This window comes from Gorilla gorilla, chromosome 9 (assembly GCF_029281585.2).
Source record: "Gorilla gorilla gorilla isolate KB3781 chromosome 9, NHGRI_mGorGor1-v2.1_pri, whole genome shotgun sequence".
Classification (NCBI taxonomy): Eukaryota; Metazoa; Chordata; class Mammalia; order Primates; family Hominidae; genus Gorilla; species Gorilla gorilla.
The window spans coordinates 109,766,782-109,888,677 of NC_073233.2; the positions used below are offsets into that span (position 1 = coordinate 109,766,782).

Genomic DNA, 121,896 nt, shown 5'->3' on the forward strand with positions numbered 1-121,896 from the left:
TCAGTCTTCTGACTAGCTAGGATTGAAGGCATGCACCACCACACCCAGCTAAATTTTTTTGTATTTTTAGTAGAGATGGGGTTTCATCATATTGGCCAGGCTGGTTTCAAATGCTTAACCTCAAGTGATCTGCCTGCCTTGGCCTCCCAAAGTGCTAGGATTACAGGCATAAGCTGCCATGCCCAGCCTAATTTTTTTTTCATCTTTTACTTTTTAAGCTTTTTTGTCACAAACTAATACCCCAACACACACATTAGCCTTGCCCCACACAGGGTTAGGATTATTAATAGCATTGTATTTTTTTCCTTCACGTCTTGCCCCACTGGAAGATCTTCAGTGGCAATAATATACATGAAGCTGTCATCTCCTATTATAACAATGCCTTCTTCTAGAATATCTCCTGAGTGACCCCCCCATGCCTGTCTTACAGTTAACCTTTTTATATATAAGTAGAGGAAGTACAATCATCTAAAATAGCAATAAAAAGTATAATATAGTAAATACCTAAACCAATAACAGTCATTTATTATCATTATCAAGTATTGTGTACATTTTATAATTATATGTGCTAGACTTACATGACTGGCAGTACAGTAGGTTTGTTTGCATCAACGTCACCACAAACACATGAGTAATGTACTCTGCCACCACTTTTTGATGGCTGTGACGTTACTAGATGATAGGAACTTTTCAGCACCTTCATAATCTTATAAGACTACCATCATGTATTCAGTCTGTCTTTGACCAAAAGGTCATTATGCAGTGTATGACTATAGTTCAAAATCACAATGACACAGTGAAGCTTTTGCCAACTAAGACACATTTCGCAAACTAGCTCTATAGTTGTTGGGCCCTGGTACCGGTGAAAGGAAAATATCTTGGGCCCCCAGAATCACTCAGGAAAACTCAAGCTGGGAACTGTATAGGGCAAACCTGCCTCCCATTCTATTCAAAGTCACTCCTCTGCTCACTGATATAGATGCATATCTGATTTGCTTCCTTTGGAAAGGCTAATTGGAAACTCAAAAGATGTAGCCATTTGTGTATCACCTATCTGTGAACTGGAAGCTCCCTCCCCCCTTCAAGTCTTCCTGTTTTTGCTTCAAGTTGTCCCCTCTTTCCAGACTGAACAAATGTGCTTCTTAATTGATGTCTCATGTATCCCTAAATGTATAAAACCAAGCTGTGCCCTGACCACCTCGGGCACATGTCATCAGGACTTCCTGAGGCTGTGTCACAGGCGTATCATCAACCTTGGCAAAATAAACTTTCTAAATTAACTGAGACCTGTCACAAATTTTCAGGATTCATAGACCCCGAGAGGAAAATGTATCCTTAAGGACAGAGAGAGGACAGAGCTTGGAAACTATTAATTCTTTTGGTCTCCCTCCAAAAGAGCCTGGATATTTTTCAAGTTATATGTAATCCATGCTCGCCCCTAAGGCAGACCCACCCTCCTGAGGGACTTAAAGACAGGACCATTATGTGGTTCATGTTTCTTCAAAAAGGAAGTTTATCTGGTACCAAGTTTTTCTGAACTGCCAGAGGTAGTTGCAGTTGAGACCCCACACACACCCTTAAAAAGGCTCTGAAGTTACTGACACAAAAAAGGACATCTGGCTACAAGAAAGGGCTTCTCCTGGATCTCCATCATCCATGTCAGTAGATACCTAATGAAGCTCTCCACTGAATCCCAGTCCCATGTCCTGCACCATGAATCACATCATTTTCTTCTCAGATAGCCCATCCACCTCCCACCTTGGCCCAGAACAAGAACCTGAGCTTATAAACTGAGACTACCTGTGCCTGCTCCCTTAATGTGCAAATCAAAAAAATCAGAGATAGTTGTGAATCTTTAAACACCAGTTATAACTGAATAATTCTTCAGACCAAAACTCAAATACAAAAAGACTAATAGCTAACATGCTGGTAATAAGCTAGTAGGACACTTTTAAATAAGTCTAGCCACTTACAGAGGTTTGGGTGTAAGAGTATATCTGGTTATGGATTACTAAAGGACATTTGGTTATTGATTGTAGAAGCATAATCATTAACCCTGTTAGGTGTCATTTTATGTATAGGAAAAGGCAAGGACTAGGATCATTTCTCTTTTAAGGAATGTGGTGACTTAGGTAAGAGACTTGGAGCCTGTTTTTGTTTCCAAAGCATCTTTTTGGAGAACTGCAGGTCATCACAGAGTCAGGGGCTTTGTGAAATTATGCTGGCAAACAGAAATGAGCAAATATGGCTTCTTACATTTGCTTCTTTGTCTCACAAGCTCCCCCTTTTGGTCACAAATCAATCACCTGGTTGTATTTATAAGACCAATGCTAATTGTTCCACATAGTTAGGAAAGCTCTTTTCCAGGAAGGTTGATAGTCTTCAGTTGCGGTTATACGGAATGAACATTGAGCCCAGTGTGCATACTTGCCTATTTATTGAAAAACATGCTTCAGATCGCATCTTATCTAATTAGCATAACCCAGGTTTCCTGACGTTGCCTTCTCTTGCACCTAACACAACACCTCAATAGGATTATTATAAGGATACTACAGATAATATATAGCAGTACATACTTAAGTGAGTTAAAGCATTAAAGTAAGTTAAAGATTGGGAGAAAAACATGATAATAATTTTTTAAAAACTGTAACATACACTTGTTTCTTTCTTTATTTGGAGACAGGGTCTCACTTTGTCACCCAGCCTAGAGTGCAGTGGCATGAACACGGCTCCCTGTAGCCTCAACCTCCCAGGCTCAAGGGATCCCCCCACCTCAGACTTATTATTTTTATTATAGATTCAGGGGGTAACTGTGGAGGTTTGTTACATGGATATATTGCTTAATGATGAGGTTTGTCCTTCAAGTATACTCATCACCCAAATAACGAATATTGTATCAAAGGTGGAATTTTTCAACCCTCATCTCCTTTGGTAAACTCCTCCCATCTAGGGAGTTACTTGGCAGTACAGTTTCCATGTGTGTTATACATGCAGCCATTTCTTCCTAGTAACTTTCAACTAGGAAAATTTCCCTTCTGGAGAAACAAAATATCTCAAGGGAGAACTTACCTCTTTGTCAAGGAGTCAAAACAACTAGATGAATAAAACTCAGGACCAGAAACAAAGTAGGAGATCTGAGATTCAAGGGAGAGTCACCCAGTTGTCTCCAACCACGAAGAAGTTGGAGGGACTCAAAGGGCCGATGCTGGCCCCAAGGTGCTGGATCCCCGCAATGTTCCAGACAACCCTGGGCAGTCCACTGTGAGTTCCTTCGTGGTTGTCATGATTGTTCACTAAACAAAAAAGAAATCAAGCTTTTAAAGCATTAAAGTTAGTTTTATTCAGAAGTCTTACTGAGGGCTGTAGACCAAAGGCTACAGTCCAGGTGCAGTTCTATCAGACTACTTTGATGCAGTATTTTAGTTCAAAGCTTATATACAGGTGGCAAAGATTCAGTACATGCAAAATTACATCAAAGTTTGGGAGTAAGAGTACATCTGGTTATAGTTTACTAAAGTACATTTGGTTATAGATTGCACACACATAATCACTAATCCTGTCAGATGTTATGTGTAAGGAAAGGCAAGGATTAGAATCATGTATCTTTTAAGGGATGTAGTGATTCAGTCCAGAGATATGGGCGGCTGTGTGCTCGATCCTGTTTTGCCTTCCAAGCATGTTTCCAGAGAGCTGCATGTCATCACAGAGTCCTGGCTTTGTAAAATTATTCAAGCAGAAATGAGCACACATGGCTTCTTACATTTGCTACTTTGTCTCCCAGGAGTCAGAGAGAACAGATCAAATGACTACCTCATAGATCTAGATGTTTAAGTGCTTCAAGCCTGATTCAGTAGTTCCATCATTGTGTTGAGAATGATTTTAATAATAACCCATCAGTGTAACAATCCATATAAGTTCAGTGGGCTGAGAACAGTGGACCCATTCCTATAAACCTCTCTGTTCACCATACCAAATATTAGTAGCAAAGAAAAAAAGCTACCTGAGAATCAACCAATACTAGAGCAGAAGGACTTTCACATATAGTCTTTATCCATCCATGCAGCATGAGATTGTCTTGCTGCTGCCACAATAGGTCTCAAATCCTGAAAAAAGATAGAAGGACACAAAGATAAGGACTGAAAAGAGCAACTAAAATGTACATGTGTAGTACTCAGGACAAGTGATGAACACCACCATCCAAGATTCATTTGGTTCCACTCTTCTTTCCAGTTTTGCTGCCCATGAGCCCAAACATCATGCCACATTCCTCAAGTCTCCAAGGCTCATTGCTATCTTTTCAGGGAAGGAAAGGAACAAGTATGAGTGGGTTACCTCAATCAGCAAAGCCAGTTTTTCCAATAAGAATAGTAAGGGGCAGCCATTGCCAGATTTTTTCCATCTAGATCACTTCCGGTTGATGACAAAAGGCAGATCTCATTCTTTGTGAAAGAGGAAAACCTGATGTGAATATCTATGTAAGGGTCAAAAAAGACCACCAGTCATGAGCCATTTATAGGTAAAACCTAGGTGCGTGATCTCTGAAACTTGCAGCTGAAGCCAAGAGGTTTCCAGGAGCCTTCTCATGTAAAGTTCATCAAGAATCAGTATAAAGAAGAAGAACCCCTATAGAGCTAACTTTGTTCTCTGGAATATAAGATTTGCCTGAAGACATTAACAAGTTAGGGAAGGGACTGGTCCCAAAAGAAGTCAACACCAAGGAACTGCTAACCCAAGCAAAGTTCTGTTACCCTCAGAACCAGTTCAGAGACATAGCAGCACAGCACTAGGGTGACCTACCTCCTCTCAACAGCCTGAGCACCTCAAGTTCAAAGCAGAACATGGCCAAGGGTTAGTACTCAATGAAATTCAGAGAAGCTCATCCTTATTTGTATGTGCAGACTTACAATATACTACCTACTTGAGGGAAGAATATTTGAAAATAGATGAATATGTTGAATTTTTGCAGAGACCCAAGAACTTGAGGCCAAATCTATTGGGGCTTGAGAAGAATCAGACATTTACAACATCCTAATGAAATCATTTGCCATACTCTAGGAGCATCTTCTAGGGAACCAACGGCAATTCCCTGGAATGATCCATTGTATCTTAGTTGGGGGAAAAACCCTTCCCAAAGACACAGAAAGTTTTATCAACTAGTGTAACTGCTTCCTGATCCCTGAAAACAGTCCTGAATATTTGTTGTCTGCCAGAGAAAGCTAAAGATATTCCTATGGACTATTCCTCAGGGAACAGAAGCCCACCACCTGACCCCCACTTATTCCTATTGATAAAGAGAAGGATTGGGTTAGAGAAATTTTAGTATTTAGAGTAAGAATTTAGTATTTAGAGTAAGACACAGGTTCTAGTCTGAGATTGGGAAGTCCCTTTAGTATAACCTAGTGTTCTCCATCAGGCACATATCTCTCCCTGTAAACTGAGCATTTTTCTCCTCCAGAATAATGGGGCCTGAAAGCCCTAGTGTATAGAAAGGGGCAGAATACCTATAAATAGGGGGATTTAATGGGACTGCAAACAGTCCTTATGAGGGTATGTTGGGTGGGAAAGCTGTAGAAAGGTAGTGATTCCCTAACTGGGAAGGTGGGCCTTTCACCCCAGATGCCCTGTTAGTAAGTTCAGAAGCCTCCTAAAGAATTCCTTTCAGTATTCCTCAAGGAATGTTGACCTATTCTGTGATAAAGAGCCATAAACGGTGGGTCTTTTTAGAATCCAGAGTCTTTGAGGATTTGTTTGGATGCCGCTTTACCAAGTCTGATACCTTTCTCAAGGAGACTGGAAACTTATGACCAGAAATTGAGCCTCGCCAGCACCAGTCCTGTAATCCATATCCCCTTACATGAACCACGTAGGCTGCAGCACCTAGTACCTCTCTGGCTTCTTTTCTGCCCAGTGAGCTTGATCTCTCACAGATCCTCTTCCAATTTCCCATCTCAAATCTAATCCACAATTCAGCAAACTTTTTATGTAAGGGACAAAATAGTAAGTATGTTCACCTTTGTAGACCATACGGTCTCCGTGGGAACTTCTCAACTCTACCCTTATAGCATGAAAGAAGGCATAGACAATATTCAAATGAATGAGTATATCTGTGTCCCAATTATACTTTATTGGACAAAAAAAAATCAAAAATATGGGCCATATTTGGCCTGTGGGCCACAATTTACAAACTGCTGATTTTAACCATTCTGACATCTGGACTCAAACCTGTCTGGGGAAATAAATACTAAGTCTAGCGTGGGCAGACCTGAATGGGCCCACATGGGAGAATCTAGAAGACTTCTGGGCCCAAGTTCTCAGGAAATAAAAAGAATGAAGGCAGATTATCAGAGAGTTGTCAACTTCTCTAGCAGCTGTCACAAGACTTATCTTCCAGCCAAGATGCTTGGGAATCTTAGAACAAGATTTTTTCCCCCAATCTCAGACATCCTGCTGCCTTGTATATGAGCTCATTTCCGAGACTATGCAGTGAAAACAACTATCTAACTCAGACCAATGGGTGGCCTAGTCAACCTGATAAGGTAACAATTCTTGAACTCTGACATATGGATGTCAGACAACTTAGTGAAAATGTCATATTTGTTATCTCTCTTAGTTTGGATTTATCTAAAAGTAAACCCAAAAACAAGAATTTGAGTACAGGTAACTTACTTAGGTGCAAAAAGATTGATAATCCTTAGAAATGAGCTCTTAAATCATGCCGTTAACTTATAAGATTATCTCCTGCATAGAGAGACAATAGTCTAGCAAATAGCAAGACAATTTCTTGTACATCAAGAAAGAACCAACCCTTGCAATTAACTTAAAATGAACTCCCAGGCCCACCTATACTAGTTGTCTAACTGCCTGGCCACCCAACTTTATTCATTCGAGGATTGACCACATAGCTCAGTTTTCCTCTCTATGTTAAGACCTTCCATCCCTCTAGGAGGTTTTGACACACAGACTCTGGTGCCTCAATTATCTGGCCTCCTCACTTCCCAAGACTAAATACTGTCCCGTATTTTTCACTCACTCTCATGGCCACATTCTAGAGCTCACCACCTAGAGTCACATAGCTCTCTGAGCCCTGCATTCAGACAGTACCCCAACCCCAGCAGCCAGTCCTTCCCACTTCCTCAGGTGAAATGAGAGGCCACCATGGACCACAAGAGCCTTAGGCAGGGATTCCTTCTGGAGAATACTCAGAGACAACAAAAACCCCTTCTGATCCATGGATTCATGTTTCTTCTTTGGATATTTCTTTTATCTTTGGATATTTCTTTGAAACTGACAATACAGGGAAAGAAATTTGTACAACTTGGGAAAAACCAAAGTTTTCATTATTCCATTTGTTTCACTTTCAGAAGACTAGCATTGCTGAAATATAAAATGTCTTGGGCATTAGTGGAAAATGAAACATCTTGTTTTATTCCCAGCTGCTTAATGCATTAAGTTCTTAAGCACCACGTAACAAGTATCTGACTTCTTACACTCTACTCTTATAGAAAACAAAAAGCATGAATACATTGGATTTATAATACTCTGAACAATGAAATGAAAATAGCCTTTTATATGCTTTGATATTACCAACTTTTCTCATTTCTATTTTTCAAAGCTTTTCTAGTCTTGTTTATTTGAATTGAAAGCACATGTCCTGTGAGCCTCTTATATAATTTCTTGGATAGTGAGCAATAACTATGAGTCTGATGGCAAGCCTAGTTTAGGCTAATTTCAACAGACGATGAAGTTTTGGTTTTGTTTTCACAAAACCTAACTATCTATCTCCTACTATTTATTACACGTACCTAAACACCTAACTACCTATCTCCTGTTGTTACATCACCATACGGCCTTGCGAACTCTTTCTTTATAACATCACTGAAAACCTATTTCAGAACTAACATAAGGATTCAGTTGTCCTTAACTTATAAGAACATTCACTGCATAATAGCACAATAGGGACCAGTGGTTAGAAGCAGCCGGAGCAGGGCCAGCTATATGGGGGCTGCCACACTGCCCACCTGACTGTGTCAGCACGGTAGATGGAGTTGAAAAGGTTGATGGGGTTCAAACTCCAGTTCGCCCTCACATAAGTGAGATTGCCATAGTTATAAATTGGATTCAGTTGTCTTCATCAGAAAAGTGAGAATAATACCTAACTCATAGGATTTTCTAAGGACTAAATAAGATCCACGCATAATATTTAGCACAGTGTCAGGTACAGAATAAACACTAAATGCTAACTATGATAGAATATTCATAATCATGTGTATGTGGCTATGTTATATAAAACTGGGATAAGCTGTTTTCTCCTGACTATTCCTCAGACCTAGACAAGTATCAAATGTACCCTTCAACAAGGTTGTATCAATTTACATGACAATAAAAGTATGAGTAAGCCCACTTCTTGGCTTCTGTACAAACACTGAGTGTTACCTCATGTAAAAGCTGACATTAGGTCTGAATTTTTATGATAACTCATGAGATAATTTTGTGTATATTGACCGTTTATATTATGGAGATTGCTTTTCATGTCATTTGCCTATCTTATAAGGATGTTCTTTTCTTATATTTTAGAGTGAATCATATATAAGAAATAGAATCTGTCATTTGTTCAAATACGTTTTCTAGTTTCTCCCTTGTCTCTAATTTTCCTTACAGTGTTTGGGGTATATGGAGCCTTCAAATATTCAAGTAATCAAATGAAATCTTTCTGCCTTGGAAATAAAAAGATTAACTTGTATGTTTGCCTAACATTAATTTTGTTTTTTAGTGTATTTAATTGATCTGTAATTAATTTCTATGCAATACAGCATTCCTTTTTATTTTCAAGTTTTTAACCATTTTCCCAATTACCATTTATCCATTTTTCTCTTCTCCCACTAATATAAAACTCTACTTTTTCTATATTCTGCATAACATATTTCTATCAAGTTATAGACATAGTGAAGTATTTTACTGACCTCTCTGTTTTCCTTATTACACACATTTTAATTTTGTAGTTTTATTGTGGTAGGCAGAATTCTAAGATGGCCTCCAATATTTCTTGCAGCTTACATGCACACACTTTCTCCCAGTTATTCAATTAAACACCAATCCATATACTGCCTTGGAGGGATATCCAAATGCAATTAAGTTTCCAAACCAGTTAACCTTAAGATAGGATTATGCAGGTGGCTTGACCTAACCACATGAGCCCTTTAAAAGCAGCTAGTTTTCTCTGGCTGGTCTGGCTGGCAGCAGAGGTAGTAGATAGAGAGATGTGTTCTGGTTGACCTGGAAGAAAGCAAATATTCATCCTGTAAATTGGAGATCCCATGTTAAGAAACAGCAGGCCACCTCTAGAAGCTGAGAGCAGTCCCACCCACAGCTAGAGAGACAACAAGGTCCTGAATCTTATAACCACAAGGAAATGAGTTCTGCCAATAAATGAGCAGGGAAGGGGACCCCAAACCAAGATGAGAACTCAACCTGGATGACACCTTGGTTTAGCCCCATCATTCTCTGAGCAGAGAACCCACACAACCTTTGCCAGACTTCCGAGCTTCAAAACTGTAAGCGGATAGTTGAGAGTCCTTTTAAGCCACTAAATTTGCGGTAATCTGTCACGCACCAATAAAAAACTAATATGTTTATAGTATACTTTCACAACCAATATATCAGAACACCATCAATTCCTATTCCATCATATTATTTGTTCTCGTTAATCACACTTACAGGACTTTAAATTTTCTCAAAATTAAAAAAAAATTCTATTGCTCTTTCATGTTAAGTGTATGGATTACATTGGAGACAGATCTGAATAGTCTGGGAGGTTCATTGTCCCTCTTCTGTGGTGGTTAGACAGAAAGAGCAGCCTGGTGCCAGCCACTGCACTTCAGTGAGCTCCTCTTTCAAACCAGGCCACCCCCTCAACCACAAAGCCCATACTGTTACAAAACTGCCCTCCCAGAGTACACTGCTCGTTAAGATTAGTGGGCTCCATCAGTGATAGACTGGATAAAGAAAACGTGGTACATATACCTCATGGAATACTATGCAGCCATAAAAATGAACAAGATCGTGTCCTTTGCAGGGACAAACATGGAGCTGGAGGCCATTATCCTTAGCAAACTAATGCAAGAACAGAAAACCAAATACTGCATGTTCTCACTAACAAGTGGGAGCTAAATGATGAGAACACATTGACACATAGAGGGGAACAACACACCCTGGGGCCTATCAGAGGGTGAAAGGTGGGAGGAGGGAGAGAAGCAGGAAAAATAACTAATGGATATCAGGCTTAATACCTGGGTGATTAAATAATCTGTGCAACCAACCCTCACGACACAAGCCAGTCATTTACACACACACACACACAAAAACTATTTCCTGTCTACCTAGGACATTGCTGGGGTGCATTAGCAAGATCCTAAGTAATACCCAAATCGTCCTTACGCATTATTCCTGCATCTCCAAACCACCCTTGGTTCTCACACCCACTACTCAACTTCACACATCCAGGGCCCTTTGCATCAAGTCTTCTATTTGAAGACTATGATGTGTGTTGCTACTTCTAGTTGTTTACGTTTTTTCTGTCATGTTTTAGAAATATTTTTAAATAGGTCATTACTTGCCTTTAGCCTACCTCTGAGTACTATAGCTCTCAAAGCTATTATCAGTAAGTTAAGTTTTTTTGTTTATACTTAATCTATGCTGGCGTAAAGAGAAGCTATTGGATCTATATATTGCTGGGGGGTTTTCTTCCAACTGGACACAGAGTGTTTACTGACCATTAAAGTGTAAGTGGATGAAAGAATAAAGCATTTATATTTTTAAACAGGACCAGTTAGCCAGAGAAGTCTTCAGAATCTGAAAGAATGACTCTAAAAAGATGTCATTCAGACTATCAGCATGTGACTGCTACCTATTATGCCTACTTCCAAGGCACATGTACATGCTACTGGGGAAGTAGATAAGAAAGAAAGAAGAGAAAGAAAGAGAGAGGGAAAAAAGAAGAAAAAGAAAGAAAAGAAAGAAAGAAAGAGAAAGAAAGAGGAAGGAAGGAAGGGAGGGAGGGAAAGGAAAGAAAGGAAGGAAAGGAAAGAAAGAAAGAAAAAGAAAGAAGAAAGAAAGGAAAAGAAAGAAGAAAGAAAGAAAGAAAGAAAAAAGAAAGGAAGAGAAAGAAAGAAAGAAAGAAAGAAAGAAAGAAAGAAAGAAAGAAAGAAAGAAAGAAAGAAAGAAAGGAAAGAAGGGAATGAAAGACAATTGCCCTTATCCATTAACATCTCCTAAGAGTCAGGTCTGAGTATCTGAGGCTCAGGATTATGACCTGAAATATACCTTCTCATTTGCAATAGGGTTTGAGACCTCTTAATACTTTTAAAGCATCTCACAAGGCATCCTGGAAATAATGTTGTCCATGGTTAGTCAATTATAAGTCAAATATATCTTTCCACTCCAAAGCCCCCAAAAATTAAAATTTCTCACTGCTCTCTGGGTCCATCTTTCCCTTTAGTACTCCATTGATTCCCATTCTGCTTTCATCCTCAATTTTTCCATCATTTCCATAGGCTTTAGATGGGATAAAAATGTGAAGCCCCTATCTCTTGCAGTACCATAAGGGAGATTGCCTCCGTCCCAGCTCAGCAAAGATTTCAAGGCCCAGATTCAAAACAACAGATTGGCTTGCTAAGCAACAAAATTATTGCCTTGATTTGTAGGGGAATTTGCCTCGTGGTGCTCATATCATTACCGATATAAAAGGCAGTTCTGTGCTTCTCCAACCTGGCAGGCATCTGACTCCACTGCCAAGATACAACCTCAGCTGTGCCTCTGTGATATGCATTGGAGACCATGGGAATCCATGTGCACCCTCCTGCAATCTTGTCTCATGTAATCCTGTTCACGATGTATTCACTGCTTTCAGAGGATATCAAAGTGAAAGCACCTTAAATGACGACCTTATTATCATTTTTGTCCATCCCTGAACCCAAATCAGATTCTGGTTCTATTCTGGGCTTAGCTATGTCACCCTGACATCTATATCCTCAAACTTACTTTTATTCAATCCTCTTCCCACTTAATTTTTCAGCCACTTTTCCCCTCCCTTGAGTATTATATAACCCTAACTCTGGACAAAGTACCTTCTATCAAAACTAATTCTTGATCATTTCCCTTGTCTCTCTTATCAGTAACTGACACTTGGCCCTGCATGTTTCTTCTGTCCTCTCCTAAGGAATCCTTACCATCCAATTCCCTCCACCTTAGTAGAAAAAGCAGAGGGGACCAGCTTATTCCTAGAGTATATCTAGAATTGATTCATCACTCTTTTATCGACCATCCTTCATGTAAACTTCAAACCATTCCTACTGGTTCAAAAAGAGTTCAGATAAAGACGTATTTTAGAATGCAGCTGATCAGGATATAAAAGTACAGTATATTTATTACAAACAATAACAAAATAGTTAACCATGATTAGATATGAAAACAAGAAAAACTATTTGGGCAGCAAACTCTTACTACTTTTAAAATGGTATGGCATCACCTAGAAATAGTAAGGTTTTTAAATCATGTGTAGCTTATATATTAATCTGCATAAAAGTTATTTATTGTAACTGTCTTCAGTAGAAATTATCTGTAGATTATATAATCATATAAAGTATAAAAATAAGTAAAATATTCTCTTCAATTTTCCTAACAACATATTATGGTTTAAAAATGCTTCAAAGAAAAGGCAAAATCCTTTAAAATCACTATAAATTTTAGGAAGACAAGTTGTAGTTCACTTGAAACAAATTTCATTGTATATTGTTAATATAGTCAGAAGTAAAAACATACAATAAGCCATGTTTTCTTTCACAGAATACTACAAAATTGAAGTTTTCTAATTAAACTCATAGCATCTAAACGCCATCTACAGTTAAATTTTGCCTAATGTGTTTGAAACACTAAGTGAAAAGATAAACTTTTAAAAATCTTTAATATATTATCATTGTAGAACTTGCATTACAATGTTAAATGAGATTATTTAAAATATGGATTGTACATTCTTCTAATTTTCATTGAAACAGATTTAATCTTGACAGGTGAGTTGTTTTTGGTCCACGTGCCCCATTGAATTCCAGTTGCAAGCAATTTTCCAGAGAAGTGATGAATGCCATTTAGATTTGCTAGACCACACTCGTTAAACCACCAGCCAGTCTTGTTATGGAGGTGACTGCAGCTCTTCACAGACTGACCATTGACCAGGCATGCAGGGCGACACCCATCATTATCAACATCTGATGTGCTAAAAGGCATTGCATTTTGATTATCTTCTTTTTTGAGACCCCGGAATGCATCCCCTGGGAAAAAAAATTTTAATGATCGAATTTAAAGGAAATTTCTATTATTTTAATTAATCATTACCAGCATATTAGGCAAGAGCATCACATCTGGAAATAAGGTTTAAATTATTTTCCTACTGTTTATCATGCTAAAATTCTCCTACTCAAAGATTCAACATGCCACAATCTGGTGATGAGTTCCTCAACACGACAGGCATCTTTAAATGAATATTTGATATAAAAGTCACAGTCCAAAATGGAGTTTTGCTGTGTAGACAAAACCAGATAATTTAGGCCAAAAATTATAGCATGCAGAGCTGTCATAATTTGGACAGACCAATATGATAATTGATAATTTAGGAAAAAAATTAGTTTACACAGGGTAGGTTTTCATACCACTACCATTTATGTCACTTTAGCTAGAGAAACTTTTACCTTTAAGAAATTTAGATTTACAATTACAGAAGTTGGAGTTTTTTTCTAGGGGCCATCAACTTTATACAGAATACCAAATGCCCTCAAGAAAAATTCAGATACACTGTTGAGGTATACCTTTTCTTCATGGCTCTTCACATGATTTATGGACCAACTGGATAGTAGTTAAGACAATACTGTTTTTAAGGGGCTTCTACTGAACATTGTTTTATTTTGTTTTGTTTTGTTTTTAAGACAGAGTTTTGCTCTTGTCCCCCAGTCTGGAGTGCAATTGCATGATCTCGGCTCACTGCAACCTTCACCTCCCAGGTTCAAGCGATTCTCCTGCCTCAGCCTCCCAAGTAGCTGGCATTACAGGCACACACCATCACACCCAGCTAATTTTTGTATTTTTAGTAGAGATGGGGTTTAACCATGTTGGCCAGGTTGGTCTTGAACTCCTGACCTCAAGTGATCCACCCACCTCGTCCTCCCAAAGTGCTAGGATTACAGGCGTGATCCACTGCTTCTGGCCTGAACATTGTATGTATGGTATCCCTCGTATTTACAATAACCCTGCAATGATTAAGTATCTTGTCCAAGATGACCCAGTTAACTCAGTGGCAGGAGCAGGAGTCATATTTTGTTTCATAAAATTCCATAAAGTTAAAGATTCTAAGTAAACCCATAATGCCTCCATTTCACCTATATGTAAGCTTTGGCTAATGTTTGAAACACTAATTTAAAAAGAAGCCATATGCAATCTGTGGAGAAACCAAGCTCTATGTTTGTTTCATTATTTCTGAAAGTTTGGCATCTCTTGAGATAAATCTTTTGAAAGAGCCTGAAGAACTTCATTAGCAGTGGTGGCCTATCCTATACCCCAATTCTGCTGATTATTAAAGTCTCTGACTCTGCACTTCATGGGAAACAAAACACACACATTGTAGGTATTTTCAGAGAATATATAATCTCCAACACCCACACAGTGTGATACTTTTCCAAAGTTCCAGTGAGAGACAATACCCATGGAGCATTGCCTAAACAATGTAATCATTCCATGGATACTCTCCCTAGATAAAGTCCGACCACCAGAAGGATCATACAGCACATAAGCTCCTCGAGAGATTTTATTTAATTCATTTAAAAAATATATGCATAGGTTTATTTCCTTAAAAATAGCCTATTATAATATAGCCATCATGTTTTCTGTGAGAGTGTGGTTGGAGAACATAACACTTTTGTTTTCCCTAAGAATCCAGAGACATTTATCTCAAGTCTTATACTCAGGAATAGTTGGGATTCTCATGGAACAAGTGTGTTGCTCAAATATTCAAATTCATATCTCTGTTTTTGCTCCAAGCTCAAAGCCGAATTTGTGACCTGCCTTTACCAAACACCTGATCACATTTAACCCATTGGTTTTATCTGTATTTCTATCATTACATTCTGCTGACACCTTTTTCTTTTATTCTTTTGATTACATTATGTGATCAACAGTTGAAAGTTACTTCATAACCTTGTTGGGAAAATGTAGAGTACAGTATGGCAAAATTTGAGACTTTTGTAACGAAAAAACTTTTGCCATTATCAATATTATCCTTTAATTAGATCCTAGTCATCTTTCAGAGAATCCCCACATAAACTTTTCCTAATATAGTATATTCCATCTTTAGATAGTTCTTTGCACTTTTAGAGAGCAAGCATTGAAAATCATATATTGTAACTTTTTAAACTTTTCCCTATAGATCATGATTGGAATTTCAGACTTTCACCTAATATCCCAAGTGTAAACCCCTCAGGTATCACAGATTCCAACCATGTCAGACAACTCTCTGTGACCTATAATTTTCCTCCCTCTATGCCTTAACTTAAGCTGCTCTGTTTGTCAGCCTTCATTTGCTAAAAGCCTATCCATTCTTCCAAGACTAGATCAGTGGTTCTCAACTACAAGTATGCCAACATATCCATCTGGCTTAAAATAACTGAATCAGATTCTACAGGAATATATACTTCTAAAAAGCTTCCCATGTTGAATCTAACATTAACAGCTTGTTAAAAATTGCTTTTCCATGAATATTTTTTGGGTGCAATCAACTGAAATCATTCTCACCCTCTTTCTGACCCCAAAAGTTCTATCAGTATTCTATATTTCCAGTGTTACTTATCTTCCCCTTTATATTTGGAGCAGTTAAAGACCTGGGAATATATATCATTTATTTTTTGATTTCTAACACTAAATATACATAATGAACAAGTACCACAAACAGCAACAAGGGAGTTGAATTTAGTGCTTTTTAACTCAAATGCCTTTAAATTTTCAGCATTAAAATGCAAGTTTAACATCAAGTATTTTGAAGTTCTGACAAATTAAATTTATTTGGAAATGAGCAGATGCATCAAAGTATAATGAAAAAACACTAAACTTGCTGTTCTGTCAGCCTGGATTCTTGCCTTGGCTCAGGTGACGTGATCTGGGAACGTTGGGCAAGTCACTTTATCACTCAGGTTTTTTCACCTGTAAAGTGAGATGACTAGAGATCATCTCTAACAGTCTGTCACTTCTAAATGTCAGCCTCTCTGAACATGAAAATGAAAATGCCTTCACAGCCTACTCCACAGGCTCTCTATCCAAAGAATCAACTGAGATTACATAAGGCAAATTGTTTTAGAGACTATAAAGCACTTCAGAAGCATGAGGTAGTACAATGATCATAACAAAGTTTCAAAACTCAAGACTTGGCCAGCTTTCTTATTCCTAATCTATTCTGTTATCAGTTATGTGTTATATATAAAGACAAATGCATTATTTTTATCTTCACTTAATAATGAGTCAGTTATAATTTAGATCTGGATAATTTTAGGAATAAAAAAAAACTTACCAGCATTTCCTGAATACCGTCCTAAGTGCATTTTAAAAAATCTCGTTTCATCCTCCAGCCAAAAATTATCATATGATGCATAAGCAAGAGTGTCATCTTCAGATTCCAAACCCACATACAGCATAAAACTGGTATTTTTCTGATTTACTACATAAAAAATCTTTTTCAGTCCTAGCCAAAATTCTCCTGTAAAAAAAATGCTTTGTTTTAATATATTTTAATACAAATTAGAATAATGGTTTATTATTGAATGTTTGGTCTTGTTTAGCATTTCAAAAACTCTGAGATGGCTCACATAAGTAATTAAAGGCACTGGATGACCTAGCTCAAATTATCAGTGCTTACCTACTTCATAAAACAAACAAAATTCCTACTTCTACTTCACCAGACTTGAGAAAATCAGACCCTTTTTCATTTTTATCTCCCCAAATTAAGTAAAATTTGGGGAGAGAAGATAACAATGATCTCCCCAAATTTTATCTCCCAAAATTAAATTAGTCTTCATTTAAAGACTAAAATAGAAAGTCAAATTTTACCTTAAGGCATTTCAACATAAAACCAATTGAAATATTATGGCAGGTAACAAAACGTTATTTACCAGTAAATGAGAAGGTTTAACCTCCAAATCAGCGGTTCCTAAAGAAACATTTCCTAAAAACACTCGGTTGAAATTATTTTTTTCTGTCTTGGAATACTTTCTTAACAGACACTTCTTTGTTACAATGCAGCTGGTTAATTTCCTATGCCCTGAACATAATGTAATAACATTGGAATATCCCCGGGTTTAGGATCAATATTTCCAAGACAATTATAGATTCAGGATGAAATATAAAACTCCCCAACTCGGACTGCATACTTCTTGCATACATATTCTAGCCAATGGCTTTCTACCTCTCCCTACCCACGTGGCATAGCCCAAATGTGTATACCTCTGCTCTGAGATATATGCCTCTACTTGAATCATAAAATTATTAAAGAAAATAAGCGTCCAGTCAAAACGAACTTCAGAGTTGGAGAATAACATGACAGCATTCAAACTCTTCAAATTATAGCTAAGATATTAAGTCTTTCTTCAGAGCTCACAGGGGCAGACATTTTAGCAACACACTCACTTACAATTGAAAAGTAAGGAGAGAAAGTGGGCCCAGTAAAATGGCTCCATAGGGGTCCACTGAGTCTCACACAGTATACAACACTTCAATTTAAGTGCCCCTGCCATCTTTTCCCAGTACCCCACCCTCAAATTTAAGACTTAAAAATACATTTTCTGTAATCCTATATTTATTTATTTATTTATTTATTTATTTATTTATTGAGAGTCTGACTCTGTCACCCAGGCTACGGTGCAGTAGTGCTATCTCGGCTCACTGCAACTTCCGCCTCTCCCCAGTTCAAGCGATTCTCATTCATGCCTCAGCCTCCCAAGTAGCTGGGATTACAGAGGCATGCACCACCACCCCCAGCTAATTTTTGCGTTTATTTTTTATTATACTTAAGTTCTGGGATACATGTGCAGAATGTGCAGATTTGTTACACAGATATACATGTGGCATGGTGATTCGCCGCACCCATGAACTCGTTATCTACGTTAGGTATTTCTTCTAATGCTATCCCTCCTCTAGCCCCCACCCCCTGACAGGCTCCTGTGTGTGATGTTCCCCTCCTTGTGTCCATGTGTTCTCATTGTTCAACTACTACTTATGAGTGAGAATATGCAGTGTTTGGTTTTCTGTTCCTGTGTTAGTTTGCTGAGAATGACGGTTTGTAGCTTCATCCATGTCCCTGAGAAGGACATGAACTCATTCTTTTTATGGCTGCATAGTATTCCATGGTGTATATGTGCCACATTTTCCTTATCCAGTCTATCATTGATGGGCTTTTGGGTTGGTGCCAAGTCTTTGCTGTTGTGAATAGTGCTGCAATACACGTACATGTACATGTGTCTTTATAGTAGAATGATTTATAATCCTTTAGGTATATACCCAGTAATGGGATGGCTGGGTCAAACGGCATTTCTAGTTCTAGATCCTTGAGGAATCACCACACTGTCTTCAACAATGGTTGAACTAATTTACACTCCCACCAACAGTGTAAAAGCGTTCCTATTTCTCCACATCCTCTCCAGCATCTGTTGTTTCCTAACTTTTTACTTATCACCATTCTAACTGGTGTGAGATGGTATCTCCTTGTGGTTTTGATTTGCATTTCTCTAATGACCAGTGATGACAAGCTTTTTTTCATATGTGGTTGGCCGCTTAAATGTCGTCTTTTGAAAAGTGTCTGTTCATATCCTTTGCCCACTTTTTGATGGGGTTGTTTGTTTTTTTCTTGTAAATTTGTTTAAGTTATTTGCAGATTCTGGATATTAGCCCTTTGCCAGAAGGATAGATTGCAAAAATTTTCTAACACTCTGCAGGTTGCCTATTCACTCTGATGATAGTTTCTTTTGCTGTGCAGGAGCTCTTTAGTTTAATTAGATCCCATTTGTCAATTTTGGCTTTTGTTGAAATTGCTTTTGTTGTTTCAGTCATGAAGCCTTTGCCCATGCCTATGTCCTGAATGGAATTGCCTAGGTTTTCTTCTAGGGTTTTTATGGTTTTAGGTCTTACGTTTAAATCTTTAATCCATCTTGAATTAATTTTTGTATAAGGTAAAAGAAAGGGATCCAGTTTCAATTTTCCACATATGGCTAGCCAGTTTTCCCAGCACCATTTATTAAAAAGGGAATCCTTTCCCCATTGCTTTTTTTGTCAGGTTTGTCAAAGATCAGATGGCTGTAGATTTGTGGTGTTATTTCTGAGGCCTCTGTTCTATTCCATTGGTCCATATATCTGTTTTGGTACCAGTATCAAGCTGTTTTGGTTACTGTAGCCTTGTAGTATAGTTTGAAGTCAGGTAGCATGATGCCTCCAGCTTTGTTCTTTTTGCTTAGGATTGTCTTGACTATACAGGCTCTTTTTTGGTTCCACATGGAATTTAAAGTAGTTTTTTCTAATTATGTGAAGAAAGTCAATGGTAGCTTGATGGGAATAGCATTGAATCTATAAATTACTTTGGGCAGGCCAGGCACAGTGGCTCATGTCTGTAATCCCAGCACTTTGGGAGGCTGAGGCAGGTGGATCACCTGAGGTCAGAAGTTCAAGATCAGCCTGATCAACATGGTGAAACCCCATCTCTATTAAATTACAAAAATTAGCTGGGCATGGTGGCAGGCACCTGTAATCCCAACTACTCGGGAGTCTGAGGCAGGAGAATTGCTTGAACCCGGCAGGCAGAGGTTGCAGCGAGCCAAGATCACGCCATTGCTCTCCAGCCTGGGCAACACGAGTGAAACTTCGTCTCAAAAAAAAAAAAATTACTTTGGGCAGTATGGCCATTTTCATGATATTGATTCTTCCTATCTATGAGCATGGCATGTTTTTCCATTTGTTTGTGTCCTCTCTTATTTCCTTGAGCCGTGGTTTGTAGTTCTTGAAGAGGTCCTTCACATCCCTTGTAAGTTGGATTCCTAGGTATTGTATTCTGTTTGTAGCAATTGTGAATGGGAGTTGACTCATGATTTGGCTCTCTGTTATTGGTGTATAGGAATGCTTATGATTTTTGCACATTGATGTTGTGTCCTGAGACTTTGCTGAAGTTGCTTATCAGTTTAAGGAGCTTTGAGACTGAGGCAATGGGGTTTTCAAAATATACAATCATGTCATCTGCAAACAGAGACAATTTGACTTCCTCTTTTCCTAATTGAATACCCTTTATTTATTTCTCTTGCCTGGTTGCCCTGGCCAGAACTTCCAATACTATGTTGAATAGGAGTGGTGAGAGAGGGCATCCTTGTCTTGTGCTGTTTTTCAAAGGGAATGCTTCCAGCTTTTGCCCATTCGATATGATATTGGCTGTGGGTTTGTCATAAATAGCTCTTACTATTTTAAGATACGTTCTATCAATACCTAGTTTATTGAGAGTTTTTAACATGAAGGAGTGTTGAATTTATCAAAGGGCTTTTCTGCATTTATTGAGATAATTATGTGCTTTTTGTCATTGGTTCTGTTTATATGATGGATTATGTTTATTGATTTGCATATGTTGAACCAGCCTTGCATCCCAGGGATGAAGCCAACTTGATCATGGTGGATAAGCTTTTTAATGTGCTGCTGGATTCAGTTTTCCAGTATTTTATTGAGGATTTTCACATCGATGTTCATCAGGGATATTGGCCTGAAATTTTCTTTTTTTGTTGTGTCTCTGCCAGGTTTTGGTATCAGGATGATTCTGGCCTCATAAAAAGAGTTACGGAGGAGTCCCTCTTTTTCCTACTGCTTGGAATAGTTTCAGAAAGAATGGCACCAGCTCTTCTTTGTACCTCTGGTAAAATTTGGCTGTGAATCCGTCTTTTGTGTTTTTATGGAGACATGGTTTCAACATGTTGGCCAGCCTGGTTTCAAACTCCTGGCCTCAAGCAATCCACCTGCCTTGGCCTCTCAAAGTGCTGGGGTTATAGGCGTGAGCCACTACACCCAGCCCCAAATTTGTTTTCAAAATACACCAGTACAAAGCAGTCTCAGTTTGTACGCAGTATACCTGCCTGAAGACCTGGTTAGTCAAAACTCATATTCTTTCCCCATAGGAATAAATTTGAAGTAAGGAAGATGGCAAAGCCTGCATATAGATCTATAACTACCTAATTCAAGAAGAAGCACTCAGTGGAAAAATCAGAAATAATGCTGAGAAAATGCAAATAAATTCACTATACTCCAGAGCATGGCAGTTACCTGGGTATAAGCCAAATTGCTTCTAAAATCACTGGCATTCAGTAGCATTTTTAGCACTAGGACTGACACCACCACTTACCAAATCCTTGGATGACATTATTATGAGAGATTAAATATTTACAATTATAAAAACAGTAACTGTTAAAATAGCATAAAAATTAGTAAACTCACTGGCAGAAGTTCCAATTAATGTAAAATTCTGCAAAGTTCAGAAATATTGGTGTTTCTGTTTACCAGCAAAAGTGATGGTGCCATGTGGCAATAATGTAAACAGATTTTACATTGACCTGGGGTTATAATTTTCAAATTTTGAGCATAATGATGTTTACTGACATTTTAATAATATGCTCAGTTTAAATAATTTGGGTTTGCACAGACACATACCTCAATTCGCCATTTCATTGGCTTGTATAGATACAACACACCTCTCAAGAATTTTAAGATCTAGGACAACGCTGCCATTCAGTTTTTCATTCTGCAAACAGTTGGTGAGCACCTGCCAGAATTCTGCTGGGTGCATAGTAGATACTTAATACATATCCAATCTAGAATTTTCACTCAAATCACATTTCACCAGATATCTACAAATAAAGATTTCCAGATCTCCACTGAAGACCTACTTATTTTAAATAATCTGGCATATGAAAAGAGGGTGATTTAAGTCATATTTTGATATTTGCAAGCATTTGCTATTTTTACTAAAGATCTGACCAATAGAGACTCTATAGATATAATACCAAAAAGAGTAAACAATGTAGAGTAGAAATACAAAAAATTAACCTAAAAGATCTCCAAATCCATCCAGATAATCACACCACAACCTTTGGAAATCAATTATCCCATCAATTCTTTTCTGTATCACAGTCCATCCACCTCCTCTGTAATCCATGTCACACATTACCTAAAATAAGCACAGAGAAGACCAAAATAATACACTATTATTTTCATTATTTGATGATATAACACTCATGCTTCATCCTTAGGCTTAGAAAAAGAGACGATACTGCCACTGAGTTTTCAATGCAATCATATGTCATTAATTTATTCAGATGTTTTTTATATTTCTAGAAATAATACTGTTTATTATAAAGCAAACCTGTAATTAACCTAAATAATACTGTTTATTATCAAACAAATTTGTAATTAACTTAATCACAGTCCTTATAACAATCCTTTTTAAAAATATGTATTTGCAGCTTTATTTTCCCCCCTTTTTTTTTGAGACAGAGTCTCCCTCTGTCGCCCAGGCTGGAGTGCAGTGGCGCGATCCCGGCTCATTGCAAGCTCCGCCTCCCGGGTTCACGCCATTCTCCCGCCTCAGCCTCCCGAGTAGCTGGGACTACAGGCGCCCGCTAGCACCCCCGGCTTTTTTTTTTTTTTTTTTTTTTTTTTTGTATTTTTTAGTAGAGACGGGGTTTCGCTGTGTTAGCCAGGATGGTCTCGATCTCCTGACCTCGTGATCCTCCCGCCTCCGCCTCCCAGAGTGCTGAGATTACAGGCGTGAGCCACCGCGCCCGGCCTTATTTGCAGCATTTTGAAGTTATCCTCTTATTACTCAACTTTATAAATATTCTTCAGTTTGTATAACAGTATTGCTCTGATGTGGCAGAGCAATGTATTTCTCTATAAACTAAATTTTGAATTAAAACACTGGTGTGTGTGTGTGTGTGTGTGTGTGCACGGCTAAATATTTCACGTCCTTGTCTTTGCTCTTTTCTCCCACAGGCCTGGAAGGCCTGTTTTCAGACTGGCATTTTCAGAGAAAGGCATGATCTGTGCCCACTCAGCAGGTGCTCATAGACACATCTGTTGATGCTGTGTAAAATGCCCCTAAAAGGACCTCTGTAGGGCACCCATAGAAGCGATATGGGGAAGAAATCAGAGGAAAATTCTCCCTCAGAAACTTCCCGCATAGAGACAGAGAAAAGGCAGTGTGGAGGAAGTTAAGGAACCAGCACTTTCCCACAAAAGAGGTGATTATGCATCCCACTCTTCACAAAATTAGAAGCCTTCCTTTTCCACATCTGTTCAGATCCAGTTTTGAATCTGTAGGTGAAGTAACTTAGGTAATTTTAAAATTATTTCCCACCTAATTTCCAATTTTTTGACATCTTGTCAATAGATTCCAAATAAAATAATGGTAGTAACTCTAAGAAGAGAAACCGGTAGTATTTACTTAGAAAAAAAGTGACTTTATTATCCAATAAAGACTATCAATAAGGTATAAGTATCATAAACTTTCTTCTGCACAAAGAAGTGCCCAGGAAAATATATATATAATATATATAACTGTATCTGTGTGTGTGTGTGTGTATATACACACACACATATATATTCCATCAATATGCATAGTCTCTAGTAGAAATTTCTACTAGATATCCTTGCAGAGAACTACTAAGAATAGACATAAGAGTAATTTATTTTATCAATTTCAGAATGAATCAGCTTTTCAGTCTGCCTTGTACCCCCACTGAAAGGTTTTTTAATTATTAATTTCTCATACAATCACATAAAATCATCTATCATCAGAAGAAATTATAACCATATACAGGAAGGGAAGTCAAAAGTATTTTTAGTAAGCTCCAAGGCAAAGCACACCATTATTTTCCAATATCCACAGGCTAATTAAAGCAAGCAAGTATTTATATTGCATAGTTCTGCCTGCTATAGTTCTGCCTATTACGAGGATAATATAAGATTTTGCAACAGATGGATTTACTCTAAAGAGTATAACCATGGAAATTCAAATAGAAAAGTGAAAGACAGACTCTAGCTCTTTTATTAATTCATGTTTTGGGCATTAGAATTCTAAAAAACCAAAATTTTGAAAGTAGAACTTTACCTAATTTATTTAAAATTTTTCGAGGAAAAATTAAATATTAAAACAATTTAAATTTTAACATAAATTAAATTGGTAGGATGTTTATCTTAGCCCACATAATATGGGAAAACTTTACCTCAAATGGGTAGCTAGATCCTTCTGGGTGAATTATGTATAAACCACTCGGTGTTTTGGTGACAGAGCCAATGGTATCCTTAATATCAGTGCAATCTAAACCTAGAAAAGCAAAATTATTTAATTGGGATATTTTCAAATGTACATTTAAGGCAATCATTTTACTATAGAGAATTGATAGTGCTATTATCATAATTTTCATTATTATATTATTTTAACTTCTTCAAAATGAAAAATGATCACAATTTTAGAAATAAAAAGAAAATATAAGCGATTAAAGAATTTATGCTGCAATAAGCCTTCACTTATAATATCACTGTTAGTGATTAGTTTCCTATACTATTTAAAAGTTTCATTTGGGATCAACACTTATTAAACATATTTTATAATTACACATTCTCTTTACCAATAAATAATGCCATTTCAGAAATTTAGGTTTATCTTAGAGAATGTAATGTGTAAAAGAAATCTACATGAATAGGGAGGAGAAAACCAAAAGGAATAAGTAAATTAACCACTACAGACACATATTTCACTATTCTATTCCCAACTTCAGAGACTGATGTGTTTGGGACCACTAATACCAGTAGCCAAAGGAAGAAAGGGGAAAATCACTTTCTTCCCCAAGAAATTATGCCTGATGTTACAGCCTACTCTGTTGACAACAGTTAGAATTATAGCACCCCATAATCACCTTCTCCAAAGCACCCATCTCCCCAGGATTGTAAACACGTGTATGTGGATATGGATATTACATTTTCTGAAAGATACTCTACTCTGTAGCATCTTTTATAAGTGAAATAAATTCAACCCTTAGAGTGTCCATTATCCAAATGCCCATCTTAACATCCTAGTTCTACTCCTAACACTTTACTTCATAGTGTTATCCTAACTATTTACGTAGTAAGGTATTACATAAAGCCTTTACCATAGTGCCCAGCACACCCAAATAATGAAGAAAATGCCATCTACAAAAAGTTAGCTATAAAAAGTCATTTGTTTTCCCCTTCGTCTCTGGGAGACATAGATTTGTTGTTGCCTGTGTCCTTAATTGTTAAGAGATATTCTTATAATGACTTTATGCTCAGAGACATGAAAGAAGTTCACACTGAAGGACTTATCTGGGTTGGAGTGTCTGCTTTATCATTACCTTTCAAATTAATGTGAACAGATTATTTCGATTTTTCTGGGCTGGATATTTCTTATCTGATGATGATGATTATAGCAAGCAAGCCCTTATATTGCTCTCCCTGTGATTCAGGCATTTTTTTTTATTTCCCTTGTGATAAACATTTGATTCAGGCAATATTTTAAGACACTTTCCTGTATTTATTCACTTAATCCTCACATCAATTGTAAGAGGTAGGTACTATCAGTTTACTGATGAGAAAATATATCAAGAGAGCAACGAGTCAGAAATTTGAAACCAAGGAGTCTGACATCAGAGTCCATGCTCCTGACTACCACATTATGCCTGCTTTGGGGCAGTTATGAGATATAATAAAATAATTTTAATAACAAAATAATGTGAGAAAGTGCCTGTCTTCCTACCTATCACATAGAAGATTTTTAGGCACTGTTTATTGTCTTCTTTTTCGAAGAAGAACATAAAGATCATGTTCTAGGCCCTCAATAATATTTATTTGCTTTAAACATTTGGGGATAAATTCATATTTATAAGATTTATAGGGTATTTTTCTTAGAAGTCTAAACCTCTAGGAATTAATATGCTGTATTTTAGTATAAAAAGTGCTAACTTTCAGTTTATTCTTGTCTTACATTTCTTTTTCTTTTCAAATTTTATGCCCCAATTTGAAACATTTCAAACATGTCAAAAACATTTTTTACAGGTGGGAGGAACTTTGAAACTTTCTTTTCTTCTATCTGAAGATGAATTATTAATAAGATATAAACTGGGAGTCCAGAACAAAGCTATAGAAAGCTATGTTATTTTCAACAGCTCCAGGATATCTTTATACAGCCATGGCTTTCACATGGTTGAAAAAGTTTCCCATTTTAAGAAAGTACACGTTGTCTATGGTGAAATTTGCTTAATGGCAGGTATTAGCCCTCCAGTCTGTTAGAGAACGGTGAGCTGTAGTTTTTAAATAAAACTTTTAAATGGATCGACCTGTCCAGGAAAATTTTAAGCAATAAAAGACAAACATGAAAAGGCTGAAATACCAAAGTTCTCACCATGTGACTGAACAGGTCTGTGAGGAAAAGGATCCAGCTGTTTTCTAAAAACTTCTGTAGTCAAAAGGAGAACTCTATTCATGAGCTCGTTAACCTAAACACATGCATACACATTTAAGTAAATTTATATTTGAAGAAATTGCCATGTCTAAGCCTCTCATAAACCCAGCTCTGAAATACATAATGGTGCCCATTTCTCTAGATTGATTTCTTACTGCTTTAACAAAGAATAAAGGCAAAGCTAAATAGCAATCATTAAATTTCGTAGTATCTACCTCCTTAACGTTGATTTTATCTGCCCCGATTTCTGCATTTGGCTGCTCTTGCACATCTGCCCTTCACACCTTGTCCAAACCATTGCTGTAGTTTCTTACCTCCTCCCTTGGCTCTTCCTCAAGTCATTGGCCACACAAGTTAATCAGATTGTGGCATTTCCTTGCTTAAACACTACAGTGGCTCCTTGGTGTGGTATGACTTCGTTCTTGCCTATTCCTATAGTCAGTTTTCCTTAAATACTCAACCTCACCAGCCACTCCACCCTGTACCAACTCCAAGAAGATTCCCCAGAATGGAATGTCCTCTTCGCCTTACCCAACCTTTATGATTTTTAAAACATTTATTCATCCTTCATGACTGTTCACAGACTTTCTTCTCTGGGAAGCTTTTTGTATCTGAGAGTTCTCTTTTGTGCCATTCTAGCAACCACATTTTTGTCAACACATTTTAATGCTCCACTAGACTATACCCCTTGAATTAAGTTCGATTTTTTTACTGCTTTATGTTTGCCTAAAGTTTACTATGGTGCCTCTAACATGGTAGGTGCTAAATAGATGTCTGAACATGAATGCATTTTAAAAAAAGATTATACCTCCAGCTAACTATACATCAACGTGCACATGCAATAACAACACAATACTAAAACATCTATACCTGATTAGATAAATAATCCAAGGAAGCTTGTTGCTCATCCATCATATTCCTTAGTAGTTTTTTGGTACTTCTTGTGTAGGAAACAATAGAATTTTGCAAATTTCCTTAACAATAATAAAAAGTGGCTGTTAAACATTATATTGTTACAGAAAACAATTACAGTGAAAAATAGTGAATTTTACCTGATTTTGGATATGTATGTTAACTCAATACTATCTCAATTTATCTTAATACTCAGAATTACATATTTTAGTTAGTATATCTTTTGTTTAACTCAGGATTAACCCCAGAAATGATTGTCTCAATACTTCTTAATGAAACTATGCTTCCTACTAATATAGATTACCCAGAATAATTAATCTGTTATCATTAAGAGACAGTGTTCTGATTATAAATTCTCACTTTATAAGATGAGATATATAGAGGCAGGAGTTATAGGATTCATCAATTCTTACTGTAAAGGAAAGTTAGTGGTAACAGTTTTATACCAGGCAAGTTAATTTTAAAAAGTACATCTTTGTTTTAATTTTTCTATTAATACTATATTTACACAATTAAATTGCTAGCACATACATATATATACACATAATAAATGTTAGTCAAAGGTTTTGGTTATTTGGTTTCCGACTAAACATTTACTATACATTTTCCTTTTAAAAATGTTTTTATTTTAAGAGAAAATTTCTTATAGTGAAGTTGCGATAACACTACAAATAACTTTTTCCTAATGCCTTTGAGACCATGTTGCCATGATGTACCAACACGCTATTTCAGTGTATATTTCTTACACCAAAGACATTTCTAATAACACACCACCAAAATTAGGAAATAAACATTGACTACCTATATTTCTCAGACCCTATGTGAGTTTTACCCAAGATAGTAATAATGTTGCCCCCTGTAACAAAAGGGCCCACACACTATTACGTATGTTATTCTTTAAAATTTTATTTTCTAAGTTTCTTTCCACCTGCAGTAGAATCACATTAAAAAATCTTGATATTTTTAATTCTACCTCACTCCACTTCCTCTCTCTTTCTTATTTTCAGTCTGTCACTTTCTATTAGCTTTTTCCTGAATTTAGTCATCTGTCTTAATAGGTCTAAAGCTGCACTCATTGGTTTGAGAAGCCTGAGACCCTTTTGTTGCACACAGAATTAGCCACATAGAGAAAGGATCCATTCATTTACCAAATATTTATTAAGCACCTATTATGGGCCAAACAATAAAGCTTCTGGCCTAGGATGATCAGGATGTATAGAAAATGACCCAGACAAAAGCTAAAGTATACTTTTCAGTGTCTACCCTAAAAATAATGAATCATATACCCTTATTATTGTGTTTATTTTTAATACTTACTACACATGAAATGTTTTTCTTCTCGTGTAATTTTAGTTTTAACATCACTTGATTCCTCACAGTCTTCCTTACAAACAGTATCATTACTTTTACTTTCATCTTTTGCATTAGATCCATCTTCTACAATGTTAACTACTGAAGCGTCCTTTATATTAAAAAATAGAAATAAGAAAAAATACATTAAACATGTTATATGACCTAATACATAATAAAAAAGACTATAGAGAAAAGCTTAGATTTCAGGAAAGACAAGGCTGATCATTAGAGAGAAATATAAGCTATTTAATTCAAACTTCCACAAATAAACCTGATGAGTAAATAAAATCAAACGGACCAATTTCTTAATTTCCTGGGTAGCCACTCACAGGACAATATTTGAAATATGAAAGTTTGTGGAACAGCTTTTTTTTTAAGCAAAGTGATTTTTTACTACCTATCAAATATTTCATTGAAAAGTTGTGGGCTAGTTTTTAATCTAGGCCTGAAATGTCTTCAAAATATTTTCATATCTGTTGAATCAATCCTCAGTTTATAGTTTCCTCAGTTTAAATATAGTAATATTAAAGCAATTTTCGACATTTCTAAATAAATGTTTTAATTGTTCCATAAATTATATTTGGTAGTTATGATTAATCTTTTCAAAATTCTAATATATATCTTGAAAGCTAATCATGCTTTCCTAGCTAATATAATATTGCTAAAATTCTTACCATAGAGTGATGTACACAGTTACCTTGTACAGCTTCTCCACAAATAAAAATACATACATTTAAGAATAAGAGTGAGGCTTGGGATGGAGACATCATATTTTTCTTGGATAGATGAAAACACTTCTTCAAATATCAGTCAGCTCTTCGTGGAAAGAACTACAGAGCACAGAGTCTTCAGTTAAAAACCTCTGGAAAGCGTACAACAAAAACATAAGCCAAAACTTACTAGTTTCCATGCCCTGGTTTGAAACAACACCCTTCACATGAAAAACAAAGTAGCCTCTGGAGATCCTGACATTTTAAATTGTACAATTCCTTTTTTATCACTTCATGTCTGTATTATAAATCCAAGCTTTTGCAATATAGGCAACAAATAGATAAATAAGTAAATAAATAAATAAATGACAGATGTAGACAGATAAATAAAGCATGAATTTATAAATTCATCTAATTTTTGTGAGTCAGCCTTTACTTGCCTTGGGAAAAAAAATGGCTTTGATAAGCTATACATCAGTAATTGCAAACTGCTTGCAAAAAAATAGGAAGTAGAAATGACTGATGGAGTGGGAAAAATATTACCTTGGAACTATTTCTATAAAATGCTAAGTAGAAATTTGATTAAGGTGGACATCCAGAGCAGATAATTCAGACTTAAAATATACTTTTAAAATGCCAAATCTCAACGCTGGGCGCAGTGGCTCACGCCTGTAATCCCAACACTTTGGGAGGCCGAGGTAGGTGGATCACCTGAGGTCAGGAGTTCAAGACCAGCCTGGTCAACATGGCGAAACCTCGTCTCTACTAAAAAATACAAAAATTAGCCGGGCGTTGTGGCAGGTGCCTGTAATCCCAGCTGCTAGGGAGGCTGAGGCAGGGGGAATCGCTTGAACCTGGGAGGCAGAGGTTGCAGTGAGCCGAGATCACGCCACTGCACTCCAGCCTGGGCGAAAGAGTGAGACTCCATCTCAAAAAAAAAAAAAAGCCAAATTTCTAAGACTCTAATTAATCTGTAATTAGTTGTAATCTAATTACAACTATTTTGTTAAAACTGTAAAAATTCTGAACATCAGAGAAATAATATTATTGAAAATGACCACTCTTTGAAGGTTGATAGATCAGAGTCTTCAAATTTTCCCTTTCAATGTCTCCTTCCCTTCATTCTACACACATGCCTAAGTCTTCATTATCCTAAAATTAAGAGGCAAAGCAAAACTGTCCTGCATCTTCCTTCTGGTTCGGGACATTATTTTCTCCTTCTCCTTTCCTAACCTGAGAACTGCCATAGTTTTTATGGTACTAGTACAATGACTGATACACAAGAGGCACTCAAATATTTTCTTAATGAAGAAACAGCTTAAAATAATTATCTGTTCTCTGACTTTCCTTCCTCACCACCTACTATTTAAACCGAAACAATCATATCTCTTATTTGTGGCAATCACTTTCTCAGAGTTTCTCCAGTGAGACAGTATGAGATGGTTGGGAGTGCCGGCTCCAAGACCAGATTGCCTGATTTAAAGATTAGTTTCAACACTCCCTTACCCTGGAATCTTGGACAAAGTTACTAATATTGCTATAGCTCAATTACCTCCTTTGTATTATGGAAATTGTCGTATGGATTAAAAGATTAATATATGTAACATTGCGGACAATATTGATGACTTTTATAATTCATATTAATAGACAAATACACATATTGTAATCTTAAATTTCTAGTTGAAGTCTTACAAAATTGAAGTGAAAATGGCAGAACTTCAGCAGAAGTTGGCAGAACTTTAAATCAGCCAGATGTTAAAATTCTTTGTTCTTTCACATCTTGCCCAGAGACCAATTCAGGAAATTCTTATTTGAGCAAGAAAATACTTCAGCAGAAGATGGAAAAAAAAAAATAGCCTCAGCCAAGACAAAAGTGAAAGCACAAAAAATTGTCCATCACAGCTGCCACATGGTTATAATACATGTTAAATTAAATAAGCAGGAGGCCATTGCCTGAGGCTGTCTCTGTACTTTGAGTTCCTCTGTAGCAAACTGCAGCCTGACTTAGGAGTATATTTTTTGTAACAAATAGTGGAGTTTCAGCCAATCATAGGCAGCCAACTAATCAGAGTATACCCAAATAAGATAAACACCTAGCTGTAGGCAATCACATGATTCCTCTACTTTGTTTCTGTGTCCAACAAAATCTTGCTGCTCATGCTGCTGGGTGGAGCTCTCTGAACTTCTTGTTCTGGGTGCTGCCCAATTCGTAAATCATTCTTTGCTCAAATAAATTCTGTTTATTTTCTGTTCTAAAGATACTAAAAATAATATTCAGGCTGGGCGCAGTGGCTCATGCCTGTAATCCCAGCACTTTGGGAGGCCGAGGCAGGCGGATTACCTGAGGTTGGGAGTTTGAGACCAGCCTGACCAACAAGGAGAAACCCTGTCTCTACTAAAAATACAAAATTAGCTGGGTGTGGTGGCGCATGCCTGTAATCCCAGCTACTCAGGAGCCTGAGGCAGAAGGATCGCTTGAACCAGGGAGGTGGAGGTTGTGGTGAGCCGAGATCATGCCATTGCACTCCAGCCTGGACAACAAGAGCAAAACTCCATCTCAAAAAAAAAAAAAAATATATATATATATATATATATATATATATATATATATTCAAATTAGATAAGTTATGTGAATATGCTTTATAACCATAAAGTAGTTATTATTAGTTTCCTTTGTAAATAAAACATCAACGATTTATGAGACCACATTAATGAAATTGCATGTCTAATAGACATCTCACATTTAACATGTTTGAAGCCTAACTCGTATTCCTTATTCCACCCCTACCTATTCTTTCCCATCTTAGTAATGGCAACACACTTTATCCAATTGTTTGAGCCAAAAATCTGAGTCACATTTGACTTTTTTTCTCTCGCTTACTGCAACCATCCACCAACACATCTTATTGGCTCGAGGTTCAAACTGTAAACATTTCTTGCCACCTCCACTGCTACCATCCTAGTCCAAGTCTGCCATCTCTGGTAACCTTGTAACTGTCCTCATTGTTTCCGGTCTTATCTCCTATAACCTAGTTTTCCCCACAACAACTAGAGGGTCTGTTTAAAGGTTCAATAAAATTGTGTTACTCTTCTAATCAAAACTCTCCAATGGATTTCCCTCCACTGAAAGTTGGATTTTACATTAAGTCCTTGCATACAATACAAGTCGCCACTAAATCTGGGCCATGTACCTCTACAATCTCATATGTTAGCACACTTCCCTTATTATATGGTTTGGACCTGCATCCCTATCCAAATCTTTTTTTTTTTTTTTTTTTTTTTGAGATGGAGCCTTGCTCTGTCACCCAGGCTGGAATGCAATTGCACAATCTCGGCTCACTGCAACCTCTGCCTCCCAATTTCAATCAATTCTGCTTCCTCCGCCTCCCAAGTAGCAGGAATTACAGGCGCTTGCCACCACGCCCAGTTAATTTTTGTGTTTTTAGTAGAGATGGGGTTTCACCATGTTGGCCAGGCTGGTCTCAAACTCCTGACTTCAGGTGATCCACCTGTCTTGGCCTCTCAAAGTGCTGGGATTACAGGCATGAGCCACCATGCCAGGCCTCCCCGCCCAAATCTTGCGTCAAACTGTAATCCCCAATGTTGGAGGTAGGGCCTGATGGAAGGTGATTGGATCATGGGGGCAGATTTCCCCACTGATGCTGTTCTCACAATAGTGAGTGAGTTCTCATGAGATCCGGTCATTTTAAAAGTGTGTGGCACCTCCCCTCTCTCTTTCAGTCCTGCTCCTGCCATGTAAGATGCCTGCTCCCACTTTTCCTTCTACCATGAGTAAAAAGCTCCCTAAAGCCACCCCAGAAGCAGATGCTGCCGTGCTTTCTGGACAGCCTGCAGAACCATGAGCCAATAAAACCTCTTTTCTTTATAAATTACCGACTCTCAGGTATTTCTTTATAGCAGTGCAAGAACTGCCTAATACACCCTACCTCACTCTAGTCCAGCAACAGTGGTCTTGTGCTGTTCTTTGAGCACAACAGTATGATTCTGTCCTCACAGTCTTCTGTACTCACAGACCCCTGTGCCCTTATTCTTCATCCAGATATTTGAATGGCAATCTCTTTCCTTCATTCAGACCACTGTCCTAATTTCCCTTCCTTTGGGGCCTTTCCTGAGCACCCTCTCACAGATAGAACTGACATTGGTCTCTATCCCCCTTCACTATCCCACTTTCCATGCAGCACTTTTCACTACCCTAATATGTTCTAGTAGGGAAGAAAAATAAATATAAGCTTCTTGAACATAAGGACTTTGAAGTTTTATTCACTGTATCCCTAGCACCTAGAAAGTGCTTGGCACATAGTAGGTGCTCAATATATATTTCCTTAACAAAAGAAGGAATTGTTTTATGGTTTTAAAGTGTGAAAGAATATAACATTGTATTTAATTCAGATGCCCCTTCTGATAAAAAATAGGGATTTTAGGGTAACATTCTTCTTTACTGCTTGAATCACAACTGCCTTTCCTGTCAAGAGATGAAGTTTATAAAATCCTCAAATTTTTTATTATCCAAATATCTAATCCTAAAGCCTTTTTCCATAAATAACACTGACAAAAAAGTCATGACAAAATCAAGCATCATGATGTTCAGAGCCCCTTGGGCCCTGCCTTTCTACAAGAATCTAGGATTCTACAACTTAAATAGAATGTGGAAAACCCACTTAATATTTTGAAGAAATAAAGAAAAAATTTAAAGGTCAAAAAAACCTATGATTAAAAAAAACTGGCAACATTGTTTGAAATTTCTTTTCTTCTTGGTTGTTACCGTAAAACAATATTTGAATGAAGAATAATTATATAAGTCTAAACTGAAATAAAATCCTAAGCCCCCACTGACTGAATAGACCCCCTCTTGGCCAAGGGGACCCTGGGAAAACCTTAAAACTGAGTTCCCAGCCATAATGGGATGGAAGGTCAGCTATGCCTCATTATATCCTCTTCCTGTTGTAGTTTGGACACAATTGACCAGGATTAACGTTAAAGTAGAGATCATTAGACTGACAGAACAGACACTTGGTGGCAGTAAGATATCAAATTACAAATAGGACCTAAGGCCATGCCAGGCAAGGGTTAAGTCATGCACTCCTACACTTAAAGAATAAACTATGTTTAACTTCCACAAGTTTTCTGTTTTTCTCTAGCAGCTAAACAAACACTGGCCTTGAGATAAGCAATAGTAAAACAATCGTAGCTCACCACCAGACACTGACTAACTGACCCTCTGTTCCATAAGCCGTAACTACAGCTTTGATTGGACAACAGACTGATTTCAATAACTTTCTCCTGATGAGAACACCACCAACCATGAGGTGGTTCTGGCCAGTTTGAGGACTGCTCACTTGAGTGCCTTTGTGTCCTAAAAAAAATTTAGACATAATAGGGCCTAATTGTAATGCAATTAAAAGTTAAGTCTCCAGCCCAAAATGAACACGGGTCATATGTTACTGTTTGTTCAATATACATGCATCAGAACTACCTTCATAAATATTCATAGCTCCTCCTACATCCTATAAATTATGTATGTTTAGCCAACTTTTCAGCATAAATCTCCTACCTCAACATCCCTCCTTCAAAGTACCTGCCTCTTTAGGCTTCAGTTGGAGGCACACTCCCAGCTTGTGGGATGGCCCTCCTTTCAGGCTGTAACCCTTTCCTCTCCTTTCTAGATTCATAAATTACGTGTTTTTTTAAGTTAACGTAAGAAAGGATTTATAGCCAATTGAGAAACCAAATTATGCTTCTTAGTGCTAATATACCAAGCCACAAAGCAGTGAGATGCCTAGGACTTACGAGATCGCAAACTAATAATATAGCAAAAGCTGGACTTTTGGAAAGCTAACCATGCCTAAATATTCCAAATAGCAACCCTAATATTCTCATATTCATCTGTACTTTGCACTGCCCTACTTTGCTCAGATCACCCATGGGGAGACAAACTTGTGATGACAGCAGTGGGAATAGAATCAAGGCCATTGCCTGTGGCTAGGCCAATTAAAAACTTGCCAAGATAGCCAAGTGTCCAGTTGTATACATTTAGCTTTTCGTGTCAGAATTGTATATTTTATCCTGTTGGTATGCTCCTGAAGGAGAGTTCATGTGTTTTGTGTCTTAAATCGAAACTCGATTTGTTGTGGCACTTTAAAATCTGTCGCCAGTGTACATTCCAATTTGAGTCATTGCAACCAAGTTTGCAAAGATTGTTTTAAACAGTTTCAACTGGAAAAGTTTATTATTTGAAATCTTAAAATGAACAAATTAATTCACAAAGGCAGAGACATTTGAATGGTGGGTGAATAATCTTTATTTGGTCGTACTTTCTGCTTCCAATCTGGGAATTTTTCCAAGAAAACACTGACTGAAATACAGTCAGAATTTATATATGCATTTACATTAGGCTCCAACAATAAGATTCAGCCTTTTTCAAAACTGTCACTTGCATAGCCAATAAACTAGTGGCTCAAAAATCCATTTAATTTTCCATACTTCCCAAAACCATTTCAATGCGATGATCTCTTTTAGCATATCTTCCCAAGAGATTGCTAGTTTTGCTGTGATGGTCCATTTCCAGAATCTGGCAGCAATGCAAGAACCATTAGGAGGCTTTGAAATGTAGACCTTATAAGTAGGGCAAAGGCAAAGAAGACGACTGCAGAGGGAATGCCAGAAGCATTACCGAGTGGATGAGAGAATGCAGGGAAGGAAAATTTCCACTTCACAAAGACATTTTAAAGAGACGGTGTTTGGGGATGGTGATGCCACAGAAAGACTCACAACTCAAAATCTCACAACAGGATTCAGTAGTTTAACAAATTCAACTCCAAATTGTCCCCCAGACAATCACTGCAGACTCCTCCCGGTGGCAATTGCCTGTATCTGAGGATTTTACATCTGTCTTTCGTCACTGTCGGTACTGCCACAAAAACACTCTCATAAAAAGGGAGGCAGAACTGCATCAGGCTCTAAAACACCACTCAGCTCACCCCTCGCGCAACAACCCGGGTCCCTAGGGATGCCTGGGTTGCCACCCGCCGCTCGAAGCTGGAGCGGCCGCCGGAGCCTGCGATTGCCTGCTTCGGGCACATCGTCCCGCCCCGACCTGTAGCTCCTCCCAGGTTTCCGTTGTCAAGGACGCGGCGTTGGTTGTTGTCAAGATGGCGGCTGCAGGGTTGCTGCCGCCCCATCTGCTATTGCCCGGCGAGGTCGCCGCTGCCTCAGCTGCCATCGCCACTACAGGCACCAGTGCCGCTGCGCGGGAGCTAGGGCTGTCGAGGCCAACCCTTCCGCGCCCGTGACGCGGGGCCTGAGAGACGGAGTGTAGGGAGGGGCCGAGCAGGAGGAGGAGGAAGCCAGAGCTGCCATGAGGGAGGTGCTGGGGGCGAGCAGAGAGGCGGCGCTGAAGTGAAGGATGCTGGCGGGGAGGCCCGGAACCCGGAGCGCGGTCGGGGAACTGGGCACTGAATCATCGGACAACCTCGACAGAGCCCCCCTCGGCCCTCGGGAGAGCGGCGGGCATCACCGACCTGGCTCTTACCTGTATCCTTCCCAGCCTGTGGCTGCCAGGGTAGCGATGTTGAAAACGGGGCCCATCTTTTTCCAATTAGATTCCCATTACCTTTGACGCAGGGTGATCAAAACTAGCAAGTCATCTTAGTGCAGATATTTCCTTTAGCAACTGTCGTGTCTCACCTTAGACCTGAAATTATACCATTTTATCTAATTCTGTGGCTGCTTCCCCCCATCACCCTGTTATCCTACTCCCATTCTTCAACTTTGTAAAATTTTTGTGAATTTTAAAACACATCAACTGCGTATTCTGTGGGGATATTTTTATGCCATTATGTTCTTTACTTACATATTAACTACTTCCTGATTGATCGTACTACTTGGAGAGAGAAATTACACAAATAAGTAAAATGTTTTGCTATCTATCCTAAAGAGTCCGTTTTAACCGTTATCCTAACACAGCCCTAAATGCATTTACCAGAGCTGCTAAAGGCTACACAGTTTGGTAAGTTGTTTTGTTTTCCATCTCTGCCCAGTCTGTTGTCAGAGCGACAGAAGAGAGGAAATGAGAAACAGGGGACCTGGACGCTTTACAATCTGGATTATCTCTGACTTTTCTCGAAGAGTTGGTTAAGCCTACCTTTGATGTTGCTGTTGGTTGCATTGTAGAAAATGGAAAGAGGAGAAGTATTTTGTTATCAAAATCTGTAAATCAGGTTTATTCCTTTAGAGACTGTTGTGATGATTAGGATTTAACCTTTGTATTCCCAAAGGACTTGGTTGGCAATGATGGTGTTGTGTAATCATCTTCAGTCTTGTCAGAGATGAGTGTCTTCTCTTTCCAAGTTAACTCTGTTTTCTTATCCCCTTTGTCTCCAATTTCTAGGATGTTCTTTGTACTCTGTTACAATTTTAGCAGCAAGTCAACAATTTGTATTGAGTGCCTGCTCTTTGGCTGACTCTGTTCTAGGTTCTAGGGATACAAATCTAGTGAGGAAGACAAATGTGTATAGAGCTTCACTAAAAGTAAAATATCTCTTCTCCGATCATGCTTTCTCCAATCTTCCATCCCTTCAGTCTTTTCTTTATTTGGGCAAGTTCTCAAAATGGTAGCTTGCAATAGCTGCTTCTAGTTCCTCTCATCTATTCATTATTAACCCCATTCAGTTTGGCTTTTGCCCTTGCTGCTCCCCAAAATTGCCCTCTTAAAGGTTACTCTGAAATGAACACAATCATTTTCTGTATGGATTTAATTCTGGCCTCTTGACATTATATTTTCTTGGACACAACTGCTATTACACGACCCTGATTTATCTCTAAATCAGAAAATAGGGAAGTATTGTAAATGGCTCATTGAGAGTGTATTTTCTGTTATTTTCATTAATAAAATGGTTGTAGGCCTCATTTTTTAAATTTTATGTGGTATAAATTTTTGATACAAATGCCAAAGAAAATATTCATAAATAGAATCCAGCAATACTTTGAATGAACACAACCAAATAGACTGTATTCCAGAATTAGAATGACATTTCCTATAAAGAAATACAACACTAAAAAAGATCCTTAAAGGCTAAATATATAGTTAAAATTAGGCAAGTTATAAATGAACATTATAATAGATGACCAATAGACTTTGATAAAATCCAACAACGTGTGTGTGTGTGTGTGTGTGTGTGTGTGTGTGTGTGCTGGTTTATATATATTTTTGCTAGTTTGTATATGTGTGTGTATATATATGTTTAGATAATATATATTTAAATTGGAACAGAGGAATTATTTTTGAACATAATAAAGATTATAACACTAAATCAAGAACATTATGTTTGCTAGTTGGAAAAACGCTAAAGTACCTTTTATATAAGTTTAATTGGAATGTTCTTTGTGTCTATAATGTTTCCCATTGGATACCTAGCACAGAGTAGGTGCTCAAATTTACATGACTAAATGAAAAAAAGGAAAGAAAGCAAATGAAAGGACCATAGTCTTAAAATAAGCAAGTATGTGGTAACATTTACATTTCAATTTCAAATATGAACATGATACTCAGAGGCCATCTGGCTTTCTGTTGAAGACATTTTCTCACTGGAGTCAGAATTTTCTGACTCTAAAGGTTATAAAACAACAAAACCTTATAAAGTTTATTTAATTAAAATTAGCTAAAGTTCTGTCATTTCAATCTCTTTTTCTCTTTTGAGAGTTCAAATAGAAATAGAATTTTTTTTAAAAAAAAAAAAAAAGGAAGGTCTGTCATGTCCCCTTATACCTGCCTTTTTTTCCTCATAAATATCTCTAGCCTTCAACCCTCCCATTTTATCCTAGCACCCACCTTGCCTCTCCTTTCCTCTCCAGTTTATACCCTATTCTTAACTATTTGAACTTTCTCTCACCAACATCTTTGGCTATTTGTACCCCAATCATTCTGCCTCAGCCACTCAATAACTATTATAGTCCTGCTCCTTTACTCCTTCATGCAAATAATAAAAATGCTGTCAAAGAAAAATCACAAAACAATACAGATTGTACCCTAAAGATTGATGGTTTCCAGCTTCACCTAAACAGGAACAGGGTTCTTTCTTTTTCCTATGAATGCCTCTGCCAGGTCTCTGTCACCTTCCATCACACTCGATAGACTGTCTTACCACTTGATAAGACGTGGATGCCCTGACAGGTCCGTTCCAACAAACAGCACAAACTCACACACTCCCACCCACCTGTCTTTTTTTCCCCCAGGCTCACTGATGGGATCTTACTTTTACTATAGAAAGTGAAGTGAACCCATTCAGCTGGGCCCAGTGGCTCACATCTGTAATCCTAGCACTTTGGGAGGCCAAGGTAGGCAGATTGCTTGAGTCCAGGAGTTCGAAACCAGCCTGGGCAACATGGTGAAACCATATCTCTACAAAAAATACAAAAATTAGCCGTGTGTTGTGGTGCATGCTTGTAGTACCATCTACTTAAGAGGCTGAGGCAGGAAGATTGCTTGAGACTGGGAGGTGGAGGTTGCAGTGAGCCGAGATTATGCCACTGCACTCCAGCCTAGGCAACAGAGTGAGACCCTGTCTATAAATAAATAAATAAATTGTATTTTGCTAATACATACATAATAAAACATAGTTTTGTACCTTGTGTTTCTAAAAGGTACTGCCCCATGCTCATGAGATTTTGAAACTTAGGTACATAATACATTTCTAATGGCATATACTTTTGTATAACCCCCTTAGGAGCCAAGTTTTCTATAATGCACTAAAAGATATAAAAATGCATATACCTTTAGTCCTCATATCTACCCCAGAGAATTTTCTCCAAGGGAATAATTCAGGAGGTTTTTATTAAATCATTACTATATTCTAAGAACCACGCCAGGCGTGAGAGTTACAGAAATGTAGAGAAGACACTTATCATGTACTCATGAAGGTATCATCAAGTCATCTAGTGGAGGTTAGAAAAGGCTTCAAGGGAACGAACTGCTTGAGATGGCCCTGAAAGGATGAGTAGAGTAAGCCAAGCATGTGCCAAGAGATAATGGTATGATACATCACGGGTTGTTCTGTTTATAATTATCTTAGTGTGTCTGGGCATAGGATTCATACAGGGAAATGTTAAGAAATAAAGTTGAAAAAACAAACTATATTATAGAATGGTTTATATATAGGTCCAAGAACTTTGGAATTTTTCATGAAGGTGATAGGGAGCTTTTGGAGAACAACAAAGAGAAACACAATCAGATTTGCATTTAGCTGACTTTGTGTAGGTTCAAATAGAGGTTTAGAGTAAGATGAATTAGAGGAGCACTGTAGTAGTCCAAGCAAGGGATTTAGAGTACCTGAGTTAAGGGAGAGGAAGAAGGTACAGTAGAGGAAAAATCGAATCAACATAGCTTTAATAGATTTGGGGAAAAAATGGGTTATATAATACATAGTTATTTGTGACGGCAACATTTTAAACAACCTAACTGGATAAAAGACTAAGTTGGGAGAGGAGAAGTGAGGATAGAGTGGGGTAGAATAAGCTATGCTTTAAAATCACATGTTACAATCCATATTATTCTTGGTTTTGTTTTTTTAATGTTAAGTATATAAAAATTCCCTTCTTTTGGACAGGTATTTAGCAGTGTTTTTTTATGGAACTCCTACCTTTACCATACAGCTTGTATAAAAAATCAAAATTTAACCAGCCATCTAATTTTTTTAAACTTGAATACCATATTTGAAATGATACAAAACCAGCAGGATTATTTATATTAATAATTAATAATTCAGCAGGAAACATACTATACTATTATACTTATATATAAAGAAAGTAGAAAATCATTTGGTTAAATTGAAGACTATATAGTTGTCAGAACATTACAAACATTACATTTGTGATTTTCTTTATGCTGTCATGATGAGACTTCAAACATGTCAAACAGAGAACAGAACTGTCTCCTCCTTGCTTCTCACTTAAGCCAAAGCATCTTCCTCCCCTCAACCTCATGTTGGCCCTGTGCACCCTGAAAGGAAGTTGCACTTTTCTTTACTGCCGAGTTGTCACTTTTAATACCTAGCCATCTCGTTGAAGTCTGGCTCTTATTAAAATATTCTATCAGAGAAAAACAGTTTTTCTGTGCTAGCAAAGAACCAAATTTTCTTCCCTTTTGGTTTGATTTTTATAAATCCTTTAAAAGAAATCTTTAAGTAAAAATATGTTTGTGAGTGTGTTTGGGTCTTTGTCTTGAAGTAGTGTAAAATTTTATTTAAAATGAAGGTAAAATGAATTATGGCCTATGGTATAAAGATGGTTAAATAGCAACACAAAAGAAAACAAATAAGCCCCCATCAGCAAAGGTCTAAACAACAAAATGTTCAAATAAACCTGTTATTCTGAAATATGTAATAATAGAGTTTCTTTATAATATTGATACTGAAGCACTATAGGATCCTGAAATTAACATGTTGAATTAACAAATTATGTACCGCATAGTTTATTATTGAGTGTATTTCTTGTATTCTGTTTTACCATTAATAATCAATTTATGAGATTTTTACAATCTTGATTAAATGCAGCTTTTAAAGAGAATTTTGAACCTCCATCTTGGCGTAAAAAGTTTTTAAACAAGCTGTTTGTTCTAAAAAAGACAAGTAGATATGCCCTACAATCTATAACTTCAGTATAATCTCATATATTTCTACATCTAATGATGAGGTACTAAATGTGATTACACGGTAATTCAATGAACTTTTTTTTTTTTTTTTGAGACAGAGTCTCGCTGTGTTGCCCAGGCTGGAGTATAGTAGCGTGTTCTTAGCTCACTGCAGACTCAACCCCCTCCAAGCTCAAGCGATCTTCCCACATCAGCCTCCCAAGTAGCTGGGGCTACAGGCATACACCACCACACCTGGCTGATTTTTGCATTTTTTATAGGGCCGGGGTTTCACCATATTGCCCAGGCTCATCTCAAACTCCTGGGCTCAAGCAGTCTGCCCACCTTGGCCTCCCAAATTGTTGGGATTACAGGTGTGAGCCACTGTGCCCAGCCAAATGAACTTCTTTTAATTCAAAATCATTAAAAATAGAAGACTCATGAAAAACAGAAAATTACTCTGACAAATTTGATAAAGATACTTAATAATGTCAATTAAAACACAACTAAATAAATTGGAGAAATTACTCATATTGCTACAACTTATTTAAGGAGAGTTTAATTTTATAAAATAAATTTCAAGTGAATAGATGATTAGGATAACCAAAATATTCCTCTTTTTCTGTGACAAGCTTCTGGATACACAGATGACTATACATAGTTTTCCTAGTGGTTTTTTACAACCACTAAGTAAGTCACTAAGTAAAAAACTAAACTGTATTCCTAACCATTCTAGTTATATTGCTATTTGATTGTTTAATATTTGAAAATGTACTTTCCTACTATAGATTAAGGGATCTTAATCCATCTACTTTCGATTTAGTAGATAGATTTACTCCATCTACTTTCTATTAGTGAAATACAATCTTCTTATTTCATTTTCTTATATTCATGACTATGAAGGCAACTTGTTAGTAAGTACTCAAATATCTGTGTAATGAGGCCAAGCGCGGTGGCTCACGCCTGTAATCACACCACTATGGGAGGCCGAGGCAGGTGGATCACCTGAGATTAGGAGTTCGAGACCAGGCTGACCAACATGGTGAAACCCCGTCTCTACTGACAATACAAAAATTGACTAGGTGTGGTGGCACGTGCCTGTAGTCCCAGCTACTTGGGAGGCTGAGGCAGAAGAATCACTTGAACCCAGGAGGCAGAGGTTGCAGTGAGCTAAGATCATGCCACTGCACTCCAGCCTGGGCAACAGAGTGAGACTCTTGTCTCAAAAAAAAAAAAAAAAAAAACTGTGTAATGAATGAAGATATACAGTCTTCTTATCTGAGTTCATGATTTCTTTTTTTTTTTTTTTTTTTTGAGATGGAGTTTCGCTCTTGTTGCCCAGGCTGGAATGCAGTGGCGCAATCTCGGCTCACTGCAACCTCTGCTTCCCAGGTTCAAGAGATTCTCCGGCCTCAGCCTCCTGAGTAGTTGAGATTACAGGTACCCGCCACCACGCCCGCCTAATTTTTGTATTTTCAGTAGAGACGGGGTTTCTCCGTGTTGGCCAGGCTGGTCTCAAACTCCTGACCTCAGGTGATCCACCCGCCTCAGCCTCCCAAAGTGTTGGGATTACAGGTGTGAGCCACCGCGCCCAGCCTGAGCTCATGATTTCTAAAAGTAGATTTTTTTCTCCAGGAAAAGTGAGCTATAGCTTACGTTCTAATACCAAGTCAGAATTTTTTTTTTTTTTGAGATGGAGTCTTGCTCTTGTCACCCAGACTGGAGTGCAATGGCACAATCTTGGCTCACTGCAACCTCCACCTCCCGGGTTCAAGCGATTCTCCTGCCTCAGCCTCCCAAGTAGCTGGGAATACAGGCATGCACCACCACGTCCAGCTAATTTTTGTATTTTTAGTAGAGACGGGGTTTTGCCACGTTGGCCAGCCGGGTCTTGACCTACTGACCTCGTGATCTTTCTGCCTCAGCCTCCTAAAGTGATGGATTACAGGTGTGAGCCACCGCACCCAGCCCCAAATTTTTTTTTACATAAAATGTTTGCCAGTCATATACTAATGTGGGCACATACTAATTATTCCACAAAAACTATCATTACATCATTTGCATGAGGCTGTAGTTATATTTATCATATAGCACTGACAGTCATCCACTAAAGATGTAGACCATTGTTCTTAACTTAATGCTATCATTAGAGATATGAAAATCCATCTGGAGAAAAATTTAGAAGAAGAGCGCCAGATATTACTGCAGCAACAAAAAATATGTCGAAATCGAGCACGTAAATATTTTGTGGAGTCAAATCGGAGAAAAAAGTAAGTAATTGCACTTTATTCAGAAGTATAGAAATTCCAAGTCAATATAAAGTAATAGTTTCTCTACTTTGTAGCACTTTATGAAACTAAGTCATGGCAGTGTTATCTGTGAAACATTGATCAAGATTTATGTGGCTTTGTAAATTTTATTATTGTTTTCCTTCCCAAAGCGCAAGGGTGGTGGTGTATTATCTAGGTCTCTGACAGTAGCAGTCTTTTTTTGTCGTAGAACAGCTTATTGCATTGTCATATACACTTCTTAAAATGACTGTGAAATGTATTATCTTCTTTTTTTTGTATCATTTCATGATTTCATGATGATTTTAAAATTACCAATTAATATTTAGTCTTTTGGTATATAGTTTGAGTTTAATTTGTTATTCACTTCTATATAATTTTTCTATATCTGCCACTTTTCATTCGTTCAATCTGAAAAAATGGAAAAAATATGAATAATGGTATAAAAATTGGAAAAATATGAATAATGGTAGCAATATGAATAACAGTAGAAGTGGTAGAAATGTTTTATAAGTGAATGCTAGAAAAAGGAGCTTTCTAGGGTAAATTAGAAACTATAGTAAAGTAAAAGTACAAATTGTTCAATCACTGCTTAACATTTTTCAGGATGTTTTTTAAATATTAGGCTTTTTTTGAGACAGAGCAGTTATGCCATTTTTTAATTGTTGTTTTTGCTACCTTGTCCATATTTCTACAATATATGAATAGCAGAAAATCCCTAGAGTTTATTAACTACATCGCTGGGCATATGTTACAAATCCCATTTGGGGAATAAAAACTTGTTTGCCTATAATTTTTGCCTGGCATTATGTTTCTCTTCAGATTAACTTTTTTATTGTCTGATGTAGTTGAAATTATTTACTGAAATTTAGAATTTTATTTTGTATGCATGGGTTTCTGTTTTTCTCCTACCTTTGGGCTCCTGGCATCTATAAACGGCGTGTGACAGGTGTTCAGTAAAGATGAATAATCATATGTTGAAAGAGTAGTGGACTTTGGAGTCAGAGATCTAGGAAATACTAGCTCTATGAATTAAAGGAAGTCTGTTTAATGTCTTTAAGCCTCAGTTTTCTCATTTATGATTGGAATTAATAACATCTATTTCAAGGGATTTTGGTGTAGAGCAGAAAGTGTAGAAATAAAGTGGAATATTTGAGAATACATGTAAAAATATCAGTGTCTGACACATAGGACTTCTTATTTTTTATTATTAATGTTTGTCAGTTGTTTATTTTACAATAATCAACTTTAATAGCAAGGCTTTATGGAATTTTATTAATAAATTTTCTATTTGTATTCTCTCATCAAATATAAGAATTCTCATGTAGAAAATAACAGAAAAGAAATCTTGGTTTAAAATTCTAAGAGGCAGGACATTTTCCAATACAATATTATTGTGTTTTATTTTCCGTTACCCTAAAGTGCAATGTAAAGATACATAAACATTTCTTTTAAAACACTAATCATTTGTCTCTGTATTTCACATTTTATAAGGGGGCTGAATTATTTGTGCACATCCGAATTTCAGAAGCTGTCTATGATTATGGTCTTCTTAACCATGCCATTGTCTATCAATTTATACTTTACATCATTTAAGTTTATGCTGTCCACTTACATTGTGGTCACAGAGGATTTTTTTGTTTTGTTGTTGTTTTGGGGGTGTGTGTGTGTGTGTGTGGTATTTTGTGGTTTTTTGTTTTGTTTTTTTGAGATGGAGTCTCACTCTGTCACTCAGGCTGGAGTACAGGGGCACAATCTCAGCTCACTGCAACCTCCGCCTCCCAGATTCAAACGATTCTCCTGCCTCAACCCCCCGAATAGCTGGGATTACAGGCACGCACCCCCGTGCCCGGCTAATTTTTTTGTATTTTTCGTAGAGACAAGGTTTTGCCATGTTGGTCAGGCTGGTCTTGAACTCCTGACCTCAAGTGATCCTCCCATCTCAGCCTCCCAAAGTGCTGGGATTATAGGCGGTTTTGGTTTTGTTTTTTTTTAATAGTATTTTCTTCAGGTAGAGACAGTGACAGTCCTGCCATTTGTCAGTTATACATTGACATTGTCAGTGTTATGTGTCCAGCAGAAGTCAAAGGAAAATGTTCCTAGCATCAAGTTCTCTTTATTTTCATTAGTTGCTTTAAATCACACACATTTTTATTTTCTTATTATTTATTGCATTTCTATTAGCCAATATTTTTCTTGCATTGTATGCTTTTATCACATCCTCAAGTTTTCCATTCTCTCAGTCGGTATCTATACAATGGAGTCCCCTTTGTTTCCCTCCAAGTCTCCTTTGTTTCCGGCTCCAGTAGATACTGGTTATCTTTTAGGCCTATTGCACAATTGGCATCCCAGAACTTTCTTTTATTGCTCTTAGGAGTTGGAGCCATAATTTTGTGCCTCTCATAGCATCCCTTTGTTTGTTTGTTTGTTCTTTGTATTCCATTAGTTTGCTGGAGTACATCCTCAAGTTACTTTCTAATATGCTTCTTTGTAGACTAAGGAATTTTAAGATACACACACACAAAGGAAATAAACTGGCTTACTTCCTGCTTTTTCAGTCCACCAACCAGAACTATCTTTTGGTAAATACGTGAATGGGCATTTATTCACTCAACATGGAGAATTCAGTGAGCACAAATGATTCAACATTATGTCAGGAAAAGAATTTATTTTGTTAATCTATTCTACCAGTAAACTTTAGAAAATGGCAATTATCTGGCCAGGCGTGATGACTCACACCTGTAATCCTAGCACTTTGGGAGGCCGAGGTGGGTGGATCGCGAGGTCAGGAGTTCAAGACCAGCTTGGCCAAGATGGTGAAACCTCGTCTCTACTAAAAATACAAAAACTAGCCAGGTGTTATGGCGGGTGCCTATAATCCCAGCTACTCAGGAGGCTGAGGCAGAGAATTGCTTGAGCTCAGGAGGCAGAGGGTACAGTGAGCCAAGATCGCCCCACTGCACTCCAGCCTGGGCAACAGAGCGAGACAAAAAAAAGAGAGAGAGAGAGAGAGAGAGGGAGGGAGGGAGGGGGGGAGGAAGGGGCGGGCAATAATGTGATTAATGCAACTTCATAAGGCAAAGAAATTGAAATAAATTTTAAGAAGAGCTCAACGGGAACATTCCGATCGTTATAAAACACTATAATATAGGCACATAAAAGCTCAGATGACGAGACAAAATTCTATGTAGTTAACTGGCAGAATAAGAGAAAAACACCACAAAATGGGGAAAATTGTGCAGTGAAGAAGAGGAAAGAATACCAAATGACAGATGAGGAAGGGTCACTAAAATCTACAATAAAAAAGATTCCTTAAATATCCCAGAGGCAGAAAAAAATACTTAGAGGATCAGTGAAATACTTGGTGGACATGAAGTGTAAGGTAGCTGCATTATCTGTTTGTGAGAATGATGGAGTTTGGAGTTTCTCATAAAAGCATTAAAAAAGTACTCCTAGAATAATTAAGAAGGAATTATACGTTAAACAATAAGTCATATTTATTGAACCTCCATAGATATATATGTATGCTGTAAGCCAAAAAAATAAACAGATTCAAATAATTTTAGATATAAATTTAAAACTATCAATATCAATAGGTCTAAATATTCATGGGCAATACATCCATATTACATATATATATATATATATTTTTTGGTTTTTGTTTTTTGAGATGAAGTCTCGCTCTGTCGCCCATGCTGGAGTGCAGTGGCGTGACCTCGGCTCACCACTATCTCCATCTCCTGGGTTCAAGCAATTCTCCCTGCTTCAGCCTCCCAAGTAGCTGGGATTACAGGCACCCGTCACCATGCCTGGCTAATTTTTGTATTTTTAGTAAAGACGGGGTTTCACCACGTTGGCCAGGCTGGTCTCGAACTCCTGGACTCAAGTGATCCGCCCATCTCGGCCTCCCAAACTGCTGGGATTACGGGCATGAGCCACTGTGCCCAGCCATCCATACTATATTAAAGAAAATTTGGATATTTGGAAGTTATCTTTGACTATTTAAAATGTTGTTACATAAGATAGTCATTTATTCACTCAACTAATATTTACTAGGAAACCCCAAGGTTTCATATTCCGAAGGATAAAACAATAAAAAACATGATTTCTGTCCTCAGATTACTGATAGTGAAGTAATAAAAGATGGCAATGCTATGCAGTAAGTACTACAATAGCATCACTTATGAGATTCTATGGAAGCACATGCCATAGACTTAAAGGACAAGAAAGAATTCCTGGAAGAACAAAGTCTCTCATATTAGTTAACCAAGAGTTAGCCAGGGAAGATGAAGAGGAAGGGAGATGTTTTATTTGGAGAGAACAATATGTGAAAAAGCCTAATGTTATGAAATACACGACAAAAGTTGTATGTGGCTGATGCATGGGAATATGTGGAAGAGTATGAGGAGAGGAAGTTACAGTGTTGATAGTGTACGTTATGAAATAACTTTTATGCCAATCTAAAGAAATCAAAGATGCTGTTGGAGGAATAAAATCAGAGGAGTGTCATGATCAGATTTATATTTTAGCTCATTATAGCAAAGGGGCAGAGGATAAATTGAAAACAGGCTGGAGGCAAAGAGTACAGTAGAAAGCTGTTATAATGTTCTAGGCAAGAAGATGGCTATGGAGGTGGAGCTGGATGGAGTAGATAGGATCAGTAGGAGTCAAGGATTAATTATAGGTGAAGCATGAACAGCATTGCCAGAAATGGAATTCTTGTAGATTATGAAATCTTTATTTTCACATTTTAACATAAATTTTTCTAAAATACAATGCATATTTCTATAATCTTTCATACAGTTTATGATAAAAGTGGTTTGATCTTTTCTTCATGCCCTACAATCATTATTATGAGCATTAAATATTCTCCTCCGTTATATTATTGTACTGCCTTTGAGCTATTAAGCTTTATTTAGGCTATAATAAGTAGCCTGTAACAGTTAAGCTTGGTGAGTTCTTGCATTGAGGATTATCTATCTTCTTGTAATTTCTCTTTTTAAAATTAAACTGTTGGCTGGGCGCAGTGGCTCATGCCTTTAATCCCAGCACTTTGGGAGGCCAAGGTGGGTGCGTTACTTGAGGTCAGGAGTTCAAGACCAGCCTGCCCAACCTGGTGAAACCCCGTCTCTACTAAAAATACAAAAATTAGCTGGGCATTGTGGCGCATGCCTGTAATCCCAGCTATTCAGGAGGCTGAGGCAAGAGAATCTCCTGAACCTGGGAGGCAAAGGTTGTGGTGAGCCGAGATCATGCCACAGCACTCCAGCCTGGGTGACAGAGCGAGTCTCCATTTAAAAATAATAATAATAAATTAAATTAAACCAAATTACTCTTTATTTTGAGGTAATTGTAGATTCACAGGCAATTGTAAAAAATAAAACAGAGAGATTCCATATACCTTTTACCCAGTTTCCCCCAATGATAACATCTTGCAAAACTATATAGTACAATATCACAACTAGCATAATAATATGTTTACAGTCAAGAAACAGAACACTTCCATCACCACAAAGATCCCTCAAGTGTTGTCCTTTTATAGCCACACCTACTTCTCTCCCAGTCCCACCCCCTGGAAATCACTAATATGATGTTCTCCATTTCTACAGTTTTTTCATTTCCAGAGTGTTGTATAAAGGGGATCATACCGTATATAACCTTTGGGGATTGACTCTTCTCAGTACAATTCTTTGGGATTCATTCAAGTTGTAGTATGTATCAGTAGCTTTTTCATTCTTATTGCTGAATATTTATTATTATTATTATTTCATGATATGGATGCACCAGAGTTTGACCATTCACCCATTGAAGGACATGATATCTCAGTCTATTATAAATGAAGTTGATAAAAACATTCACATACAGGTTTTTGTATAAACATAAGCCTTTATTTCTCTGGGATAAGTGACCATGAGTACTCTGGTTAGGTCATATGGTAGTTGCCCATTTAGTGTGTTTAAAAACTGCCAGCCGTTTTTCAGAGTATAAGCATGATCCAGCTTTTCCTCATCCTCACTAGCATTTGGTATTGTCACTATTTTTTATTTTAATCATTCTGATAGGTATGCAGTAATATCTCATTGTGGTTTTAATTTGTATTTCCCTAATTGCTAGTGATGCAGATTATCTTTTCATATTTTATTTACCATCTGTTCTCTTTTAGTGAAATTCTCTTTACATTTTTATTCATTTTTAATTGGACTGTTTGCTTTTTTATTATTGAGTTTTGAGAGCTCTACATATATTCTAGATCTAGTCCTTTGTCAGATATGTTGTTTGTAAACATTTTCTCCTACCTTGGAGATTATTTTTCCATATTCTTCATAGAGTCTCTTCTGGAGCAGAAGTTTTGAATTTTGATGAAATTCAGCTTATTGGTTTTTCTTTTTATGGACTCTGCTTTTGATGTAAAGTCTAGGAACTCTTTGCATAGCCCTAGGTTCTGAAGATTTTCTCCTGTGTTTTATCCTCAAAATATTATAGTTTTATGTTTTACAGTTAAGTCTGTGATCCAGTTTTAGTTAATCTTTGTATAAAGTATCAGATGTGTACCAAAGTTTGGAGGTTTTGTTTCATAGTTTTTTGGGGGGTGTGTTTTGTCTCCAGATGTCCAATTGGTCCAGCATTATTTGTTGAAAAGGCTACCTTTCCTCCATGAATTGTTTTTGCACCCTGTCAAAAATCAGTTGAGCATATTTGTATGCATCTATTTTGGGGTTCTTTATTCTGTTCTTTTTGTGTCTCTTCCTCCACCAATACCCCACAATTTTGATTACTGTAGCTGTATAATAAGTCTTCAAATCATGTAGGCTAATTCTTCCCACTTTATTCTTTTTCAGAATTGTTTTAGGTGTTCTAATCTTTGCCTTTGAATGTGAAATTTAGAATAATATTATCTAAACCTGCAAAAATTATTGCTGGGAGTTTCATAGGAATTGCATTATACCTGTATATCAATGTGGGATGGGGAAAACTGACATCTTCACTATGTTGGATCTCCTAATAAATCTACTGAGTTTTTTATTTCAGTTGTTGCATTTTTTTAATTCTAAATTTTTCATTTGATTCTTCTTTATATTGATTCTTTATGTTTTCTGTTTATTTTCTGAGACTGTTTTTTCATCTACAAACATGCTCATTGAAGCATTTTTATCATGGCTGCTTTAAAATGTTTGTCAAATAATTCTAACATTCCTGTCATCTTGATGGTGGCATATGTTGATTGTCTTTTTTCGCTAAGTTTGAGACTTTCCTGGTTCTCAGAATGACAAGTGATTTTCTATTGAAACCCAAACATTTTCATATTCTATTATGAGATTCTGTGACTTATTTAAACCTTAAACTTTAGCTGATTCTCCCTGACACTGCTCTAGCAGGGGAAGAAGGGATGCAGCCTCATTATAGACAGATGGAGGTAGAAGCCAAGGTTCATCACTCAGCCTCTGTGGACACTAGATAAGTAGGACAGTTCTTTATTACTGCTGAGCAGGAGGAGGAGTTCCAGCTTCTCACGTGGTCTCCATTGATACCACAGTGGAGGTGGCCTTATTACTGCTGGATGGTAGTGAAAGTCATATCTCTCTGCAGGCTTCCTCAGATACCACCAACTATGGAGAGCGTAGGGCACTTCGTCCTGCCGGGTAGGTGAAAATCCAGACTCACGACATAGTCTCTACTAATACCAGGATGAGGAGAAGACCACTTTACCACCAGGTGGAGATGAAAGCCAGGCATTCTACTCAGCTTCTCTGACACCATCCCTACAGGAGGGTTCAGGGCACATCGTTACAAGGGAGGCAAGGATAGAAATCTAAGCTCTCCATTCAGTCTTTTCTGGCTGGATGGGAGTGGAACCACAATTTTCTGTGGTGTTTGGATGGAGTGACAGGATTTTTGCCTAAGTTTTCTGTCTAGCTAAGCTGATCTTTTCCTTATCCTGAGGCTAGAGAGAGTAAGCTTTAGTTAGGACTTTTTTTTTTTTTTTGTCTAAGCTTGGTGCTTCCAGGCTTCAAGTTTTTTTTCTGCTCTAAGTCTGGGATATACGAAACAAAAAGAAAACCCAGAGAACTTAACCACCATGTCCTTTCTCAGGCACCAGGATCCCTAGCCTGCTGACCTCCTCTTCTTCACTTCTCAGACTCTTCTTATGGGTGTGTGTTGGGGAGGGTGTAGTTGCCCCTTGTATCTTCTGGTGATTGGTTCCAAGACCCCCAGGGATACCAAAATCCACAGATACTCAAGTCTCTTATATAAAATAGTGGACTATTTGCATATAATCTACACACATCCTCTCATATGCTCTGAATCTTCTCTAGATTACTTATAATAACTAATACAGTGTAAATGTTATGTAAATAGTTGTTATACTATATTTTTATTTGTATTATTTTTATTGTATTGTTGTGTCCCTTCCGGTGGGTTCGTGGTCTCGCTGACTTCAGGAGTGAAGCCGCAGACCCTCGCGGTGAGTGTTACAGCTCTTAAAGGTGGTGTGGACCCAAAGAGTGACCAGCAGCAAGATTTATTATGAAGAGTGAAAGAACAAAACTTCCACAGCATGGGACAGGACCCCAACGGGTTGCCCCTGCTGGCTCTGGTGGCCAGCTTTTATCCCCTTATTTGGCCCTGCCCATGTCCTGCTGATTAGTCCATTTTACAGAGTGCTGATTGGCCCATTTTACAGAGTGCTGATTGGTCCATTTTACAGAATGCTGATTGGTGCATTACAATCCTCTAGCTAGACAGAAAAGTTCTCCAAGTCCCCACCCAACCCAGAGGCCCAGCTGGCTTCACCTCTCATTGTTATTTTTATTGTTTTTTCCCAAATATTTTCAATCCAGGGTTGGTTGAATCTGTAGATAAGGAACTCACAGATATGGAGGGCAAACTATATATCATGCACAGGAGTTTTAATTGTACTTAGCGGGAGAAATAGAAAAAGTATGTCTACCTCCATTTTCCCAGAAGCAGAATTTGTGTCTTTTTGATGTTAGTATTTCTCCTTCTAGCAGCTCCTTCACATTTTTTTTAATACTTCTAATACATTTTAACCTACTAAATCCAGGGATTTTGTTAGAACTGAAATCTAAGGATAGTGAATGAGGACCTAAGGGAGCTTGTTACTAAATTTTTGAGCTTTAGTTAATTGATATGTTTCTTTACACTGACACCTCAACCTTTAGAGAAATGAGATATTTTATATTTTTCCTTTGTATGATGTATATTACTAATTCTATGAATCTTTATTGTTTGGGTGTTTTGCCCTGTGATAGTGTATTGAGGGTAATTTTCAACATTTCATTTGTTTTCTTTTCCAGTCAAGTGAAAGACAATCTGTTGGAAAATATGATTTTCATACATTCTTTTAGGATTTCAAATAATTTTATGTCTCGGAAAGCACAGGATTATAATCTGGGACACATGTTTCTTTGACAGGCAATGAAAACTCACAGTATATTATTGGGTTTAGTTCTATTATAGGCATATTGTTGGCATTATTATTTGTTAAAAATGGTATTTTTCATTTCTAAAAACCATTTATCCAACTGCATTTTTTAACTTTCAAGAAGAACAATTTATCCTTATTTTTAATTTTTTAATTTCTAATTCTCAAAATATATTTAGCTTTACAGTTTAATATTATCATATCTCTAGAGAGTTGTAGCTACCTAGATCTGAAATGTCGTTCCATCCAGAAAAAAGAAATGTATCACAAAAGGCAAGTTCTTCAGTTCTACGTTTGTCTCCTGTGACCTCAGATACTCTAAATACTACTTCCTAGGTTCTATTGTTAAACGGTTGCCATGATGTTTATTTGCTCACTTCTCAGGAGCATTTCCAACAGAGGAAAATGATACCCATAGCTGTAGACTCCTGGGAAACGAGAACAAATAGTTTGGCATATAGCTGTCATTTGATGAGATGGCTTACATTGAGCCAAGGTGCTCTACATGTTTCATGAGGCAGAGCTGCATATGTTAAACAGACCCTTCGAAAGTTGCTAAGGCAGACTGTGTTTCTTCTGCGAAAAAGACTAATTCCAGGGTAAATAGGAAGCAAAAATGTACTTTCTCAACTCTGAATTCTACAATGGTAGAGAAGCTTTCTCATTTTTATTGCCATTTCCTTCTATTCTCACAGCATTTACCAGTGCCTGGCACAGAATAATATAAAAGGAACTCTGTAAATAGTCACTGAGTAATGAAAGAAGTATAGTAATCATCACTATAATTGCTTATTAAAACTTTTTATTGTTGGCCTATCATTGAGTTCAGGAGTAGAAATGTCTGCTTATTGGTCACACTCCATCCCTGATTTAATGTGGCTCAACCTAACACAGGCTTTATTTTCTACAGTCCCAGAAAATACTGTATGAAATTATTATTACTTTCTGTATACATTTTAGCCCAGAAAACCTGGCCACTGTGGAACAATATGAAATGATGGTGATGATAATTTGCTGTCAAAATGACTTTTGCATAATTACAAGAAAAATACCACCTCTTAGCTTTGGAAATCTATCATTCATCATTGCCAAATATTGCTGAGTTGGTGGTTATTTTCTCAATTTCTCAAACATGCTAAGTTTTTTTCCCTCTCAATTCAGGACCTTTGCACACTGTTTCTGCCTAGAGCACTTTTTTTCCCCATTTTTAAAATGATTTGCCCCTGTGTATTTGGAGTTTTTTAGTTTAAATATCTCCAGAGAAATATTCCCTGTTTACCTTATTTAAAGTGGGTTTCCCTGGCTCCCTATCTCAAACTAGAGTTTCTTTACTTCCTAGCACTTATGATAATTAGTAATTCTTTGTTTACTTGGTTTTGTTAGCTTGCCTCACTAAATAATAAATACCTGCCTGAACCGTATCTGTTTTACTTACTGTAATATACCAAACAGATACATTATTAAATAAAAATAATAGATAACTGCTTTTAAAAGTGCTCTGATTATATCTGAAGTTGACATATGGTCAAACATTTATTAAACAATAATTTATTAAGCATCTACCAGGTACAAAGCATTGTGTTAGGAACAGGACTTCCAGAAATTAAAATTTCAGGCTCTGCACTCAGTGAACTTGAAGAGTATGATGGGAAAGACAGACAGTTAAAATGCAATTAATTCTTCCATTCAACAATGCTATTGCATGCTGCTGTGTTCCAAGCCCTATGCTATGTGCTGACACAGACACTGAACTTATGATACTTACAGTGTGACAAGCAATGCAGAAAAGTAAGTAATTACAATTTAGTGAGATAAATCCTATCGTAAGGTTAAGCTTAGGGTTCCATGGGAAAACAAATTCGTGTTATGTGTGGAAGTTGGAGATGGAAGTGCTTTTAAGAAAAAAATTACAGAAAGGTTGTTACATAGTGTATACTCGTTTAAAACCAGGTAGAATCAGGCTGCCTAGTTTAGACTCCCAATTCTTCCACTTAATAGTTATGTGGCCTTGCACAAGTTACTGAACCTTTTTAAGATTTAGGATTTTTGTCTGTAAAATGCTTACCTCAGATAACTGCTGTGGGATAAAACAAGGTAATACATAAAAAATACTTAGCATTTACAGTGCCTGACCATACTAAGCACTTGTAATGAATGATTATTATTTTCACAGGTCACCTTATATGTAATGACAAACTTTACTTTGCCAGCAGCCTTCTCCCAAACTTTCTTTCCATATCAGTCCCTAGCACCCTGATAGTATCCCTCTGTCTGAAATATAAACGCCAATCATGTAAATGCTCACATGCACAGTGCTTTTGGGAAGAAAGTAAACATGGAAAACTTTCACCCCCGAGACCCCCCCCCCCGCCAAAACAATTAAGACTTAAAGCAATTGAAGATATGTGATTATATTAGAAATTGTTCCTAGAACCCCAAGTTGAGGAAAACATGGATGAAGTAATTTTTTCGATATGTGATAAGGTCTCTGCTTACAGCTTCTGTTTTTCTCTGTGATAAAGGATGTGAGAGGGAGGTGGAAGGTGATATCATGGAAAGTGTGAAGATACTCATAGATAGATACAAAGGACAAGGTATCATCTTCACTCTTTGTTTTCATTTCTGGCTATTGTTCTCCCTTTTCTCTAAAATCCTCCAGCTGTCTTCAAGCACATGCCATCAAAATATACTGCTTATCCCTACTTTTCCTTACTGCAGTCATCTATAGATCCTCTGTGTCATTCCTTGAAAGTTTTAGCAACTTGGCTCTTTTTGTCTCCCTACTATTATTCCAGCGATCATTCTTTGTGATTTTAGTGTCTGCATAGACCATTCATCCAACCTAATGGTCTGTCATTTTCTTGAACTTCACGCATTCAATGGCACATCACCTCAACTATTTCCAGTTACTACTTCACCTCCGAAATCTCAATTTCAGTCATCTCAATCTCTGATCTATATCTCCTATTTTTCCATGCCTCTTCCTCTAGTACCCTGAATTCAACAGTTCTAAGACCCCACCAGGTCCTCCAATCCATTTATCTTATTACCCTTTTTCTGTTAATCCCATCCCTCATGTTCTCACTTCTGTTCAAACTGAGCTTCACACTCCATAGTCTTTCATTATCATTCCCCAGAATATACCCTGAAACTTCTTGCAGTCAATCTCTGCCCTTCATAGCAACCACTGTTATAATTTCTATCATCAGAGTTAATTTTTCATGTTGAGATTCATCCATGTATTAGTTCATTCTTATTGCCCAATGGTATTCCATTGTAAAAATATATCATAATTTATTTAGCCATTCTTATATTGATAGGCATTGGGTTATTCTAATTTGGGACTACTAATAAAGCTGCTGGCAGAAAGATAATTATAGCCAAAATGGTAAAACATGAGAGAATCCATAAGTAGGAAATCTTTTTGTGGATATACATTTTTATTTGTTCTGAGTAAACTAAAAGTAGAATTGGTAAGTCTTAGGGTATGTGTATGTTTAACCATATAAGAAGATGTCAAACAGTTTTCCAAAAGGGCTGACCTTTTTTACACACCATCCAGCATTGTGCATGTGAGTCCCAGTGGCTTTATAACCTTCCCAGTCAGCCTTTTTAATTTTAGCTATATACTAAGAATAAATTGAGTTTAGTTTGCACTTGCCTGATGTGCCATTCGTAAGTTTTTTAATGAAATATCTATTCAAATATTTTGTCCGTGTTTTAAGTTGGGTTGTTTGTCGTCTTCTTGTTGAATTGTAAGATATATATATAGATATCTATATATATATTCTGGGTACAAGTTCTTTGTCACAGATATATATTCTAAGTATTTTCTTCTAACGTGTGGCTTACCTTTTCATTTATTTAATGAAATCTTTCAAAGAGCAGTTTTACATTGTGATGATGTACAATTATCAATTGTTTGTTCTATGGTTAGTCTTCTCTAAGACATTTTGTCCACCCCAAGGTCATAACTTCTTGATTTCTTCTGGAAAGTTCATACTTACAGATTTTCAGTCTAGTTTTATCATTCATCTCAAATTATATGTGGGTGGTATGATATAAGGGCTGAGTGGTTTTTTCACATGTTTATTTAGTTGCTCCAGCACCATTTGTTGGAAAATAATTTCCTTTCGCCATTCAGTGGTCTTGATGCCTTTTTTGAAAATCAATTGGGGGTCTACTTCTGTGCTCTGTATTTTGTTCCGTTGGTCTGTTTACTCTTATACTAATACTACATTGACTTGATTATTGTAGCATTATAGCAGGAATTCTCAACAGCAGTACTATTGACATTGTGGATGAGATAATTATTTATTATAGGGGAACTACCATATAGGAATTTTAGGATGAAGTATAGGATGTTTAACAGTACTTGCCTGCTGTCCACTAGATACCAGTAGCACACACCAGTCATGACAATTTAAAATGTCTCTAGACATTGTCAAAGGTCCACTTGAGGGGGAAGGGGCAAAACTCTCCTCAGTTGAGAACCACTTCTTTATAGTGAAATAAGATAGTGTGTAGCCTCTGATTTTGTTCTGATTCAAGATAGTTTTGCTTATTCTAGGTATTTTTACTTTTCCCTATAAATAAATCTGCCTGGTTTTGAGTGGGATTGTGGTGAATTTGTATATCAATTTAGAAAGACTTGATAACAATTCTAATTGCATTAATAAAATTGAGTCTTGCAGTCCATGAAATCCATGAACACAGCTTATCTCTTCTCCTCTTTCCCCCACCCTTTATTTTGGTTTGGGTTTTTTTGGTTTGTTTATTTAATTTCTCTCAGTGGCATTTTCTAGTTTTCAGTACAGAAGTCTTGCATGTCTTTGCTTAATGACTCCTAAATATTTTGTATTTTGTAATGCTTTTATAAATGAATTTATTTAAATTTCATTTCCCATTGTTTGTTGCTTATATGTTGAAATACAAATGATTTTTCTATATTGACCTTGTATTCTAAGAACTTGTTAAATTTTCTCATTAGTTCCAGGAGTTATTTTATATATTTCTGATGATTTTCTAGTTATATAATTATGTTGTCTGCAAATAAAGAGAATTTAATGTCTATCTTTCCAGTCAATATGGCTTTTACTTTTTTGTTGACCTCAGTGAACTTTCTAGGACTTCCAGTGCAAATGGGGACTAGAAGTAGTATGAGTAACCCTCTTTGCCTTATACCTTTTGGGGGAAGTATTTACTATTTCACCATTAACTATGCTGCTAGCTAGGGAATTTGGGTAGGTGCCCTCTATCAGATTGAAGAAGTTTCCTCTCATTCCTAGTTTGCTGAGAATTTTTATGAATATGCGTTGAATACTGTCAAATACTTTTTCTACATCTATTTTGATGATCATATCACTTCCCTCTTTTTTGTCAATATAGTGAGATGCACTAATTTCACATTCCATGGATAACCCTCATTTGGTAATGATATTTTTATAAATTGCTGGATTTTATTTGCTAATACAGATTGAGTGCTCATTATCTCAAATGCTTGGAACTAGAAGTGTTGTGGATTTTAATTCTTTTTAGACTTTTGGAATATTTGTACATACATAATGAGTTATCTTGGGAATGAGACTCAATTCTAAGCATGAAATTCATTTATGTTTGATATACACCTTATACACATAGCCTAAAGGTAATTTTATGTAATATTTTTAAATAATTTTGTGCATGAAACAAAGTTTGTGTACATTGAACCATCAAAAAGCAAAGGTGTCATTGTCTCAGTCAACCACATGGACAATCTGTGGTTGTTTGGTCGTCACCACCATTCCTGAGTCTGAATTTATATGTTACTGATAAGCAATCATTTTCTTATACTTATCACACTTAAGTACTTAAAAGTAAAAAATATGACAGATAACATTAACACATTGAAAAAATAATGTGTTCAAGGTAATGAACCAGTACAGTAGCATCACCGGAATACCTGTATCAGCTGGCAGACAACAGCAATAGCAAACAAAGGCAGACTTTCAGTCTTCATGTCAGTACTCAAAAGTTTCAAATTTTGTAGCATTTCAGATTTTGGATTTGCTGATTAGAGATGCTTAACCTGTATTTTGTGAAGGATTTTTGTGTAATGTTGATGAGAGATATTGGTCTATAAATTTCTTTGCTTCTAATGTGTTGTCGGGTTTTGGAATCATAGTTATGCTGGCCTTATAAAACATGGTGGGGAGTGTTTTGTTCACCTCTATATTTTGAAAATGGTTGTGTATGATTGTTGTTTCTCTTTTAAACGTTTGACAAAAAAATTATAATATATCTGAACCTAGAGTTTTTTTGTGGGAAACTTATTAATTATAAATTATTAATGTGTAGAGGTTTTCATATTTTATTTTCTTTTGTGTCAGTTTTGGAAAGTAGTTTCTTTTAAGAAATTGGTCCATTTTACCTAAGTTGTTGAATTTATTAGCATAAAGTTGTTTGTAATATTCTCCTATTATTTTTTAAGGCCTGAGGTATTTGTAGTGATACCCTGTCTTGCATTCATGATATTATTAATTTTTGTTTTCCCTTTTTTTCTTCATTGTTCTTGCTAGGAGTTTATCAGTTTTCTTAACATTTTCCAAAGCAACTTGTCTATGTTTTCTCTATTTTTTTTTTTTTTGCTTACTACTTCATCAGTTTATTTTCTTTTTATTAGATTCTTTCTTCTTTAGGATAAATTTGCTCATCTTCTATCTTGTTAAGGTGGAAACTGAAGTCATTGATTTTAAACCTTTCCCCTTTTCTGGTATAGCATTTAAAATTATAAATTGGCCAAGCATGGTGGCTCACACCTGTAATCCCAAAACTTTGGAAAGCCAAGGTAGGAGGATTTCTTGAGGCCAGGAGTCAAGACCAGCCTGGGCAACAAATCAAGACCCCCCCACTTCTCTACAAAAAAATATAAAATAAAATTATAAATTTTCTTCCAAACACACTTTTAACTGCATTTAACAAATTCAGTATGCTGTATTTTAATTTTTATATCATTCAAAATTTTTTTTTACTTCTCTTTAGATTTTTTTCTTTGATCTATGGTTTACTTAGAACTATGTTTTCATTTTTTCTCTAATTTCCAGTTATTTGGAGCTTTTCTAGATATCGTAATTGATTTCTAATGTAAATGTGTTTTGGTCAAAAACATATTCTGTAAGATTTTAATCTTATGAAATTCATTAACATTTCTTTTATGGCTCAACATAAGATTTTTATGATGTACTTGGGAAAAGACTGTGTATTATGATTGTTGGGTATAAATTATTACTGTTCTATAAATATCAACTAGATTGACCCAGTTGATAGTGTTGTTCAAATATTCTATATTCTTACTGATACTTTTTTCCAGTTGTTCTGTTACAAAGAAAGGATGTTAGAATATGCACCTAGGATTGTGGATTTGTCCATTTCTATCTTTATTTCTGTGTTTGCTTCATGTATTTTGAAGGTCTATTATTGGGTTCATACATCTATATAATTTTTGTGTCTTCCTGATGAATTGACCTTTCTATCATTATGAAATGTTGTCTTTTACCTCTAGTAATACTCCATTTCTTAAAGTCCAATATTAATAACACTCTAACAAATTTGTCTGGTATTAATATACATAGTCAAAAACTTCATCTGATATTAATGTAGTCAAATAAATTTCTCAAGCTTTTCCATTCTTTTGCCTGCAGCCCGTGTATATTTGCAATTGGGTCTTACTTTGTATCCATTCTAGCAAGTGTTAAGTCAGAAACTGTGAAGGGTCTGAGATTTTACCCTACTTGCAAGCTAATAATTTAGTTTACCATGATTTCACTCAGTACCAATGAGATGGTTGTTAATTCATGTTGCCTGTTTTGAAATATTAAACAACAAATAACTTTTGTTTCCTTGTTTTCACAAGTGTCTGCCATATGACATAAAGGTTTAGTGTCTTCTTTGATAACTCAGATATGAGATATTACCAAACGACTTCAAATACTTTAATAGGGGAAGGCTTATAAACTCATTATTTAACAAACTCCCCTGAACATCTAGGCAGCCATGGATTTCTCAAACCAACTCTCAGATATACAATGTTGTGTAGAGTTAGCTCCATATCAGCCATATTAAAGGACAGACCATCAAAGCATTTGCCCAGGAAACAAATCTGTAAGTATCACTGAAACATCACTAACATAAACCAGTACTACATACCAGCTGACTAAGATTCCTTCCTTACCTAACTAGATAAATGTAAATTGTTCTCATTACCAGTGAAGTAGATAGTGCTCTAAAAGAAAAATACAATAGTACAAAAAAAAAATCCCTGGAACAGACATCTCTGTTTAAAAAAATGTCATAGGTTTAAGTTGTTTTATGCAGTTACATGCTGCACTATCAGCCATGAGACATAAAGATGACAGTTGCCTAAGTTGGCAGTTGCAGTGCGCTGATACTCTGAAACTGAATAATGCATGACATAGTGCTGTTTACTAGGAAGATTTTAATATCACAAAACTAATTTCTAAAATCAAAAAAAGTTTTATTCTTCAGAAAAGCATATATAATAAATGCATGTAATCCTTTTAAAATAACATGAAGAAAACAAACAATTTTTGTTCATAAACACTTCTCCCCATCTCTACTAAATAAATGTTAACTGGTTTTTAAAATACTGACTTACAGTTATTATTCTGGTCATTTGCTTCTATATAACAAACCACCCTAAAATTTAGTAGCTTATTTATTAAAAATCTGTGTTGAATGGTTGAGCTGGTTTATTCTCCCTTGGAAGTTTCATGCTTTTGCACTCAGATTTGTGCTGTGGTTGGTGTTATCTGAAGATTCCACTTCATTGGACATCCAAGATGGTTTCTTCAGTCACATGTCTTGTGCTAGGCTGAGAAGGCTACAACAATTGGAACCAAGCCAGTTATCTCTCTCCAGTGCTGTCTGTCCTGTTAGCTAGCTTGGGCTTCTTTTCAGCATGGTGATCTCAAAGTCACTGAAATTCTTATATGGGGTCTGGCTTTTCCTGGAATGAGCATTCCAGAAGTCCAAGTTGGAAGCTGCAAAATTCTAGCATGGGAAGTCACACAGTATCACTTCCATAACATTCTGTTGGTAATAAAGTCACAGGGCCAGACTGATTAAAGGGGAGGTGACTACATAATCATGCTTCATTGGACATTATGTTTGGAGACTGACTATGGCTACCACAGGAGTGCTTGACACGTGATTTTTATCTACTTGACACATGATTTTAATCTCAAGAGCATATGAATGTAGAATTTGGAACTTTTTATGTTGACTCTGTCAGCTTCTGCTAAGCAAGCTGTGCCTCCTTCCTCCCAACAGAAAGTAGAATACTCTATTATGACTCTCTATTTAATCGCTTTTGTTTTCTCTGTCTTCAAAGACTACATTAAGTACATTCATATTGCTGGGTAACCATCATCATTATCTGTCTCCAAAACTTCATCTTGCCCAACTGGAATTCTGTACCCATTAAGCACTAACTCCCCATGCTACCCTCCCCACCAGCTGGTAACCCCCATTCTACTTTCTGTCTCTCTGAATTTGAATACTGTAGGTACCTCATTTAAAGTGAAATCATACAACATTTGTCCTTTTGTGAGTGGCTTATTTCACTTAGCAGAATGTTTTCAAGGTTCATTATGTGTAGCACGTGCCAGAATTTTCTTCCTTTTTAAGACTGAAAAAAATTCCATTGTATATATATGCCACATTTTGTTTATCCGTTCATCCATTTATGAACAGTTGGGTTGCTTCCACCTTTTGGCTATTATGAATAATGTTACTATGAAAATGGGTATAAAAATATCTGAGTCTCTGTTTTCACTTCTTTGGGATATAGTCCTCAAAGTGAAATTCTTTTATCATATGGTAATTCTATGTTTAATTTTTTGAAGAATCAGCATACCAATTTCCACAGCTGCTGCACCATGTTACATTTCCACCAGCAATGTATAAGAGTTCCAGTTTCTCTACATCCTTACTAACAGTTCCTATTTTTTATTTAGTTTTGTTTTTTAAATAATAGTCATCCTAATCAGCGTGGTGTGGCATTTCATTGTGGTTTTAATTTGCATTTTCTTAATGATTAATGATGTTGAGCATCTTTTCATGTGTTTGTTTGTATTTGTATATCTTCTTTAGAGAAATTTCTATTCAAGTCTTTTGCCCATATTTTAAAATCAGGTTTTTCTGATGTGGAGTTGTTGGAGTTCTTGATATCAGTCCTTATCAGATATGTGATTGGAAATATTTTCTCTCACTTCCTGTGTGGCCTTTTTACTCTGTTGATGGTGTCCTTGGATCCACAAAAGTTTTTAATTTTGATGAAGTTCAACTTATCTATTTTTGCTTTTGTTTGTGCTTTTAGTGTCATATCAAGAAATTATTGTCAAACTAAATGTCATGAAGCTTTTTCTGTATGTTCTCTTCTGAGTTTTGTTTTAGTCCCTGTATTTGGATATTTGATCCACTTTGGGGTAATTTTTATATGTGCTGTAAGGTAAGAGTCCAACTATATTGTTTTGCACTATCCAGATATCCAACACCATTTTCTGTAAAGATTGTCCTTTTCTCATTAGATGCTTTTGGCATCCTTGTGGAAAATCATTTGGCCATATATAAGAGGGTTTATTTCTGGGCTCTCTATTCTATTCCATTAGTCTGTGTGTCTGTCTTTATGCTAGTACTACACTGCTTTGATTACCATAAATTTGTAGTAAGTTTTGAAATCAGGAAGGGTGAAACATTCCATTTGGGGTGGTTTTTTTTTCAGTATTATTTTGGCTATTCAGGGTTCCTTGACATTGTATATAAATTTTAAAATGGATTTTGCTATTTCTGCAAAGAAAAAAAAGTCATTGGAATTTGAAGGGATTGAATAGAATCTGAAGGTAGCTTTGAGTAGTGTTGTCATCTTAACAATATCTTTTTTTAATTCATGAACATGGTAGGTCTTTACATTTATTTGCGTCTTTTTAAAATTCTTTCAGCGATGTTTTACAGTTTTTGGTGTAGAAGTCTTTTGCCTCCTTGGTTAAGTTTATTCCTAGGCATTTTTATGCTCTTGTAAATTGAGATTATTTATTTTCTTTCTGCATTGTTCATTGTTAAGTGTATAGAAATGCAACTGGTTTATATGTGTTGATTTTGTATCCTGCAACTTTGCTGAATTCATTTATTAGTGCTGGTTTTATGTGGAATCTTTAGGGTTTTCTAAATATAAGATTATGTCATCTGGACTAGAGTTAATTTCACTTTTTCCTTTCCAGTCCGGATGCCTTTTTTTTTCTTGCCTATTTGCTGTGGCTATAACTTCTAATATTATGTTGAATCAAATGGTAAAAGCAACTTCTTTTCTTGACCTGGGGAGATTCTTGAAGGAGATTGTTTTGGGAGCTAAAAATCTTCTCCCCCACCTCTGGTGCTACATCACTACATTCTACCTATCTCATATGTTGGACCACTTGGAGATCTGTAGTCCTCTATCACCTGAAAGTATATATAGTTCCCTTAATCTGAGCTATTTAGAGTAGAATAATGTTCTAGCCAGGAGAGGTCTTTAGAAAGATGGTTAATAGTAACCTATGGCACTAAAAATTCTAAAAGAGTTCTTACCAACCATCTCCTAACCCCATGCATTCTAAGGAGCTCCCTTTGGAGGTTTCTCTACCAGTGGTTTGTAGGCTTGCCTTTTCTTTTTTTTTTTTTCATTTTCCAGCAAATAATTATTGAATCATACACACATACGTGTGTGTGCGCGCACACACACACACACAGTCTTCCAAGGACAAAATCAATTTTTGAGACAGTACAGCTTAAACTAGAGAACATAAATTCAAGTGTCTGGGGGCAATCAGAAATAAATGAAATAAGAAAAGTTAAGAAAAATAGGGAATGGCAGGGATTAGGGGCAGGTGTTTGGAGCTATGTGTGATTAAGAATCCAGATTTGCCAGATCTTCCAAATTTTGAAGAGAAACTGGAAATCCACATTTTTGTGTAAATTTCCTGAATTTTTAGCACAGTTCCAACTTCAAATGACAGCCAATTTTAAACTTGTGATCCAAAACAAAAAGAAAAATGTACAGATTTTATTGAATACCTCATAATTTTCAAAGCTACTTCTTTCACTAATGAATTCATTCTTCACATTACAGAAAATGGCATAGCTTCCTTAGAAAAGGCTTTTTCCACAGCACAGTTTGCGAGGTGGAAATAGGTATGCAAACCTGCCAGAAATTAGAAAGGGCTGCATTAGAGAATCTTCTCTTAGTTGCAAGAGACCTGGATACAGTTCTGAAATTACCATTTACAAAGAAATAAGTCTTTGGCAAACACCTGTTTTAAAAAATTTAAAATTTGTTGTTTTTAAATAAAATTTTGAAATATGAAAACATTGTTATATAATAAATGCATCATTTTGAAACTATTTTCTAAACTTACCGCCTATTTCTGTTGCCTACTTTGTGTTTTAAATATAGAGCTTTTGAGGAGAAACGAAAAGAACAGGAAGAAAAAGAACACCAAATTAGAGAACAAATACTTCAACAAAGAAAACAGAAGTTTGAAGAAGTTACTGAAAAATTCCAGCGTGCCCATGTTCCTCTTTCACAGCGGAGGAAAACAGGTGCCTTAATTTCTAGAACAGTATGAGAACATAAATTAAAGTTTTAATCTCATTTGACTTGAGTAGACAATAAAATCATAAATGAAGAAATGAAGTGGAAACAAACTAAAAAGACCAATATGACTTTTGAGTAAGAGCACTTTAACCAAAGAAAAATAGTCAATTGATTTAGGTTTAATTGAGAGAATATTGTTGGCTCTATTACTAAATTCTGAAACTCACAGTTTGGTTTGACTTCCAACTGGTTACAATGGTTTGTCCTTTTAAAATTCATTTGGTAAGTAGCTTAGTACAAAGAAAATTTAACATTTGGGTTCAGAAAATTAGTGTCACATTTATTCTAGTATTTTTTAATGGTTTGGTTCAAATTCATATTTGAGAGACTGGCAGAACACAAAGAAAGTCTACAGAGTAATATAATCCAACAAGATAAAAACTTGGAACCAGTTAAGAATTTAAATATGATTATGGTTGGTTCTTTTGTATTATATCTACATTTTTATACCTTAAATAGTAAGACAATTAACAATATGTCAAAGCTTCATAAAGAATAGTGATAAGCAGAAGTTTTATGTATTCAGCAAACATATGGTGTACTGTGTTGTACTTAGCCTTAGGCTAAGCTGAGATATAGAAAAATCTAATTGCATTCTACCATTAAAGATCTCACAACCTGTTTTGGAGATGAGAGTGGTATAAGCAATGTCAATAACATAATGATAATTGCTATGGTAGCAGAGTGTGTAAAGTGCCATGAGAGCACAGAGGAAAGAACACTAAACCTATGTCAGGACATCAAGGACATCATTCTTGGAAAAATGACTTAAGTCGGATCTTAACAAATGAGCATATTGCAAAGCAAACAGAAAATAAAAGGACATCCCAGGCGAAAGAACAGCTTGTACAAATAAATTATGTATTTCAGTGTATCTGAAGCATAGGATGGGGAAAAGAAGAAAAATGGATATGAAGCTAGAAAAAATAAGAGGTAGCCAGTTCTCAAAGAGCTTTATATGCCATGCCAGGAATTTCATCTTTATGCAAAATACAGTCCACTTACAGTTTTTTTTAACAAGAAAGCAAGCCATTGCTGTGTTAGTAATAAATATTACTGTTAATAAGGGCAGCTAGTAAAACTGCGCTAAATAACAATAGCTTAAACATGATAACAGTTTATTTTTCTCCCATATAATATGAAGTCCTGTGGTAGGCAGTCAAGAGCTGGTTTGATGATTATACTGAGCTGAGAGACAGAAGGATCATCTGTCACTGAGCTCAAAAGTCTTTAGTAACACAGTTTATACCCTCACTGTCATGGTCATATGGTAGCTGCTAGAGCTCAACCATCATACCAGTGTTGTAGACAGGAAGAAAGAACAGGAAAAAAGGGTGTACCTCTGAGATCTCTGCTTGGCAACTTTATTTGCAAGGGAGTCTGAAAAATAGTTTTTTTAATGTGGGTATATTGCTACCCCTAACTATATAGGGTCTGTTACCAAGGAAAAAAGGGAAAATGCATATTAGGTGGGGAACTAGGGGTCTCTGCTATAATTAGATTTGTTAGAAAGATAATTATAGTTACAAGATGGAATATAGATTGAAGTAGAGACTTACTAAAGTAAGTAGACTAGTAGGATACTATTTAAGTAATTATGGTAAGAGATGTTAAGCTCCTAAATTAAAGCAGTGCACTGAGCGTAAGAGATAAGATTCATATTCATCCATATCCATATTCATCCTTTTTTTTTTCGAGATGGAGTCTTGCTCTTCTTCGCTACTGTGCCCAGCCAAAGATACTATATTCAAGAGATATAATCACGGCCAGCCGAGGTGGCTTATGCCTGTAATTCCAGCACTTTGGGAGGCCAAGGCAGGCGGATGGTTTAAGAGCTGACGAGTTCAAGACCATCCTGGGCAACATGATGAAACTCAATCTCTACAAACAACACAAAAATTAGCCAGGCATGGTAGTTCATGCCTGTAGTCCCAGCTACTCAGGAGGCTGAAGTGGGAGGGTTGCTTGAGCCCAGGAAGCGGAGGTTGCAGTGAGCCAAGATCACACCACTGCACTCCAGCCTGGGCAACAGAGCCAGACCTTATCTCAAAAAAATAAATAAATAAATAGATATAATCAGTAGGATTCAGTTACTAATTTGATTGAAAGTGGTGAAAGAGGCCGGGCGTGGTGGCTCATGCCTGTAATCCCAGCACTTTGGGAGGCTGAGGCGGGTGGACCACCGAGGTTGGGAGTTCGAGACCAGCCTGGCCAACATGGTGAAACCCCATCTCTACTAAAAATACAAAAGTTAGCAAGGCATGGTGGCAGTTGCCTGTAATCCCAACTACTAGGGAGGCTGAGGCAGGAGAATTGCTTAAAAACCCAAGAGGCAAAGGTCGTAGTAAGCAGAGGTCGCACCACTGCACTCCAGCCTGAGCGACAGAGCAAGACTCTCAAAAAAAAAAAAAAGTGGTGGAAGAGAGGCTAGAAGGAGAACATTGCCTCTATAAATTAGCAGAAAACCTTATTTTAAACATTCAATAAATAATTTTTAAATTATTTATTACTTTGATAGATGCATCCTTTATGATGTGAATATCAGCAGACTATCCTGTAGCTTTGCATTCCTCATGTAATCACCAGTTGATTAGGGAAATGGATTGTCTTTAGAGTTCAAGTTTGAACTAACCCTTACATAATAACATCCTATTTTTGCTTAAACATTTTAAATAAATTACAAACATTGTAATAATGGAAAAGTTTGATGACATGTTGGCGTTTTAAAGGAGAAAAGAGGAAGATAGTTTGGAAGTACCCACGAAGAGCTAAAGCCAGAAATTCACTCACCCTATTTCTAGGCCTTGAGTTATTTATAGTATGTGATATACTATAGATACCATGTATAGATAGTATAGTATATTTATAGTATATGATGGGAGGAAAATGATGTCTCCATTTGAGAGGGTTGTAGGAGAAGACAATATTTAGAGAGAGAAGTAGGGTAAAATAGAGTATGTTGAATACCAAAGTGCACAGTGGAAGGCGTTGATAAAGTGGATATATATAGGACATAGGGTTATATTAAAGGTTGTGCAGGGCAGTATATGGATAAGTGTCCATAATAATGTATGACCTTGAGCAAGTTACTTGCCTTCTCTATGCCTTAGTTTCCTCAGTTGTAAAATTCAAATATACCTCATAGGCCATAGTGAGGGTTAGTTTATGTGCATTAAATGCTTAAAAATAAGGTCTATAACTAAGTGCTCAGGAAATGTTAGTTGGTGTTTTTGTATGTTCCCCTTTTCTTCATAGGAATATTTATAAATTGTGTCATAAATTTATGGCACTATGAGATCAAATATTGGGGAGTTTGCATGCCAGGATGAAGAGCCCAGACATTTCTCAAAGTCTCTTTTTTCCTGATAAATATTCTTAAAATTGGTGATGAAAACTTTGAGGTAACACATTCTCTTTTGGGAATTGAATGTCAAAATTTAAAGTATTTACACTATTCCGAAAATATTTTATTTTTACAAAAGTTTTAAAGTAATATTTTATCATTAACCAATTAAATTATATGTAAAGTGTGACCACTGAAGATAAAGTGATTCTGTACTGTTCGGTCTTTATTATCTCTTCAGTTTCCCGAAAACCAGTTCCTCCATTAGAAGAGGCCCTCAAACAAATTCAGGAATCCAACTTAAAATCAGAAGTAAACCTTCCCTTTTCCCATAGACCAACAATAAACTGGAGGTAAGTAATTTATGATCATTGTATACAATTATTACAATAATTGTATAACCATCTAGTTACTGTGCTTGTCAGCTTTTTCATCAGCTACTCCTCACCTGTGTTTTAGAGTTTATTCTTTTATTTTTACAGATTAAATTGAGGTAGAATAGAATGAAAATTGTTCCAAGAATAGGTCAGAATTCCAATTTGTTGTCTTAAAGTCCTTGGTATTACAAAATACTATGTATGTTAAATAATTTTTGTGGAACATACCATCAAAACACTTTTTAAATATTGATATTGGTATTTTGATTAAAATGTTTATATCTTTACTGAGAAGAGAAAATTATGTTGAATTGTAATAAATTTAGGTAAAAAGAGTAATTTTATGGTAGAAATGGGTTTTTCCTCACTGAAAATCTCTCCTGGATGTCTTGAAAAGGCTACAGAGTCTCCTGGTTCTTCTGCAGGATGGCATAAGTGAATCATCTAGAAGTAATAGGATGGACCAATCAACCACTGGGTACCCTTGGACATCCTGTATCTTCCATTTATTTATTCCAAACATTTGTTAATGCTACTACATGTATAGAAGTAGATCAGGCATTATAAGGGGATATGGAGAAGTATATACTATTGTAAAATATAATCCTTAGTGTATAATCTGAAAGATAAGTGAAATAGTGCTTCAGAAATATAGAATAGTGCCAAATGAGTAATTACAATAATATATAAAATTCATTTATATAAATACATCCACAATTCAGACAATAAATTATGTTAATATTTTACCTGTGCATAATGTTACTCCATTTTTAGAATATCTGTGGGCAACAGTTCCCTTGATTAGGACTAAGAACAAGTAAATGTATCCTCTTGATCCTAATTAGAGTTCAGGAAAGGCCTCATGGGACAGAGAATTCTTCAGCAAAGCTTTGAAGAAAATAGTAGTTATTTGGAACAAGTGATTGGATGGCATTTTAGACAGAGAGATGAGCATGTGCAAAAGCCAAGGGCAATCAAAGGCATGATATACTCTAGGAGTAAGAGTATGTGTACATCATAGAATGCAAAATACAGATGGCTTTGCCAGATACAAGATTGGAGAGATAAGTGCATCTGTATGCCAAGAAATATAAACTTTATCTTGAGAGTTTAAGAGGAGTCAATGAATAATTTTAGGCAAATTAGTGGTAAGATGAAATTTTCTTTTTAAACATATTATTCCAATCCATTGTGAACAATTGTGGATAATGGACTGAAAGCTGGGGATATTTCAATAAATGTAGAAATTATATAGCCTAGAGCTCAAGAGAAAGACTTAGGCTAAAGGCATTTGAAGCCAAGGTAATGGATATGGTCAACTATGGAGAGTATGTGTGTGATGAGCAGTGAAGAACAGCAACATTTAAGGAAGTGGAAAAAGAAGAGAAGCTTGCAAACAGAATGGCTAGAATGGCTCATATAGGACTAGGAGAGGTCAGTATCATGAAAACTAGGGAAGGATACATTTTCATGGGAAAAAAATAGTTTACAGAGATCAAATGACTTCTAAAGAATCAGACACATAATGTCTGTCAGTCAGGATCCTGGCAGGGAACAGGAGGCACACTTAAAAGAGGTGACTGAGAGGTTAAGTAAGGGACTATAAAACCAACAAAGGATGGTAAAGCACCCCCAGAACTGACACAAAGTCAGTATTACCAACACAGACCTGAACTGAAAAGAGCTATACTGTAGAAGAAGGAGGCTGGACAGGTCCTGTGGTCCTAGGGAGAGGAATGTAAGCCACTGCTAAAGCAAGCCCAGCAGGGAGGAAATCAGAGGAATAATTATCAAAAACCTCTTTCTTCTGTCACCCTCCTTTCTCCTTCTGGTACCTTGCACTGGCCAAACTCAGCCATAAATCAAAGAGCAAGGGATCATTCAGTCTCTTGGAGCAGAGTCAAGTAGAGAAATGTGGTAAATGAATCTGGAAGGGCAAAGAGAGAATATCCAACATAGAAACAATGGGTCCACTGTATTTCACAACAAAAAAAGTTACTGGCAACTTTTGTCAGACCAATTTTAGTGGAGTGGTGGGGGCAGAAAATAAATTGCAATGAGTTGAAGAGAAATGGAGAGCAAAAAGGATAACAAGTTTAGTTTGACTGTGAAAGTTAGAGAGTGATAGGACAATAGCCAGAAGAGATGTATGGCCAATATATGGCTTTTCCCTTAAAAAAGATCTTATGATGTTTAAATATGAATATTAAAGTGATGAGCAACAGAATCGCAGTCTAGAAAGGTAGAGTAGGATAAAAATGTAAGTACTTATTCTGTGTTAGACATTGATTAGCATGGGTTACACATGTGAATGAGATATGGTCCTCTGCCTAGCAAGGGTTTGCAATTACATTATAATACTGTTTGTTGGTCTTTACAACATAATACACATGTAATACTGTATAATGGGGGTTGTTACAGAAATACTAGCAAAGTAATAAAGAAGTACAGCATTGAAGGTAGAAGGTAGTCTTAAAGAATGAGTTAAGATTTATCAGAGAAGCATGTGTTGGGATTTAGGCATGTGCAGTGCTACAGTGTTGTGAAAGGCATAGACCCCTGAGGAAATAGAACTTATTCAGAGTGTCGGGACTACAGGATGTGTTGCTGATGGGACAGGGGATCATCTAGAAATGTAGATTGTGATCAGATGTAAAATGTTTGTATGTCTAGCAAGTGAGTGTGAACTTTATCCTGTAACCAGTGCGGAGCCAATGGAGGTTTTTTAGCAGGGAGTGATAGCATCCTCTTTCTTATTTTAGAAAGATAAATGGTGCAAATGTTGGAGAATAGAGAGGATAGAGAGAAATTGGAGTCAAGGAGACCAGAGAGGAAATTATTGGAATAACGCAAGGGATAGATCCTTACTGCCTAAACCAGAACAGTACTATTTTGTATAGTGAAGAAAGGATGGCTCTGATAATAAAAGGTTTTTAGTAGTGAGAGGATGAGAGAGAAGAAAGAATGAAGATAATGTGCTTTCACAGTGCAGAGAAGTAGCATAAAGAAATAAGAGTTTAAGGATGTTGATCAACTAGAAGTATAAGAATTGAAGTATAGGCTGGGCATAGTGGCCCACACCTGTAATTTCAGTGCTTTGGGAGGCTGAGGAAGGAGAATCAATTAAGGCCAGGAGTTCAAGACCAACCTGGACAATAGAGCAAGACCCCATCTCTACACACACACACAAAACGTAAAAATTAGCTGGGCATGCTGGCACACACCTGTAGCTCTAGCTACTCGAGGAGATGAGGTAGAAGGATCACTTGAGCCCAGGAGTTGGAGCCACAGTGAGCTATGATCACACCACTGCACTCCAGCCTAGGTAACAAGAGTGAAATCCTGTCTCAAAAGAAAAAGGAGAAGGAGAAGGAAAAAGAAAAGAACAAGAAGATGAGGAAGAGGCGGAGAAAGAAGAGGAAGAAGAATTGGAGAATAGACAGAATAGAAGCAGAAAGAACAGATATTTTATTAAAAGAATAGATGAGTTTGGTATAGGACAAAGGAAATGAAAAAAAGCAAAAAAATAAAAAGTGACTGATATTTTGAGTCTTGCTGATTAAGGGAATGTGATTAACTTTTTAAAATTCCCTTTGAGCCTTCTGAATTGAGGGAATAAATATCCATGTAGAAATGTGTAAAAATAATTTAACCAAAGATGAGGTGAGAGGCCAAGGCTATAGAAATAGATTTGAAAGTTATGATTGTATATATTGTTGCTTAATTTTCATGTGTACTTTTGTCCCCACAACCAGATTGTAATATTCTAAAGGACAGTGTCTCAGTCTTACATATGCAGGTATTCCCTATAGTGCTTAATTCAGTACTCATGTTGGAGGTATTCAATAAATACCTTGAATGGAAAAATATCACTGACATGAGTGAACACTTCTCAAAGTGTATAAAGTGGCCCGAAGTTAGATAGATGAGGAGGATATTTATCTGAGACAAACACTGGGAGGAAACTTCAACCACGAGGAATATTAGCATGTGAGAAGGCATAGAATCATAAAAGGCATGTTGTGTTAAGGGAGCTACAAGTAGCACAATTTGGCTAATGTGTACAGTGAGAAGAGAGTTGTGGGCAGATGGGTTGGAAAGGAAGCCGTGAGTTAGATCATGAAGAGCCTTGGTAAGGAGTTTGTTTTAAAAACAATTACTGAAAGATTCAAAGCAAACACAATATTTATATTTCGAAGCAAACAAAATATTGCCAGAATGGAAAAGAAAAGGAGAACACTAAAAGCAGAAAAATCAGGTAAAATGGCACTTTAGTTGATGAAAACAATGACTTCTTGAAAGCTATATAGAAGGTAGAATCAATACGCTTTGGTAACTGTTTAAGACCTGGAGTGATTGGGAAGAATCAAAGATGACTCCAGAGATTAGATTTGGTCAGTGAAAAAGTGGTAAAACCATTTATCAAAATGAGGACTATGAGGTTAAGAGGGTAGATCTCATATTAAGTGTTCTTACCTCAGTAAAAAACAAAAATGATGAATATGAGGGAAGAATAAATAGGTTTAGGGGAGGAAGTAATTGGAAGGAGAATGACATGTTTGAGTTTGAGACACTTATGAGATATTCAAGAGCCAATTTCTTATAGTAAGAAATCTGGGCCATGAATGTAGACATGACAGTCATCAATGAATGAGTAAAGTTAAAGTCATGGCAGTATCCGCCAGTGGTAGTCTTAGATTCAGCTAAACAATCAAATTCCCTTAACTGTACCAGGCTATGTTTGGCTTCAATTAGAGACCAGAAAACACTGCATGCCAACTAGGTAATATTCTTCAATAGGAGGAATCCTTATAGAAGGCCACAAGGCAGTTGAGGGGCTAGTTTTTGCTATGTTTCTACCCTCTACAAGTGACAGCTCAGCTTTAAGGCTTATAATGCTTACATTATCACAATGGGTGGGCATCTACCTTCTCTGGATAAGAGGCCCCATGTTCTAAACAGGAACAAATGTTTTTTGTAATGGCTCCATATGAATTTCTCCCATGGAAGAGATATGTCCAGTAATAAGAATTATCATACTCGAGGAAACTCTATAGCTTTCTAGCAGATATCTGTGGTTTCTTTGCAGTCCTTAGTCCAGATGTGGTTTACCAATGAAGGGCCATTTTTACCATAATCAATGTGCCTTGTAACACAGCTTAAATCCTACTAATTATCCAGAGAAATAGACTTAGAAAGTTAACTCAAAGTTGAATTGGTCCATAGAGAAGGAGAAGATTTTGTTAACCCTTTACTCACACACTAATATAGATAAGGTCACATAGACCGTAGAAGTAAGATTACAAAGAAAGTATGGATATAGATAAGAAAAAAAGAAAGTCACATAACTCAAAAATTTTAGCATATAAAGGACAGGCAAAGAAAGAGGAGCTCAAGAAAGAGCCTGAGAAGGAAAAACCAGAGAAGTAAGAAAATAAATGGGAAATGTGATGATGCGGAAACCAAGGGAATTAAAATCAAGAAAGATAGTGGTCAAGAAATACCTATTTTTGCAATTATTAGGTAATTAGTTAACCACAAGCAAAGTAGTACATTGAAGTGATAGAGGTGGAAGCCAGATAACAGTTAGGTTAAGAGACAAGTGGAAGTTGTGGTAGTAATATAATTTACTACCACATTATGTGTGGCAATATAATTTTAGAGTACTCTATAGGAAAGCTTGTCTGAAAAGAGATGACAAACAATTAGAAGGAGTCCCGGGATTTATTTAGACTAATTTTAATTCTAAACAAGTTAATGTAGAAGCAATGTACATTTTTTATACAGGGATTCTTCACTTTCAGGTTTTTTTTTCTATCAGTTGTTATACTTTATGTTAATTGAATTATTTTCCTTTTTTGTTTGTTTGTTTGTTTGTTTGTTTGTTTGTTTGTTTGTTTGTTTTGAGACAGAGTCTCACTCTGTCTCCAGGCTGGAGTGCAGTGGTGCAATCTCGGCTCACTGCAACCTCCGCCTCCCAGGTTCAAGCAATTCTCCTGCCTCAGCCTCCCAAGTAGCTGGGATTACAGGAACGTACTACCACACCCAGCTAATTTTTGTATTTTTAGTAGAGACTGGGTTTCACCATTTTGGCCCGGAGGGTCTCGATTTCTTGACCTCGTGATCCACCCGCCTCGGCCTTCTAAAGTGCTGGGAATACAGGCATGAGCCACCGCGTCCAGCCAGATATTTTCAATTTTTAAAAACTCTTGTAGAATGAAGAAAAGCATAGGCATTTTTCTTGTTCAACAGTGTGCAGTTGCTTGAAGTCTTAGAAGAGTTAAACTGTCAGAACAACTTTGCTTTCCCTGCAGCAAACATGTAGATATGATTACAGCAAGTCTATGCTAGGATCATTAAATAACACACATCATCTTTGTTTTATGAGAAATAATCTTCATTGTGCATTAGAATACCTAGTTAGTTTTCATGTTATTTTAACATACTATTTTGACTTTGACTTCATGATATCTATATCTATCTGTGTGTGTATGTTTATATATATATATATCACATAAATTCTATGTATTTGGAAAACAACAAGTGTATACAATGTATAGTGAGAACACTATGATTTACTTATTAAAAAGTTAGACTTCTCTCCACAGATAACCAATAGTCTTAAGTAATGCATATGAAAGTGCTTTGTAAAATTTGAAATTCTATATAAATATGAGATATTGGAATATTAAGAATCAGGTGTTAGGTTAATGGACATATTTTTATTTATTGAAAATATAATTAAGCTGAAATCATTAATAAACTACTATCACATTAAAAATACATTTTCAGTGGAATGTAAACCTAAATGTGTTAAGAAATAAAGTAATGCCAAGAAATAAGGGGCTTACAAAGAAGCAGAGGTATATCAGTAAGATTATTCTAATGTGGAAAATGTTAGTGGTAGATAAAAATAAGATGTTGGCAATCTGATCATGTAAAAGAGAAGAAAATATATGATAAAGTGCAGGGCATTTAGTGCTTAAGCCCTAAAATAAATCAGAGAATATGTTCTCATGAACATAGAAGCTGCTTCAGCAAATAGTGAGATATAAGAATATTAATAAGGGAGTAAAGTTAAAAATATAAGAAGTAATTAGTCTTCTGTCACCATCAAATCCTTATCATAAAGCTAATATGCTTGACCATTCTGGAAGGTGTAAGGTAAAAGGGGATATATTGTCTTCCATATTAAATGGTTAAACTTTAATAAAATGATACTGCTAGATATCTATCTCCAATATCCATGTATTTGTGGTGTGGCAGTTGATCCTGAACTACGTGCTACACTGAGAAATCTGGCCAGAGCTGAGCAGTTATCTATTGACCTCTATTTGCCCTTTGAACTCATGCTTTAAACCAGATTGTCCAGCCCATATTCCTGTATCTGTATGAGTAAAAGGCTTCTGAGAAGTGAAAATACTCTAAGAGCAAGAAATAAGAAATGGCGAACCTGAATAAGCTATGTACATTTTTCAGTACATGTGAGAGGACACTGGTTAATCAAAGGATGATCATGCATGGACCCTATGGACAAGAAAATAACATGAATCAAAAGCCTAGAGGCAGCCCAATAAACCAAAAAAAAAAAATCTTAATAAGGCTGTCTCTCTACCTGCCTGTCCAAATGCTTTTCCACCTGTGCAGATCCATTCCTGCCTGTCCAGCTGTCTCCACACCTGACCCCTACTTCCCTGATCAACTGTCTCCTCCGCGGGTCCCATGGCGGTCCCACCACTTCCAAATTCTTCCTAGCTACCCAACTGTTTCTCCTGCCCGCCAGCCCCATATACTGCCTATCCATCCATCTGTACCCTCTACTCTTCCAAAGACCTTTGCACCAGTCCCATTACTGCCTTACCCAATTAAATATCATCCTCGTCCTCCAACCCCGGCTACTTCCAGCATTTCTAGCAGTTTCCCTCGTCTACCAGCACCAATTCCTTCTTGCCAACCTGGCCATCTACCCCACGCAACCCAGAGTTCTCCAATCATTCCTGACCCTGAGTCACAGAACAAGCTATTTTACAAAACTTTCAGACCCAAACATTTCCTTCCAGCACAGCATTCTACCACAGCCACTCTAATGCCTACCCTTGTTCGTCGTTCCCTTCCAGCTCAACTGGTTGTTTCCCCAACCCCTTTGGAACCTCTCCCTGTTTTGAAGCCTTCCTGTTTATCCAGTCACCCCCCTTATTCACCAGTCCCCACTCTTTCTTATGTCACTCCGTTGCCTGCACATCCTGCTAGCTTGGATCCTTTTCAGTCAGTCCAGCAATCTGTTCCACAAGCCACAGCATTGTCAAATCAGCCCGAGGCCTTTGCAGATCATCCGCCAGCCTCAGTTCTCTCCCTTGCATCTCCCTGTCATTCTCCATCTTCTTCTTTGCCTTCATCTCCTTCTACTTCCACATCCTTTTCTTCAGCCTGTATACTGTTTTCTTCCTCCTCATCTATTCTTTCCTCTTCTTCGACTTCCTGTTCTACTTCTCCATCCTTACCTCCTTCATCTATCCCTCTTTTTTCCTCTCCTTTGCATTCGTCTTCCTCTCCAGGTTTGCCTCCAACTTATTTAGCTTTTCCCTCTCCAGTTTCTCCTGTTTCTTCTTCCTTTATGATTTCCTCTTCCTTTCCCCCTATTCTTCACTCTCCTTCTGTTTCTACCTCCCCATCTCCTTTTATTCCTATCCACCCCTTCAATCCTCCTCATTGGGGGAAGAAAGTAGAGAAGAGAAGAGAAGAAAGTGGAGTAGAGAAGAAAGGAATAGAGAAGAAAGTTGAGACACGACAACTTTAAAGGTAAATAAATTGAGTTTATTAGATATTTTGTAGATATAGCAATATTTTGTTTGGGAAGGGCGACTGAAGGGGAAGGATTATCTAAGAGTAGGAAAGTGTAAAAGGAAGAGACAGAAACATACTCTCAATGTTCAGGAACTTGTATTAAATACCTTCTTGCTCTCCCTGATTAAATATGTGATCACAAAGGGATAGTTAATCTAGTAATCATTGACCTTGACTACTCCAGTCTGTCCAAATAAAGATATATATATGGATATTGGAGATAGGGAATAGGTATATATCACATGTGGCCATTGTCACCTTCCAAAACATTTTTATTCTCATTGAAATGAGAATAATTTAATTGAATTAGGAATAAATGCTCTTGGGATTCACACTGCTAGCCCCAGTGCAGCAGCATTCAGCTATATGGTAGTCTCATCCCCATCCTATCCTCCCCCAAAAATCTTCTTTAGTTCTTTGCTTTCACTTTGTATATGTGCTGAAATCTAACATGCTATAGATTTTCAGAAGATACAAAATTCTAATAGAAAATGATGTCATGCACTGAAAATGTTTGGATGGCCCTTTAGCATAGTAAAGGTAGACTCTATATTAAGGGTACGCTACTGTGGCATAAAAACCATGCTTATATTCCTGTTTATATTCCTGAAATAACTGAAAATAAGTGAGTGCTTGGCCTCCATTGAGGACAGTCCAAGTTCCCAATGCTAGTTAAATAGGGAGGAAATTCCTGCCGACCCTGACAAGCAATTTTTATATTTTCTATCTGCTTGAATCTTCAACCAACACTATTAGGGTTACAGTTTTTTCCTAACCTACTAGCCATGACATCAACTCAGAAAGAAGGGTAATGCAGTATATTATTATCCACATAGGAATGCTCTTAAAGACCTGAGGACTAACTCTACACAGGAATTACTTCTACCCTTATCCCAGATTATAGAGGGATAGGTTATAATAATCAAAGCCATGAATTACTGGGCATTCCTATATGAAGATGGAGTTCTTTACTGGTACTTTAGTCTCGCAACTATTTTTATTCTACTATTGATTGCCTTAAATTCTCATTCTAACATGTCTATATGTTTCTCCAATATCCTTATATGTGGTTATCTGGACAAACACACACGTATTACACCTAATGTGTCATGTATATACATATGGAAAGAAGTTAACTTTATTTAAATATACTAAGCACTTTTTATGTCTGGTTCACAGAGCTATAGATTCTGCCTTGCCTTCTGCATTATCAAAAAATGATCACAAGCATCAGAAACAACTCTTATCCAAAATCAATTCTGAGAAAGAAATGAATGAAAACATGAGGGCAACCTTGGCTGCTAGCAAAAATGTGTTCCAGCTTAAACTGGAGGAAACTCAGAAACTCCTCGAAGATCAACATCTAAGCAATTTGCAAGTATGAAACTATAAAAATGTTGTTAATATTTTAATTCCTTGCACTAATTTTGCTCCACTTTTGCAGTGTTCTCCACTAAAGAAATATCTTACTAGCTGAGAGTAGGCCATGAAAGAGAGTGTGGATGAATCAGCACAAATTCATCATAGAAACGATAGAAATGATTTTTTAGTTTTTTCCTTACCTTTGAAAGTACAGTGTAATGTATTATTGTTAGAGATTGTATTATAAAAAGCAACCAGAAAATTATAATACATGTAGATATTAGTTTCTTAATGGAAATATGGCAGAATTTGCTAGAAATGATGTTTGTAATCTATCCCTAGTAGGGCATATACTTTATTTTTTCCACAACTGAATACAGATATCGGCTGATTTTCCTACATGTCCATCCATGTACTTTATTTTTCATTAATAATTATGCACATTTATGAGATTTTTAATAAACCAATATAAGATTAAATTCATAACATTGGCCTGATTCATCCAACAATTAATCAACAGTGGCAAGGCTAAGAAAGCAAAACATAAGATTACTGGCAGCTATCGTGATGTGCCTTCCTACCATAAACAACTATAATTATGAATAAAATATATAAAACAACTGCTTGTAGACATGGGTCAGAGGCAGTGCAGGATGTGATCTTGAAAAGGGGAAAGAAATGATGTAAGCCTTATAAACTAGGCTTTCTATGTAGTTATGTTGCCTGAATAAGCCTTAAAAAGATCCACTAGTAACCCAAGCTACCTATTAAACAAAAAAACTTAACACTTTTTTCTTTTTTCCTTTTTTTTTTCTTTCTTTTTTTTGAGATGGAGTCTCACTCTGTCACCAGGCTGGAGTACAGTGGTGCAATCTCGGCTCACTGCAACCTCCGCCTCCCAGGTTCAAGCAGTTCTCCTGCCTCAGCCTCCCGAGTAGCTGGGACTACAGGTGCCCGCCACCACGCCCAGCTAATTTTTGTACTTTTAGTAGAGACGAGGTTTTACTATGTTGGCCAGATGGTCTCCATCTCTTGACCCCATGATCCGCCCGCCTCAGCCTCCCAAAGTGCTGGGATTACAGGCATGAGCCACCATGCCTGGCCAACACTTTCTTAAAGAAGACTATGAAATCTAAATATTCAATAACATAATGCTCACAATGTCAGCATTCAATCAAAACTTACTAGACATGTGAAGAATCAGGAAAATATGACGCATAATCAGGAGAAGAGTAGTCAATATAATCAGACAGAAATAACAGAGATGATGGAATTAACCAACAAGGAATTTTAACGTATTTTTACAAATATTTTTAAGGAATTAAAGTAAAAATGTACATAAGAAAGACAATTTAAAAAAGAAATAAACAGACCTTCTAGTTCTGAAAAACATACTATCAGAAATGAAAAATTGACTGGATGGACTTAACATTGCAGTCATTGCAGAACAAAAGATTAGTGGACTTGAAAACATAGCAATAGAAATTATCCAAGCTGAAGCTTTGGGATAAAAAGGCTGGAAAAAAATGAAGTTTGTTAGTGACCTGTGAGACCATATAAAGCCATCAACACATTTAATTAAAAATAAAATTTAAATAAAATTTCACAAAGTAGGAACGGAAATGTTTAAAGAAACCATCGCTGGAAATGTTTCAAATTTGATGAAAATTATAAATCCACAGACTCAAGAAGCCCAACAAACTCCAAGAAGGATAAGTGTATGCACACACACATACACAGAAAGGCACGTAAAAATCAGATTAAAGCCAGAGGGAAAAAAGATATGTTACATGCAGGGCAATAAAGATGGACCGCTAATGTAACTTATAAGCAAAACGTGAAATTGATCATAATGTTTCATTATTTAGTGGTGGAAAAAATTCTGAAGAAAAAAAAAGTATTGTTTATGAAATCAGAAGTTGCCAAACTTCTTTTGAGGTGATTTGGGAGATGAAGCAATTACAGACCTATGCAAATGGAAATCTTAGAGCCATGGATGTCATACTTATATCTAGAAGGATCTTCTAACGTAAATTTCTGTGTCTCACTAGATGTAACCTCAAAGGATGCCTTCCAGGCCTGATTTCATCATTATCAGTTAAAACAACTTAGTTCCAAGAACAGGCATTGAAGTAGCTATGCTTTGTTTTGGTCCCTGTTTGGGTTGAGTGACTATCACTTTAAGAAGTATGCCAAAGGATGTGATAAATAGGGACTAAATGCTAAAAATATAAAACTCTCATGAATAATTTTTAAAACTTATTCCACAATACTAAATCAATAAGAAATAACTATATAAATTAAAATATTTTTATTCTGTAATTTATTTACTTTATTTCTTAGTTTACTTACTGGGATAGAAAAAGAATGTACTTTAATACCATAGTATGTAAATTTTTAAAATTTACATATTTTAGATAAATCTAAAATGTATGATAAATCTTAAGGGATATCAATTTTCTTTCCATTCAGCATTTTGACTAGATATACGATTTAATGTCTTCTTAAAATTTATTTCTATATATGTGATGTAGATTAATGCATGCTAGGTATGTGTGAGAAAACAAATATTTTTAAACATTTACCATACATTGAAGTATTTTGAAATTTTATTAAAGACTGATAAATTTCATGTAAATTTCAGTGAAATAGTGATGTAAATGTCTATGGAATTTATGTAAATTACTGCTATGCTAAACCTCCAAAAGGAGTCATTAAAGTCAATAGTTTTTGAGCCTAAACCCATATGAAAATTACCTGGGGAATTTAAATAATATCAGTATATGGACCCCATCCAAGTATTAAATCAGCAGGACCCAGGTATAGATATTTTACACAGTTCTTTATGTGATTTTAACATGTAGCCAGAGTTAACAGCCTTACTACAGTCCACAAAATTAAGTTTTATAAAAAGATGTAGCCCCTACTAACAGGAAACTCACATTAGGATCACAGAGCTTTTAGGAGCCTCATTCAAGTCCAGTGAATGTTTTAGGAAAAAAATACCATTTATAAATAATTATTTTTCAGAATCTCACTTGCTATTACTAAGCCTTCAAGAAACTTCATACTCTAAATGAATAGCAGTAACAAAAATTTTTTTTAAGTTCTAACTGTGGCTAGAATAAGCAGGTATTACTTTAGGAGTTGAAATCAAAGCAAGCATACTATACTATAAGTCTTTGTTACCTCCCAATTTTTTACCTTGAGGATTGCTGCAGGGATAAGAATTATTTATATACCTATAATGTTTATAGTCATACTATTCTATATGCAAGGAGAATTGGGCTCAGTAACAATGGTATGTTGAATCGTTAATCTTGGCATTTAAAAGTTTATAAGCTATAAAACAATGTTCTTTTTTTTTCCAGAAATTTTGTGATGAAGTTAATCAGATAACCAATTCTGAAACCCTCTCAAGTATAGACAGTCTTGAGGCTACAGAGCATGAAGAAATATATTTAACACTTAATAAGGAGCATTCCACATCCATCCAGCGGAATACCATTTCCCTCAAACCAGCAAATATGCAATCAACTAATCTCAGCTGCTTTGATGAAGATAAACTGGCATTCTCTAAAACTCAACATATAAATAATTGGCTTACAAATTTAGATGCTTCAAATACTCAGAATGTCACACCTTTCTCAGATATTTTAAGTAAATCTGATGTTCTGCCTTCATGGGAATGTTTTAATAGTAAAGAACAAAATCCATCTCCTTTGAATGGAACAGTGGAAAGAGCCACAAATACTGCTAATAATTCAGTACCCTTTGTATCTAGCCCACCCATATTTGTACTAGATAAAAAATGTGAAAAGACCTCTGAAACTAGCACTATGAGGACAACTGACTCCACTTCTGGAGCATTCAAAAGAGAGAGACCGTTAGTTACTGAGAGCCCAACATTTAAATTTAGCAAATCCCAAAGCACTTCAGATTCTCTAACCCAGGAAGTGGCTACATTTCCAGACCAAGAGAAATATTCTGAATTAAATCAAGAAAATGGAACTACTTCAATCCCTACTTCATGTGTACCAGTGGCAACGCCTTTAGTTTTGCCATCTAATATACAGTCAGCTAGACCTTCAGCAAAGAACAGTATACACATAAAAGAAATTGATGCAGTGCAGTGTTCTGATAAGTTAGATGAATTGAAAGATGGTAAAGAAGAAGAGATAAAATATTTTAATTGCAATAAGGAAGAGTTGCCTTTATTTTCAGACAGTTTTCAAGATGCCTATATACCTCCCAATCCTGATTCAAAAGATGAAAAACAAAAATTAGCTGAAATATCATCCTTGTCTAATGTGACTTCTAATTATGACTTTGTTGGCCAGCATAAGAAAATGAAATACAACATCCATGAGAGAAATGGTGTGAGATTTCTTAAAAGTATTTTAAAGAAAGAATCTAAATATGAACATGGTTATCTTAAGGCATTAATTATAAATCAGAGCTTTAAGTTTGGAAATCAAAAAGCAGCAGCTATCAGAGATAGTATTGAATTAACAAAGGAAAAAGGTGCAGAAATTCCAAAGACTATTAAAAAACTGAGGTGGTTTGATGAAACTAGCAATATAGAAAACAATGCTGAAAACAGTCATTCACTGAAGAATAAAACAGGAACAACTCAACAGCATTCTCAACAATTCCACATTCAAAGTGGTTCTGGAAGCAACATAATTAGTGTTTCTACTTGTGCTGTAAATTCTGCTGATACAAAGAAGTCCAGGGAGGATTCTGTCTCTGAAAATGTTACGACTTTAGGAGGATCTGGAGCAGACCATATGCCTTTGAACTGTTTTATACCTTCAGGTTATAACTTTGCTAAACATGCCTGGCCAGCCTCAAAAAAAGAAGAAAGTAAAATCCCTGTACATGATGATTCTAAAACTAAGCAAGGTAAGCCACAAAGAGGTAGAGCAAAAATAATTAGAAAACCAGGATCTGCAAAAGTCCAATCAGGCTTTATATGTACAAACAGAAAAGGCGCTGTCATTCAACCACAATCTGCAAGCAAAGTCAGCATATTTACACAAGCTCAGGGAAAATTAATTATACCTCGTCCTCCTCCTCAATCTACATCAAATATTAGAAGTGGTAAAAATATACAAGTGTCTCAGTGTCAACCAGTAACTCCTGAAAATCCTCAAAACATTATTACACATAACTCTTTTAATTCAAAACATGTGCTTCCAACAGAACACAGTTTGAATCAGTGGAATCAGGAAAGTAGTTCTCCACTCTCAAATGCTTGTTCTGACCTAGTCACTGTGATACCATCACTGCCATCATATTGTTCTTCAGAGTGCCAAACTTTCACAAAAATAAATCATTCAAATGGCACTCAAGCAGTTGCCCGGCAAGATGCGACATTATATTGCACCCAAAGAAGTCCTGTTTGTGAAGAAAGTTATCCATCTGTGACTCTAAGAACTGCTGAAGAAGAATCAGTTCCCTTATGGAAAAGAGGGCCTAATGTCCTGCATCAAAATAAGAGGGCTACAGGTAAGAATAAATTTATAGCTTTTTATAGATAAAATGTACACCTTTGTTAAAGTCATGTGAAATTGTTCCTATTTATGTATGGCCATACATACTACATAAATATTAACATTAAACAATAGCTTTATAGAAATAACTTACCTCCAGGCCAAGCACAGTGGCTTACACCTGTAATCCCAGCACTTTGGGAGGCCCAGGCGGGCGGATCACTTGAGGCCAGGAGTTCAAGACCAGCCTGGCCAACATAGCGAAATCCCATCTCTACTAATAGAAAAGTTAGCCCGGCATGGTGGCACGTGCCTGTAGTCCCAGCTACTCGGGAGGCTAAGGAAGAAGAATTGCTTGAACCTGGGAGGTAGAGGTTGCAGTGAGCCGAGATCACGTCACTGCACTCCAGCCTGATGACAGAGCAAGACTCTGTCTGAAAAAAAAAAAGAAAAGAAAGAAGTAACTTACCTCCTGTAATATTGTGATTTTTGGCCAGGCACGGTGGCTCACGGCTGTAATCCCAGCACTTTGGGAGGCCAAGGCACGTGGATTTACTTGAAGTTGGAAGTTCGAGACCAGCCTGGCCAACGTGATGAAACCCTGTCTCTACAAAAATACAAAAATTAGCCGGGCATGGTGGCGCGTGCCTGTAATCCCTGCTGCCTGGGAGGAGGCAGGAGAATTGCTTGAACCCAGAGCCCAGGAGGAGGAGGTTTCAGTGAGCCAAGGTGGTGCACCACTGCACTCCAGCCTGGGCAACAGAGCCAGGCTCTATCTAAAAAAAAAAAAAAAACAACAACAACATTGTGACATTAGTAGCTGAATCCTTTTAAGAGAATGACCCAACCAGTGCTCAACTGAAATTAGAAACTTTTGCCAGCCTCCATTTTTTTCCATGACTTTTCCTGTTAGTTTAAGAGGAAGGACAAGGAATAGGATCTGATTCTTGTCCCATATTATTCTGTCATTACTATTGTAGTCAAATTTTCCATCAAAGTAAGCACAGTGAAAAATATTGTTTAAATTATTATAAACAAGTGAATACATGTAGTTATACTTATTTTTCTTTAAAACGTTTGTTAAATTGAGTTGCTATAAACTAATATTAATTAGATATACCTAATTCTCCCATTCTCTTTCCCAAAGTGTGGTAGCTCTGCTTTTATCTGGTGTGACTATTGGTTTTTGTGAGAGCAAAAAAATGATATCATTGTCTTGAAATATTTTTGAAAATTAATTCTCTATAGAATGCCATTGCCCTTACTAGCTGGTTGACTCTCATAAAACTTCTTTCCTTCTATGAAGGAATAAACTAGAAAGCAATACATTTTCCTGCCAATAGGAAACAGTTGCCTATTGAGAAATAGTTAGGACTGGAGTCTGGAGGCAATCAGAAAAACAACTCTTGTTTTTCCAAAGGTATGAATAAATATTGATATATAATGAGAGTTTAAAATTTAATATTCAAAGTCATCTTCAATTAAACCATGAGTTTTTAAGGCCAAGGGACATTTGTGTAATTCATCACAGTATCCCCAGATCCTAACAGTGCCTGGCACTTAGTAATCACCCAGACTCTACTTGAATTGAATGGATAGAAGCCACATTAGCAGAAGGGAAGCTAAATGCAGACACTGTAATCTAAAAATCTTCATTACTTGTCTACAAAAATCTAGATTTTAAAAAATTGTTTCTCTCACTAAAATTATGATTTTTTTATCCAGTCATTTCAGAATGTAACTTTAGCTTTCACAACACTTCAAAAAAATGAAGGTATCATACAGATTAAATATTCTAAAATAAATAATGATGGTTACCCTTTTTGAGTTTGTAGTTTGTACCAGTCACAGTACTGTGTTTTATACTTACTGTCTCATTTAAACCTTGTAATAATGCTGAGAAATAAATATTTTTAAGACCCTGTTTTGCAAAGAAGTAAGCAGAATTATCCAAGGTCAAGAGCTTGTAAATAGCAGAATTGGTATTTTGATCCAGATCTCTATGGTTCCAAGTCCTGTGCTTTTTCTACTAAAATCATATAGTAAATATAGTGATAAAGCAAATATCATATATCACACTCTGCTAATTAGGAAAAATATTAGGAAACTTATAGTTTCCCAATAGCTTATGTACAAAAGGGGTAACATATTAAAATTATCTGATTCTCTGATAAAGGAATGGGATACATTTTATCAGGAGAAACCAATATTTTCCTGACATTTAATCAAAGGAGGTAGTTCTCTCTGGGACCTTTGTATAAGGGACATTGGAAAATGTAATGAATTTTAACATTCTTAAATGTTCTTAAATATTCACACTGTTGTAAATATCTATACCTGTTAATACAGCGATTATACTTAGAAAATATAACAGTACTAACAATACTGAATATTTTGTATGTTCAGGCATTTAAGCTTTTTTTTTCCAAAACTGTTTAAATATAAAATGCTTCAAGTGAACTCTTTGTTAATACTGGATTACAGTTCAGTGAGCATTTGTGGGATTTTTTTTCCTACTCTCTTATTTGCAGTTCATTTTATTTTTATACCCTTATGCATCCAGAGTTGACGATTGTGGAGAGCATCTTGTTCTCAATTAGCATTTCCAGAACACTCTAGCATAACTCTCTAGGAAAAACTCTTCCAATTAGATCCAAGCCATTCAACTATACCACCTCCTGATGTCTCCAGTTATTTCCCCCCCTAAAAGATGACTTTGATATTTGGTTCACAGTCTTCATTTCCATACAGAGTCTTTGCCATCATATTGGGTAGTTCAGCTTTTATATGGATGAGCAAATATCCTGATCTCTCTCACTCCTTTTTCATCTCTAATAACTTTCTATACAATTCTGCCTCAAATACCCTTTCCCTTTGTTATATTCTGGACCTCATCAACATTCATAACTCCTCTACTTCTTTTCTTTATTTCAGCTTTTATTTTAGATATAGAGGGTACACGTGGATGTTTGTTACATGGGGATATTGCATGATGCTGAGGTTTGGGGTATGGATCCTATTACCCAGGTAGTAAGCAAACTCACTCACTCCTCTACTTAAGCACATTCTCCTCTCTTTTCCCTACTCTTACTCCTACCATTCTTCTACCCTACTGGGCTTCTTTAGTCCAGTATTTTCTCTACTTTCTCATTCCAATTCATCATCTCTTTCTTTCTTTTTTTTTTGTTTTTTTTTTTTGAGATGGGGTTTCACTTTGTTGCCCAGGCTAGGGCGCAGTGGCGTGATCATGGCTCAGTGCAGCCTGGGACTCCTGGGCTCAAGCAATGCTCCCACCTCAACCTTTCAGGCACTACAGGCACACACCACCATGCCCAACTAATTTTTTTATATAGAGACAGGGTCTCCCTGTGTTACCCAGGCTGGTCTTGAACTCCTGGGCTCAAGCCATCTTCCCACTCAGTCTCCCAAAGTGCTAGGATTATAGGCATGAGCCATCGTGCCTGGCCAGGTTCATCATTTCAATAGTTCTTTTACTAATATCCTAAACTCTTTGCCTCTTGGTCTTTTTTGTCACAAGAATCAAACAGCCCTTCCCCGCCCGGGGGAAAAAATTATTTGCTTTTTCTCTGCCTTCTTCTAAGTAGCAGAGAAAATTCATACCAATGTGCCAGGCATATTGGCTATACTGTAGATTTATGAAACATTTTCTGATGATCAACATTACTGAGTATTCCTACTGTTTATCTCGTAAATTCACTGTCTTTCCTTAGAAATAATTATTTCAAACATCCTCCCCAAATATCTGATTTCCCTGCTTCTGTTTCCTCATCAGATACTTTCACTGCTCATTTTTCTCAAACCTACATCAATGGGAATAAATTTCCAAACTGGGAGGAAAAGTTGTAGTTAGAATACATTAATAAACTTATATAAAAATTTAAAATATGTAAAACAATATTATGGCTAATGGATACATCCGTGGGTAACAAAAGTATAGCAGAAATGGTAATGACAAACATCAAACTCGGAATAGTGACTACCTCTGGGGAGAGAAGAAGGTGAATAGGCTCTAGGAGGGCTACATACAGGGCTGCCACAAATAGTTGCACAACTCCAGATAGCACCATTTATTTTATATAGTATGCAGAAACTTTGATAACAGAGATTTTCAATTATATTTGTACAATATATGTTCTTTACTATGCTAAAAATATTTTTAAATAAAACAATTTAATACACAACAAGGAGGATGCAGTGTCAATGAGTATAAGCCATTCTTTTCAAGTAGTTTAGCCATGAAGGGTAAGATCTATGACATTAACTTGAATAGGCAGAACTATGAGACTTTTTTAGCGGGAGATTAGACTTAGAGCAATGATCTAGTAGGAAGAAAAAGTTTAAAATATGAATGAAATAGAAGAAACCATTTATGGATTCAGTTTTTAAAAGTAACTCCTCTTTTGATATTCTTGATCCAAAATTCTGTTGCCATGAGATCCTGCTCCACCATTTATCTCAACTCTATATATCTTCATGCTTGTTTCCTTTGAGATAAAACTTAAATATATAAGTTAAGTGAAATAAGAGATGCTTGGAGGTGGATGAAGGAAAAAATGAAGGCATTCAGATGGCCCCTGTTTTGTCAATAAAATATTAGGAGATTAGATAGAATAAATGAGCAGGATTGGAAGAGTGAGCTTTGTGAAGAGAGGGAGAGATTGGGAGAAAATTGTTGACCAATGATAAATAAAAGGATTGGTCAAAGTTATAAAGCCTGAATGAAATAATATGCCTGGAAACACTTAAACTATATGAGCCCATATCTAGAGGAGCAAATCAGTTCCTCATAGTATAAGTTATGGGCTTTCTCATCTAAAAAGGAACAGAGATTGTTAAAGAATAAGCCCACCAGGGGCTTAGATGAAGGTAAAAACAAACCTTAAGGGAAAAGATATCAGTTGAGAGAAATTTTGTAGGAAAATGACACTAACAGAGAAAGAACTTAGCGTTGTCTGTTACTAATGAATATCAATATATTTTACCCTAGAAATAGGATACGATTCCTAAATATGTAATTGGGTGTGAATGGGGAATTGAAAATAAATTTGAATAATTGATAGGTTTAGTGGACATGTTTTAGGATTTTAGAAGGGGAGACCTGGAAAATTTAACACAGATTTTTTAATGTTAATTATTTGACTTATTTTGTTTTATTTTATTTTATTTTAAGACAGGGTCTCACTCTGTCACCCAGGCTGGAGTGCAGTGGCTTTATCATGGCTCACTGCAGCATCATCCTCCTGTGCTCAAGCAGTCCTCCCACCTCAGCCCCACAAGCAGCTGTGACTACAGGTGTATGCCACCATGGCTGACTAATTTTTATATTTTTTGCAGAGACAGGGTTTCACCTTGTTTCCCAGGCTGGTCTTGAACTCCCGAGCTCAAGCGAGCTGCCTGCCTCAGTCTCCCAAAGTGCTAGGAATACAGGCATGAGCCACCACACCCAGCCAACAATGATACTTTTTAAATAACATTTAGAAACGTAAATTCATGGGAATAAGTATAATAGAGGATTTGCTTGACTTCTACACAGAAGGCTATAACACTGTTGAGAGAACTTAAAGAGGCAGGGGTAGGGGTATGGAAAAAAAATTAAAGACGACCTATGAAATAGTGGAGCAGAGGGAAGATATGCCATGTTCATGGATTGGAAAAGTCTGTATTAAAAAAAAGGCAATTCTCCACAAACTAATCCGTAAATGTAGTATAATCTCAATCAAAGTTCCAATAGGATTTTTGTGAAAATTGAGAAACTGAGTCTAATATTTATATGGAAATGCAAAGGCCAAGAACAACTGCAATAATCTTGAAGGACAAAGTTGTAAAACTACTAGATATTATTAAAGCTAAAGTAATTATTACAATATGGCATTTGTACAGGATATTTAGACCAATTAAATAGAGAGTCCAGAAACAGACCTACATATTTAAACACTTGATTTTTGGCAAAGGTGGCACTGCATAGCAGGGACAAAGAGTTCATCTTATAATTCATCAATAGGATATATAGAATTAGTAAAAATGATCCTTATTTTACCACATACACAAATATTAATTCCAGGTGAACTGCAGGTCTAAATGTGGAAAGTAAATGTTGGAAGCTAATATAGGTAATACATTTATAATTTAGGATGGACAGCAGTTTCTTACACAATACTTTAAAAGAACAAACCACTAAGGAGAAGATTGATCAATTGTAGATTAAAATTAGAGACTGTTTTCATCCAAAAAACCATTACCAGATTGAAAAGGCAAATCACAGAGTGGGAGAATATTTGCAATGCATATTACTGACAAAGGGCTTATATCCAGAAGGTATAAAGAACCCAAAATGTTCTTCAATAGTGTAATATATAGAGTTGAATTCCATTATTCATTTAATGAAATACTATAATATAAATGAGCTATTGCTGAAAAGCAGCAGTGTGGGTATACCTCACACCATAATATTGTGCAAAAGAAACATATTGCACAATAAAAATGCATATTCTGCTCCATTTATATCAAGAACAGGTGAAACTATGGCAGGTGGGTATATGGAAACAGGTAATGAGGGGAGCATTTTTGGTGCTAGTAATGTTCAGTTTCTTGACATAAGTGGCCGTGAAATCTGGTTTTGGGTATATAATCTGTTTATTCTCAATTCGTGCACTTTTCTATACATAGATTCTACTTCCTTTTTTTTTTAAGCCAAATGATGTTGACACATTATTTAAATCTGATTTCAAAAAGAATACTTTTTTCTTTTCCAATAATTATTAAGAATATCTTCACAGAATCAAAAATTTGATTACTAGAAAAGACCAATGTGACAATTTCTTTTAAACTGTCACATTTTATAAATGAGGAAATATCCTAGGCAAAAATTAGGTAACATTTATTATGTTCCAATCACTATTTAAGCACTTTAAATATTGAAACAAAGTTAATTCTCCCAATAAATCTGTGAGGTAAATAATATTCTTACGCCCATTTTATAGATGAGGAAACTGGGTCACAGAGGATAATTGACTATATAAATTGCATAGCTAGTGTAAGTGGCATACTCAGAATTAAGGCATTATGATTCTATGTTCTTAACTATTGAGCTACTTTGTTTCTTTATTTTATTTTTTTTCTGAGACAAGGGTCTCACTCTGCCACCCGGGCTGGAGTGTGATGGCACAATCTTGGTGCAACCTCTGCCTCCCAGGCTCAAGCGATCCTCCCACCTCAGCCCCCTCAGTAGCTGAGACCACAGGTGCGCATCACCACGCCTGGCTAATTTTTTGTATTTTTGGTAGAGATGAAGTCTCACCATGTTGCCCAGGCTGGTCTCAAACTCCTGAGCTCAGGCTCAGGTGCTCCGCCTCCCTAGGCCTCCCAAGTACTGGGATTATAGGCGTGAGCCACCGTGCCCAGCCTTACTTTGTTTTTTTAAAACTCTGAATAACAACAGATTTTTCAGTAATACACATGAAAAAAAATAGTACATTGATCTATACAGTTTGTGGATGGCACAGAGTATCAAAGGAAGTTACTAATGAAATCGAGGCTGGAAGCAAGCTTCAGAATCATCCTGGCTAACTGAACTGGCAAATCAAAACCAGTTAAGTTCAGTTTAGCAGAGACAGCTATAAAGTCATACATTTATTTGCATTCAGTTTACTGTTTAAGGTTTGGGCCGGGGGAGGTGTTGCGTTGTTTTTTGTTTTTTTTTTTAGGTGGGGACTCACTGCATTGCCCAGGCTGAACTTGAATTCCTGGGCTGAGAGCTCCTCCTGCCTCAGCCTCCCAAGAAGCTGTGGTTACAGTTGTGAGCCATGGTGCCTGGCATACTTTTTAAAGTTTTAATTGTGAAATATATCTGACATAGAAAAGAATGTATGTGACATATAAGAACAAGTTAAGACTGATAATAAGAGAACCCTGTACCCACTGCTCACTTTTAGAAATAGAAAATCACCAATAGCGGCCAGGTGCCGTGGCTCACGCCTGTAATTCCAGCACTTTGGGATGCCAAAGCAAGCGGATCACTTGAGCCCAGGAGTTTGAGACCAGCCTGGCCAACATGGTGAAACCCCGTCTCTACTAAAAATTTAAAAATTAGCTGGGCGTGGTGGTGGGCGCCTGTAATCCCAGCTACTTGGGAGGCTGAGGCAGGAGAATCGCTTCAATCACAAGGCAGAGGTTGCAGTGAGCCAAGAACATGCCACTGCACTCCAGCCTGGGCAATAGAGCAAGACTCAGTCTCCAAAAAAAAATGAAACAAAATAAGAAAGAAAAGAAAAATTGCCGGGCGTGGTGGGTCACGCCTGTAATCCCAGCACTTTGAGGGCCGAGGCGGGCGGATCACGAGGTCAGGAGATCGAGACCATCCTGGCTAACACTGTGAAACCCCGTCTCTACTAAAAATACAAAAAATTAGTGGGGCGTGGTAGAGGGCGCCTGTAGTCCCAGCTACTCGAGGGGTTGAGGCAGGAGAATAGTGTGAACCTGGGAGGCGGAGCTTGTAGTGAGCCGAGATCGCGCCACTGCACTCCAGCCTGGGGGACAGAGCGAGACTCCGTCTCAAAAAAAACAATACCTACAGAGCCCCATATGCTTCTTCCCAATTGCATCCCCTTCCTCCGTTACAGACGTGAACACCATGAAGAATTTCATGTTAAGCCCAGCGCGGTGGCTCACACCTGTAATCCCAGCACTTTGGGAGGCCGAGGCGGGTGGATCACAAGGTCAGGAGTTCGAGACCAGCCTGGCCAACATAGTGAAACCCCGTTTCTACTAAAAATACAAAAATTAGCTGGGTGTGCTGGCGCGCACCCGTAGTCCCAGCTACTCTGGAGGCTGAGGAGGGAGAATCACCTGAACCTGGGAAGTGGAGGTTGCAGTGAGCCGAGATTGCGCCATTGCACTCCAGCCTGGGCGACAGAGTGAGACTCCATCGAAAAAAAAAAAAAAAAAGAATTTTATGTTAATTATTCCATGATTTTCTTTATAATTTTGCCACGTATGAATGTATTGCAAACGATATGTCATTTTGTCCACTTATGAAACTTCTATAAATGGAATTATTTTATCTGTGTTCTTCTGGGATTTGCCTTTTCCAATCAACTTTGTTTTTTAGATTGATTACGTTGGCTGTACTTCATATTCATTGCTGCAATCACATTCAGTTATATGAATGTTCAAACAATGTTTTCGTTCTCCTATCATTGGACATTTGGGTTGCTTCTAGTTTCCTCCTTTTATGAATAATTCTTCCAAGAACAACTTTGTACATCTACTGATGCACATGTTGCTGAGCCATATGGTATGTGTATTTTCAACTTTACTAGGTAATCCAAAATGTTTTCCAGAGTAATATATGAAAGTTCCCTTTACTACATCTTCACCAAAAGTCTGATAAACTTTTTAATGTTTTTCAGTCATACAGTATAAAATGGTTTCTAATTATGTGGTACATATACACCATGGAATACTATGCAGCCATAAAAAGGAACGAGATCATGTCCTTTGCAAGGGCATGGATGAAGCTTGAAGCCATTATCCTCAGCAAACTAACACAGGAACAGAAAATCAAACACCACATGTTCTCACTTATAAATGGGAACTGAACAATGAGAACACGTGGACACAGACACAGGGAGGGGAATAACACACACTAGAGTCTTGGAGTGGGGAGGGGAGAGCATCAGGATAAATAGCTAATGCATCCGTGGCTTAATACCTAGGTGATGGGTTGATAGGTGCAGCAAACCACCATGGCACACGTCTTATCTGTGTAACAAACCTGCACATCCTGTACATGTATCCTAAAACTTAAATTTTTTTTAAAAAAGCAATAAATTAGGTTTTAATAAAAAGGCATAGAAAAACTTTAGCCCTATTTGTCTGGAAACTGAATATAATAAAAATACAAATGTATTCCTTAAAATGTTTCTAATTATGATAACTTGTATTGTCCTGATTACTAATTAGTTGAACATTTTATATGTTTATGCATCATTTGCATTCTCTCTTCTGTGAAATGTCTGTTCTTGTCATTGCCTATTTTTCTATTTTTTTAAATTTCTTATTGATGGAAGTTTTTTATGTATTGTATATACAGATCCAATATAGATTATATGTGTTATAATTATTTTCTGCCAATTTGTGATTGGTATTTTTACTCTTTCTAATGACTAAAAGTTTTTCTCAATGTGGTCAGTTCCTTTATGGTTGCTGGTATGTATTTAGTCTTTTTTAAATCAGTTTTACACTTCTAAGAAGGCAGATACCTGTTTTGATAACTCTTCTTTGTTAAACACACACACACACACAAAGCAAAAAAGGTAGAAGTTTACCATAGCTGTTACAAGGTCACTATAATTTTGGACAATAATTTTAGGCAATAACAAGCAGATCTTTAGAAGCACTGCTATATTCTATGTCATTTTATAATATATATTTTAAGGAATTATAAACAAACTGGGATTACCCAGGGCTATAAGAGGAGAGGTTCAGTCTAAAAGTCAGTTAAAGAAACACAAGCCTAAGAGACATGATAGCTGTGTACAAATATTTGGAGGCTTATGACAAAGAAGAAGGAGTAAACAGAACTGAAATGAAAGGGTAAAAATTGCAGAGAGGTTTTCAGCTCAGCATAAGGAAGGATTTGAGCTATCCAGCAAAGGAAGAGGATGCCCCCGTGAGGTAGTGGCTCCTAAGATTTTTTCCAAAACTATAATTCTGAGAATGTATCCGGTATTTTTTCTTGTGTTTATGATTAAGAATACTACAGATTTTTTTAAATATAATGGTTTATTGAAGATTAGTAGGTTTATTTTGAGTTTGGTAGTGAAACTATCCTATCTAGAATTTTCATATGAAACTAGGAATTTGGCCAGAGATACCAGTGCAAGCTACATTATTTTTGCAAAAATAGCAAGGTTCTCAGCTTTTGTATTAATTGTTAGGTAATATTTAAGCACATGTATGTGAATAGAAAAATACATAAACAGTTTTAAGTATATACTGTGTCTTTAACTGCGATCAATAATCTACAATCCACAAAACTACAAAGAACAATAAAGCACAAAGATAAATAATGCAATCAACAAGTACAAAAGTGACTTCAGAAAACTGATGAGCAAACCGAGGGATGAGATAAAACCTTGACACAGCAGTTAAGTGAACAAGGAAATTTTTATGCCAGGTGTTTAAAGCTTTTTAGATAAAGATGAGGACTTCTCAAGATTTAGACGAAGAAAATTCCAAGAATAGAAAACAACATAGAAACTGTATTGCTGCCGAAATTATCTTGGTGGAAACTATAACATTTTGCATATATAGCATTTAGCATATTGATACAGGTGGAAATAAGCATAATACAGTGCTTTTTAAACTGTGGGACATGACTCGTTCGTCAATTGTGAAATCAACGACTGGTAACCAGTATTTTTTAAATGAAGTCTAATTTTAGAATTAGAATATTCTAGAATGGAAACTACCAGAAGGTATCATATGTTGTGAGGATAAATATATTTTATACAACTACATATGTATCCAAGGTCACAATGCAAAATATATTTATTTCTGTGAGACACAATCAAATCAGAATGAAAATTACTAGCATATGTGTAAGAGCTAGAAGTTTAGATTTTAGAGCCCAACTAATTGGAGCTGAATCCCAGCTTTGCCCCTTACTGGCTCTGTGACCTTGGGCAAGTTACTTATCCTCCCTCCTGCCTTAATTTCTTTTTTGTTGTTGTTTCTTTTCTTAACTTTTATTTTAGGTTCAGAAATATATGTGCATGTTTGTTATATAGGTAAATTGCATGTCACTAGGTTTTGGTGTACAGATTATTTTGTCTCCCAGGAAGTAAGCATAGTACCCGGTAGGTAGTTTTCCAGTCCTCACTGTCCTCCCACCCTGCACCCTGAAATAGGCCCCAGTGTCTGTTGTTCCCTTCTTTATGACCATATGTACTCAAAGTTTAGCTCCCACTTATAAGTGAGAACATGCAGTATTTGGTTTCCTTATGTTCTTGCGTTAGTCTGCTTAGAATAATGGCCTCCAGCTCCATTCATGTTGCTGCAAAGGACATGATCTTTTTTATGGCTGCATAGTACTCCATGTTGTATACATACCACATTTTTATCCAATCTACCATTGATGGACATTTAGGTTGATTCCATGTCTTTGCTGTTGTGAGTAGTACTGCAATAAGCATACACATGCACGTGTCTTTATGGTAAAACAATTTACATTTCTTCAGGTATATGCCCAATAATGGGATTTCTGGGTTGATGGGTACTTCTGTTTTAAGTTCTTTGAGAAATCGCCAAACTGCTTTCTACGATGGCTGAACTAATTTAGATTCCCACCAGCAGCATTTAAGTATTCCCTTTTCTTTACAACCTCACCAGCATGTTAATTTTTGGCTTTTTAGTAATAGCCATTCGGGCTGGTGTGAAATGGTATGTCATTGTGGTTTTGATTTGCACTTGTCTAATGATTAGTGATGTTGAGTATTTTTTCATCTTAATTTCTTTATATGTAAAAATAGTGATGATAATAGTGCCTATGGCCCTTAGAACAATACCTGCCAAATTATAAATGCTAATTAAATATTAGCTGGTATTATGTTATTATTTCATACTCTTAAATGTCAGGTATGCAGTTACTGGCTAGCTTTCTTGAAAGGTAAAGGCTTTTTTGTAAGGTTCTTATCATAAAGCGCATGCACACATTTCCATTATTTCTCAAGACATTTAAGTGCTTATACACATATGCATATCGATGCCCCAGACCAATTGAATTTTCACCCTTGGTCCCAAGAAACTTAAATATGCATCATCATTACTTTACATCTTTGTACATAATGTTCTTTCTGACTCGAAGTGCCCTTTTATTTGGTAATCTACTACTACCTTTTTTGTTTTTTAAACAGGCTCAGAAGGTTAACTACTCTTTTAAGACCAAGCTCAGACAAACTTCGTGAAACCTTTCTTGATTCATGCAAAGTCACTGTACCGTCTGTGCTTTCACTTAATTCCGCTTATAGCTATACATACAAGTTAAGCATTTTACTATAATAATTCATTTATATTCATTCTTCTAGACAAATGGATTCCAAGACTTTTTATTGTACTACTATTAATAAAAATTTTGAACACATACATGGCATACACATGTATTACTGTACTAATATATATATTAAGAACCTTAATCAGAAATTTTTTGAAGATAAGCTAAAGTAAAATTTTAAATTTGTATATCACTAGCTAATATCTCACAGCACAATATACATTTAGTGTAAAAGTTATAGTTATAATTTTTTGATAATTTTTGAATTTGTGATACCAAGTTTGTTACAGGTATAATTATGTCATTGTCATTATGTGGCAAAGAGTTTGTAATTGAGAAAAAGAAATGGGTTGGCCTTGCTGTTGTTTACCTATCCTTGCATTATTAGTATTATTTTGATCTGTGATTTTGCAAGAATATGTTTTTAAGTAGTCATTAAAAAGCAAAGAAAAGGCCGGGTGCAGTGGCTCACACCTGTAATCCCAGCACTTTGGGAGGACGAGGCGGGCAGATCACAAGGTCAAGAGATCGAAACCATCCTGGCCAACATGGTGAAACCCCGTCTCTACTAAAAATACAAAAATTAGCTTGGCATGGTGGCATGCACCTGTAGTCCTAGCTACTCAGGAGGCTGAGGCAGGAGAATCACCTGATCCCGGGAGGCAGAGGTTGCAGTGAGCCGAGATCGCACCACTGCACTCCAGCCTGGGTGACAGAGCAAGACTCTGTCTCAAAAAAAAAAAAAAGAAAAGAAAAGAAAAATAATATAATAAACATTCATGTAACTACAACTCACCTTAAATAATAAATATCAAAGATATAGTAGAAGCCCTACAAAAGTTATTTTAGCCACTTTGTTATTTCGTGAGGGCTTGTTAAGATACTATAAGATACGCATAAATTCACTTACCTGGGCACACATAAATTTTAGTACATTGCAGGAAGCTAACGAGAGCTAATGAATGATGACACCACTGTCCACCTCTCACGCTTGGAATTTTAACTCTTCTTTTAAGATAACTGAGTTTACTTCATGCATTACATGAGCATCTACCTTGCAAAATAACCAGGGTGCCAGTGTCAATCATATATTACATGAGTAAAGTTTAACTTCTAATTTTTAGATAATAAATATGAATTGGAATTCTAATATGTTCTTGCAGCACACCAGTGGGTTATCTTACGCAATCTTCTGGTGTTCTGCGTCATGCTCTGGAGGTTACTGCTCTAAACTATAAATCCCTCAGAAGCAAGGATTTTGTTGAATTCATCATTTTAACTGTGCCATGCTTAGAGCATATAAGAGGAGCTCAATAAAGTATGCTAACTGAATGAATTAAACTTAGAGAGTTTTCTTGATGTTTGAAAGTAACTTGAAAATTTGCAGTGGATATATATTGGCTACTCAACTAGCATAATTTTTAACATTGTGCTGGCATTTGTTTAAGGGTCTACTGTTATGAGAAGAAAACGAATTGTTGAAACTAAGCGGAGAAATATTTTAGAGCAGAAAAGACAAAACCCTGGATCTGTAGAACAGAAGTACAGTGAGCAAATTAATGTAAGTATGGTATTAATCAAAATCTCTATTCAATATTTAAAAATTGCTTGGAAAACAGAGGTTCTTAAAGGACTATGCTCTTGCTGTAAACTGTATGCCACAACATAAATATAATTATAGCCAAAGCCATTTGTGAAGCAGTCTTGGAATCTTTATGCTAGGAGATTATTCCACTATACCTACTTGCTATGTTCTGTATAATCAGTTACTAATGAAAGTTTTAAACCAACTTTAAATCATTATTATTATTTTAGTTGTTATTATTGATAGCCAATGCTGGAAAAAATGAGGTCATTCACAACAAAATTCAACAAAGCTACTTAAATATACACTTTAAAAAGAAAGTAAAGTAAATTAGAGACCTGGATAGAAGAAACAAGTATGCTAGGCCAGGCGCGGTGGCTCACACCTGTAATCCTGGCACTTTGGGAGGCCAAGGCGGGTGGATCACCAGAGGTCAGGAGTTCAAGACCAGCCTGACCAACATGGTGAAACCCCGTCTCTACTAAAAATACAAAAAAATTAGCCAGGGGTGGTGGCAGGTGCCTGTAATCCCAGCTACTCAGGAGGCTGAGGCAGGAGAATTGCTTGAACCTGGAAGGCGGAGGTTACAGTGAGCTGAGGTCGCATCATTGCACTCCAGCCCGGGCAACAAGAGCAAGACTCCATCTCAAAAAGAAAAAAAAAAGCATGCTAATCATAAAGACAACTATAGTTTCATGTGACTGAATATCCTATTTGTGTCTGAGCTTCCTGGAAGACATGGCAAAAAGGAAAATTAGATGAGTTATATAATTCTCAAGGGAAATTGATAATGATGTTGTTTTGGGGATACAGTTTTAAAAAACATTTCCTATTGAGGACCTTTCATAGGGAACTTTGAAATACATAAAGAATATGCTCCTAATAACGGTTCCACAACAAATGAATAAAGAGTTTAATATGGCTGTTCAAGATAGAGGTCTTCAATAAAAGTAAAAAGCATAATAAAAATTTTAAAATAATGGCCAGGCGTGGTGGCTCATGCCTGTAGTCCCAGCAGTTTGGGAGGCCAAGGCAGGAGGATTACTTGAGCTCAGGAGTTCAAGACCAGCATGGGCAACATAGCAAGACCTCGTCTCTGCAAAAATAGAAATAAAAAAATTAGCCAGGCACTGGAGTCCCAGCTACTTGGGAGGCTGAGGTTCTGGGAGGATGCATGAGCCCAGGAGTTTGAGGCTGCAGTAAGCTATGACTGTGCCACTGTACTGCAGCCCAGGTGACAGAGCAAGACCCTGTCTCTCAAAACAAATTAAATAAATAAAATTAAAATTAAAATAAATGAAGGTAATTCTGTAAGAGCTAAGTAAGTGAAATCAAATATGGCATTTTCTAGAGGTCTAACTTGATCCAAGGATTGACTTTAGGATATTAAAAGTCTAGATAGATAAGTAAATAGCATTTCACTTGGAGTTTCCACTTTAAATATCACTCTGACTTTTTTTAATAAAACTGGAATATTTTTAATAAAATGCCTTATGAAGAATTTATATTCCAAGTTACTGGTTGAAGGTGCTATAATTTGTATATTATAGGAAGTACTGATTTTTATATGGATAAGATTACTAATGTGGAGAATAATCAACAATGATCTAATCTTATCAGCAAAACAAGTCATTTAGTTGTATGTTTATGGAAATAAAGTTAATCGCATTACCCATATATTTTTATTGCTTAATAGCATAATGGTTAATTACAGATGTAACTTCCTGATTACAAATAAAATAATGACTAACAAGTCCTTCCATTTCAACTGCCATGTTCCCATCCAACATCTCAAAATGCACAATGCAAAAACATCTTTACCCTTATTTTTTCCTTATTTTCATTAATATATTATAAATTTAAAAGTAATATGTAGTTAACCAAGGAAACAAACAAACAAAATTTTAAATGCCTGTTATTAGTGCCCTCTGTAAATTCATTTTTATTTTACTAGGTCTTATTCTATTCTTCTGTCTCTTGCTCTTTTGCATTCTTAATGTATTTAGAGCCCATTTTTGTCCTTTTCAGAAGCCTCCCTTCCACTTTCACATACAGATCTTCACCCATCCACTTATACACCTTCCAAAGTCTTGTTAGCCTAAGAATAGGTCAGTGTTCCTGAATCAAATTTTTTCATCCTTATTATTTTGACTTGTTTTTGTTTTTGTTTTTTATTCCAGAGCCTAAGCAAGGGTTCAGTTACTAGAACAGTGGCCCTTGTCACCTTGTATTAGGAAATGCATGTTATCATAATGGATTTTCTCCAGCCCACGACATCTATATGGAGAAAATCTCAAAGAGATAAGTGAAAGGTAGAAAAAGTACAATTGCCACTTTGCACGAGGGTTTCAGTCCAAGGTATCTCAAGTCTATAATGGAGATCAAACAAGACTATGAGATCTACTGAAGGAGAGCTGTTGCAAAAATCTGCAGTTTCTCCTCAGATCAGATTGAAGAAAAGTTGCGCATAGTTATAGCCAGGCAGTTTTATCTGACAGAAAACAATTATTTCTTAAAGTGAAACAGAATGGTAATAAAGAAGGAGGTAGACCATATTCAGGGAAGGGAAGTTGGTATCTCTCAGAAAGTGTTAGATGTGTACACTTTTTGCCAGTGTTCTGAGACTTCCGTTTTCAAGGTTCTGTGCAGCATTGGGGCAGCTATTTGTGTTTTAAGTTTTGTCACGTAAGACAATTACCTATCCTTGGCATTAGCTGTAGTCAGATGCTTTTGGCTAATAGTTGTGATTCACCCTTACAATGACAAACCAACTAGGTTAGAAACTTTAAGGTAATTTTTTTACCTTTTCTTTAATTAGCACTTTTTTTTATTTTTGAGACAGAGTCTCGCTCTGTCACCCAGGCCTCCTGGAGTGCAGTGGCACAGTCTCAGCTCACTGCAACCTCCATCTCCTGGGTTCAAGTGATTGTTCTGCCTCAGTCTCCCAAGTAGCTGGAACCACAGGCACGTGCCACAACTCCTGGCTAATTTTTTATATTTTTAGTAGAGACAGGGCTTCACCGTGTTAGCCAGGATGGTCTCGATCTCCTGACCTTGTCATCTGCCCGCCTCGGCCTCCCAAAGTGTTGGGATTACAAGCATGAGCCACCGTGCCGGCCTAATTAGCACTTTTGATTACCATCCAACTCACTTTACCTCTTCCAAATATCCAGGACAATATCATAATCTGAAAATTTTTTAGTGGACATAAAACATTTTTCATAATATTCCATTACCATAGAAATTCTTTATTATAATAATTCTTGTATTCAGCTCTAAAAAATGTAATATACAAGTTACATGAACAATTGTAGCTAAAAATATATACAGCAATTAAAAGTTTTTTAAAAGTTCATGTACATATTATGAATTTTAAATATGGAAATATGTTTTAATTCAATATTCTATTTTTGTAGAATTTTGGACAAAGTGTCCTGCTAAGTTCAAGTGAGCCAAAACAAACTACAAGGGGTACTTCTTATATTGAAGAAGGTATGTTTTAGTTTAAACATTTTTCTCTGATCTTTGTTCCCAGTGATTTTTTTTCTTGTATGCCTATTCTCAGATGCTAACGTATTATGTAATTGTTAAAGCACCATTTAAAACCTGAATTCTCCTCACCCCTGCACATCCAGGTCATTGTCAGTGTTTCTTTATTCTAAATAATAATGTATTGAACATCTTTCTACATCAAGTTATTTTCTGATTTTTACTTATTTCTGTAGGTTAGATTTCCAGAATTAAAATTACAGTAACTGACATGTAAATGCCACCCAGTAAATATTTATTGAATTAAACTCCGTGTATTATATGAATACTGGATCAAAAGAAATAAGCATTGATATGGCTGTTCATATATATTGCTAAAGTATTTTCCGGAAAAGTATGATTCAAAATTGTTCTAGTAGTGTGTGTCCAGTGGTATATGTCAACTTGAGGTAGAATCTTTTCATATTTGCTATAGACAGAAAAACAGTATTATATTAGTTTTGATTTCTATACCTTTCATTAATATTATGCTTAATTGCTTTTCTATGTATTTTTTGGTGAACTGTCTCTTTGTACTCTTTTTTCTTAGATATTAGAGTTCGAAATTTTCTTACTGATGTCTGCAAATTATTTAGCTATCAAGGATTCTAATTCTTATATTAGTTGAAGATGTTTCATTACTTTACTACTTGCATGTTATTCTACTTATATTGTATTTTCACATATGTTTTAATTTGTATCTGTTCATTCAATAAATGATTATTGAGAGCTAATCTTCTGCTTACAAGTAGGTATTGGATATACATGTTGAATATCCCTAATCCAAATATTTCTAAATCAAAAATGCTCCAAAATCCAAAATTTTTTGACCCCTGACATGACACCACAAATGGAAAATTTTACACCTGACTTCATATGATGGGTCACAGCTAAAACACAAGCTCATACCATACAGTTTATTTAGCATCCCCAAGGGGAAAAAAGATCCTCTCAACCCTCTTCAGCTGCGCTATATCTTTTCCATGTACACCCAGATTCCCCCATGTAAGCATGCTCACAAGGAGTAATAAAATGATACATGTACCAATGGCATATTCCCCACGAGACCCCACATGGGGCCAAGACCTACATGCATTACTCACTGTATTTTTTTTGCTTTTTCTCTGCTTTGTGATGTAAAGATATTGTTGAAAATATCAAAAAGACCTGAAGATACCCCTGTGGGTAGAAGTGATAAGAAAAAGAGGAAACATTTCTGTTTATCAATAGCCTAGAAAGTCAAACTTGGAGAAACTACACCAGCAACGTAAGTGTAAAATGTCATATAGAAAAGGATGGTGTTGGAATGACCACAATATATGACCTGAAGAAACAGAAGGATAAACTGTTGACGTTCTGCTTTGGAAGAGATGAACAGAAGTTAATGCAAAACATATAAACACTGCATAGGATTTCAACCATGAAGTCAAAGAGTGGATCCATCAGCGTCGCAAGAGCACATGCCACTTAATGGTATGCTGATCATGAAACAAGCAAAGATCTATCATGATGAACTGAAAATTGAAGAGAACTATGAATATTCAACAGGCTGGTTATAGAAATTTAAGACACAGCATTATTTTTAAAGATTTGTGGTGATCAAGCGTCTGCTGATTACAAAGCAGCAGAGAAATTCATTGAAGAGTTTGCCAAGGTCATCGCTGATGAAAATCTGACACCAGAACAAGTATATGTTGCTGATGAACATCACTGTTTTGGTGTTGTTACTCAAAAAAACATTGACTATAGCTGATGAGACAGCCCCTACAAGAATAAAGAATAACAGAATAACTGCTGGGATGTGCTAATGACTCAGTCACGCCCAAGTGTAAATTTGCTATGATAGGCAAAAGCTTGTGTCCTCACTGATTTCAAGGAGTGAATTTCTTACCAGTCCATTAATGTGCTAACAAAAGGACATGGATCACCAGGGACATCTTTTCTGATTGGTTTCACAAACATTTTATATCAGGGAAGCTGGATCGAATGATGACTGCAAGATTTTGTTATTCTTTGACAACTGTTCTTTTCATCCTCCAGCAGAAATTCTCATCAAAAATAATGTTTATGCCACGTGCTTTCCCCCAAATATTACTTCATTAATTCAGCTGTGTGACCAGAGTATCCTTAGGTAGATGAATAGTAAATATATATAAACACTTTCTTGAACAGCCTGCCAGCAACAGTGAACCGAGGTGTGGATGTAGAAGGTTTTCAAAACGAGTTTAGCATGAAAGATGCCATACATGCTGTTGCAAACACTTGGAACACAGGGACTAAAGACACAATTGTGCATTCCTGGCACAACCTCTGGCCTGCAACTATGTTCAGTGATGATGAACAAGGTAGTGACTGAAGGATTCTGTATGTCAAGTGAGAAACAATTATGTCTGACCTCATTATGTAAGCAAAAAATATACCTTCAGAGTCTATCAGCAAGCTGGAAGAAGTGGATATCAAAGAGGTTATTAACATCAATAATAAGACTCCAGGTGTTTTCATTGACCAATGATGAAATAGCCAAAAGAGCTCTGAATTAAGATGATTGTGATAATAGTGATGATAATGGCATTGTTAACACTGAAAAAGAAAAAGGTGCCAATTGACAATATGATGAAAATGTGAGTTGGGTTTATTGAACGACTAGAGCAGTGTACACTCATAACAATAAGAAATTATGTCAGTTTATAAAATCAAAGAGAGGCTTATAAGACAAAAAAAAAAACATTGTAAATGAGGCAAAAGTCTCTGGAAGAAACATTTTTTAAGGTCATCTAGCAGAATATTTCCTCATCCCTAGAGGACCCGCTTCCTTGTGCCTCAGCTGCTTCTGATGTTTCTTCTCACCTAAAAAAATGAAATACAGTGTACAGTAACCATTTGGTCAAAATGTAACATAATACCTAAGATTGGAAGCCTGCCATTGTTCCTTGTTGCTGTTGTTGAACAGCCGACACAGGTATTCTGGTGATGTTACTGTGGTGCTTAGTTGCCCTGAACACATTATTTTCTGACAGTATGAAGAATACATCTTATTTTTTACTGTTAAGTACTTACGTGTGAATAGGTGTAAGAACATTATTGCTTTTCAGTAGATATAAATTTGGAGTCGGGAATAACAGTGATGCCAAACAACCACAGATAATCCACATAGGTTGCTGATACAGTGATATCTTTGCTTTCTGATGGTTCAATATACACCAACTTCATTTCATGGACAAAATTATTTAAAATATTATATAAAATTACCTTCAGGTATGTGTATAAGGTATATATGAAACATAAATGAGTTTCTTTTTTTTTTTTTTAAGCAGAGTCTCACTCTGTCACCTAGGCTGAAGTGCAATGGTGCAATCTTGGTTCATTGCAACCTCCGCCTCTCAAGTTCAAGCAATTCTCCTGCATCAGCCTCCCAAGTAGCTGGGATGACAGGCGTATGCCACCATACCTGGGTAATTTTTGTATTTTTAGTTGAGACGAGGCTTCACCATGTTGGCCAGGCTGGTCTTGAACTCCTGACCTCAGGTGATCCACCCACTTCGGCCTCCCAAAATGCTGGGATTACAGGCATGAGCCACTGCATCCAGCTGAGTTTCATGTTTAAACCTAGGTCTCATCACCAACATATCTCATGTGTATGCAAATATCCAAAATTCTAAAAAAATCCAAAACTTGAAACACATCTAGTCCCAAGCATTTTGGATAAGGAATACTTAACATTTACAATAATGAACAAAATATACAAAAGTATTGCTCTTCAGAAGTGTAAAGTCTATTAGGGAAGACTGGCTTTAAATAAACATGTTTTAGTCTTTTCTTACTGATGTCTCCATTTACTTTTAAGCTTTGTCAAAGAACCTTCCCAGTACAGAAATTTAGAAACATTTGTTTCATTTTCTTCTGGGTTGCTTTAATTAATGGGTTGATTCCTTAAGTTTGTCTTTAATTTCTTACGAATTTGTTTAAACAAACAGTGGGAAGTAAAACTCCGAATTGATTTTTTTTTTTTTTTTTTTTGAGACAGAGCTCCAGGCTGGAGCACAGTAGCACAATCTTAGCTCACTGCAACTTCCACCTCCTGGGTTCAAGTGATTCTCCTGCCTGAGCCTCCCAAGTAGCTGGGATTATAAGCACCCACAATAACACCTGGCTAATTTTTGTATTTTTAGTAGAGACGAGGTTTCACCATGTTGGCCAGGCTGGTCTTGAACTCCTGACCTCAAGTGATTCACCCACCTCAGCCTTCCAAGGTGCTGGGATTAGAGGCATGAGCCACTGCACCCAGCCCAAATTGATTCTTTTATAAGCAAAAACTAATATGTAAAATCATCTTTCCCTTCTGTCAAATCTTTGATGCTTCTTTGATCACATGTTCTTATATCTAATTGGGTCTGTTTCTAGGCTGTAAGTTCTGTTTAGCTGATCATCAAAGTTTCTAATCTTAAGGGTTTTTTTGTCTTACTTTGTTATAATTCATTATAACTACTATTATAAAGACAGTCTCCTTCATCTTTTTTGTACTACCAATGAATAACAAACATATGACAAAAACTATCTGCATTATATAGTTTTTTTCTTTAGTTCAAGTAATACTCTGGGAATTTTTATTAACTCACTGCCGTCATTTTGAATATCCTGTTTTAAAAAACAAAGGATAGGAAAATGCTAGATAGAGAATCCTGATAAATGAAATCAAAGTAGCAGATATTTGCTAGGTTTCTGCTTGTAATATGAATACATACAGACAGTTAAGTATGTATAAGTATGTGTAAGTATATATAAGGGCTGATCTCAAAGACAAAAGGGGTTCAAAGAATAACTGATGTAAGTTTCTGTAGTTTCAGATAGTACTTCTGAGTTTTTGATGGCTGAAAACTTAGTGAAAGCATCAGTGCCGGAGGATGAGATTCTGACTGTCTTGAATAGCAAACAGATACAGAAATCAAATCTACCTTTAAATAAAACTCAACAATTCAACATCTGCACACTGTCAGCTGATGAACAGAAGATCCTAGAGTCCCTTAATGATCTCAATGAAAGACTACATTGTAAGTATGGAAGAACACCTCTTATAAGAAATACTGCATTTACACTTAGACAATTCTAATTTAAACTTTAATTTAAAAATTGAAAAGAAAAATACAAAATATATCCATATTACCAACTACCTGAGTGTATAACCATTCAGACTATATTTGAATACTATTTCAAGTATGCCATATCATTTATGATGATGTCAACTTCTTTGGCAGACTTATGTGTCTTTTCAGAATATATGAATAGACTTCTGTTTCAGCAATGGACAGGCTACGTATCTATACTGACCATCCATCAAAACAACCATAAATCCTTGATTAAGTATTTTTTAAACCTGCAATATAGTGATGAGCTAGTAAGAATGTTAGACATTCTTAAGACCAATAACTAAATGTAGATAAGAACTCAAAAAGATAAGGAGAGTGCAGCAGCTAGCTCTTGTCCTGAGGATATTTAACTCATGGGGTGAAATTGAACTTTGCTTTCCATGGCCTCATAGAAAAAAGGGAACAGGCCTACTCAGGTTGAGTAGTCTCACAGAAGATCTTTCCACCATAAAGCTGGACCACCCGAATAGCTGTGCACTACACATGCATACACAGAGAAGGCAGCACAGGGAGAGGGAATTTTTTTCTAAAAAAAAAGAAAAAGGCTTGCATTTTTTAAACTTAACTATTGAGCAGGTGATAGAGGAAAAATGATCCCTGAGAATGTAGAATCACAGTCTAATACAAGTATCACACTAATTTACAGCCCATACTCACATTACCTGAATAGTTCTTAAGATCTCAAGCAAAGAACTTAATTTAGAATGATCCCAAACTGGTAGTATTCCAAAACACTTGGGAAAAGTACATTTATGTATCTTCTGCACCTATATTCCAGTCCTCAAAGAATTATCACAAGTGAAATCCAAGGAAAATGAGCAGCCTACAATTAAAAAAAAAAGTAAATAACTTAATCCATAACGAAAAAAGGCACCAAGAAAAAAAAATCAAAAGAATCCACAAAACAGAATAAACAGACCCAGAAAGGATTCAGATAATGTAATTACCAGGCACAAACTATAAATAACTATGCTTGTATGCTCTAAAGTTATCAGAAATAAGTTTTAAAATGCAGAAATGCAGTCATTTTTAAACTTAAACATGCAGGGAATAAGAAACTATAAAGAAAGAGCAAACAGATTTGAAAAAGGGCCCAAATAGAATGCCTGGAAATTGAAAATATAATAATTGAAATGTAAAATTTAGTAGGTGGTTTAATCACCAGATTACAGACGTCTGAACAGAGAATTAGTAAACTAGAATATGAATCAAAGAAATTTATCCACAATATATCTTAGAGAGACAAAGAGATGGAAAATATGATATAGAGCTTAAAAGACACAAAAGAGTAAATAAAAAGGTCTGAAAGGCTAGAGACAATATCTAAAGTGATAATGGTTGACAACTTTTCCAATTTGATGAACAATGCCAACCTACAGATTCAACAACCTAACACATTTCAGAGTAAATAAAAAGAAATGACCACTAAGATACATCCACAATGAATGTTAATCAGCAACAAAAAAGCAGAAAACAATGAAAAAAAATCAGGAGATATTGACAACATGTCCAATGTGCTGAGAGAAAGTAACTTCCAAATTTAATACCTTCTTAACATGAAAATGTCTCTCAAGAAGAGGGATGAATTAAAAATATGTTCAGACAAACACCAAGAGACTTTGTTAACAGCAAATATATGTATATATATATGTGTATATATATATATATGTCACTTTATGATGAGCACTTATGATGAGCAAGGTCTTCAGAAGAAATACATAAGATTTTTATATGCATTTAAGAACATAGCCTCAAATATATAAAATATTTTTAACCACGGTGGGTGATTTTAACATACCATTGTCAGTAATTGATAGAATAGATTTTAAAAATCAAATAGATGTATAAAAATTGACTACGATTAACAAACCCGATCAAAGGGACACGTTCTTTGTAAGTAAACATACAACCTTTATAAAATGAACCATGTATAAGACCATGAAACAAGCCTTAACACATTTCAAAGGATCAGAGTCACACAGACCATATCCTCTAACCACAATGCAATTTACCTGAAATCTACTAACCAAAAGATAACCATTAAGAAACACATTTCTAAATAAATCATGATTCTGAAGAAAAAAAATAGGAATTTCTAATTATTTATATATGAACAATAATAGAAATATTTTATGTATCTATCAGATTTTCTCTACCTCAACACCGTTGACATTTTGAGCTGGATAATTTTTATTGTGGGGGACTGTCTAGTGCATTGTAACATGTTTAGCAGCATCCCTGGCCTTTACCCACTAGATGCCATAGCACTTCCCTATCATGACAATCAAGTGCTCCCAGACATTACCAAATATCCCCTGGGTGACAAAAATCACCTATGGTTCAGAACCACACACATATTATATGTATGTATTTTGTGTGTGTGGATTCTATTTCCGCCTAAAATGTAGAAGGCCAGAATTCATCAATCCCATTCTAAGAACAATAAAAGATAAATGACAAAACTATAACTTTTCTTGAGCCAATTAGAGAGCTGAGGTCACATCACAACCAAGCAGCCTAGCATCCAAGGAAACACAGAAACAGGCCGGGCGCGATGCCTCGCGCCTGTAATCCCAGCACTTTGGGAGGCCGAGGCAGGCGGATCACGAGGCCAGGAGATCGAGACCATCCTGACTAACTCGGTGAAACCCCGTCTCTATTAAAAATACAAACAAATTAGCTGGGCGTGGTGGTGGGTGCCTGTAGCCCCAGCTACTAGGGAGGCTGAGGCAGGAGAATGGTGTGAACCCGGGAGGCAGAGCTTGCAGTGAGCCGAGATGGCGCCACTGCACTCCAGCCTGGGCAACAGAGTGAGACTCCATCTCAAAAACAAAAAGGAAACACAGAAACATCTAAAGAGAGACAGGTTGTGAACATTTTCTCACCCATGGGAGAATATGAGAGAGGGAAATGTCAGGTTCCATACAAGCTGATATTAGAAATTGTTTACATGTTCAACAGATTGCTAAAAGATGAATGTGGACTACTATGAGGATGTAGAACCTCTGGGAGCCATAGGCAGAAGGGAACCTCACACCTACTCAGATTCTTCTCCGTGGATCTATACTGAGTGTGTGTTCATGAGGCAAATAGGAGGCAGAGCAGGAGACAAAAGAAACCCTTCCTCAGTAGTGCAGGCCTGACAAAGGGCAGCAGCCACTGCTGTAGGAAAGGCATGAAGCGCCCCCCATACAGAACATTTCCCCCTGCAGAATAAAGGCCATCTGGGACAGAGGCAGCATACCTTCTTGATTGCTCTCAAGGCACAGGTGAAGACTTACTGGGGCTAGGGAAACAGTAAAGGAAAAAAGCCTCTACCCCTGGAAGAGGAGCAAGACACATTCCCGTGCCAAAACCATTAGAGGTATCCTACTGTTGGTGGAAGGGTCTTAAATTCTCTTGTACAAAACCTGCCAAAGATAGAAGGCAAAGTTAACTGTCATGGGAAGGAGGAGCAGGAGAAAGAGAGGCCCATAGGGTCTGCTTAAGACTGGGCCTGGACCAGGACAACAGAAAAATTACCGTACTTTCCCACCACCAGATCAGCAAGTACCAAGTAACAAATAATAGAAATCTACTACTGAGAGACAGGCAAGAGCATAGAGAGAGATCCCTTCTACTGTGCACACATGCAGGAAGGCCAAAACATGGGGGCAGAACAGGAACATTTCAATTGGTGGGGGGACTCTCCAAGACCCCTGCCTGCATAAGTACGGAATAACACCAACGGAATTTGAAATTAGTAATGTTAGTAATTACTGTAGTTGGCTACAGCAACAACAAAACCCCAACAACAAAACCCAAACCCACTCAGGGAGGCTGAGGCAGGCAGATCACTTGAGCCCAGGAGTTTGAGACCAGCTGGGCAACATGGTGAAACCCTGTCTCTACAAAAAATTCAAAAAAAAATTAGTCAGGCATGGTGGCACATATCTGTGGTCCCAGCTACTCCAGAGGCTGAGGTGGGAGGATAACCTGAGCCCAGGGAGGTCAAGGCTGCAATGAGCCATGATCATAACACTGCACTCCTGCTTGGGCAACAGAGGGAGACCCTGTCTCAAAATAAATAAATAAATAAACAAACAGCTCAAATTCCCTACTAAGTTTTTAAACATCTACACACACACACTACACACACCTACACACACATACACTCCAGTGACCTAGCAGAAGTGGATATACTCATTTCAAGACCCAAATACTATCTACCTCAGTTTCTAGTATTCCAAAAATCATATCCAGCATTCAGTCAAAAATTATGAGACATACAAAAAGAACAAGAGAAAAAAAAACACTATCAAGGGACAAAGCAATCAATGAATAAGATGCAAAGATGACCAAGATGTTGGAACTATCAGACAGTAATTTAAATAACTATGACTAATATGTTAAAGGTTATGGTGGGAAAGATGAACAACATGAGAGAGACAGACAACATGCATGAACAGATGGAGAATTTCAGCAGAGAAATGAAAACTCTTAAGAGACAGATATGTGAGAAAGAAAAGTAACAGAAATGGAAAATGTTTTATATGTGTTCATCATTAGACTCAAGACACCGCTGAGGAATCAGTGAATTTGAATATAGGTCAATAGAAATTTTCCAAACTGAAACAGCAAGAGAAGAAACAAAAAGAAAATTAACTACAGCTACACACATCATCATTGATGGATCTAAAAATATATAATTTGGGGCAAAAAACGTAAATCACAGGAGAATAAAGACAGTACAATTCTATTTATATGAAGTCTAAGAACAGATAAACCTAAACAATATTATTTTGCATCCTTGCAATTAATATGTGCTAAAATCACAAAGAAACAAAGCAGTGTAGTGGGTTAGTTACCTCTTTGGGTGAAGGAAGGAAATGAAATCCATAGGGCATTGTGGAGGCAGGAAGTGACAGGAAGCTTCCAAGGTAGTGATAATGTTCAAATTTCTTAATCTAGGTGGTTCCACAGACATTAGCTTTATAAGTATTCATTAAAATATGCATGTGTTTTATATACTCTGTATTTTAAAATTAAAACTATATTTAAAAATAAGAAATAAAAAGCAGGGAGCTACAATCATGAACTAAGGCTTTGAGTTTAAGATGTAAAATTATGCAGGTAAAGAATAAAAAAAAATTAAGTCAATAATTGGAGAATTTTTTAAATTTTTGTTTGATACTTCTACATATTTAAATGTAAAAGTATTTTACATCATGTAAAAGATTCTGCCTGAATTATTTTTCGTTTGCTCAGATGCTTGCTATTATATAGACAAAAATCTAAAAATTGAAAAGGCAACCAAGTGACTCAATTTTTTATGCCTCAATAACTAAATAAACATCTCTTTTTTTCGAGAGGCTCCAAGGATGAAATTAATATTTTTTGATTAAAAAAAGAGAAAGAAAGAAAACGTAATATTTGAATGAAGATCATTATATAATAGTCAAAGTACTAGGAATTATCTTTTATCAACATAAGCTTTATGTAATTATTTCTAATCAAATTACTTCCATTTTTGGACCTAATATAAGTATAAAGACTATTTCTGGGGGTGACTGGAAAAAAGTGTCTTACTCAATTTTGAATATTTTGATACATCAGAATTTAATATTTGATTCTTTAGTCATTCTTCTATTTCTATATATGTAACTAAATTATTTTGGTATTGTGATATAATTATTTCAGATATACAAGAATCCATTTGCAAAAACCCATCCATCAAAAATACTTTACAAATAATACCACTTCTGGTAAGTATTTGAAGAAGCTCTTTTTTTCTTGTTTTAGGAAACTTCTGATTTTATGTACACATCAATACAGGTAAGAACCCCGTATTAATATTAATATTTCTTGGGATTGGTTTATAGAGGTTTTCTCCTCAATCGGCTTTTTATTATAAGACTGTTCATTAGAATTATGCAAATATCCTGTCATTTAAAAAAATTCTTAAAGGTCAGAATATGAAGTTTTTTTAACGTTTAGGTTCAGGGGTACATGTGCAGGTTTGTTAAATAAGTAAATTGTGTATCACAGGGGTTTGATGTACAGATTATTTCATCGCCCAGGTAATAAGCAGAGTACCTGATAGGTAGTTTTTCAATCCTCTCCTTCCTCCCACCCTCCATGGCCTCAAGTGGGCCCCAGTGTCTGTTGTTCCTGTCTTTGTGTTCATGTGTACTCAGTGTTTAGCTCCCACTTCTAAGTGAGAACGTGTGGTATTTGGCTTCCTCTTCCTGTATTAGTTTACTTAGGATTGTGGCCTCCAGCTCTATCCATGTTGCTGCAAAGGACATGATCCTGGTCTTTTTTATGGCTGCATAGTATTCCATGGTGTATATGTACCACATTTTCTCTATCCAGTCTACCATTGATGGGCATGTAGGTTGATTCCATGTCTTTGTGAATAGTGCTTACAATGAACATACCCCTGCATGTCTTTATGATAGAATGATTTGCATTCCTTCAGGGTATATACCCGATAATGGGATTGCTGGGTTGAATGGTACTTCTGTTTTAAGTTCTTTAAGAAATTGCCACACTGCTTTCCACAATGACTAAATTAATTTGCATTCCCACCAGCAGTGTATAAGCATTCCCTTTTCTCCACAGCCTCACCAGTATCTGCTATTTTTTTGACTTTTTAATAATAGCCATTCTAACTGGTGTAAGATGTTATCTCATTGTGGTTTTGATTTGCATTTTTCAAATGATTAGTGATGTTGAGCTTTTTTTCATATGCTTCTTGGCCACATGTATGTCTTCTTTTGAAAAATGTCTGTTCATGTTCTTTGCCCACTTTTTAATGGGGTTGTTTCTTGCTTGTTAATTCATTTTAGGTTCCTTACAGATTCTTGATATTAGGTCAGGCATGGCGGCTCATGCCTGTAATCCCAGCACTTTGGGAGGCCGAGGCTGGCTGGTCACCTGAGGTCAGTAGTTCGAGACCAGCCTGGCCAACATGGTGAAACCCTGTCTCTACTAAAAATACAAAAAACTAGCCAGGCGTGGTGGTGTGCACCTGTAGTCCCAACTACTCAGGAGGCTGAGGCAGGAGAATCGCTTGAAACTGAGAGGCAAAGGTTGCAGTGAGCCGAGATTGCACCATTGCACTCCAGCCTGGGCAACAAGAGTGAAACTCTATCTCAAAAAGATTTTTTAAAAAGATTCTGGATGTTAGAACTTTGTCAGATGCATAGTTTGCAAATATTGTCTCCCATTCTGTAGGTTGTCTGTCTACTCTGTTGATAGTTTACTTTGCTGTGCAGAAGCTCTTTAGTTTAGTTAGGTTCCATTTGTCAATGTTTGCTTTTGTTGCAATTGCTTTTGATGTCTTCATCATGAAACCTTTACCAAGGCCTGTGTCCAGGATGGTGTTTCCTAGGTTATCCTCCAGGGTTTTTATAGTTTTAGGTTTTATTTAAGTCTTTAATCCATCTTGAGTTGATTTTTTTGTGTATGGTATAAGGAAGGGGTCCAGCTTCAATCTTCTGCACATGGCTATCCAGTTATCCCAGCACAATTAATTGAATGGGGAATCGTTTCCCCATTGCTTGTTTCTGTCAACTTTGTTGAAGATCAGATGGTTATAGGAGTACAACATTATTTCTGGGCTGTCTACAGAATATAAACATTTTTATATTCAGAGTATTTTCATCAGTCATGGGAGCAGAAACAGGTATTAGTGTACCAATCTTCAAATAACTTTAGATGTGTATCCTAATTGAAAAACTGCTAAGAAGCGTACATCGGTAAGTATCCATATCTTTTCTATGTCTTGAGAGTTTTTTTTTTAATTATACTTTAAGTTCTGGGATACATGTGCAGAACATGCAGGTTTGTTACATAGGTATACATGTCCCATGGTGGTTTGCTGCACCCATCAACCCATCATCTACATTAGGTATTTCCCCTAATGCTATCTCTCCCCTAGCCCTCCACCCCCGACAGGCCCTGGCGTGTGATGTTCCCCTCCCTGTGTCCATGTGTTCTCATTGTTCAACTCCCACTTACGAGTGAGAACATGCAGTGTTAAAACTAGACATTACTGAATCTTTTTTTTATTTTTTGCCTTGGCACTGGGTTCTGGTAAAAATGATCTGGAACAGCACTTTTCAAACTTTAGTGTACTTTGTACCACCTACAGATCTTGGTAAATACATTTTCTAATGTAGTAGGTCTGGGATGAGACTAGGTAATACCAATGCTGCTAACTAACTTTGAAACACAAGTTAGTTCTATGTGAAGCACTAACTTCACATAGAAGCATGAACATGGATACACATTGGAATCACATGGAGAGCTTTAAAAAATACTGATGCCTGGGTCATACCTGAGGGCAGCTTGGGCATTTAGATATTTTTAAGCTCTCTGAAGAATTCAAATGGGAAGCGAAGGATGAGAAACACTGGTCTAGAAACAGTGATGACAAACAAGAAAGTCACCTACCCTTCCTGGTCCCCTGTCCTTTGTCCATCTGGGAGTTCATGGGGAAGGGGATCAAAGTGTAGCCTGCACTGATGAGGAAAGCCAGTGAAGTAGTCAGTCCAAGTACCCTCTCCCATTGACAGTACTGGACATACACTGACAAATTCTTCTTTTGCTGGACTTCTCTTTGTCACCAATCTATCAATAAAACAGCAGTACTACATAAATGTTGAATTAACTATTATAGTCAAGAAAGAGATTTATGAAATACTTTCATGTCTCCGACAAATTTTGCTTTGCTTCTCATTTGCATTGTATAAGTGTTCTTCCATTTCTTCTTCCGTTTATTAAATATTAAGTACCGTCTATGTGCCAGAAACTTTGCTACATTCTAAAAATACATCATGAGCACAAAATAGCCAACTTTGCTAAGGCTAGGATTCACATTTCTAAGTTAGAAATTTTGGCCACAAAAGAAGAAGGCAGAAGTGGTCAGAAGCCATTATTGTTAGAAGATTATCATGGTTAGTCAGTGATGGACAAATACAAAGGTGCCCAGCAGCTCACTCCTCTCCACTCTATAGCATCTTCATGACTACAGGCCCTGCTGACCAACAGCAGCCCTAGGCCCACCACCAGGCACTGGGCTGCAGACCTGAAGACAGTAGCTTCAGAAAAGCAGAGTCGTTCCACATTCGGCAGTTTCCATAGATTTCCCCAGCAAGCTCCCCCTTCATAGTTCCACTTCAGCAGCTTGGGCATGCTTGGATTATCAGATTTCCCTGCAAGCTTCAATTTGTTTACCCACACCAGTGCTTCAAACAGCCTGCTTAGTCATCCTTTCTCTGATCCTGACTGGCATGCCACAGTAGAGCAGGCTACATTTTTATCCCTTGCCCCATATACTCTGATCCTTCAATTTTCCTTTTCCAGACCCTCATTTTCCCAGCTCCTATATTTGGTAAAATGTAATTCCTGTGATAAATACCTTAGTCCCATAATTCTTATAATGGCTTTGTTTTCCTGATGGATACGGTCTGATACAGGAAACATAAAAATAAGCGGTCTCTTATAAATCAGCGTAAAAAGCACTAACTTCACAGGCATATGAACATATGGGAAATGAACAACATTCTGAGTTCTGAAAAAAGCTTCAGAGTTAGCCAAATGAATATTATTTCAGAGACTGAAAAGGAGAAAGGAACTTCCAAGGACTAAATGAAACAGATTCAGGATGAAGAGGGAGAGAAAAAACTGGAGAGGGAAGCAGGGGCAATGTTCCCATAGGTTTTCTTCTGGCGTGCCTAACTATGTGGGTTCCAGGCCCTTTCATCATTAGTTCCGTCGGACATTGTTTTCACAAGCTCACCCCCAAGAACTCCCGTTTCTGCTATACAACACTATAGAGATTTATTGGTACCCAGAATTTATCTAGAAGAAAATTTTAAATAAAGAGCTTTAAATGCAGGTGCAAATAAATTAGAATTTATCATTTCACTTTGAACCCTGAATTTTTATTTATTTATTTATTTTTGAGACGGAGTCTTGCTCTGTCACCCAGGCTGGAGTACAGTGGAGCGATCTCAGCTTACTGCAACCTCCGCCTCCCAGGTTCAAGGGATTCTCCTGCCTCAGCCTCCCGAGCAGCTGGGATTACAGACACGTGCCAGCACACACAGCTAATTTTTGTATTTTCAGTAGAGACGGGGTTTTACTGTGTTGGCCAGGCAGGTCTCGAACTCCCGACATCGTGATCCGCCTGCCTCGGCCTCCCAAAGTGCTGGGATTACAGGCGTGAGCCACTGTGCCCAGCCTGAAACCTGAATTTTTAATGAAATTGTAAAACTGCACATTTTCAAAGTGGGAATTTTACCTTTTAGAGTAGAAAGGTACTGATGAACATAACGTAAGGGTTGAGGTAAATAATCTATAAAGTCCTCTGCAATCTTAAACTCATTACCTGGGAGAATGATGTCAGGATGTGTTGAATATGCCACTATTTGACATGTCAGCCTAGTTTGTAGCTGCAGTGTTTTGGCATGTGTTTGCATGCTTGTTTCTTCTTTCTGATTTCTAGGAGAAGAGAGAAGATAGAACCAGCAGCTGCAGAGACAAGAGATAATTCCAGCAGAATCCGTCTAAGAAGACCTTTCATGTACTTCTCGAGGACTAGATGCATACCGTTTTGTGAAAACCAGCCATAGGAAAACATGTGAGCAACAACCCCCGTGAACATTTGTCCTAACTCAGATTTTGTGAGCAGTGAAGTTTAACAGAGCAGTGACATTTAACAAAGCAGTGAAGTTTAACAGAGTTCTGAGAATACCATGAAAGACATTATGCCTGCCTAAACAAAAAGCAGGACATAACCTAGCTCTGAATACATGCCACAAGGATGAAGCTTGTGAGTAGAGCAAACAAACGTTTTTCCAAAGAATTCACAGTGCTCCTTTGCAATTTATAGATTTCATGTTGAAATATATGTTAAATAAAATTTCTGTTTATTGAACCTCTTTATTAAACCTCTAACTTACTGATAAGATGTTTATGAAGTATGGCATATTTTGATTTTTTAATTGTAATAAATATTCTTAAAGTTACCACATCCCACAAAATGGCCCTTGGTGGCAGCAATAGAGCAAAGGTTACCTTTTTGTATGGTGAAGGGAGGCCTTCCTATGGCTGTACAATTACATCGATTCTTCCAAATTTCATACATGGCACTTTGGCATACAGAAAAAACATGAAATTTTTCATTAAAATGCCATGAATCAAGCCAAGGCCGTTGGCTTATGCCTGTAATCCCAGCACTTTGCAGGCCGAGGTAGACAGATGGCTTGAGCTCAGGAGTTCGTGACCAGCCTGGGCAACCCTGTCTCTACAAAAAATACAAAAATTAACCAGGCATGGTGGCATGCACCTGTAGTCCCAGCTACTTGGGGGGCTGAGGCGGGAGGATTACTTGAGCCCAGGAGGATTACTTCAACCTGGGAGGTTGAGGCTGCAGTGAGCTGTGTTTCGCCACTGCACACCAGCCTGGGTGACAGTGTGAGACCCGGCCTCAAAAAAAAAAAAAAAAGTAATGAATCAAAATTAGAAATTAAGAGTTTTAAGAAAACATGTGGCCTTTTATTAATAACACTACTAAATTTTGGTTCCTCCATATAATTAGTTTTGAAACACTTGATGTAGTGAGAAATGCATTAACATGTTGAATGCCTACCATGTACCAAATTTTGTGCATATATTTTTTATTTAATCTGACCAGCCACCCAAACCATGGGTATTTTTGTCTCCACTTTAGAGATGAGAAACTGGAGGCTTTAAGAAGTTAAACTGAGCCAAGGCCACATAGCTACCTACAGTGACAGAATCAAAATTCAAACTCAGGTTTATCTAGTTCCAAAACCCATGTTCTTTCTGCCACACCATGTTAGTAGAAATGGAAACTATTGGATGAAATGAGGAAAAACAGGAAAAGAATTCACTTTTTAAATGAAGAAATTAGTGAAAAAATTGACCTAATGAAGGAAACATTTGTGCTTTCCTATATTTTTAATTTTAAGAATAGGATTTCGGAAGGCGACAGAAAATTTAGTGCTTAGACATTTAAATAGAAAGTTGTGTGCCCCTATAGAAAATATTTGAGAATTTCTTATACTATCAAGAAAAAATTCTGTGAATTAAGATGTAATTTATAAAATAACATTTCAATGGGGGTAAGCAGGCCAGAAGAGTGTGCCAAGTTGTTTATGAATCATTCCAAGCACCTCAGATGAAAACTCACTTTTATTAAAAAAAAAAAAGACAAGGGTTTATATTCATATACACTAGTATATATGTACACAGCAGCATCCTGCATGCCAAACTAGCTTCACCGTTAGTAATCCCTCACTTTAATACCTCTTAGGAACCAAAGAATGCCTCTACAAGCAAAAAGATAGTTGAAAATAGTTAAAATCCAAAGTCAGAATAGGCCAAAACAAAAAAAAAAAAAAGCCTAAATAGTAAGCTGGTGAAACAAGATAAGATTTGTATTTTACTAGAACTTGCACATTATGATATTGTCCTTTTATGAAACTGTCATATGACCAGAATTCTTATGTAA

At 36.6% G+C, this 121,896-nt stretch overlaps 2 protein-coding genes across 7 annotated transcripts; one reads left to right on the plus strand and one right to left on the minus strand.

Moving 5' to 3' along the window:
- Nucleotides 1-12,395: 12,395 nt before the first annotated feature.
- Nucleotides 12,396-38,221, minus strand: ANGPTL5 (angiopoietin like 5). 6 transcript variants are annotated; one of them, XM_004052021.4, is made up of 9 exons: nt 37,718-38,221; nt 29,521-29,708; nt 28,811-28,955; nt 27,452-27,555; nt 26,522-26,615; nt 24,327-24,427; nt 22,150-22,270; nt 16,601-16,786; nt 12,396-13,322 (listed from the first exon to the last, which is right to left on the minus strand). In XM_004052021.4, the coding sequence occupies exons 2-9, from the start codon at nt 29,614-29,616 to the stop codon at nt 13,003-13,005; spliced, it is 1,167 nt and encodes a 388-aa protein (XP_004052069.2). In that variant the 5' UTR covers nt 29,617-29,708; nt 37,718-38,221; the 3' UTR covers nt 12,396-13,002. The 6 variants fall into 6 exon arrangements, with proteins under 6 accessions (XP_004052069.2, XP_055212102.2, XP_063549552.1 ...); XM_055356127.2 differs by having other exon boundaries at nt 29,521-29,676; nt 37,718-37,860; XM_063693482.1 differs by lacking the exon at nt 37,718-38,221 and adding an exon at nt 35,129-35,179 and having other exon boundaries at nt 29,521-29,676.
- Nucleotides 35,858-120,328, plus strand: CEP126 (centrosomal protein 126). Its single transcript, XM_004052020.4, has 11 exons — nt 35,858-37,107; nt 44,350-44,469; nt 66,420-66,565; nt 70,205-70,316; nt 80,364-80,562; nt 83,918-86,057; nt 100,562-100,674; nt 104,115-104,190; nt 109,065-109,274; nt 115,050-115,114; nt 119,866-120,328. The coding sequence occupies exons 1-11, from the start codon at nt 36,980-36,982 to the stop codon at nt 119,908-119,910; spliced, it is 3,354 nt and encodes a 1,117-aa protein (XP_004052068.3). The 5' UTR covers nt 35,858-36,979; the 3' UTR covers nt 119,911-120,328.
- The last annotated feature ends 1,568 nt before the right edge of the window (nt 120,329-121,896 follow it).

What these genes read in the sequence shown, in the direction of transcription:
- ANGPTL5 (XM_004052021.4), bottom strand. Translation starts at nt 29,616, where the DNA reads ATGATGTCTCCATCCCAAGCCTCACTCTTATTCTTAAATGTATGTATT. An exon ending in TGGATTATTTATCTAATCAG is followed by an intron (nt 26,616 to 27,451) that starts GTATAGATGTTT and finishes GCATGTGTTTAG; the next exon opens with GTTAACGAGCTCATGAATAG. An exon ending in TGGATTTGGAGATCTTTTAG is followed by an intron (nt 16,787 to 22,149) that starts GTTAATTTTTTG and finishes TTTTTTTTACAG; the next exon opens with GAGAATTTTGGCTAGGACTG.
- CEP126 (XM_004052020.4), top strand. Translation starts at nt 36,980, where the DNA reads ATGCTGGCGGGGAGGCCCGGAACCCGGAGCGCGGTCGGGGAACTGGGC. An exon ending in TACTTCTTATATTGAAGAAG is followed by an intron (nt 104,191 to 109,064) that starts GTATGTTTTAGT and finishes AAGTTTCTGTAG; the next exon opens with TTTCAGATAGTACTTCTGAG. An exon ending in TACAAATAATACCACTTCTG is followed by an intron (nt 115,115 to 119,865) that starts GTAAGTATTTGA and finishes TCTGATTTCTAG; the next exon opens with GAGAAGAGAGAAGATAGAAC.